This window comes from Lutra lutra, chromosome 9 (genome assembly GCF_902655055.1).
Source record: "Lutra lutra chromosome 9, mLutLut1.2, whole genome shotgun sequence".
NCBI lineage: Eukaryota > Metazoa > Chordata > Mammalia > Carnivora > Mustelidae > Lutra > Lutra lutra.
This window is the reverse complement of record NC_062286.1, coordinates 108,063,884-108,208,062: the sequence shown is the minus strand read 5'-3', so window position 1 is coordinate 108,208,062 and position 144,179 is coordinate 108,063,884. Positions and strand designations below refer to the sequence as shown.

The window sequence follows — 144,179 nt, the reverse complement described above, 5'->3', positions numbered from 1 at the left end:
TTCATTTTGTACTGTGGTTTTCTTTCTTTTCTTTTTTTAAGATTTTATTTTTAAGTAATCTCTACACCCAGCATGGGGCTCATCACAACCCTGAGATCAAGAGTCCCATGCTCCATCCACTGAGCCGGTTAGGCACTCCCTTCTGTGATTTTAGTTTTAACTAATGACAGGTTATAGTTCTAAATTCACCAGTGGAGGATAGCTCAATTGCCCCCATGTATCATTAATCAGTTGACAGACACAACAATGCTACAAAATAAATGATCTTAAAACCCCATCAGCACACAACAATGAGGATTTATTTCTCACACATCTGTATCTGCTGGTATTGGTCTGAATTGCTTATATGACTGGTATGGTAGAATAATAGTATCCAAAAGTGTCCCTGCCCTAATCTCCAGAACCTGTGAATATATTACCTTACATGGTGAGAGGGATTTTGCAAATATGAAATCAAGTTAAGGATCTTGAGATGAAGAGATAATCTTTGATTATCTGGGTGGCCCTGACATAAACACAAGAGTCCTTATAGGAGGTTGGCAGGAGATCATACAGGAGAAGATGCTATGCTGCTAGCTTTGAAGATGGAGAAGGCATTCATGAGTCAAAGAAATATAGGCAACTTCTAAAAGCTGAAAAAGGCAAGGAGATAGATTCTCCTCTATAGCCTCCAGAAGGAACGGAGATCTGTGTACCCATTTTAGGCTTCTGACCTCCAGATCTATAATAATAAATTTGTGCTGTTTTAAGCCACTAAAATTATGGTAATTTGTTAGAGTGGCAATAGAAAACTAATACATCTTGAGATGTCTGGCTGTCAGATGATCTAAGATGACTTCAGCTTGGGATGACCAGGGTGACTTGGCTGTCTTCCACATAACCCTTAAGCCTGGGCATGTTTTCATGATGGGGGCAGACACAAAAGTACAAGCAAATGGAAGCACAGAAGACCTTTTGAGACCTAGGCATAGAACAAGGACATATCCCTTCAGATTCATTCTATTTACTAAAGCAAGTCACATGGCCAACTCCAGAGTCAGATTCAGGAGTGTGGAAATAGACTCTGCCCTAGACCCTACCTTGTTAGAAAGAGGAGTTATGAAGTCACATGACAAAAGACATGGATATAAGATGGGCAAAGAATTAGGGCAAATGATGCAATCTATTATAATGAATTAAACAGTCACATTTGAGTAAATGATTAAGTACTTCTAATTCTAGATGTTCTAACAATGTTGTATCCCTTCTTTCTCAGTTGGTCTCATAATCTGATCTACCCTTCTAATATGAGGTTTGGGTATAGGTAGAAGTTCACATTCTTCCTTACATGTGGTTCTCTGCTGACCCACTAAGCTCAAATTTGTCTCACTTTACCTCGCAAAATTCTGATCTTATTACATCCAGCACTGATGGGTCTTATGTAATTCATGATGTGATCTGGCTGAATTGTTCTACTTTTAGGCTCTTAATGGTGATGCTCCTCCTTGGGACACAGCAATGATTTCCATTCAACTTTGATCTTGAGGGGCCCACCCTGATGCCCTCTACTACAAAATCACCACATCCTTTACTACAAGGATCCCCTTGATTCAGGTCATAAGGCAGCTACTTCAATTATCATACGTGCCCCTTTGTCCCATACTCCCTGGGGCTTACAGGGGATTCTGAATGCCTTACAAAGCATTCTCAGGCTAAAGCAGGTGGTATAAACTTTCCTGAAGATTTAACCACATCTTGCCATGTGTCCTTGTCTATTCTGCTTTTACCGCTTCTTTTTGGCATAGGACTCTTCTAATAATCTTGAAATTTTCCTTGGATCTGTTCATTAAAATTGAGACATAATTCCCTCCATGCTGGAAATTCTCCAAAACAGTATGGTTATTTCTCCCACTGTATTATCTCAGATGTTTTTGGCTCTAAATAACAGAAAGTCTGGCTCAAATTAGATTAGAGAAATAAAATTATTATGTCACAAAAGAGGAAGTCTAGCATTAGGGTTGTTTGATTCAAGACCTTAGTAATATCACATTATCCACTGGAATATGGGTTCTTTCCATCTCTTCATTCTGAGAGCTACACTGTTGACCTCATTCTAAAACTGTTTTCCTGCTAGCTCAGAAGTTGCCTGTGAATCATACTGGGAGCCTGCTTCCTCCATCACCAATGGGAGAGAGAAGGAGAACACTTCTCTGTAATCTTATATTAAAATTTTTTCCCTTTTCATTGGACCAACTCAAAACAAGTCAGAGTAGACAGAAGAATGGCTTGTGCTGATTGGTAAAAACCTGCATTTATGAACCAATTGCCATGAAGATGGTTGAGATCACCATAATTTGGTTCGACTAATGCTCCACCCCTGTTACTGGAGGTAAATTCAGTTTCCCTAGTCACACAGACTATGTAAAGTAAAGATGGACACCTAAAAAAGTCTTCATTCTACCAATAAGAAGATAAACACTTATGGATGTTTACTCTACAACAATAATGCTCCCTAAAAACACATTTCAAAAGGGTTTTCTTAAAAGACTTTTTTTATTTATTTGAGAGAGAGAGAGAGAATGAGAAGGGGGAGCAGAGGGAGAGGGAGAAGCAGACTCCCCATTGAGCAGGGCGCCCAACCCAGGCTCCACCCCAGGACCCCGAAACCAGGACCTGAGCTGAAAGCAGTTACCTAAATGACTGAGCCACCCAGGCAACCTACAAAAAGGTCTTTTTTTTTTCTTTTTAAAAAATATCTACTAGAGGGGCGCCTGGGTGGCTCAGTGGGTTAAGCCGCTGCCTTCGGCTCAAGTCATGATCCCAAGTCCTGGGTTCAAGCCCCGCATCGGGCTTTCTGCTCAGCAGGGAGCCTGCTTCCTCCTCTCTCTCTGCTTGCCTCTCTGCCTGCTTGTGATTTCTCTCTGTCAAATAAATAAATAAAAATCTTTAAAAAAAAATAAAAAATATCTACTAGAAAGAACCAGTACATTCTTATCTGACTTCTTGTCCTATAGTTTCTGTCTCTCCTCTCTTTTAGTAGTGAGAAACTTATTACTCCTTTCTGTCTCATTGAAACTTCTCTTTAAATATACACTAAATTCTCTCTACTTCTGGCTTATTGTGAAACCCTGTATTTAAACGCCAATTCCCCTTACGATGTAAAGGAAAGGTTGGAAATTTTAAAATTCTTTTTTTCTTTGTCAACAAAAGCTAGCTTTTTAAACTGTTGTTTACCAGACAGAACACCCTTTATAATGATGACACTCAGCATTTGTCTAGGGGGCATCTGCCATCCTCATGAAGATATAAATGTCAGTAAGCCAATGAGTGGAGTGTACAAAGAGAGCAAGACAAACAGAATCAGAATGTATTACAGAAATATAGCAAAAACAAAAATAAAAACAAAAACAAAAACAAAAAAAACCAAACCCACATCACATTGCTTGTCTGATTTTTCCTCCAGGCAAAGAAGATTAGACCTTTCAAATTTCAGACAATGTCAACTCTGCCCATGTTGCTTAACAACCAGTCTGAATTACTTTCCCCAGTAGTAATTCTCTAGTTTACCATTATATTGGCTTCCTTCCTAGAAATTATTAGAATTTGTAATTATCTCTTTATTTGTAATTATGCCTATTTATTTCCTTGCTAGTCTATTTCCCATTTCCTGCACTAGAATGTAAGAACCATGAGGGTAGAGAGTTCAGCTATACCATTCACTACTTCATCTCCAACATCTATCAGAGGACCTGGCACAAAAATAGACATTCAGTAATTATTAGTTGGATGAGTAAATGAATGGATGAATGAATAAACTTTTTTTCTCTTTCTAAATTAAACAACTCTTAATGGATCTTCAGATCCATTATCTTAGTGGATTCTCAGAATATAATTACTCTTTTCACTAGATAATAATAATAATGATAGCGGTATCTGAGTACAGAGATGTTAAGTGACTTGCTCAAAGACACACAGTAAGTGTTAAATATGAATCTCAAACTCAGGTCTTCTGTCTCAAATTCTGTGGTCTCTCCATTCTGACCCATGGTTTAAGGTTCTTAAACCTTAAGGACCACTTCCACGGTTACATATGGTAGAAAGCCCTCTCTTTCAAAGAGAACAGAATGAGCAATGTTAGGGAGGTAAGAGGCAACAGGGAGCATTCTGGGAGATCTGTGGTGCATTCTGGGAGCACTTTCCTGTACCTAGCCCTATAAAATGTCTGGGGAGATGTAAGACTTCCCACAGAAGAGGGGAGCTTTTTCCTGCTTGTTTTTGGCTGCAAACAACTACTACTGCTTCTAGCGATGCACAGAAGCAAGTTCCCTGCATAAGAGTCTGAATGGAGGACACAGAATAGGAATCACAAGGTAAGGAAGATTAAATTTAGCCTCTGTTTTCCTGGAATGTTCCCGGAGCTAAAGTTACTTGGGAACAAGGCCAGCAATCAGAGAGCAGGGCTTCTCCTTCAGCAAAGGGAACTATCCCAGGCCCTGCAGGCATGCCCCATTTCATGCTGAAGGACTGGCCAGGGCAGGTATCTGTCAGGAGCCTGGGAGCTGACCACAAACCAGGAGGGAAGCTGACAGGACAAGCAATGCTGGCCTTTTCTGACCTTGGAAACTCCAAAACCTCTAAAACCAGAGACCTGAGGGAGCTTAGATGCTGCAGCCACTGTACAACCTCACATGTGCTTGAAGAGCTTCCTTCTAATATAAGATAGGATAAGCATTATCTCTGAATAACCACTGGTAGGACCAGAGTCCATCCTCTAGCAACCACTGTTCTCACTAACCCTTGTTAAAAAGCGTTGCCAGAGGAGTTGGGCTCTCTCTTACCGTCCTTGGGCTGCCATAACAAAGCACGACAAACAGGATGGCTTAAAGCAACAGAAATGTATTATCTCACAGTTTTGGAGGTTAGAAGTCCAAAATCAAGGTGTTGGAAGGACCGTGTTCCCTCTGAGAAGAACTTTTCGTGCCTTCTTTCTAGCTCCCAGTAGTGGCTGTCAATCCTTGGCATTTGCAAGCTTACAGCTGTATCATACCAATACCTACCTCCATTCTTACATTGCACTCTCCCTGTGTGTTTCTATCTTCATCAGGTGTTTTTCTCTTCTTATAAGCTCAGTAGTTATATTTGGATTAGGGCCCACTCTAATCATTTCATCTTAACTTGATTTCATCTGCAAAGATCCTATTTCCAAATAAGGTCCTATCCATAGGTACCAGGAGTTAGAACTTCTACATCTGTTGATGGGATACAATTCAACTTACACAGGCTAGTATTATTATCTCTGTGTTTTGGAGGAGGAAACTGAGGCTCAGAAAAACCAAAAGAATTATGTGATGTTACTATGGTGAATCAGTTGCCCAGTAACCCCAATTTTTTCCATGACTTTGTATCTACATGTTTTGGTAGTGCCTTTCCACACTGACTCTGGGCTTAGCATGTGACTGGCTTCCAACAATGGGATAGAGCAATAATGATATAAACAGAGGCTTGAAAAATGCTTTTACATTGGGACTTGCCATTCTTGCTTACTCTTGGAGATCTGTGGTCATCACATGAATAAGCACAGGCTAGGCTTGCTGGATAATGAGTGACCACATGGAGAGGGATCCCAATCAGCCCAGTGTCACCATTAATAAATCAGCCAGCACAAGCCAAACTTCCAGTTGACCACAGATGCATGATCAAGTCCACCAAGATCAGGCAAGTTCAACCCAAATCACCAGAACCTATACCTGACCCACAGATTCATGAATAATCATGAATAAGTGGTTTTTGTTCTATGCAAAAAAAAATTGAGGGTGGTTTGTTATACTGAAAAAATTAACTGATATAGTCACATAACAACAGAGCTAGTTGTGGTAAAGTGATGGGAGAGAGCAGGTAGGGAAGGAAGGGTCTTACTGAATCAATTAGCTATGGTTATGCAACAAACCACTCCAAAACTAAGTGTCATAAAATAACAACCATTTGCTATTTCTCATTAGCCTGTGATTCTACTAGGAAGCTCTGCGTCCTGGATCAGTCTTGATTGATCTTGGCAGGGCTTGCTCAGACATCAACTATCTACTGCCATATTGGTTATCAGCTGGCTGGTCTAGGGTGGCCTATGTTGGGATGACTTGGCTCTACTCCATGTATCTCTCACATGCCTCTAGCAGGCTAGCTCAGGCATGTCCTCTTGATGGCACAAGAGTCCAAGAGAAAAAATGAAGATGCACATGTACTTTTCAATAAGATGGCTATTATCTCATTAATCAAACACATCATGGTCAGGCCCAGAATCAGTGTGGAAGGTCATTAACCAATGTTGTGGATAAAATGAGGCATGGGGGCACGTGGGTGCCTCAGTTGGTTAAGCATCTGACTTTGGCTCAGGTCATGATCTCAGGTCCTGGGATCAAGTCATGTTAGGCTCCCTACTTGCTCCTCTCCCTCTGGCCCTCCTCCCTGCTTGTGCTCTCTCTCTCTCAAATAAATAAATAAAATCTTTAAAAAAAAAAGAGGCATGGAAATCTGTGTCTATTAATGCAATCAATATTTAATAATAACTAATAATCATGAAGCTAGACAGGGAACAGGGTTCTTAGAAGAAAGAATAGCAAAATGCCTATCATAAGAGGAACTGAGATATTTCAGAAAGCTCAGAAAACAATGTGGTAACTAGATGAGGGTGAGTTCATTTACAAGTACTTACAATAAGTACTTGACTAAAAGTCTGTGGAGATCCTATCTACAGATGGCCCCAACCTGGCCCAGAGTTGCTCCTACTGTCTACCCAGCAATAATTCCCTAGTATTGACTAAGAAGACAAGAAAATTTCCTAGACAGCACAAGGGCAGATCCAGTATGAGCTAAGGTCTTCCAGAGTATGGTCTTGGTCCTTGAATGACTTTGGACAGAGGTAGAGCTAAACATTTCATGCCTTTTATGACCTTATGATCACTACCATCCCTTGACTGTGAACCTATTGTGATTTCCATGTCTCAAATTACAGGGTAAGAAATCCTCATTCTAAGGAAAAAACAGCAACTAATTCAAAAGTATATAAGATGAAAAAAATTATGGAATGACTTCTACCCCATTCCTCAGGGGTAACCATTGCCCTCAATTTGGACACTTCTTTCCAATCTTTCCTACATTTGTACTTCTCTGCGTGTGACTTTCATGCATTATTAAGCAGGGCTGAGGTAATGGGCCAACATTCTAGGGATCACTCTGACAGTCCAGAAAGCCATCCTTTTCATCCTTCTTGTCCACCCCTTCTGCTGTCTTTCTCTAACCAGAAAAATACTCCCCCTGCATGTTTGTGAAGCATAACACTAGAAAGTCAAATGTAGAAACACTGGGGGAAACAAAAGGAGAGAGACAAACAAAACAAAACAAAATAAAACAAAAAGCAAGAAATATCAGCAGGAAAAAAATGATAAAAAGAAAAAAAATCTGAAAAAATGCTGAGGCAATTCTCTGGTCTAGTATTTAATCTAAGGACCTAATGGAAGTACATCACATCCTGAATAAATATGGGTGATGTGCTCAGAGATTAGAATCATCTTCATTATGACCAGGCCAGTTGGGGCCTCACACATCCCATTTAATGTTTGGTCTGTTTTAGCCATTTTTGTTTCAGAAGTCCCACTTCCACCAGTGCCTTTTATTTGAAAATGTCAGCTAGCATTGGATTTGGGTGTAGATACATGTAACAGAAAATGCGAAATAATGGTGCCTTAAGGAAGATAAAAGTTCATATCCCCCTCACATAAGGAGAATCTAGATTTAGATCCCCAGGGCAGATTTGACATTCCCCCATACCAAAGACCTAAGCTCCTTTATCTTATTGATCTACTACCCCTGTCACATGGCCTCCACCTCAAGGTCCAATCTAGCTCCTTAAATTCTAGTCATCAACTTTGAATTCCAACCTGTACTGTGGTGGAAGACAGTGAGGAAACTTCTCTAAGGAAACTTCCCATCAGCCTCACACAATACTTCCTCTTACAGTTCATTGGCCCAAATGTAGTCTCATGACCATGGTTAGCCACAAGGAAAGCTGAGAAATATAGACTTTGTTCTCTGGGGAGGTATATATGCCCAGTTAAAAAATAAGATGTTTTATCACTGTATGAAAGGCAAAGGGAGTGGAGGGTCAACTAGTAATCTCAGACATATAAAGTCATCAAAAATTTCCCTCCTAAACACTTTTGAGAAACTGAATACATAAACACAGATGATGTCTGGGCACCTCAAATTTGTTTTTTGTTTTTTGTTTTTGTTTTTTAAAGATTTTATTTATTTATTTGACAGAGAGAGATCACAAGTAGGCAGAGAGGCAGGCAGAGAGAGAGGAGGAAGCAGGTTCCCTGCAGAGCAGGGAGCCTGATGTAGGACTCAATCCTAGGACCCTGAGATCATGACCTGAGCCAAAGGCAGAGGCTTAACCCACTGAGCCACCCAGGCACCCCTCAAATTTGTTTTGAATACAAATTTGTCTTTTCCAAAGGAGGACAGAAGGAAAGTTGTCCAAGTTAAAGAATGCAGACGATTTTAAGTGATTGCAGTTCACTTGGTCTCCACCTGCTCAGAGGCCATCTAAACCCAGAGTCTTTCTCATAGAACACTGGGCAATGATATACATTTTTGTCTAGAGAGTGTTTGATTTTGAGGTAGGCAGTGCTCTCCTTACCTTCAAGGAGGAGTACTACCTTCAAGCACCCTTCAACGGGGGAGGAGGGAAGTTGAGTCTATTCCTTGTGCATTGGGTCTCACTTGTGACCAGTCTTCCCCAGGTTCTGCAATGAGTGTGAGAAAGAAAGCCTGCCTTGTGTTAAGCAAAAGACACTGGGCATGCTTTTGGATGTTTGGTGTAGTGCAGAGAAAGACACGGAGAGGACAGAATGCTGAGAGGGGGTACCCTTGTGCTTACTCCCCTCATTTGGAAACCACTGGAGAGAAAGATGCTTTGTGCTTATAGCAAGTTCTCCCTTTCTGTCAGCTTTCATTTTCCTAATATATAAAACAGGGATGGTGAAACCAGCTTCATAGGCTTATTAGAAGGTTTATTTTGAAAATCCTTGCTGAAGTTCCTGGCAAATATTTCCACTTAATGTGTTCTAGTTCCTTTCTCTTCTTCCTTTTGGAATAAAATAACCTGATTTTAAGGACACATTTCCACAAGAAACCATGATGAGAAAAATTTGGCAAAGTATCTAGAGCTGTAAAATGGTGGCCACTAGCTTTTTGTGGGTATTAAATACTTGAAATGTGTCTACTATAATTAGCAACTGAATTTTTAATTTCATTTTAATTTACTTAAACTTGCATTTAAAATCTGATGCTTGATTCAAGTACTGGGAAATGTTTATGCATGTGTGGAACAACTTAGGTATGTGAATCTCCTTTTTCAACCATAAATTTTATGAAATAGAAATACAGATCAAGGATTTCCTATGAAAATTTAACACTTGAATAAAGATGTGCTATGTCAAATACTAGATATTAAAGACTTACTACAAAAAAAATGTAAAATATCTCATTAATAATTTTTACATTGATTACATGTTTAAATGATATGTTGGGTAAACAGAATACATTATAATATTAATTTCATCTGTTTCTTCTTACATCCTTAATGTGGTGACTAGAAAATTTAAAACTGCATAAATGACTTGCACTATATTTCTATTGGATAGTGCTTGGCAGAGGAAACAAATAATTGGATTGAGTTTTCTTACCAGAGGGGCTGGTGATTTTGGCCTTGGTCAGACATTTCATTAATTAATTGAGCACCTATTCTGAGCTAGGGAGAAAGGAGAAATTAAATTGTAAACAAACGTATAAACCAACATTGTAAAATAAGACAATTACAAATAATTTTCGTGAGTACAAGGAAATAATATACGCTGTAATCATTAAGGGAATAATTAGCCAGAGATGGGGGTGGTTTCCTTAAATGAGAGAGCAGGCAGAAAAGGCCTCCAAGAGAAGGGACATCTGAGCTAAGACTTGAAGGGTAAAGATGAACTAGAAATGCAACAATTTACATGAGAGGAACATTCTACAAGAATATTAAATGATTGTCCTCAAGGTCAGACAGCTACCCAAGAGTCAAAGTAAAATTATATACTCAGATTGGTCAGTCCCCAGAGTCTGTGATCATAACCGTTTGTGAAATGCTACTTTTCCCTCTGATAATAATATTGTCCTAGTCTTCTAAAGAGGCAAAATTATTGCCACTGACTGCCCTTTTCCTGCCCTGTTGTATAGAACGTATCTCATTATGTTACGAGTGTGGTCTTCCTCAGTTAGGTTCCTAAGGGCAAGAATCAATACACATAGGCATGTGACATATCTTGGAGGAAAGTATCCTTTTCTACTCTTTTTAGCATTTTGATTTTCTATGACAAGGATAAATTTCAAAGATTGCAGAAATGGTGGAAATTATTTCTGAGGAAAGGACTTAAAGAGGGGCACCTGGGTGGCTCAGTTTTTAAGCGTCTGCCTTTGGCTCAGGTCATGACCCCGGGGTCTTGGGATCCAGTCCCGTGTTGGGCTCTCTGCTCTGCCAGAAGCCTGCTTCTCCCTCTCCCACTCCCCCTGCTTGTGTTCCCTCTCTTGCTGTGTCTCTCTCTGTCAAATAAAATAAAATAAAATAAAATAAAATCTTTAAACAACAACAAAAAAGGGAGTTAAACAAGTGTATCTTTCCAAAGTTATGACTTAATGGGGTCAGGCTAACAAGCTTCAGGGAATAAAAATGACCTAGTGGGAAAATAATGGTAATTCTGAGAAGGGGACAGTGTGGATTTTGGAGGGGGGCCCCAACCAGTACTAAAGTCCCATGGGGAGTTCTTAGGTCTGGAAGATCAGTCATCCCTTGAGGCTTCGATGGACTGAAAAATTGATATAATCTGCCTCATTGAATTACAGGAATTTTTAGGCAACACTGATGAGAAGCATCACCTTTTTCTCAGACTTTGAGTCTCCCGTATTTCTCCTGAACTCCTAGAGACTGCTATGAAATTGAAATGTATGGTGTGGAGCCATTTAAGCTACAGACCTTGCTTTCACAGGTTTGGATAAAGACAGATAGATAGCTGTGTTATAAGAATAATTCAAGTTAAAAAAAAAAAAACCCAAAACCTAATTTTTGTATAATAAGTGTAATTCTATTTCTATCTCACCTGTGGCTCCAGGCTTCTAGACCCAATTGCCCACTTAGCATAGAACCACCAACAGAACAAATATCTCATGGTCATCCCAGATTGAACATGCCTGAAATAGAACTTATGGGTTCCATGCCTAGTTTTTCCCATCTAGGGAATTTAGCATTTTTTAATTGCACAAGCCATACTTCCTGATATCAATTCTGCCATCAAGGACAGTTAATTTTATGTCCAAAATGTATTTAGAACTTCTTTACTTTTTTCCATCTACAGACTCGTTCTCCCCTAGTCCAAGCTACCATCATTCTGCATGGCAACAACAGCTCCGAGTGGGTGTCTTGGCTTTTATGCTTGCTTCCCAGTTCATTCTTCAGGTGGCAGTCACAAGCCAACCCAGAGCCAAGGGAGGCAATGTTGACCCCCAAGCTCTCAGTAAAAGGCATGTTGAAGAATTTGTGGCCATTTTTTTTTTTTAACTGACACATTCAGAATTTGGTACCCATTATAAAGTATTTCCTTTGGCATTCCCACTGCTTCTGGTCATACTCCCTGCCCAATATGATAAAAAAAAAAATAGTCCTCACCAACTGAATCTTTCCACAAAGTCCACTGTTTGCCTGGTTTACCTATAAGAATACAGCAAGCCCGTGTGTTTAGACTTTAAGGTGACTGACTCAGAGCCACCCCTTACCTCTGTATTGTTAGCTCTTCAGTTAGCCTTTGGCAAATTATTTAGTCTTTCTAGGGCCCATTTCCATCATGAATTAAGGGTCCTTATAGCTCATCATGTCTAAGTGCCTTGCAATTCAGCCAGCAACGTGAGAGTTCAGTCACTGACCATGCTCACACACTATAGATACACAGCTAATAATAATTTTTAGTTGCTTTAGTTATATGAGATCTGCTTACATGTCATCTCTTCATAGGACATGAAGTAAGTATTCTGAAGATTTGAGCTATTCTGCCATCCTCCTCCCCAGCATCCCTAAATCATTTGAACCAACTTTAGATGGTATGATGATTTCTATAGGTAATTTTCTAAAAGCTACTTTCTCTTTTTTGGCCCAGCCAATTTATTCCCATTCCAGTTTTCCAAGCCAGCCCCTATCTGATTTGGCCTTTTTTTTTTTCCCCCTGCAAGATCTTCTTTTCTTTCTAACTGTTCCAATTTTTTTCTTCAGCTGTATTACCAGAAGAGGTTTATTACTTTTTGTTAGCATAAATTTATAACAAAAAGCAATCTTCCCACTGAATTTCTTTTGCTCTTGTGTTAAAAATACAATGCATGTTGAAGTAGAGAACTAAATTCCTTTTACATTTGGGGGTTCATTTAAGCTAGGGTAAAAGACAAAATACATTTAAAAAAACTATTTAGAAAAAAGTTCTTTAAATCCATTCTGATTGAACTACTTATAAGGAGAAAAAAAATTTATTTAGTTTATCCTCAAGCCTCTTTTTCTAAATTTTGGTTCTGAGACACATGTCTCACATATATGTAAATAAATATAACAAAAGAAAAATCTTATGAAAAGACATTTATTATTTTTACTTAAACTAAACAACTATAAGTATTAATAATCAAGAGGGTTGATGTAGCTTTTTAAAAAATATTTTATTTATTTATTTGACAGACAGAGATCACAAGTAGGCAGAGAGGCAGGTAGAGAGAGAGGGGAGGAAGCAGGCTCCCCGCTGAGCAGAGAGCCCGATGTGGGGCTCGATCCCAGGACCCTGGGATCATGACCTGAGCTGAAGGCAGAGGCTTTAACCCACTGAGCCATCCAGGTGCCCCTGAGGTAACTTAAAAAAAAAACTTTTTAGGGTGCCTGGGTGTCTCAGTCAGTTAAGTGTCTGCCTTTGGCTCAGGTCATGATCCCAGGATCCTAGGATCCTGGTTCAGCAGGGAGTCTGCTTCTCTCTCTGCCCTTCCCTCGGCTTGTTCTCTCTCTTTCTCTCAAATAAATAAATAAAATCTTTAAAAAAATTTATAGTATAACATATGCATGGAAGATTACACAATAATAAGTATATGATTTGAGGAACTTTTCACAAACAGAGCATCCATGTAACCAGCCAAAGGACTGACTTTTATCTTGCTAAAAGATCCTCAGTGATGGACTCTTGAGAAACTCCTGTATAATCATCCTAAATTGTTACTAACTTTATGTAAGCATGAGGCCATTCTCTCCAACTCAATAATTATACATTCAGTATGGTTTCTACAGTAGGACCATAGTTTATATCTCATTTTTTTCTACCACAGACCTAGTTAAACGCCCTGAACTGAGGACAGCTTCAACAAATGACTATAAGCTATATTCAGACTCAATTTATTAAACATTAATACACTCCAATTTCTTCTTTATATGCTTCTATTTCTTACTTCACCTACATCACTGACCTTCTAAGTCTTTTTGCTGACCCCAACCTTCACTGGCCAAATGGAATTTCTTAAGACTCTGCTTCATCTACTTTTTCACTCTAGCTGAGCTCAGTTGTTCCCATATTTTAAACTAATATCTACGTGCTGAAGACTCTCAAATTATAACCTATGATTTAGTCCGTTAATGACATTGATGGCCCCAGTTAATGGCCTCTGGGTAGCCATACCTTTGCAATGTGACTTTACAACTGCTCCCATGATGAGGTGGAGTCTGTTTCTCCACCTACTGAACTTGGGCTGGCCTTATAACTTTCTTTGGTAAGTAGAATACTAGAGAAGTGATGGTGTCCCAGTTGTGAACTTCAGACTCTGCTTACTCTCCCTCTATTCTATGAGCAAACTCAAGACACCCCACTGAAGAATGAAAAACCACAGAGGTCATTACAACAACTGACAATCAACCAACCCTAGCACCAAACCACCTTGCCAACACAGAGCCTACTGCTGATGCATTAGGGAACCCAGGTGAGACCAAATAAGACTCCCAGCTTAATCCAAAATGATTTGCCAACCTGAAGAAATGGAGCATGACAAATAATTATTGTTTAAGCTGCTGACTTTTGGAGCGGTTTGTTACACACAATAGCTAACTGATATACCAGTTTAGACTTGTATATAGGCATACATTCAACTACCAGCTTGATATCTCCATATAAATTGTTCATAGGCATCTTAAAAATCAAAAACAAAAACAAAACAAAACATAAAACCAAGAGTACACTACACTGTTGATTTTTACCCCCAAGTACAAAGCCTCCCCTTTCTAATCATTTCCTCTTGGAAAGTAGCTCCACCATACACCGAGATGTTCGAATGCAAAGTCTGGAAGGTATCTTTAATTCTTTTTTGCTATTACATCTCAAACACAATCCATCAGCAAATCTTGTTGACTCTATTTTCTAAATTTGTCTTAAATCTACACTTCTTCCCAGCACCTCTAACATCACTTCTCCCAGTCTAAGCCTCTGCCATCTTTTGCCTATAACACCACAGTAACCTCTATCTGATCTCCCCTCCCTACTGCTAAACCTCTCTAACTCTTTTTCACACAAAAGCTAGTTTTGACTTTAAAAATCCTACAAGATCATGTCACTACTTAAAATTCTTCAAAGACTTCCCATTGGGATTAGAATCAAATCCAAATTTCTTGTCACAGCCTATGAAGTCCTCCTACGTAACTAAGTCCCTGCCATTGTCCTGCCACTCTCTCTTTAACTCATCACATTCCAGCTATATTGGCCTTCTTGCTTCTTCCATAACAATCTAACTACTCCCATCTCGAGGCTTCCATTCTTGCTGTTCTGTTGGCTACAAACCTCTTCGCTTGCTCCTTGTTCTTTACCTGGTGGGCTCCATCACATCTTCCTCAGGTTAACTCTCATCACCTCTGTGTTGTCTTCTGTGGACACTTTCAAGTGGTATTCCTGATTCACTTGTTTTCTTCCATCAGCCCATCTGGTCCAGCTCAATGAAATTATTTCAATTTCTTATTCTTGCTTCCTTTCTTCCTTCCACCCTTTTCCTTTTTTCACTACCAGATCAGAAGTCCCATGAGAGCTGGAGATTGTCTTTACTTTGTTCATTTAATATCATCAGTGCTTACCATAATTTCTGTCCCACAATAGGCACTCAGTAAATATTAGTTGAAGAAATGAATTTAATACAATCCCTTCAATATCAATATCAGATAGATTTTTATTACTCCAATTTTTAAAAATATGAAACTTGAGGGAAAATATTATCTGTATAACCATTTTTTCAGTGCAGATAGAAGAGATGGGAATGTGGTAGCGAGGCTAATTTATTAGGGAAAGAGTGGGGTACTGGAACCAAATTAACCTATTAGGAACATATACAGGGCCTAAACTTTAATCCCTCAATGCCAGTGACTTGAAAATGAAGCAAGTGTGCACTGGTCAGGAGGGAGTGTTGTAAAGGGATACAGGAAAAAAAAAATGCTCCAACTCATAATTAGTTGTTTCCCACCTTGGACTGTGGCTACAGTTCCTAGAGTCACATCCTCAAGAAAATAAATCCAGATGTAGGAAGGAAGGGACAGACAATAATGGGTTTTCCTCAGTACCTCTTTCTTAGCAGAGAACAAAATACTTCCCCAAAACATCCAGCAGATTTTTAGTTATATTTCATTGGCCATAATTTGGTTCTACTCCTACTTTTAGACAAGTCACTTGGTAAGGAGACCAAGACTGCCACATCTGATCTGCATCCATCACCATTCATCACCTGGGCTAGGCTTCTCGCCACACAAATGCATCAAGTTTTGGTATCCATGATAGAAGGGGAGAATGGAAATTGATCATGCAAGCAACAGCAACTGTTGCAGCAATTCAATTACCCTGTGTGGGTAGGTTTGGGGAGGTTTTTTGGTCCCACTTTATCCTAGAAAGTATAGGTGCCATAGATTTAGTCCATGGACTAGAAAACTCAGAGTTCTATCTCATGACATTGAAGGTCAGCAAGGTTACAGACTATTTTTCTCAGAAATTGATGAACCCATATGTTATACTCTAAGGATTTCAGCCTCTGGCCTCTTCACAATGCATAAACTTAAATACCAGGCATAGTAAAACAAAACAAATATTATAATAAGGCACAGTTCTTATAATAAACCTAAAATTGTCCTGATAAATAAATCCAACTGTGTTTTAAATTCAGTATTTGAAAAACAACCTAAATATGCTAATATCAAAATAAATCACTTTTGGCTAAATCTCAATGTTCCTTTCCTCATAGACACAAATTTTATTTTCCATAAACTTCAACCTGTGTGTTTCTGTTTCACTGGTAGTCATACAAGAGTACTGAAAAGTACGTATAGACTAATAGAGGCAACTTTGACCTGATGGAAACAGCCTTTCCCTGAGAATTGGGAGAGTGGATTCTAGTCTTGTTATAGCCCCAAAATGGCTGAATTCAAGTCTCTTCATTTCTTCTTCTGTGAAATGAAGAGATTAAATAGACTGAGAGCTTTCTAAGTTCTAAAATTCTGTGATTATATTTGATATCTAAGTTGAAGCCAATTGAACAATGTATTGGTAAGGGTAATTGATGTTATAATAAACAGTTCCCAAATTATAGTGGCCTAACACCATAAAAGCTTATTTCTCACATAATGGTCCAACTGGATTCATGAAGCTTTCCTGGTGTCTCCTTCAAGCAGTGTTTCAAGGCCCCAGCTCCATTCATTTCATGGTGTTACCATCCTCTGTATTTGGCTTCCATGGTTTCTGTAAGAGAGAACATTAAGGATAAAACATGAGTTTTTATAGGAGACATATCAATTTGGGCAGATGAATTAGCCAGAGTCTTGTCACATGGCCTCAGATGAAATAAAAGTGAGCCTGGGTAATGTAGCCTGTGAGACCAGAAAGAAGCAACAGAACTGGAGAGTATAGAGCCAATCTCTGCCATAAACATTTTTAGAAATATTTCTTTCTCTGAGTTCCATGTAATTAAGGGAAATATTAATCTCACTTTGAATATTCCCATGTGTCACTGAATATCCTGTGTTCTCAAGTACCTTATACTACTACTATGTTTTATCATGAATTAACTGTTTATACATCTATGTCTCACTAGTTGCTGGGACTTTTTGAAAGAGGAACCTTGTGTACTTCCTTTCTATACCCTCAGGGCTCAGCACAGTGCACCTATTAAGGATTGGAGATCCTGGGCAAATCAGAAAAAAGAAGATAAACCCAATTTCTTTGTCCTGAAGTTGATGGTCAGTGCTCACTCCCAAATATCTGTATTGAGTAGGGGTGACCTATAAGGTTTGATATTTGTGTCTGTATGGAGGGTTGAATTATGTTTGCTAAATACTTCAGAAAAGTTTGAGGAAAGAGAAATTGTCATTGCACAGGAAGGTGGGGAAGATTTTCTAAAATGGGGGTAGAAGAGGTAAAGCTATCAACTTTGAGCCCCACCAGTATTGAGAAAGGATAATAGTGAAAGTAAATAATGAGATGATTCTGTATTTGTGAAGCTCAGATCTTTTTCAGCACAAGCTGGCAAGGCCTCCTCCCTGAACCCATGGCTTTACCAAGAGAAGGTATCAGGGCCACCACAATGACTGACATAATAGTTCTGCTCTAGGAAAATAACTGACTTTCCCACCACCTGTCCTATGGTCCAACACTGTCACTCAGGATGGCCTAACTCAGAGTCCATTCCCAAAGAAGTGATTCTCCAGGTTGCCAGAATCCCAAGATGCCCATACCCCACAATTAGAAAACATCCCTGTGGGATTCTCAGGTTTTCAGCATACAGACCAGGGATGCATACATGAACTTCTTTTATTTCAAGTTAAGAATGCATTTTAGTGTTTTTTTTTTAATTGAATAATAATAAACATTTCTTGAAAACCCAACTTCTAGAAAAATACCATAAAATACAGTAGTTGCCAGCCACATGTGGCATTAAGATTTAAATTTAAATTTAAATTAATTAAAATTAAACAAAATTTAAGATGCAGTTTGTCAGTCATACTAACCACATTTCAAGTGCCAAATACCCAGATGTGGCTGGTGGTTACCCCACTGGACAATGTAGCTGTAGAATATTTTCTGGTGAGGCTAGTGTGCCAAGTGCTGCCATGGCGGGGACCCTGGGAAGCCCTGGTACTCTCCCGGGAACACTTTTAGCCACTCCAAGCTCCGTTTCCAGAGGGGTCTAACTCTGAAATCAGCATCTCTTCTCCCCCACTGCCTCCAACTCCAAATGAGCTGTTTCTCGCATCTTCTGCATATGGATCTCCACACCTGGGTCCTGGGAAGGGAGACTGACTGCTTTAGAGCTCCACCTGAGAGTGGCCCAGGAGAATAGTTGGTTGACAGTGCCCAGGCTGTGTATTTTGGTCCGTTGAGCATGCCCAGTTTAAAAAAAAAAAAAAAGTACGAGAGAGACGGGACCACAGTCTCTCCCAAAGCTGGTGGTGGAGCCCTGTGGCTGTGGAGACAGGTGACCTGCAGGTGTTCCTGGACAAGCTGAGTTACCTTTCCTGAGAGACCAACCCTTTGAGAATGACAAGAGGAAATACTATGTTTTCCTACCTATTCTTTTTTATCATATAAAAATATTTGAATATGCTAATAGGGATACAGTGTAAATTATTATTTATAATATCCATTTGTATAATTTATGGCCTCAAAAAGAAAAACTAACTTCTTGAAGATTAATACAGCGTAGAACCCGTTTTCAATACCCATCCCGTCTAGAAGAAAGGCTTTCATGGTCAAATACATTTTGGAAATGCTGTACTCTATTCCCCTGTTAGAAAGTTTCATTGTATATTGTTATAAAAGGACCTAGTGGGGGAGGAGCAAGGTGGCAGAGGAGTAGGAAACCTAAATATGGTTGGGTCCCAGGAGTTCAGCTAGATAGTTATCAAACCATTATGAACACCTACAAACTCAAAGGAGATCGAAGAAAAGAAGAGCAGCAATTCTACGAACAGAAAAGCCACCATTTTCTGGAAGGTATGACATGCAGAGAAGTGAATCTGAGGCAACATATGGGAAGAGAGACTGCGGGGGGAGGGGCTGGCTCTCCACAAGCGGGAGAGCAGCAGAGCACAAAATTGGAGCTTTTAGAAGTCTGCTCCACTAAGGAACATCGCTGCAGAGGCTAAGTGGGTGGTGGAGCCCTCACAGGGACAGTGTAGTCTCAGGTCCCTCAGGGTCACAGAAAGACCGAGAATGCCTGAGTGTGGCAGAGCTGCCAGGGATTGGAGGGAGGAATCCTGCGGCAGAGACAGAGATGAGGAGTGGGCTCTCAGCTCGGGGTTACCTTAAACTGTGATCCGAGGCACAGTCAAGCCACTGTTCTTTGAGGACGGACCCAACAGGTGGCAGATCCAGGGAGACCCCCTCCTTCCTCCTCTGGGAGGAGTGGCATAGGAGCAATGCATGAATCTGCTAGGTTTGGAGACTCCAAACAGGGCTGTGCACCAGCGATAGAAATGCTTGGTCACAGGCTGGGTGAGTATGGAGTCTGGCTGGAGGCCAGGGAGATGGGAGGGATTGACTGCTTTTCTCAGAGGGTGCACTGAGGAATGGGGCCCTGAGCTCTTGGCTACTCTGGGCAGAGATTGGGAGGCCACCATTTTCATTCCCATCCTCCAAAGCTCTAAGGAAAGCATTCAGGGAACAAAAGCTTCTGAAAGCGAACCTGAGCACTTAGCCTGGCCCCTGGCAAGGGCGGTGCAATTCTGCCTCGGGCAAAGGCATTTGAGAATAACTTCAACAGGCCCCTTCCCCAGAAGATTAGCAAGAACATCCAGCCCAGACCAAGTTCACTGATCAATGAAAACTGTGGAACTCCAGAGTTAAGGGAATGCAACACACAGAATTCATGGCTTTCCCCCCATGATTTTTTAGTCTTTCAAAGTTAAATTTTGTTAATTTTATTTTTTTCTTACTCTTTTAAAAAAATTTTTCTTCTTTCCTATTTTAACCTTTTTAAACTATTTATCTTATCAATACCTTTTAAAAAAACCTTTTAAAATTTCATTATTATAGTCATATTCTATCCCTTCATTGTATTTAATCTTATTTTTTGTATACATATAGTTTTTTTCTTTTCTTCTCCCCCTGGTTTTGGGTCTCTTCTGATTTGGTTAGTGTATATTTTTCTGGGGTTGTTGCTACCCTTTTAGTGTTTTGTTCTCTCATTCATCTATTCTTATCTGGATAAAATGACAAGGCAGAAAAATTCACCTCAAAGTAAAAGAACAAGAAGTAGTACCAATGGCTAGGGAACTAATCAATACAGACTTTAGTAAGATGTCAGAACTAGAGTTCAGAATGATGATTATCAAGGTGCTAGCTGGGCTCGTAAAAAGCATGGAAGATACTAGAGAATCCCTTTCTGGAGAAATAAAAGAACTAAAATCTAATCAAGTGGAAATAAAAAAAAATCTATTAATGAGGTGCAATAAAAAATGGAGGCTCTTACTCCTAGGATAAATGAGACAGAAGAGAGAATTAGTGATATAGAAGACCAAATGATAGAGAATAAAGAAGAGAGAAAAACAACTACTGGACCAGAAGGGGAGAATTCGAGAGATAAGTGATACCATAAGATGAAACAATATTAGAATAATTAGGGGTGCCTGGGTGGTTCAGGGGGTTAAGCCTCTGCCTTCAGCTCAGGACATGGTCTCAGGGTCCTGGGATCAAGCCCCGTATGAGGCTCTCTGCTCAGCAGGGAGCCCGCTTCCCCCTCTCTCTGACTGCCTCTCTGCCTACTTGTGATCTCTCTCTCTGTCAAATAAATAAATAAAATCTTTTTTAAAAAAGGAATAATTAGGATCCCAGAAGAAGAAGAAAGAGAGGGGGGCAGAAGGTATATTGGAGCAAATTGTAGCAGAGAACTTCCCTAATTTGGTGACAGGAATGAGCATCAAAATCCAGGAGGCACAGAGAACCCCCCTCAAAATCAATAAAAAATAGGTCAACACCCCATGATCTAATAATAAAACTTACAAGTCTCAGTGACGAAAAGAAAATCCTGAAAGAAGTTCAGGACAAGAGGTCTGTAATATACAATGGTAGAAATATTAGATTGGCAACAAACCTATCCACAGAGACTGGGCAGGCCAGAAAGGACTGGCATGATATATTCAGAGCACTAAATGAGGAAAAATATGCAGCCAAGAATACTATATCCAGCTCAGCTGTCACTGAGAATAGAAGGAGAGATTAAGAAGCTTCCAGTACAAACAAAAACTAAAATAATTTGCAAATACCAAACCAGCCCTACAGGAAATATTGAAAGGGATCCTCTAAGCAGAGAGAGAGCCTAAAAGTAACAGACCAGAAAGGAACAGAGACAATATACAGTAACAGTCACCTTACAGGCAATACAATGGCACTAAATTGTTATCTTTCAATATTTACCCTGAATGTAAATGGGCTAACTGTTCCAATAGCATGGAGGACAAGGGGAGATGGAGAGGAGAAGGGAGTTGAGGGAAATTGGAAGGGGAGGTGAACCATGAGAGACTATGGACTCTGAAAAACAATCTGAGGGTTTTGAAGGGGCGGGGGGTGAGAGGTTGGGGGATCCAGGTGGTGGGTATTGGAGAGGGCACGGATTGCATGGACCACTGGGTGTGGTGCAAAAATAATGAATACTGTTACGCTGAAAAATAGAAAAAATTTTTTAAAAAAAGACACAGGATATCAGAATGGATAAAAACCAAGACCCATTGAAATGCTGTCTGCAAGAAATTCATTTCAGAACCAAAGACACCTCCAGATTTAAAGTGAGCGTGTGGAAAACAACTTATCATGCTAATAGACATCAAAAGAAAGCTGGGGTGGCAAGCCTTATATCAATCAAACTTGATTTTAAGCCAAAGACTATAATAAGAGATGAGGAAGGACACTATATCATACTTAAAGGGTCTGACAAAAAGATCTAACAATTTTAAATATCAATGCCCCTAACATGGAAGAAGCCAATTATATAAATCAATTAATAACAAAATCAAAGAAACACATTGACAATAATACAATAATAGTAGGGGACTTTAACACCCCCTCACTGAAATGGACAGATCATCTAAGCAAAAGATCAACAAGGAAATAAAGGCTTTAAATTTACACACTGGACCAGATGGACATCACAGATACATTCAGAAAGTTCCATCCCGAAGCAACAGAATACACATTCTTCTCTAGTACACATGGAACATTCCCCAGAATATGTGACATCCTGGGTCACAAATCAGGTCGCAACTGGTACCAAAAGATTGGGATCATTCCCTGCATATTTTCAGACCACAATGGTTTGAAACTAGAACTCAACCACAAGAGGAAAGTTGGAAAGAACTCAAATACATGGAGGCTAAAAAGCGTCCCACTAAAGAATGAATGGGTCAACCAGGAATTTGAAGAAGAATTTAAAAAATTCATGGAAACAAATGAAAATTAAAACACAACTGTTCAAAATCTGTGGGACAAAGCAAAGGCAGTCCTGAGAGGAAAGTGTATAGCAATACAAATTTTCTCAAGAAACAAGAACAGTTACAAGTACACAACCTCATCCTACACCTAAAGGAGCTCAAGGAAGAACAGCAAAGAAAGCCTAAACCCATCGGGAGAAGAGAAATAATAAAAATCAGAGCAGAAATCAATGAAATAGAAGCCAAAAGAACAGTAGAACAAATCAATGAAACAAGGAGCTTGTTCTTTGAAAGAATTAAAAGATTGATAAACCCCTGGCCAGACTTATCAAAAAGAAAAGATAAATGACCCAAATAAATAAAATCATGAATGAAAGAGGAGAGATCACAACCAACACCAAAGAAATACAAACAATTTTAAGGACATATTATGAGCAATTATACACCAGCAAACTTGACAATCTGGAAGAAATCATTCCCATTTACAATTGCAGCCAAAACCCTAAGATACTTCAGAATAAATCTAAGCAAAGAGGCAAAGAATCTGTACTCAGAAAACTAAAAGTATTCATGAAAGAAATTGAGGAAGACACAAAGAAATGGAAAAATGTTTCATGCTCATGGATTGGAAGAACAAATGTTGTGACTATGTCTATGCTACCTAGAGCAATCTACACATTTAACGCAAACCCTATCAAAATACCATCAACTTTTTTCAAAGAAATGGAACAAATAATCCTAAAATTTATATGGAACCAGAAAAGACCCTGAATAGCCAGAGGAATGTTGGAAAGGAAAACCGAAGTTGGTGGCATCACAATTCCAGACTTCAAGCTCTATTACAAAGGTGTAATCAACAAGACAGCATGGTACTGGCACAAAAACAGACACATAGGTCAATGGAACAGAATAGAGAGACCAAAAATGGACCCTCAACTCTGGTCAACTAGTCTTTAACAAAGCAGGAAAGAATGTACAATGTAAAAAAGACAGTCTCTTCAACAAATGGTGTTGGGAAAATTGGACAGCTACATGCAGAAGAATGAAACTGGACCATTTCCTTACACTGCACACAAAAATAGACTCCAAATGGATGAAAAACCTCAATGTGAAAAAGGAATCCATCAAAATCCTAGAGGAGAACACAGGCAGCAACCTCTTTGACCTCAGCCACAGAAACTTCTTCCTAGAAACATTGACAAAGACAAGGGAAGCAAGGGCAAAATGAACTATTGGGACTTCATCAAGATCCAAAGCTTTTGCACAGCAAAGGAAACAGTCAACAGACAACTGACAACCAAAAGACAACTGAGAGAATGGGAAAATATATTTGCAAATGACATACCAGATAAAGGGCTAGTATCCAAAATCTATAAAGAACTTATCAACCTCAACACCCAAAGACAAATAATCCAATCAAGAAATGGGCAGAAGACGTGAACAGACATTTCTGCAAAGAAGACATCCAAATGGCCAACCGACAGGTGAAAAGGTTTTCATTCAACATCACCTGGCATCAGGAAAATACATATCAAAACCATAGTGAGATACCACCTCACACCAGTCAGAATGGCTAAAATTAACAAGTCAGGAAATGACAGGTGTTGGTGGGGATGCAGAGAAAGGAGAACCCTCTTCCACTGTTGGTGGGGATGCACACTGGTGCAGCCACTCTGGAAAACAGCATGGTGGTTCCTCAAAACGTTGGAAATAGAGCTACCCTATGGCCCAGAAATTGCACTACTGGATATGCACCCTAAAGATACAAATGTAGTTATCCGAAGGGGCACATGCACCCAATGTTTATAGCAGTGATGTCCAAACTATGGAAAGAACCTAGATGTCCATCAACAGATGAATGGATAAAGAAGACGTGAGCCATATATACAATGGAATACTATGCAGCCATCAAAAAGGAATCTTGGCATTTGCAATGACATGGATGGAACTAGAGAGTATTATGCTAAGTGAAATAAGCCAATCAGAGAAAGACAATTATCATATGATCTCTCTCATATGAGGAATTTGAGAGGCAGGGTGGGGGAGTCATGGGGGGAAAGGGAGGGAAAAAATGAAACAAGATGGGACCAGGGAGGGAGAGAAACTGTAAGAGACTCTTAATCTCAGGAAACAAACAGGGTTGCTGGGGGGTCAAGATGGGGGAGGGATAGGGTGGCTAGGTTATGGACATTGGGGAGGGTACGTGCTATGTTGAGTGCTGTGAGTTGTGTAAGACTGATGATTCATAGACTTGTACCCCTGAAGCAAATAATACATTGTATGTTAATTTAAAAAAATAATAAAAGAAAAAAAAGAATATTTTCTGGCATCACAGAAAGTTCTACTGGATATAAATGTTCTAGAAACTGCCTCCATATAGTGTGTCCAGCTTTCTAGATCAAGTTATCTTAACTCTATTTGGTAGAAAATATGATAAACTTTTTTTAAGATATCAAAAGAGGACCTATATTTTGCTATAATTTAGACATATACATGCAGTTTCTTAAACTAAAGTTTACATATTTGAAGGGTCTGTCCAACTTGGAAAGTTAAATTTTGCATTTCTAATATGAGTGAAGTTTTTTCACTGCCTGGAGCTCAGGCATCATTATAGATTAAAGGTTAAATAAAATCACAAATCTAATATCTCCTGAATCTTACAGAGAGAGAGAACAAGCAATATGAGACCCTTTTTAGATAACAATAGAAGTAAGAATGAACTGAAAAGAACCTTGCCTATTTTTAAGGGTATAATCTCCAAGTACATATCATTTTAAAAATAAAATTCTATATTATAATATTCAAAGCACTGAAATATTTATAGTCCTTATACATGTTAACCTGTAAGCTGTATAATAAGCTATTTTTTTTTTTTCCCAAGAGAAGTTCGTCTACCCAAGAGGAAAGTGAATTGACCAGGAACATATTCTACTATTGGTCCAGGAGAGGCAAGAATCTTTCTTAATCATCAGAGAGGCCATCTGGACTAGTTATTAGGACTCTTCATAAAAATTTCAGTTCTACTTCTCTAGGAATATGGGAGATTTCACTTCACCACCCCCTAAAGTAAGAGAGGCCAGATGACTTGGTTTGCATGATTAAATATGAACAGGAGTGATGTATGTCTCTTTCAGTGTTAGCATTTAAGTTACTCTGCTTGGCTAATTCCTCCTTTCTCCCCATGTTGACAATCATGGGAGCCCACACTGGAGTTTCCATCAGTGGAAATCCATTAGTGATTATGATGAAGAAAGGCCTTGCTAATTTGTATTAGACAAGAGGCAAGGAAAAGGATAAACATTTATTATGTTAAGCCATTATGAACATGAGGGTATTTATGACTGCAATATAAGCTAGCCTCTTGTGATCAATACATCACCTAAATGCAGGTCATATGGTTCAAAATGGAAACGAGTTCTGAGCCTTTTGTTTCTGTGAATAAAAATAGAAAAGCTATATGTGTGCAGATCAAGAGTTAGAAGCAAGGGATCAAATTTGACAAAGTCAATCCTAGCCCTGATTTCTTATAGGCCTTAAACATAGGGAGAAAGAATAACTTGTTTGTGCGAGTGTAAATGGTATATAGACATTTATTTAAGTTCTGCTCTGAGGTGGGAACTCTTTTCCTGTCTGGTTGAAGAAAAAAATGCTATATAGTCTGTGTATTTCTAAGATGTTCTTCCTACAAAGGCTTAAAATTTCATTCCCCTCTTTCTAGATATGCTGCTAAGATGATTTTTTCCCTTTAAGAAAAAATAAATCATTGAGATTAACATCAAGCTTGCTGAGTCACTTTTCTTCCACTTGAATTTTAATTAGACATCTGAAGGCAGCAAGGAGAAAGATGGAGAGACACAACGATAGACAGAGATGAAGACACAGAGACAGAGAGATTTAGGGAGAGAAGGAGAAAGGTTGATCCTAAAAACAAAGAAGAAAAATCTATTAAGTCATATGGGAAAAGCAAAAATGAAATTTGAAAGACTTAGCTATGACATCAGTTTTCTTACTGTGTAGTAGGAGCCATTTATACAATATTTTAATAAAAGGTGTAATGTGATTAAGTTTTGAATCAGGTTTTCACAATGGAAAGAGAAAGTTCATTAGAATGGAAAAGACTTGGTAGGGAGAGGGTAGTGGGCTTATGGACATTGGGGAGGGTAGGTGCAATGGTGAGTGCTGTGAGGTGTGTAAACCTGGCAATTCACAGACCTGTACCCCTGGGGCTAATAATACATTATATGTTAATAAAAAATAAAAAAATAAAAAATAAAGAATGGAAAAGACTTAAGGGTTTTTAGCCAAGCACCTCCACTACGAGCTTTCTGACTGACAAAAGTCAGCTCAGTTTTCTGAGTCATGAGATTTCCTCATCTATAAGAATGGAATAAAACTTAGCACATAAGTTGTTAGGAAAGATAGAATGCTATAAAATCACATAAGGACTTTGGAAAGTGCCTGATGCCAAGCAGAGATCACTGTTTCTTTCTCTCTTCTGTCTCTCACATTATTTCTTCTTTATTCTACAAGGACATTTCTTTCACCGTAAGGCTTTCTAAAGACCAGCTTTAGATGGCAAAACATAGTTCTAACTCTGCCACTTATTGGAATACTGTGTTAAGTTTTTCACCCTCCTTATTTAAAATTCACATAATTCTAGGTAAGTATATTCCCATTTTACACAGGAAGAGACTAAGAGTTAAAAATTTGCCCAAGTTCACACAGGTTTTTAATAATCTAATGCCATAATAATGCAGTCTTGTAAACCTCAGCGGCCCATAAACAGCCATTTGGTATGGCTTGTCAACCTGTGGGTCAATTGGGCAGTTCTGCTCATTTGCATTGGCCTCAGCAGGGCCACTCATGCAATTGCAGTCATCTGGGGTTTGGCAAATCTCTCCGGTCTAGGGCCAAAGAATGGTAAGTGAACAGCAGGAAGTAGAGTCATCTCTGGCTTCTTTATTGAGTGAAATGCTGACCATGAGCCAGCAAAGTAACCTTCTCTGAACCCTAAGCCAGAAACCTTCTTTGGTTCAATGCCTTAAATCTGTATAGGCCTGCAGCAGGGAAATGAGAAAGCCCATGATTCAGACAGAAAGGCTGCCTCCCTCCCCATGTTGTCCCTGAAAGAGATGGCTGACAGCAGGACAGAGCCTACTAAGAAGTTTTGAGCCCCTACTGTTTCAAGGGAAGAGCAATCAGCTTGGGAATACACCATAGCTAGAAAAGATTGAAGTTGATACCTCAGCACAGTGCCACACCAAAATGTGGTGCATGAATGGGCAACATCAATATCACTTGGGAGTTTGTTAGAAATGTGGATTCTTGGACTCTACCCTAGAACTCCTGAATCACAATCTAAGAAGCACTTCATTTTTAAAAAAGATTTTATTTATTTATTTATTTATTTATTTATTTATTTATTTATTTATTTTAGAGAGAGTGTGTGTGCATATGAGGGGGGAGAGGGGCAGAGAGACAGAGGGAGACAGAATCTCAAGCAAACTCTGCACTGAGCACAGAGCCCAACTCAGGGCTCGATCTTACAATGCTGAGATCATGACCTGAGCCAAAATCAAAAGTCCCATGCTTTACCAAGTAAGCCACCCAGGTATATTTGTTGGAACTATTAGAAAAGTGTCATGCTCTTTTCTGCTGTTGAAATCAACCTGTGAAGTCTGTCTGAGAATGAAGTCAACACATAGATGATAAGAGGTAAATTTTTGATGACATTATTTGAGCACCTGGATCCAGCTTTGCTTGAAGACAGACCTGACCCTAGACTTTTTAATTATGTGTCAATATGTCCCACTTTTTGCCTAAGTTGTTGTAATTTGGGTTTCTATAACTTGAAAGTAACATAAACCTCATATACAGAGTCACCCTATCTTCCAAGATTGCTGACCCCAAACAAGTCCTCAACTTTCAGCTTCCATGGTCTCTTCTGTTCTTCATCACCTGTGACATGATCATTTCCCAACTTCCAAATTCCATAATGTTTGTAATTGTACTTGTTGCCATGATCACAAGCCTAATGGAGTTTCCAAAGATAATACTGGTCATGTCCCTAGAGATTTGGGAAGACATAATTTTTTTCCAAGTGTAACATAGACCTGAAAGTGCTGAGTTCTATCCAGAATTTCACTATTCAAAGTATGGACCAAGATTCTCAGTATCACTTAGGAGCTTGTTAAAAATGCAGGATTTCAGGCTTTGCATCTTAACAAATCCCTAGGGCGCCTGGGTGGCACAGTTAGTTGAGCCTCTGCCTTCAGCTCAGGTCATGATCCCAGGGTCCTGGGATCAAGTCCTGCATCGGGCCCCCTGTTCAGCAGGGAGTCTGCTTCTCCCTCTGGCCCTATGCCTCCCACCCCCAACTTGTCCATGCTTTCTCTCTCTCTCCCTTTGTCACTCAAAATAAATAAAATCTTTTTTTTAAAAATCCCTAGTAATTCATGTACATAAATGGTAACAGTTGCTGCTGGAAGTTAGAAGACTGGTCTTTAGCTCTTCCTCTGTCTCAGCGTTTTTCACCCGTGAAAAGAGCAGGCCAGACTATTTCAGAGATTTACTCTAGCCTGGACTTTCTAAGATACTCATGTTTTTCAGTCCTTGGCTCACAGACTGTGACAGCCTAGCATACAGATTAATAGAAAAAGCAGGGGGCAGAAAAATAAAAGAATGCCTCTATCAGTCAGAAAGCAGTTGGTTGGACCCTATGTATAGAATGATATCCACCTCCAACTGGAAACAATTTTTATTTTAAAAATGAAAAAACAAGCCCAGAGAGGTTAACAGGTTTTCAAAAACCACACAGTAAGGCTATAGCAGAGCAGACATAAGAAGGCACAATAGAACTGAGAAGGTACAAAAGAACAGTGGGTAGTGTTTGAACAATGTTGCTCTGGAGCTGGGCTGCACAGGCACTTATTACTGGGTGTCCTTGGGAAGATCCTTAACTGTTCTGTCTCAGTTTACTCATTTGTTCAGTGGGCATTATAATAGTACAAGCTTCATGATGTTGTAGAGGATTTAAATTCGTAAAGTGTTTAAATTATGCCAGCAACACATAACATTTTATATATTTCTGTTAAATAAATAAAAATAAGTCTTGATCCCTGTCTGGAGTGATTTCTATGGTACACTGCAACTCTCCTATACCAGAAAATGTCACCTCTTTCCCCATAAGATTTCTTCTAAGACACACCAGGCAATGTGTCTGAAATCTCACCTTAGTTCTTTTTAAAATTAATTTGATTTTTTTAGCATGGTAAACATGAATTAACTTAATATGAATTTAATAGTAATTAGTTACCTGACAATCCATCCTTAGTTGAAGCTACCAAGGCAACAGGTTAACTCCACTGCCATGTTGAAAGGAGAAGGAGATTTTATTAAAGGACGGAGTGGGCAGAGCAAACCAAAAAGAAATAAGCAAGGTAACTCCTATTCATCAGCTTATCTATGACATACCCACAGCAATAGTTTGAAATACTGGATACATTTGGAAAGTTTTAAAAACATTATGAATGCTGAGGGCTCACTTCAACCCAACGAAATCAGTTTCTAGAAATGAGACCCAAGCATACATATTTTTTAAAAGCTTCCACTAGTGGGCTAAATGATGTCTCCCAGTGATACCAGTTTCTAATTTCTGGAATCTGTAAATATGATTTCACTTAGAAAAAGGGTCTTGCAGATGTGATTAAGTTAAAGGCCTTGAGATGAGATTATCCTAGATTATCTAGGGTGAGGTTTAAATGAAATCAGGGTTCATATATCTTTATAAAAGGGAGGCAAAGAAAGATCTGTGATATGTGCTCAGAAGAGGTGATGCACACTTGAGAAGAATGTGTATTCTGCTATTGTTGGGTGGAATGTTATATGGAAGTCTGTCAGGGTCTAGTGTGTTTTAGTGTTGTTCAAGTCCTTGAACCTTATTATCTTCTGTGAAGCTCTCCTGTCTATATTTAAAGTGGGGGATTGAGGCCTACAATTATTGTTGAATTATCTATTTCTCCCTTCAATCTATTTGTGGTTCTGCTGTGTATATATTATTATGTCTTCTTGACCAACTGACACTTTTTTTTTAAAAGATTTTATTTATTTATTTGTTTGACAGGCAGAGATCACAAGTAGGCAGAGGCAGGCAGAGAGAGAGGGGGAAGCAGACTCCCCGCTGAGTAGAGAGCCCAATGTGGGGTTTGATCCCAGGACCCCTGGGATCATGACCAGAGCTGAGAGCAGAGGTCTCAACCCACTGAGCCACCCAGGTGCCCCGGACACTTTTATTATTATAAAATGTCCTTCCTTGTCTCTAGTAACAACTTTTGTCTGAAAATCTACTTTATCTGTTATTAGTATGATCAGTCCAGTTCTCTTATGTTTGTTTGCATTGCTTATTTTTTTCTGTCATTTTAATTTTCAACCTATTTGTATGTTTGACTATAAACTGTGTCTCTTGTAGGCAGCATATAGTTAGATATTTGACCAATTTGATCCCTGCCTTTTGATTGGAGGGTTTTATCAATTTACATTTAATACAACTGATAAGGTAGGATTTATGTCTGCAATTTTGATATGTGTTTTCTATATGTCTTATGTCTTTTTTCCTCTACTCCTCCAACTGCCTTCTTTTGTGTTAGATATTTTCTAATGTACCATTTTAATTTCATTGTCATTTCTTATACTATATTTTTCTAGTTGTTTTCTTAGTGGTTTCCCTGTGGCTGAGTATTTCATGTAAGGCAGTTATGCTAGCAACAAATTTTCTCAGTTGTTGTTGTTGTTGTTGTTATCTAAGAATGTCTTAATTGCTTTTTGAGAGACAGTTTTGCTAATATAGAATTCTTGGTTGAAAGTCTTTTCTTTCATCACTTTGAATATATCATATCATTGCCCCTACACTTCATGATGAAAAATCAGCTCTTAATCTTATCCAGGATCCTTGTATGTTATGAATCATTTCTGTCTTACTGTTTTTAAGATTTTTTTTTTTTTGTCTGTGCCTTTTGATAGTTTGGCCATGCTATATATATGTGGGGATCTCCTTGAGTTTTCTTGCTTGGAGTTCATTAAGTTGCTTAAATATTTAAATTAATGTAATTTCCCAAATTTGGGAAGTTTTGACCATTATTCCTTCAAATATTTTTTCCACCCCTTTCTCTCCTTACTTTCTTTACTCCCTTTATGCATATTTGGTATGTTTGATGGTGTCCCACTTGTCTCTGAGGTTCTGTTAATTTTTCATGATTCTTTTTGTTTATCTATTTGAGAGAGAGAGAGACCACAAGTAGGGGTGTGGGGAGGGGCAGGGATAAGCAGACTCCTCCACTGAGCAGGGAGTCTCACGAGGGGTTCCAACCCAGGACTCTGGAATCATGACCTGAGCCAAAGGCTGATGTTTAACCAACTGAGCCACCCAGGCACCCCTCTGTTAATTTTTAAAAGTCTTTTTCTTTCTGTTTCTCAGACTGAATAATTTTAATTGACCTTCCTTTAAATTTGCTAGTTCTTTCTTCAGCCAGCTCAAATCTACTCTTGTCTTTCTCTAGTGAATTTTTCATTTCAATTATCATACTTTTTAAGCCCTGGAATTTCTATTTGGTTCTTTTTAAAAATAATATCTATCTCTTTCTTGATATTTTATATTTGATTGAGTCATTTTTCTAATACTTAGCTTTAGTTCCTTAGATATAATTTCTTTTAGTTCTTGACATATTGATAATCACTAATTTAAATTTTTTGTCCAGTTAGTTCAATGTCTAGGTGTCCTCATGGGAAGTTCTACTGATGGTTTTTCTTCTGCTTATGGGCCATATTTCTTTGCATGTTTCAATATTTAGTTAAAAAACTATACATTTAAAATAGTATAATGTAGAAACTTGAGATCAGATTCTGCTGCCACCACTACCCACAGCATTTATTACAGCCACTGTTTGTTAATTTGGTGATTTTCCAAACTGCTTGTGTAAAGTGTGTATTCTTTGTTGTGTGTGGTCTGAAGTCTTTGCTCAGCTAACTTAGTGATCAGCTACGGAATGGTCAGATTTCCTCAACTGCTTAGAACCAAAACTTCTCACAATCTTTGCAGAGAACCTCTGTCTGTGTGCTAGAGTGGTGTTTCAACACTCCAGTGGGCAGCTTACAACACTGCCTTAGTCTCTACTTCCCACTTTTGCAGAATCTGAAGGTCATGTAGAAAATAGGGCCTTCTCAGATCTTTCTTGGGCAAGTGTATATCCCTATCCATCTCTATGAATTTCTAGATTCCAAGGAATATACTGGAGTTTTTCAAAGCCCCTACGTACGTTTCATTTCTCAGGATTTCCTTTCAAGTGTTTTTTCAGCACCTTGTTTGCCCCAGTGATCATCATTGCCTCAGACAGCTGCTATGTTAAACATTTGCTGCTGATTGTTTTTGACAAGTGCCATGGGGAAAACACTGTTCACACTGAGTTCTTAGTCATATCAAAGACAAGCATTGAGAGTGGTAAATTCCAGGGGAATTTTGCACAGGTAAAATAGTGACAATTCTCTTTGGATAGGGCTTCTGGGAAGCTCCAAACCAATTGTACCCCCCTCCATTTTCTTCTAGGCCTCTAGGGTTTTTTTTTTTTTTAAGATTTTATTTATTTATTTTGTCATAGAGAGAGAAGCGAGAGTGAGCACAGGCAGACAGAGTGGCAGGCAGAGGCAGAGGGAGAAGCAGGCTCGCTGCCAAGCAAGGAGCCCGATGTGGGACTCGATCCCAGGATGCTGGGATCATGACCTGAACCAAAGGCAGCTGCTTAACCAACTGAGCCACCCAGGTGTCCCTAGGCCTCTAGGTTTTCAAGGCTACCACAGAACTGAAGAAAGAGAAGTGGGAATAGAGGAAGTTAAGTGGTACAAAATTTGCTGTTCTTATGTAAATCTAGCCATTTTTCTCAAATAAATGCTCTCAAGTTGTTGTAAACCTTTAGTTAATTTCCAGAGTTTTTTAAAAAAATTGGTTTTGACTGTTTTTGCCAGTGAGTTCATTGCTTTTATAGAGGAACAGATTTTGGAGATCTTACTTCACCATCACAAAAGTGGCTCTCCCATAAACACAATTACATTATTGAGATGTTGACTCAAACAGGTCTCTTGCCCAGATGTTAGCTCTTACATCTTGCTTTTCAATTTTAATCCAGACTCTTTCTCTAGCATTACCCAGAAAAACAAAGGGGTTAAAAATACATTTCAGTATTCTTTTTTGTTCTCCACTACAAAAGTGGATAGCATTTTAACAGACTGAGCACAAAAGTTTTTAGAACTTCCAAGGCATTATAAGATAGTCACTGTAGGTAGAACATTGCAGCCAACCCAAACCAAGTGCCTCCTGAAAACCATTGTGAAAGGGGAACCTGGGTTGCTCAGCTGGTTAAGCACCTTCCTTCGGCTTAGGTCATGGTCCAGTTATCAGGCCCCACATCTGTCTGGTTTCCTGCTCAGTGGGGAGCTTGTTTCTCCCTCCCCTCTTGCCCCTCCCCCAACTCATGTTCTCTCTCTCAAATAAATAAAATCTTTTAAAAAAGCATTTTGAAAGAATTTTATAATTTGCCATCTTTATTCTTTTTAAGAAGAGTAATAGTCACATTTTAAAAAATGAAAAATTTAAAAAAATAAATAAAATCACACATCTTAGTTTTTATTCTTCCCCAAAATAATCATCTTTAAATGTTTCAGTTTAAAATTTTCTTCGTGTTTGTAACTTTAATTTTAAATTATGTACTTCTATTACTTGATTTATGAACTTTGAATAATATGTATTAATTCTCTTTTATTAAAGAGAAGATCTAAAGATTACATCTAATAGGCTCTTTCTCTCTTATTCAAACACTCAAACCTTGTTTCTTTTATTAAAGTTTGGTTTTCTGTTGATTAATTTTATAATTTTATATATAACTTTATATATAATCACATAATATATTAGACTTTATTTCTTTCTTCTATCAACTTTATAGTAATTCTCTTAACCCTTTACCACAGAAAATGAGTAAGTTGGAGCTTATATATTAAGTGACACCTCTTTACCTTGTCACTTCCTCAGCTCTCTCCTTTAACTACCACATTCTGACAGTTCTACCAACATTTTTATAGGACAGGGCTCATAATATTTATATTCTGTTAGGAAAACATAGTGAAGTCTCTTGTGCTTGATCTACAGCTTGATTATAAACTTTAAAAATCAATAAATAGCATTCATGGCATCATGATTAAATGAATACTATTCACTGCAGAACCAAGTAGTGAGTCTTTAAATAGTCCTATGACACCAAATCCTCACACAAAGAAAATAATCAAACAAAAGAGATAGATGGAAGCTCCTTCCTTAAGCTCCATCAAAAATTGCTCAAAATTATGTCACATTTGGACAAAAAATATTTGGGATAGCTTGTTTTTCCCGGCATTTATAAGACACTTTATTTATTTTTTTAATCTTTTTTTTAAATTTATTTTCAACATAACAGTATTCATTGTTTTTGTACCACCAGTGCTCCACGAAATCCGTGCCCTCTCTAATACCCACCACCTGGTTCCCCCAACCTCCACCCCCCCCACCTCTTCAAACCCTTCAGATTGTTTTTCAGAGTCCATAGTCTCTCATTGTTCACCTCCCCTTCTAATTTCCCCCAACCCCCTTCTCCTAACTCCCCATGTCCTCCATGACACTTTTATTTTTATTGCTGTTCAAAGAGATTGATGTCAGACTAATACACCTTTTAAATTACACTATTTGTTAAATGATCTAATTTTTAATGATTTATTTCTATACTTGCTTCCTAGCTTTGATCCTAGGAAAGAAATCCTACATTAGTTCTAACATTTACTAAATCCCTAGGCTTCCTGAGTTTTGTGGATTTTCATTTATTTATTTATTTATTCATTTATTTATTTTTGTGGATTGTTGTTTTGCTGCGGTGCAATCCTCATAAAATATTTTCATTTGTAGACAGAGTGCATTAGAAGTAAACTTCCTGATTCCATGTATGTCTGGAAATGTCTTCATTTTGACCTTAATTCTTTATCAACATTTTGGCTTAATACAGGTGTATAGATTGCAACTTATTATTGTTTCTAACACTTTAAGATTTATCCCATTGTCCCCTACCATTTACATTTGCTGATGACAGGTTGGATGTCTATGTGAGTCATGATTCTTTGTAAGCAACCATCTTTTTGTCCTCTATAGAAGTTCTTAAAATCTTCTCCAAGTAAGTGGGAAATTATGCAAAAGAAGAATCATATTCATTGTGTGGGATTAATTTATCAGTGAACAATGCTAACCTATTCATTTTAATAACTGAGTGATTATTTAATAAAAAGTCATGGTATTGAGAGGATGGGGAGAAGGAAAAAAGCAATGTAAGAGAACTTGATTATCATTGGTCATAACAATAAGTAGAAGTAAAATGATAGTCCATTTTATGAATAAAGAATTAACAATGTCTGCATACTATTTAGAAACAAAAATACTTTACTCAAAGGAAAAGCTAATGCCATTGAAAATTGTTACAAATATGTAATGTCAAGGGGAGAGAAGTGCTATGAAAAAAATAATTCAAGGTAAGAGAAATAATGATAGTGAATTGGAGGTTAACAAGGTTAGCTAGTTTGCATTGTCAGAGAAAATTCCTTTGAAAAAGTAGCATTTGAGGAAATTAGATATGAGAAGATCCAGGGAAGAGTGTTTCAGGTAACGGTAATAGTAAATGCAAAGGTCCTGAGGTGGAACTGTGTTTGATTGTATGATGAGCAAGAAGGCGAATGTGATTGTAATAGAATAAGTAAAGGAAGAGTGTTGGGAAATGAATTTGGAGAGGTGGCCAGGAGCCTGATCTTGTAGGTTAGGAGAAGGACTTCTAAATGTGATAGGAGCCACTTAATCTTTTTTAGAAAGATTTATTTTTTGAAAGTGCCATTGTGGTAGCTATGTGAAGAAATCAGGACAAGAAAGCAAATCAGAAGGCTACTGTAGTAGCCCAAATGAAAGATGATGGAGGCTTCAACTGTGGAAGTTGAGAAGTGGTTGGATTTAGAAAATGTTTTGAAAATAGAGCAACATTTCTCATAGGTGAGATATGCATAGGAAACAGATTAGTGAAATAAGACAAGATTTTCATCCATAAAAGGAGAATGAAATGAAGATGCTTCTGAGTGCTAATTTAGCAAACAGGACACCTGCTGAGATTGTTAATTAAGAATCTAAGAGATGAGGAAGAGTGGAGGAAATCAACTGATGAATATATATGTTCAGTTTGAGGATGCCATGATCCTGCAGATGAGAGTATTCAGTAAGAAGCTAGGAATATGGCTCTGAAGCTCATGAGAGAAGATGGGACTGGTAATATAAAATTAACAGTCATACATATATAAACAATGGTTAAAATCAGGGGTATGAATCATATTCTTTTAAGACAAGATGTGAAGGAAGGAATAGGACATTGGGTTCTCTTGATGTGTCATGGAAAGTACAGAAGTCTGTACTTTCCAGGAGTCTGGAAAAAAAATCAATAGAAATTCTCATATATTCATTTAGAAATGAAATAATAATTGCTTTTATAAATATCTCAGAGAATTGTGAGAATAAAATGAGATCATGTGTGTGATAGTGCTTTATAATTTGTACCAGGGTATACAAATGTGAGCTGTTGAGTTTTCTACTCTTTGGTTTAGAGTACAGAAGTTTTCATAGTGGAGAGTCAGGACACATTCCATGACAACTGGAGCTCCCAAAGGGCTTGTGTAGAGCTCAGGGAAATATACAGCTTAACCTGCTGGGCATCACAATTTTGCTACTTCAACTCATCTGCTATGGAAAATGAGGACAAGGGAAAGGACCAGAGGTGAAGCCACTTCATAAACACTTTCAGAAATGGAATGAGTGTTAGAGAGTACCACGTGAAGGCAGAGGTTAAGAAACATGGGAAGTCCATTAGATATGACCAGGAGATCACTGATGCTACCTGCTGAGATATTAGAGTGAAAAAACGCTCTGGTGTGTGTTAACTGGCAGAATGTCACTGCCTTTCATGCCAAGACTGACAGAATAGTTCCAGATATCATTTGTTCCTTCCCAAACATATCCTGAATTATTCACCTCAACCCATCTCAACCTGATTTTTACTACCGGAGTTCCTGGCTCCTGGAATAAGTTCCTATTTAAGATCTTTTATCATTCCCTGAAAACCAGTGATCAAACCTGGCTGTTCTGTTCTGATCTCCCTTGCTGACTCTTTCAATTATATTTTGAATGCATCATCTTGACCCAATTCTTATTTATACTCCTTATTTGGTATTGATCTCTGAATTTATTCCTTGATTGTACTTGGCACTCTTCCTTTGACTATATTGTCTCTGTTTACTCCAAGTAATCATCTTGCCAGCCTAGATCCCTTTCTTGGAATTCACCCCAACCAAGCCTTGTGGCCAGTGATCCATAGACTCATTCCATCTGCAAATGGACCCCTGAGGCTGCTAATGAAAAATGTCATACACAAGGCACAGTATGTTGAGGCAGAGAGGTTAGCTATAAAGGGAGAATGTGATAGTTAATTTTATGGGTCAGCTGAGCCACAAGGTGCCTAGATATTTGGTCAAACATTATTCTGGGTGTTTCTGTGAGAGTATCTTTGGATGAGATTAACATTTATATCAGTAGACTGACTAAAGCAGATTACCCTCCCTAATGTGGTGGGCCTCATCCAATCAGCTAAAAGCCTAAATTGAATAAAAAGTCTGAATTGCCCCTGAGTAACAGAGTTTCTTCTGCCTGAATGCCCTTAAACTGGGACATTGGCTTTTTCTTGCCTTCAGATTCAGACTGAAACAACAGCTCTTGCTGAGTCTCAAGCTTGCTGGGCTTTGGACAGGTACCACACCATTGGCTCTATTGGATCTCCAGTCTGTGACTCATCCTGCAAATCTTGAGGCTTATCAGCCTCCATAATCATATGAGCTTATAGTAAGTCTTTTTCTTCATATATACAGAGAGGGGCAGGGGAGAGAGAATACCTCTGTGTAAGCATGTGTGTATACATTCTATTGGTTCCTTTTTTCTTTCTCTGGAGAACCCTAATACAGAGGGAATGAATCTGATGGATCTGAAAGAGTTTGTACCAAACATGATGATTATGAACTTGGGCCATGAGGTTCAAATTCCAGCTGTACCATTCATTAGCTGTGCCCTTAGTCAGGTTATTCAACCTCTCTCATCCTTGATTCCTTCCTCTGTTTTACCTAAACCTGAGTATGTTCCAGTGCCAATCATGTGGATGGTTTTAGATGTTGAGTAAGTGAATGAATGAATACAGATGAGGAAACCAAGGCCCAGAGGATTACACCTATCTAATTAGCAGCTAATGAAAACAAACCCTCCATATTAAAGTAGCTGAGGTATGTGTCATTACTTAGAGAAACTTAAAAGTCTCATCAAATTGATCAATTTATTTTATTTAACCAATGCTCCATGGTGTCTTATGTGATGAGTCTAAGTGCTTCACAATTTCCTTGTGAGTTGGCTATAATTATTGTCCCCATTTTACCTATAACTGAGGTACAGAGAGCTGATGGAACAATATTCTTAAAAGATTCACAGAAGGAATACTGTGATCCCTTTCAAAGAGCCTTTTTAAGGTTTCATCACTTTGACTATATTCTGCTTTCTTCTGTCCCGAACTGACACAAGGTTCTTCCTTCCTACTTGACCACAGGCATGTGTTGGCATTGGAGAGGGTTCTAGGATGCCTTCATGTACAAAAGAGAGCCTATAATTTTGATGCATTAAGGGATAGGAGTGTGGAAGCACCTAGCCTCTGGCTAATGAGCACTCTCCTCCTTTCCTACAATGTTGTTCTTAGTAAAAACCAAAATGTGATTTAAAACTCTGGGTGTACAGCCTTATTCCTTCTCTACATGGCAAGCCAGAAACAGAAACCAATATTCCTGGGTCTTTTTGTACCTCTCATAAGATCTGTCCCTACCTCAGTGGCTTCAGGGAACAAGAAAATCCTGGGGAGTTTAGATTGAGAAATTTCACTAGGTACTATTCATTCACTACCTGTAAATGGGGTGGGGGCTGGGGTAAGGGCTGGAAGGACATATGAAGAAAAAGTGGTAAATAAGCCATGTGGAAAACAAATCAAGGAATCAAAACAGTTGATCTGTCAAATTGTATATTCCTGTGCCCAAGCCTTGTGCCCTTGTGGTATTTTCAAATAGTATCAGGGGTGATAGACATATCCCAAAGGTAGACCTTGGAGAGGGGGTTTCTGAGCTGAGCAAGTAGCTAACCTACTTGTGAATTGACTTTGGAAAGATCATATGATAGGAAGTTTTATTAAAACTTTTATTATTAGGGCATCTGGGTGGCACAATCGGTTAAGCATCTGACTCTTGGTTTTGGCTTAAGTCATGATTTCAGGGTTGTGAGATGGAGCCCTCATGTGGGGCTCCTTGTGGAGCTCAGGATCTGCCTGGGTTTCTCTCTCCCTCTCCCTCTCCCTCTGCCCCTCCCCACTTCAAATAAATAAAAATAAATCTTTAAAAAGAAACTTTTATTATGATACTTTTTGAAGTCATTTTTTAGTCAATCATGCATCTTGCTCCTTACCTGACAAATAAAAGCTAGCTACCTGGATGTAGAGCTATTACAAACTAGAATACTTTGGGGGCATGATGTACCAGAAAAAGCTTTCAGAGAGTGAATTAGCATAGTGTGTAAATATCCATCCAGCAGAGCAGGTAATTTTCTCATTACTCATCAAATGAGTTCCTAAGCATTAGTTACTCTACCTATTGGTTCTTTGTGGAAATAACTCACAGGCAGCTGAATCATTTCAAAGCAAATTTTCCATCACCTTCCTTCTCTGTGTGGTTTAGGCCTTTATAGACCCATAATAATAATTTGAATCTGCTGGTTCCTTACTGGCAAGGAGGACAACGGATTTTTTTTTTTTTTATCAAGCAATGAGTAAATCCTAGGGGGAAAATCTCATTATTATATTAAAAATACATTTAGGGCTATCTGGTCATTCTTAGTAGACTTAAATTTATCCAGTGTTTGTTTCTCAAATTAGATGTTACCTTTCCCAGAGCAAGATGAAGAAAATCCTAAACAGTATCATTCTCAGCATAAGCACAAGAGAATGGAAAATGCTACCACCACCACAAGTTAATCCCGTGGGCCTGTGAATTTTCTGTGAAGCTCTGAATCAGTCTGACTCTCTCCTCATATGTGTAATATTTAAAGATGTCAGTGTGGGGCATCAGCAGTTGGAAATTCAGAATACAAAGCCAGTCCTCCCCTGTGACTGTCACATAACTTTTGCCTGCGTATGAGTCTACATGTTGCCAAACTTCCTCCATTTATTTATTAAATCTGGAAAATCCCCCACCTCCTCCATTCTTTCACAAAACTTTCTGCATGAATGACTTTCAGTCTGAGGGCCATATATATATATTTCTTTTCTCTCCACTGTAGGCTTTTCTCCAAGAAACTTCCACATGCTAAATTAGTGTCATATTTTGGGGGGCGAGGGGAATCCTGATTGTAAAGGATTTTGTAGTGACTTTGTCTTTGTCACCACTTTCTCCCAGTCCATTCCAGCTTGCTTTATAATGAAAGTGAGAACCATAACTAGCAGTTTTATTGGCAAGTAAGAGTCTAAGGACCATGCAGATCTTCTTCTTTATTGTATAAGAATCTTAAATATTTAATGAATATTTAAGTAGACAAATTTCAGCAACATGTCTTGTTTTGGGAATCCTGCTTTAATAAAAATCAGAGCACTATTTGTTGATTATTATTAAAAACATTAACATTTCAAAATACCCTTTGGGTCAGGGAATCGTTAAGAAACAATGACTTGTACTTATTTCAACTAAAAGCAACCTTTATTAAATTCTTACAGCTCTGGTAGCTATGAACGCCCCCTTTACAACTCTGCTTTCCTCCTTTCCTGGGATTCTCTCTCCAATAGCTTAACATTAAAAACTTGAGCTTGGCCCTGAGGCCAGAGCGCGAGGTGGGTGTGTGGATGTGGTGGCAGGGTGGGGGATTGTGTGTTGTTTTTCCGAATCCGAGACAAGGATTTTCCATCGCCTGAAAGAGGCCATCAAGTTTTAACATTGCAAGGCACGACTTCTAATCGCATCCTTCCCGGAAAAGTACAAACAGTTCCTCAGCCGAGGTCCCCCACCTCCCACGCACTCTCCAGCTCGCCCTCCCCGCGGAGAGCCCCGCGACAGCCTCCCCAACACCTATGAATCATCCAAGAGGCTGCCACCGCGAAACCATTTGCATACCCCACCACCCGCCCTCCCTCGGTGCCTAAAGCACAACAAAGGAGGACAGGATTATTTCTTTATGATTATTATTTTTAATCTCTCATATGACCAGCGCCAAGTAGCCTTTCTCGCCCACGCTGTTTCGAGCGTCAGCACCCCATCCCAACCCACCCCCGGCCTGGACTGGTACCTAGGTTTGCGCACTGAATGAACCACCAGAATTTTTGTAGCGTCCCAGAGATCCTTGAATCCTCAGCCCTCCACACTCCCCTTGGAAGTCTGGACTGCTCTAAAAGGTGTGTACGCGCTTCCGCTAACTATTCCTAAGAAACCCAACATAAAACCCCAGGCTCCGGTTGCATATTCAACCTAAAACAGCGTCATCTATTTTACCCTCAGCAAACAACTCTCAACTCCAAGCCGTGAACTCCAGGAAACCCTCGCTGGTCGGGTTAACTACCCTTCCCTCCCCCTTCGCCCAATTCATTGTGTATCTCTCAGAGATAATTGCTCTGACGTACTTTAAAATAACGTGTACGAGTCTGTCTCCCCAACTGACCACATTAATGCAAACTCCAAGCGCTCGATGCTGCTTTGATAAAATGAAGAAATCACTCATAAAAATAGCAGCCCACGTAGTCTGGCCATATATGGAGCTGGTGAGGGTTGACAGGGATGCCCCTTCGGAGCCGCTTCTTTAGAAAAAAACACATTGCAGCTGAAGTCTCCTCGGCTCCCCCCTCCCCCCCTTTCTACTCCTCTGCCTTCCCCTCCCCTTCTATGACTCAACCAAAGACAATTCAGCGGGGGGTGGGGGGATTATATATAATCGCATATATGTCGCATATATAACACAATATATACACAGAGAAATACATATATACATATACATACACACACACAAAGAATATCAGAAAACCAGTCGCGAGATAAATGTATTTGCCTGACACGGGGTGTGAAAACGGAGTCATTTAAGAATCGTCCCGTTCAGGTGTTTATAATAAACCCTGAAATACGAAGGTTTGCAGTAAAGCGCACAGGGAGCTGAGTCAAGCGCTCCGCACAACTCGGCTCCTCCCCTCCCACCGCCAGCCTCCATCCTCCCTCCGCCCTCCCCTCAACACACTTCCTCCCCGCCCCTCCGAGAGAGGGCTATTAAAAGCTGCTGACGTCAAAAGGGACGGCCATCTTTGATGAGGGCAGAGCTCACGTTGCATTGAAGACGAAACCTCGGGGAGGTCAGGCGCTGTCTCTCCTTCCCTCCCTGCTTGGCGGCTCCTCCACACTTGCAACCTGCAAGGGGCCGGGCGAACACCACCCTCTGAAGAAGCCAAGGTAAGGAGCCTCCACCTCGGGTCGTGGTTCTGGTTTTGGATGGCTGCATACCCAGAGGGTACCACAGACAGGGAGACCAAGTGAGCTTGGGCAAATACAAGTATTTGTGTACCTAGGGTGCGGTATTCCGTGTGTGCGCGTTGGGATAGCTCCGGTCTGGGGCTTTATAAAGTATTTTCTAGGTGAGCTGCTTGGGGAAGAGAGGAATGGGGACATTGCAGATGGAGCGATGGGAAGGAAGCGCAAGGATACGTACCGAATAATAACTTACTCTTTCGAAACAGTAGTGGGACTCTCTCTCTTCCATTTTGCGATGCAGTTTTCAGAGATGTTTAGGCTGCTAGGTTTTTTATTTTGTTTTCTGTAGACCAAAACAAACAAACCCTGTCGTTCTGACCCTGTTATTTTGACTGTTGTCGTTAAGGCGCTATTATCCAGGGAAGAATTAGGGAACAAGCAGGTTGTGGGCGCTGGGGAGGCGAAAGCAGAAGGGGGAGTTCCCGCCCCGGGCAAGCCGAGCTGCAGCCTCCATGCCCCGCGGACTTGATTTATGCCGCCTGCTTCACGTCAGCTGCAGGCTGGCGGAAGGCGGGCGGGTCGTGCTGTGTGGGAGGGCTCTGCGGAGGGCTGGCGTGGGTGGGCTCGCCTTGGGGACTGCGGCGGCCCGCGGTCAGCACCCTGGACAGCAATACCGAGGGACCTCGAGGGCGCCCGCGACCTTTCAGCACCGCGGACAGCGGTCCGGCAGCCACGCCGCATCTACCCGCGGCAGAGATGCCTGGCCAGAGCTGGGTGTTTAGGGCTGGAGACCAAATTGCCTCTCTGAGACCCCGATCTCACAGAGACTCCCTAATAGAGAAGGCATAGTAGGTTAACAATTAAAAAAAAAATCCTGCTCACAGGACTCCTTTGCAGGCAATTAATTACCTCTCCCATCCTCAGCTCCTTCATAGCTTCAAAAAAATAATCTACTTGTGGAAATTTTCATGTTGCCCCCTTCCCCCACTTTTAGGTCGAAAATAAACACATTTCTTAAATTAAAAAAAAAAATCTGCACTCATCCTCCAGTTGGATATCAAGGGTTTTGTTTTTAACACAGAGTTTGTCTGCAGACCTTCAGTGGGTATGAATGAGGTATATATGTAGATACCAACATGATATTTCCATATATTTTTTTATTTGATTAAAAAAAAGAGGGGGTAGTTGAACTAAGCAGAATCAACTTTAAGAACAAATCCTTCTTCCCCTTCCTTCTCCCCCATGCTTGTAATTAGGCATGAACATAAGCACACACTCACAAAAATACATCTCTGAGAAATATTACAGGTCCTACAGGGTATAGATTTAATCTCTTTGGCTATGGTTTCAGAGTGAGTGGAAGTGTTTCCTATGGACCTTAGTTATCTCAAGCTGATAGTTTCTGATTTGAACATCATTAAGACTGGTTTTCCTCAGGAAAATCCAACTGTGTCCTTCAGGGTAATGCAGGTGTTAGATTGAAACCAGACTCTGACCTAAAGATCTACTGCAATTTCTATTACGGCACTGCGGGATTTTGCTGAGACAGTGATAAGTACTTTAACCATTTTCTATTCTGAGGCTTGGGGCCTCTGAGTAAAAAAAAAATTACCACTGGGATATTTCCTGCTGTTTGATATAACTAAAATTGGCATAAAATGACCAGGAGCAAAACTGTACTATTTGAATAGTTGTTAAATAAGAGTAACAGCGTCATAGGTAGGAATCTATGCAGCGCATTAAAAGAAACACTGTCATGAATCCTTGAAAAGCCTCACAGTAAGATCTTGGATTGTTTTTGTAAGTCATAACTCCAATCATTTCTATACTAGAGCTCCTAAAATGCCCTGTCGATATAGAGAAGGTACTTTCACTGCCGGCTATTTATTTCCTAATGTTTTTCTATTTCATGGATAACCATGTGTTTCCATATGAGTATATACTGATCTATTACTGTATATAGTTGTAAAATTAATATTCAGGGGTACGTAAGTGCATGGAAAAATTTTATAACTCTGCAATCTGCAAGCGAAATAAACAACTGTGTTTTAGTGATGGGAGGAGGGGAGAAAAGATGGGTAGGAGTCTTTAAAAATGCTTTGACTTCATGCTGCATGTCCAGACAGCTCTGCGTAGTTGCGTCAAATGAAAAAGCCTAACGCTGCCGGAATTACGTGCTTGGACATTAGTAATTACTGCTGGGTTTGTTTGCTAGTGGAAGACTGGGGGGGATTGGGGGGTGGAGGTAGAAGACCGCAGTGGAGCTGGCAAAGGGCAAAGATCTGGAAAAAAGTGGCGATGTGCACAATTCTGGAGCTAATTCTAGAACAGCGTACTGAGAAATTAAAGAAAAACATAATTGAAGCATGAATTTAACATTTATATTATTTATAAGCTTCAGGAAAAAAAAATGAAGAGATTTTCTGTTTTAAATTTTAAACATCCAGGGCAATACGGCAAGAAGAGGCCGGAGCAGATGGACATCAGGATGTGCCAGGAAACATTCATGCAGACCCTCCGATGGTACCTGCTTGTTTGTTCATTGGCATTTTCTGCATTATCACCTTGGCATTCAGAATGTGAAACTATTTATAATCTTCTTAACCTCTCCATGGTAAAAATCTCCCAAGAATTTCAGTTTTATTCCTATTTTGTTAAACATGCACAACCACACATGCACAAACACAATAAACTGCCCCTTAATTAGCTTGTCTAATGGCATTCCTAAACTCTAAGTGTTAGCCCCAGAGTGGTGTTTATCAACCAGAAGACTGATATTTCTGCCAGTGGCACCTCTTCCTATAGCAGCCAGCCTTCAGCAGAACGTGTAGGTTTTGATGATTAGTAGAAATAAAAGATAACTTGAGGAAAAGATTGAGAGTGGAGACATGAAGGATAAAAATAGATAAATCTGCTCTTTTATATGATGTACTATGAAAAAACCATTTTTCTCACATTACGGAGCTGCTTTTCAATTCTATAAAGGTAAGAAAATTGGTGTTGTCAGCCTCAGCGTAGATACATTTCTGCAGTGTCATCCCTTGTCAGCAAGGACCGACGTGATAGGAAGATATTGACCAATCAATGAGCACCAGATACATAAATGAACCCCATGGAGGATATAAAGTCTCATGCTTATATGGTCTTTGACCTCAGTAAGTTTAGCATTTAATAATCTTAGTAAAAATAATGAACAACAAAAATTAATAAATAATACCAGAATGAAATACAATAAAACAGTGGAAGAAAAATCATGAAGGGAATATATAATGATTTGCCCACTGAGTGTGACCAGAAATAAAGAAGGTAAATTCTAAGGAGGACAATATTGCATTGGACTAGAATGATCTGAGCAAGAAGGCAGTACATCAGCTGATTTTTGGAGGTTGGAGAAGTGGGGGAAATCTGCTGAGTAAAAGTTACAGCGTAGGCAGAACTACACATAAGGCAGGCCCAGGTTATGGACAGCAAATATCCATCCATTTGGGTAGTGAGTAGCTTATGTTGGGGAATATGCTGGAACAGAGACTTGAAGCCTTCCATGGAAGGCTTTGAATACCAAGTTGATGATTTAGTGCTTTATTTCCTAAGGTTAATTTCAGAGCAGAAGCTGATATAATAAAGTAACCAGGTCCTTCTTAACATCTGGGAACTGCTGTTTCCAGAATGGATTACATTTGCCTTCCTCCAGAAATAGAGGGGAGTAAATTGGTATAAAGGATGATTAATTAGAAGAAAAAAAAATCAGTTCTCATTTAGGCATCCTTTAAGATCCCTTCTCAGGATATACATGGACTTATGGGTCTGCCTAAAAGTTAATGATAAGGTTCAAATTTTCATTATTAACTAGAACAAATTATTCAAGATGAGCACCTATCAGAAATATTGCAAACCAAGTCAAGAAACCAGGAATGAGAGGTACCCAGAAGGTACACATGCACAATAAACTTGCAGAGCACTCTCTTGCATCCTTGGAGCATTCTCCCTTGTAACATACACTGGCTGGCTGAATGAAAATAGAGGCCAGTTTTTCTGTGCATATTTCAGGCAGCCTGACATATACAACCAGTCCCAAGTAGCTAAAACTGGAAGAAAAAAAAAAACTATAGTAAAATTTTGGAAAACTGAGGTGAGGTGGACAGATAGCCTATCTCTTTCCCTACCATCCTAGCTGACTCTGCTGAGTCCCCTTACTCCAGCACTAGCTCAAGATCTGAACTATACCTATTTCATTTTTAATCTTGTGGTTACCACTCTCACAGCAGAGCTTCAGAATTACAAATGCTGTCAGAACTGCTGAACTGAAATAGTCAGAGACTCCATGCGGAGGAATAAGTGGCAGTTGCAGACATAGATCTTGTTGCTATTTCAGTTCTCACGTGGAAGTGTTGAGGGACTATGCTCATCTGTTCTTCACTGAAACACTGGCAGGTGAGACATCCTTAGGATAACATGTTGATTTCCAAGACGATTCCCTGGGGGGAATTTGGAAATAGTGACGTTTCAGAGGAGGTCAAACTGGAGGTTATTAAAGTGAATGCAGAGGGCCTATCAAGAGGGAGGGAGGAGACACTGTATAGCACTGAGGAAGCAGGACATGGTGAGTGCAGAAAGGGTTTTAAAGTATAATTAGTTGTAAAAGGGGAAAGACATTTCAGGGAAATTTCCAGAGAACTCTAGCTGCAGTGTCAGAATTATTATCACTGCTCTAATGATAATAGGTACTCACTGCTACATAATTTTCTTCACAAGGATTTCAAAGCATTTCACCCAATATAAATGTACCACCAGTTTCTGATTTCTAAATGAATACTGCAAACCACAGTTATAGGATGCGTTCATATATGATATTAGATAACATTTAGTAAGCCATAGCTCTCATGTAGAAGAACAGAGATACCCAAAGCCACGATTAATCAGAATAGGCCTATGGGGGAGAAGAGTAAAAGCTTTTACCTGTCCCAGTTCAGTAAATCTGCATAACAACCCTGTATTCAGGGTATCGTTACTATTTCCATTTTACAGATGAAGCAAACTGAGGCAACGGAAGGCTAAGAAACTTGCTTAAGATCACAGAGCAGAGCCAGGATTTAAATGTAATCACTCTGAGTCCAGAGACTAAGCCATTAACTGTCTATTACACGACCTCTTGCATCATCCACATTTTTCATATCGGCCAAATCGGGCCCAGAGAATGTACATGATTTCTTTTCCAGTATCTTTTCCCCCTATGTTGGGCTGCAGGGCACAATGGCTAAGATGCTGATCAGGAGCCAGGAGACCCAGTTCTAGCCCTGAAGCATCTGCTTGTAATTTCCTGTTTGGGAGTGGAGTCCCCCTATCTTTACATAAGTCACTCAACCACCATTGAACTCAGTTTGTTTATCTATAGAATGGCAGATCTGGACTAATATTTTCCAATATCTGTACCATTCAGAAGTTAATGAAATTGGTGCTGAAAACTCTGGATAGTAGGTCTGGGTCCAGTGACCTGTTGATCTCAGCAGGCCCTGCCTTAACATTGCTTCAGTACCCGACCTGACTCCCACCCCCATTATGAGATTAATTTACATCCATAGTCTCCCTCCTCTTCAATTTCTCATTCCCTCTCTCTCTTTCTCTTTCCCCCTCTCCCAGTAATTTCTTTCACATCATCTTTCTGAAGTCTTTATGGTCAGACTTCAGAAATCCTGGCTTTTTCCTCAAAGCCCTGATCTGAGCCATCAGTGTTTTGGGGACCTTTCATCCTTCTCAATCAGATTTATTGTTCTCTGACACAGACTGTTTCCTACAACCTGCCTAAACTGTTTATAATTCTTTTCCCAGCCTAATTAATTTTTTTATCCCTTTCTAGACCTAAAGCAGTTTATTAGCTACTATTTCTTCATTTCTCCTCTTTCTTCCTCTGCCACTTGGAAAAAAGGAAAACACTTTCGTAGAATCTGTGAGCTCTTAAGTACTTAAAACATAACAATTTCATGTGATTTGAATCACGTAATATTAGTAGCTAGCTCAAAAACTAATCAAGTTTGATGGATGGGTTAAGGGTGGGGAGGGAAAATAACATTTAAAAAAGCCTTAAGGGGGTGCCTGGGTGGCTCAGTGGGTAAAGCTTCTGCCTTTGGCTCCAGTCATGATCTCAGGGTCCTGGGATCAAGCCCCGCATCGGGCTCTCTGCTGGGCAGGGAGCCTGCTTCCTCCTCTCTCTCTGCCTGCCTCTCTGCCTACTGGTTATCTCTGTCTGTCAAATAAATAAATAAAATCTTTATTTAAAAAAAAAAAAAGCCTTAAAGGTCAAGGGACAAAGAGCCTTAAAGCCTCTGAGATTTACAGTTCAGAGGCTAGCAGCTGGCAGTACAATGTTTATTAATTAAACTCAGAGTCACATGTGAATTGAAGTCCCATGCTCCAGAAAAGCCATGTTCTCCTTGTTGCTAAAATCCCGTTCCTCCTGCAATGTTTGAGCAGCGTTTTACCAGAGTAAAGCATGGCATTACAAGAGGAGATCCTAACTGACTTCTTCACTGCTGACTCTCAGCGGTTAGCCTCGGTAGTGATTTAACCGATGATAAGAACAAATCTGTATCCCCTAAAAGAGATGGGGGACAATCCTGTGGAAGGGTTCGTGTTTCCTTTTAAATGCTCAGTGATCACTCTAGAGAAATTGAAAGTAAATGACAGTGTCATCACCAGATTGATGCTGCATGACAGCAGCACTAGCTTTATGGATGGGCTTTCTGTGGTCGTGGAAAAATACACATGATCCTCATAGCTAGTAAAGGAAGCCAAATTGTGTTTCCTGTGAAGAGGGAACTAAACTCACTAATCTTTTCTTCTGCTTTGGGGTTTTTGTTGTTGTTGTTGTTGACCTGATTTGGTTCCTAGTACCCAGAGATGGCTAATGCTCTCGCGTCTTAAATTGAGACTGTTTTGTGCTTTCGGCTCCCTCACTTCCTCCATCCTCCAAAACGGTCCATTTTATACTTGAAGAGCAAGATTCTATTCCCACTAAAATGGTGGGTTCTACAAAATGACCATCTGGTCTCATCACTTCCCCACCATTTCCTATAACCAAATCCCACCTGTCACAGGTTTTGAATTTGGGAGATGACTCTTCATGTCTGCAAGCTTGAGCCAGTGGCTTCTCTTCTTTACTGAGGGCAGCACTTCTGAAAATGAAAGCCTCAGAGGTGCCCCCCTGAGGCCAGATTTGCACTGCACTCCGGCCCTGCTCCTATTTCAGACAAATCCCTTTGTATGGTTCTGAGAATTCTGCAAGTTGGACAGAATTCCTTTGCGATGGGGACTCTTAGGCCAAATTGCTGATTTCCTTTCTTCATATTCATCTTTTGTACAGTTTCAAAAAAATAATGACTGACAAATTGCTAAGCCATGCATTTCTTGAATTTCTCTGCAGTTAGTCCAAGATCCATCTGACAGCTCTAAGTAAATCAGACTGTGACTTATCCATTGATAAACAGAAAGTAGAGGGACATACATGCCCATGTGTCTGCTAGGAAGACTATGCAATAGTCCTATCGAGTGAATTTTTTATTTTATTGGGAAATCCTATTGTAACCTCACTGTAACACTAGTAATCAAGATAACATTCCTGATTTAGGCCAGGCCGGGGAAATTGCTGATCATATCCAATTTTTCCAATTCTAAGATGACTCTCCCTAATATTCCTCAAACTTAAATCAGCTGTCATTATGGCACTTTTCATTAATTAATTAATTCGACAAATATTTATTGAGCATCTGTCATGTGCCAGGGAAACACTGTACTGATTACCGAAGATAGAGCAGAAAATAAAGCATGCACGTTTCTGCCCTCAGTGCATTTTTCTGGGCATCCCCTTTTGACATGTTATTATTTTAGAAGACGTGTTTCACATAGGATCCCTTTTTTAATCTAAGATATTAACCCAACTTAGAAGAGAACGTGGCTCTCTATTCAATATGCGCAATTGATTGAAGGTTTCTTCTGAGTGGTCAGTATCCATAGAGGGATTGCTACATCATAAACAGAATATGTATTAACACCCTCAGTCATCAAGGAATTCAGTAAATGTCTAAGATATGCCCTTAAGTAAATTTGTCTCTATGGACATGGCAATCAACTAAGATATCACTAACATTTCCTTTAAGTACATATATCCCAGTCAGTTGGGACCTCTCTCTCTATAGATCCTTCCCACCAGTCATGGGGGAAACAGATCAAGCTTTGAAGAACATGATACCTCCTCAGTCATCATGGAACAATGCAAGAATAGGGTGACTGAGAGAAAGAGCAGCATTTTTTGATGACAGTACTTCCCAAGCCAATCCACTTACCTCCTCTGGGAACTTCCTGTCTTGAAACAAGGTTTCAAAGATTCAGGATCAAGTAGAAGTATGTATTAGGCTCCCAACTCTTGCCTTTAGAAATGTACCTTTTCCTCCCAATGAGCAATGCTCCCATCTCCCTTACATGATTTCTCACATAGCTTTGTAATTACATGTGCATTTTTCTTCCTTAACAGACTATAAAATTTTTGAGAGCAAGGGCAATATGTTAACCATTTTTGAATCCTTGGTAACAATGCCTGTCACACACCAGGTATACAGGACATGAGTGAGTGAATGGGAACACCAACCACCCCTTTGCAGAAAAAAGAATTCTACTACTGTAAGTAATTCCTCCTTTTATTAACCAAATGTTACGATCAGAACAACTCAGGAATGCATATTCACCCTAACTGTTGGAATGAAGTTGATACCAACGAAGCCCTTGTGTTCACCTCAGCTAGCTACCAAACTTTGGCAAATAATTTCTTCTTTCTGATCTGCTCTTTTATCACCTATGAGTCAGGGGTTAAAATGCTGATGAAGACTCAGGTTATTCTCAAGGAAAGTGTGGCCAAAAGCAAGTTTGTATTCAGGGATGAAAAGCCATTGCCTATGAGTGACTTAAGTCAAATTACATACAGAGCCAAGCTATTTGACTTATATAAAATACACAGCTAAAATTCTTTACTTTTTACTAAGATGAAAAAGATGTTTTTGATGCCGCTGTCCACACATATCATAGTCACTGGGGGATAGCGTGGTTCTTCAGCCAACTTTCATTTTCTGGGTTACGTATTTGCTTCTTCTCTGTTAGAATGGTGGCATGGTTGAGTTGGCTTCCCAGAAAATGCTAACTTTTCTTTCAAACATCCAGTGTTCTCTTGCCTAGGAGAGAAAAATAAACTGAGGCATGATGTGGTAAATCACTCCCATTTATCTTAAAAAAAAAAAAAAAAAGAATGCTGTTACCAGCTAAGGACTGAATTTTGCATTTCTTTTTCCCCAGCCCTTCTCATGAAACAAGTCTAAAACCATGGGTCAGTTACCCTGCACCCTACTTTTTCCAGCTGCAAATAAGGCTACCACTTGATGAACACAAGAAAAAGCTAACTAACTTATGGAATGACTGTGGTATGGTACACTAGACCATTCGCATACATTATCTCATTGAATCTCTATGGCAACCTTAAAAGAGCTTAAAATTCTCATCTCTGACTGCAAAGCCTGTGTTTTTTCCCATCACCCTTTGAATTTTCCCATCAGTTGCATACAATCCATTGAGATCTAACAGAAAGCATGCTCTGGACATGTAGAACAAGAGTCAGCAAAATCCAAAAAAACTCAGTCCTCTGGGCTAGAAAGTCAGGTGAGATATGGTAGTATGGGGAACCAGGAGAAACAAAGTATCCAGCAAGCTCCTTGAGCACTGCATTGAGAGAAATGGTTGCATACTTGGCCCATTTCTGCCACTGCAATTATAGGACCCGGACCAACTTATGTAACCTGAATTGAGCCTCAATTTTCACGTCTATAAAAAGCAAGCAATAGCTGCCTTACGTATGTCACGTGGTTGTCATGAGACTTAAAGGAGCTAATGCTTGTCAAGGTCTATTCCTTCCATCACTCTGCAATCGAGGAGGAAACTGTTGTTACCATGCTCTAGTAGCCATCATTTGCCATGCCAGATTTTTACTGCAGATGATGTGAAGGCCGTATGCTTCTTTTCCCCTTTATAATGTTGAGTTTGCTTAAAGACATAGGTCTTGGTATCATTATATCTTAGTTTGCGCAGCATGCATGTTTAAAATGGGAAAATGTGTCAACAGTCTGGTTTTTCTACTTGGGGGAGGATTTTTAAAAGCATCTCTGCTTACGGAGTGGCCTCGTGAGTCTCTGGATAGCGTTTGGAGACACAAGAGGCTCAGTTATGGTTTAAACACTGGTCCCCTTTTGCTTGGTGCCTGGGGACTTAAGGCCCTTAATGAGTTAAAAAGAGATGGTATGCAAAATTTCCTGCTCTTCTTTAGCTTGAGAAAAAGAAATTTGCTGTAAGCTATTTTGTGAATCGTTACCGAAGCTACATCTGTTGGCTTCATTTTGTATTCAGCTTTGTGTGAGGTTTTTTGTTGGGGAGGGTTGGATTCCTTACTAAATATTGTGTGTGTGCGTGTGTGTTTTGTATGTGCACACAATATGCAAGCAGAGAGGTGCAAACACAGATGTTTTCTTGGAGGCGGCCTTGGGCACAAGATTCTGGCCCATCTCACCTCATTGTCAAAAGCTTTAGTTTTATTCATAAGCCAATAAATATAAAACCTGCATAGGTGAGTTACATGAGCTGCAAAATGGATGCTGCTATGTCGCATTCACAGAATGATTTCTCTTCCAAATTCCAGATCCCCCAAAGCAACCCTGCCTATGGCCATGACCTCAGATTCTGCTTTTGGGAGAAGTCCTGTGCATCTAGGCCTTGAGGATAGGAGAGCTTTTTGGGAAAATTTTTGAAACTCACATTGTCTTTTGAACATCTACTATGTACTAGTTACTATATTTTAGTCTATTATACTGGTATAGTACTAGTATACTACAAGTATAGGATGGTCTAATATACTAGTAGCTAGTATTTTTTGTTTTTTTTTTTTACATTTTATGTATTTATTTGAGAGAGAGAGAGAGAGAGAGCATGTGTGCAAGTAGGGGGAGGGGCGGAAAGAGAGAGAATCTCAAGCACACTCAGCGTTGAACACAGAGCCTCACAAGAGGCTAGATCCTGGGACCCTCAGATCACGACCTGAGCTGCAATCAAGGGTCTGACAGTTAACCAAATGAACCACCCATGCACTCCCTACTGTAGCTAGTATTATACTTAATTTGTACAGCAACCTTCTAAGTGGTGGGTGTTATTTTCTATACTTAGAGAGGATACTATTTGATAAAGGTCCTTTCAAGGTGCTAAGTGCTGCCTGTCCCCTCTCCATGAACCAGTGGATACATTAACTGGGGTTAGTGATCCAAATATCAGGCTTTCTGTTTTAGCCTGACTAGGGAAAAAATGGTTAGGACCAGCAGCCGGAGTCAGATGAGTTCTGCTCCAAGTCTACATTGGGACCCACCAAGGGAGAAAGGGCTGCAGAGATATGTGTAATCAGAACATCTAGAGACCTAAGGTCCTACCTTCCTTCTCCATCCATCCTTCCCAAAGCACAGAATCTTTCTCAGGAGGTTTGCAGCTTGGAGCAGACAAATCTGAGAGAAAAAACCAAGATGGGAGAGAGAAAGTTGGGAGCCACCATGAGCTCTGATTGCTCACTGCCAATTTCCTATCTCACAGAGTATTTGAGCTGGGGCAAATAAAGAAAGGGTTGGAGAGGATGGTGGAAGGTGTCTTCCCAGTACTGGTCTTCCCAAAGAGTGGAGGTTCCCATTTTAAGGGACAAGGTAGGAATTGATGAGTCTTTGAACATCAGAAAAGTTCCTCCTTCTTCCACATGGCTAATATGAGAGAAAACTTGAGTTTGAACTTAAGATCCTAAGTGCAGTATTACTGACCCTCCACAATCAGTGACCCATTACATTAGGACACTGGTTCTTAGGTGAGGGTCTTTGGACCAGCATCATCATCATCATCATCATCACCGGAGGGGTTGTTAGAAATGCTGTTCTGAGGCCCCACTCCACACCTACACAATCTGAAACTCCAGTGCAGTGGGGAGGGGTGGAGTCTGTGTTTTCATCCCCTCCAGGTGATTCTGAGGCAGGCTCAAGTTTCAGAACTAACGTGCTAGCGATCTTAGGAGCTCCTCAAGTGTTCACATTCATCTTAAACAGGGTCTGATGAGGATGAGGTATTTTCACGGTCTCTGCCTCACAAAAGCTGTGACCAGGAACTTAGAGAGAGAGGAGCTATCCTGGGCCACTGGCTAGAAGTCTCTACTCACTGAGTACAGGAGTCTTAGGTGGGGGATGCAGGGCTCCTTTTTATACTTTTCTCCCCCTGCAACAATGGCTCAATCTCTTGCTCCTAGAATCTGCCCCCCCAAACCTCTCAAAATGTAAAATTGCACCAGATGACTAGGAAGCCCCTTTCTTCTTTCTGCTGAGCCAGCCTGAAGGATACCAGAGAGGAAAATGTACCCACTGTGAAAATGATACAGCCATTCCCATGACTCCTCTTTTGGTCTCCTCCATAAACTGTCACAGGTACAAGGAGGGGACATGACCGCTTTTCACACATCCCTGCAGTTTCTTATTTACTGCTCTGGACCCCAGCACCAACTGCCCTTGAGGAAAGAAAGGATCCTGCTGGCTCACATTGCCCTTCTTTTCTGTGTAGAATCACGCACTTGGGTTGCTGGGGCAGACTTCACAAATGGCATTTTTAAAAATGACACATGACCAGGCCCAGAGATAAATGACTTACCAGAGCCGCAGCTTAAGTGTTTGCAGCCAGGGCTTTTGGCTCACAGTTGAGTGCTGCTTCCGCTGCCCTGGGCTGCCTTGCCACTTCTGCCTTCACCTCTTTCACTTTTCTCCTCAGCACGGGGCCACACTCCAGGCCGGAAATCTCTCAGTCTGTTGTTACCCTCCGAGGCCTTTGGCCTCGGATGGTGACCCAACGTCTGTAAAAGCAAGGAAGGAACATTCTTATGATTCTCAGCTGCCAGGCAGAGCTTCCCCAAAAGGTTGGCTGTATGGCTTATGTCTTTTAGGTTTTGCACATAACAAAAACCCAAATATAAGTGGTTTAGGCAAAAATGGGGATTGACTGGCTCAGAGAATGCAAGTAAAGGTTGAAGAGCCAAACCATGGGAAAGGCAGAGGTTTACTATGGAGGTTCATGCTTTCCCTCCTGTCCTTGATTCCTTCTGAACACTGACTCTGCTTTCTCTTTGAAAAACCCAGTTTTTCCTTCCACGTACCAGAAACGTGGCACCCAATTTGTTCTTCCTACACATCCACTATGGAAAAGGCACTGCCATTTGTTTCCTGTACCCCACGTTCAGAAATCTTGGGGGAAGACCCTGGTTGATCCAGCTCGGGGCAAGTGCTCACCTACGCCCCTCAGCTGTGAATGTGAAGTGTTAGGGAGAGTAGGACTTGGAGGCTGGAACCACATGATTCGATTGGGGGAAGAACCAGTTTCTTGGCAGACATAGTAAGTCATATTATGTGTCCTATATACACAGACATAATTTTTATCAGGTCACTTACCAAACACTTGTCTTAATTCACCCTGTAAGTGTTTAGTGACACTTGCTTCTTTTTTCCAAATTGTTTCTCCTGCTATGACCTAATTTTTAAAACTTCATGGCAGCTCTGGCAGGAAAGATGGTAAAAGAAAACAAAAAATAACCATTTTTCAGATCTAAAGACTGGGGCCTAAGAATCTGACTGCCATGGGGTCACCTGGGTGGCTCAGTGGTTAAGCCTCTGCCTTTGGCTCAGGTCATGATCTCAGGGTCCTGGGATCGAGCCCCTCATCGGGCTCTCTGCTCAGCAGGGAGCCTGTTTCCCCCTCTCTCTCTCTGCTGGCCTCTCTGACTACTTGTGATCTCTGTAAAATAAATAAATAAAATCTTAAAAAAAAAAAAAAAAGAATCTGACTGCCCTGAAAAAGGCAGTCAAATTAGTCAAAGGCAGGGCCAGCTCAGGGATGAAGGTTGGCCAGATGTCCAGTTCTCTTCCTAATTCATGGAGGGCGAACTAGTGGCCTTAGGCTTAATATGACCCCAAAACTTACTTTATTTGGCCAGTGCTGGATTTGCAGATATCTTAAATACGAATGCCTTAAGGCAGCATATGTCCTCTCCAATTTGCCATAGAGCCTAACACTACAAAACTTTTTATACCTGGTTCAGTCCACTTGGTTCTGTTATCTTCCTCTATCCTAGAGACATATGAGTTTCTTCTGCGGCCTGCCAAAATTATGGCATTTGTGGTGGTTCTGTGACCTGCCAGAATCAAATACAAGAAGTTTCTTGGGTTATTTTGCCACAATTCTTCCCTCGAGATGTCTTCATAAGTTAAATCAATATTTTGAGAGCTAAGATGGGGCAAATAAATTGCACTAAATAGACCAACCAATTTTTTTACTTTTTAAAAATCTGAATACAATTAGCTTTTTGCTTTTCCCACTGACCCTGCTGGCAATCTGGTGACAGCTATGAATCCCTTTGCAGAGTGACATTGTTTTAATGTATAAAATGGAATATGTAAGCTCTCATAAGAAACAAGTTGTATTGAAATATAATTATCAAAATTTTTTATAATTTATGATATAGTAATACATGATCTTTTAAAAAGTACAGCATAAAATAGCAATATTTGGTGGAGAGTCTAACAACAACCACAATTTCAAGTGGTGATGAGAATATATATTTTGAGATATCTGTAACAACCATGGCATAGTCCTAGAAGACATCTGAGGTTTCTACTGGGTTCGAGAACCACATCAGGGTTCAGGACCCCCTCCAGTGCTCCCAGTGTGGGGGTGGGAGTAAGCCAATGAAGAGGAAGGAAGGATTGATCTACATGTCATGTGGGCACAGGCAATACCTGGGGTTCCCCAAAGCAGTTATTTTTTGCTGTGTAACAAATTATCCCCAAACCTAAAACAGCAATTTTTTACTGTTCTTGGACCTCTGGGTTAGCTAGGTTGACTACCAGTTGACTACCAGTCAGCTGGTAGACTTCTGGGGTCTTGTTGGTCTGTAACATCCTCACTTCCATGAATGGTGATTGGTACTGGGTGTGGGCTAGAGTGGCAGGTAACTAGACCACATATCTCTCATCATCCGAAAACAGAAAGGGTGAACACCACTATGGAAGCACTTTTCAAGTCTGTTTAGGTCACATTTGCTATTGTCCCATTGGCCAAAGTAAGTCTCATGGCCAAGCACAGAGTCAGTATGGGAGAAACTAGAGACACCGAGAGGGGAGTTCTTCCAACCATTTTTGCAAAATTATCTACCACAGCTCCTGGCAAACTTGGGAGCATTAGACAGAGAAAGCCCTTCCGTCTACCACAGGTTAGGCATCAGGCTCTGCCTGTCCATCCTGGGGCTAGACAACTCCCACCAAATGCCACTAAAATCAGGGAATTTAGGCATGGTTTATTATTAACCTGCCAAACTTAGAGCCCCTGGGCGTAAGTTTTTGACTCCTTGGGTCAAGGGTCACCTGGAACATCTTGCTATATCTCTCCAAGTTGACCAAACAACCACAGCCCCAGATGTCTGGTAAATTTATGGGGTAGGCAAAAGGAAAATTTTCTCCTCTGAGCATTAAGGATGAGTAAGCCTTTCTGAATTCAGACTGAAAAAAAAAAATCACCTTCTTATTGTTTGGTGATGACGTTTCTTTCTCTCTTTCTTTCTTTCTTTCTCTCTTTCTTTCTTTCTTTCTTTTATAAAGATTTTATTTATTTATTTGACAGAGAGAGACACAGCGAGGGAGGAAACACAAGCAGGGTGAGTAGGAGAGGGAGAAGCAGACTCCCTGCAGAGCAGGGAGCCCGATGCAGGGCTCGATCCCAGAACCCTGGGATCATGACCTGAGCCAAAGGCAGACGCTTAACAACTGAGCCACCCAGGTGCCCAACATTTCTTTACCTGAAATTTTGCCTGGGCTGGCCTTGGTGAGGGAAGTTGTATTTGAAGGGTTTTTGTTTTGTTTTTTTTTTTGTTTTTGTTTTTTCCTTTCCTTCCAGAAGCCCTCCCCTGTTTAAGCAAACTCTTCTTTCTGCTCTAATTGCAAGAGCTCCCCATAACGGTAGAAACAATTCTCAGCCCATCCTCTGCCCAATGAGCACTTTGGAAATGGGAACCCAAGGGAGGAGGCAGTGGAAAAAACCCTGAAGGCTTTTCAACTGTGCTGCTGCGTCATGGAAAACCAGCCAGGCACCTGCGCTGGGCCTCCCAGCAGGTCCCACCGGAGCCCTCGTCTTAGTTATTCCGTAGATGAACAGGGGATGTCTGACTCACCCAGCTGTCTAGTCCCACACTTCAAAGAGCATTCTGAGTCCTGCTGTACATTTTCTCAGCTCACTTCACATATCAGATGGCAGACTCCTGAAGCTCAGACCCCGAGCAGAAGAATTGTTCTCTCTTTTAGATCCTGCACCCTCGTCTTTACTGAGCTCTCCCACCACACACACACAACTTAAAGATTTCTAAATTCTTGAGTCAGAGTGCTATCTCACGTTGGGTCCTCCCAGAAGCAGACTCTGAAGAGGGATGTTAGTACGCATATCGTATGCGAGAAGCGATCCTAGGGAAGGCTGGTAGGTGAGCAGGGAAGTAAGAGAATGAGGAGGCAGTCAGCACAGAGGTGGGAATGGGCAGGTTACCACCTGCTGGGCCTCAGTCCCAGAATGCTTCATCCGAAAGGCAAGGAATCTGGAGTATTTGCAAAGCACTCCCATCCTTCATTGGCTAAGGGCTGTTCCCAGGGGTATAAACTTGCCTCCAGCCCTGTGGGAAGCCCAGCCTACTCCTGAGACTGGAGAAATCCCCACAGTAGGGAGTCATAGCTTGAGTAGCTCTCGGAATGTACAGGAAAGGTGGGGGCCAAGGAGATACAGGTGGGGCATTAAGAATGGCTGGTACCACTGTGTCAGCTGTCACCTCCAGACACCCCAAGCATCACAACACCTGTCTCGAGCTTTGGTGCATTGATGATTTAGTCCTGTGTTTATTTAACTCATATTCATTGGGCTCCTACCGGGTACCATTCACTCAGCACCCGTAGGCTAGGCAGTAAGCTAAGGTTTGGGGGAACATCATCTCATTTGCTTGCCACGACACACTGCAAGGAGGGATTATTGGTTTCATTCTACAGATGAGGAAAGTGAGGTTCAGTGAGGTTAATAAATTACCTCTAGTCCCTCGGCCTGAAAATGGCAGAGCCAAGATTCCCATCCTGGTCCACCTTCAAGTTTCAACTCCATTCCACGGTAAACCACCACCCAATTAGGTCAGGGTACGATTCTCCTCAGTTGAGAGAAGCCTCAGCCCCGTCCAGCCCCTGTGCCACCGTCTTCCAGAATCTCTCCTCTCTTCTTTGTCTGTCCTGTTCTTTCATCTCTAATTCTCAAGCTGGTTCCAGGGAATTACCTCCAGCCTCTTTGGTATTGCAAACCCTCTCTCAGGGCAGGGGGCTGTCCCTCCCATCCTCCAGACCCCCTGACCCTGGCTATGGTGACCTCTTTCTCCAACCTCATTACGTCTTTGACTCTCTAGGTCTTTAAACAACCCCCAACTCACATCCACCCGTGATCTGTCCTCCTTCAACCAGCATGTGTCAGCACTTTGGCAGGTCCTGCTGTTTCCGATATCCTGCCAAAGGAATCAGGGAACCATCTCTTTGTGACATCTCGTGACTTGAGGGCTGATTTCAGTTTTCACCCCAGGGACTCCATGCAAACAGGCAGCAAATGGCTTGTTTTTGAGCATCGGACCAAAATGCAAGTCCCAATTTACTGTTATTAATATTTTAAAAATAGAATGGCATGAGGTGAGGACCAGGAGAGGGAATAATTAATTCCAGCCTGCCAGCAGGGGAGTGGGAGGAAGGCAGCAGCTCTCGCTGTCTTGGGGAGGACACCCTGCAGTAAACACAGAGCTTCAGCCTCCAGGTGGCAAAGGAACATAAAGGGGGCAGGTGGGGTGTAAAACAATGCTGCACGGCACCATTTCAGAGAGAGTATGTCTGACTTCATGAAACACATACGATCCTTTCAAAAAACAATATCCTAGAGCATCAGCGCCAATACTACCGCTGGTGCTCAGGGGCCAGTACCGGGGAGCAGCCCATTCTATCCACCTCTCCCAGAACCAACCAGAAGATAAAGTTGGAACTACAAGAAATGAAAGAATGGGGCTGAGGTCTGTGATGGAAAACGGCTCGTTATAGACCTGTGAGTGCAAATTGTATACCATGGATCCAAATAGACCATTTTTATTTTTAATTTTAATTTTTTTATTTTTTGAGAGAGAGAGAGAGAGCATGAGCAGGTGGGTGGGGGGGGGGAACAGAGGGAGAGGGAGAGAGAATCCCATGCAGGCTCCATGCTCAGCACAGAGCCTGATGTGGGGCTCAATCTCACCACCCTGAGATCATGACCTGAGCCGAAATCAAGAGGCAGATGTATAATGGACTGAGCCACCCAGTTGCCCCCAAATAGACCATTTTTAAATGACCATTTTAAAATCCAAAGTGTTTTAGCAGAGAAGGAAGAGTAGGGGCCTTTGGCATTTAGGGTAGTTTTGAACCCCATCTTGGGCCACAACTCTCTAGGCCCTTTGGAATGCATGGTGTGCTGTGCCAACTCTGTGGCCCCGTGTGGGGGTTACATTACAGAATCAGGGAAGTTCAAGCTGGAAGAAATGTTGGGAAGCCTTCAACCCCAAAACCCTCACTAACAAGTAAAGATACTCTCGTGACTTTGTTAAATTAACACCTGTTAACTAGATCCCTCACCCTATACCACAACACCCACAAGGCTTCCCTAAGTGGAGCAACAGAGGCAGATAGGAGGGGGTAGAAGCCCTCTGATTTCAGGAGGCTACACCAGGAATGCACAGAGGCCTTTCTGGAACCCAGAAGCATTTCTTATTTCCTGCTGTGTCATAGGACAGCAAACCCAGAGGCTTCAAGCAGCATTTATTATCTCACAGTTTCCACTGGTCATGATTGTGGGCACGACACGGATGGGCTTTCTGCTCAGAGTCTCACAAGCTGCCAGAGCTGCGTTCTCATCAGGAGCCTGAGGTCCACTTCCAAGCTCATTCAGGTTGTTGGTGGAATTCAGTTCCTTGCCTGATAGGACCCAGGGCTCGGTTTCCTGGCTGGCTGTCAGGCTGGAATCCTTCTCAGGTCCTCACCACCTGGTCCTCCCGCAGGACCTCTCACCGCATTGCAGTTTACCTTTTCCAGGTCAGCGGCAGGATATGCTTAGAAGGATTTCATTAGAAGGCCTGCCCAGCCCTCTTGGGAGGGCTTTCACCTGATCAGGCCAGGCCCACCAATGATCTCAAAGCCAACTGTTTGGGAACCTTGATCACACATGCAGAATCCCTTTACCTTCTCCATATTACCTAACCTGATTACAGAGTGACATCCCGTCCTATTCACAGAAGCCACCCACACTCAATGGGAGGAGTTTCCACGCAGAGCCTGTGTGGCGGGAGTAGGAATTGCGACAGCCATCTTAGAATTCCGCCCCCCACGCCAGGGAAAGCCCCATTCTTCTTCCATCAGTCGGCCACGTGCTCCTACTCCAGAGGGCACCTGAATGCACGTCACACAGTCAGGGGCCTCCCAAACGACCGGTTCTCAGCGGCCGGGCTTCGTTCTGAACCGGGTAATTTTGATGTTTGCAGACCTGCCTGCTGGCCTGAGTTCGGGCCTGCGTGCATTTTCCTGACCTTGATTGCCTCAATCCACAATCATCGCTCCAGAAGAGGCGAGGCTCGCAGAACCCTGGAAAAGCAGGCAGGGGGCTCTAGAGGATTTGACTTTCAGTGTTCGCTGTCAGCGTCCTGGAGAGTGATGCCAATGGCTCGGATCGCTCTGTGGAGCCAGCAATCACCGCAGGCTTGCGGCGGGGGGGTGTCCCCGGCATGAGCTGTGGAAACGCCTGTGGGAAGCAGCTGCTGGGGGTACTAGGGATGTCCCGCAGCCTTGCTGAGCTTCCACAGGGCCAAACAAGAGGTCTGGGGCTGCCCACCCCATTCACGGGAGGTCAGCGTGCCTGTGGGGTCCTCGGCATTCTGAACCCTGCCAAAGCTGGGCTGCTTTGAGTCAGAAAGAGCAGTGGAGGCCTTGACCAGAAAGTCAGGGACTGGGACGGGTCTCCAGGGGCAGGCTGGCGTGGGGAGGGGGCCTACAATCAGGGCCAGGGTGGTCTCTCTGTTCGGTGACCTCCAGGCGGCCTGGCAATGCCTCCAGAACCCCAATGGGCATCTGGTGGGTTGAACCAGATGGCTTCTCTTTAGCAGCCATCCGTCCTCCCTAATTCCGCTGTCATCTGCCACGTGTTTGTCACATGCTAGACGGGAGGTTAAAATCGGGTAAGGCGGTAACAAGGGAGGCAGGGAAGGCCCCTCTGAGGAGATGGCAGCTAAGCTGCTGACAAGGAGGGACCCATGATGGTGGGGACAGTATTTCCAAAGGTTGGTGCAAAGCCCTGAGGCAGGAGCCAGGCAGGTGTTTGCATGTCTGGGGGGCTGGTGCCCCTGCAGGTAGGGAGTAACAAGGATCTTGGCAGGCGTCTCCCGCAGCCATGACTTTCCCCCAGCGGACCAGGGGAGGGGAGGGGGAGATAACCAGGCCATGAAGCATTCGCTGCAAGAAAACTTTAGAGCCCAAATTTTCCAAAATAAATGAATTGAGCTAACATGGGAGACCTGTTACAAAAGGAAGCTCTCGTTACCCACAGGTTCTCTTCAAAAAACCTTTAAACAGTCAGCTCCCACTATGCATTTAAAATACGATTTGATTTACTGGTGTTCCATTCACCCAGCTTCTCAGGAATAAATTCAGCCCATGCTGGAAAGTGTCAAAAATCAAGCTGCATACGGAATAAAACAGCAGAGAGATGAGCGAATCGCAAAGGCGTGTAACCTGCAAGCCGGGAGACCCAAGGCTGTGGGAACAGTGAGTTCCAAGTTCCCCACACACTGAGGGATTTTTATGGGATAAATACAGAAGCTGTTTGGCTTTTTCAACTGATTGGTTGCCTCGTGGTCTAGTTTACCTGGGGAGCTGAGTCAGGGGAACAATGAATCCGGAGATGGCATGAACAGACTCGGAGTTTGGGGGATTGGCGGGTCCTCTGCTGATTTCTGAGAAGAACTATAAATTCCTGTAAGGTCAGGTTAAGTTTCCTTAACTCACCTGTGTTAAACAGCTCCATTTTGTCCTCGACGTAAGTAACTCCATTTTAGTTTGGTTCTACAAAGGTTACACCTAAATATCCATTTAGCTAATGTAGAAGAAGATTAGGAGTAGGCCCACCTACCCAGTACCCCAGTATCTCCAGAGTCTCCCACCAGAGAGATCTAAATCTGCTTCTGAGAGTAGATGTGGCCTGTTCACAAGGAGTATAGGTCTAGGAGGAACCCTTGCACTATGATCACAGGAAAGTGCCAGTAGCTCAGGAGTGGGACCACCCTAACACAGCATTACTTAAAAACTGCCTTCACTGCTCAACTGTGTAGCTCTTAAGAATGTAGACCAGGGGTTTCCAAAACTTGTCTGCACATCAGAATTGCTTAAGATCTTATAAAAGTTCCAAAGCCAAGCCATATCCTAAACCAATCAAATCACAACTTCTGGGGGGCAGTTTTAAATAAACTTTTTGTTTTGGAATAGTTTTAGATTTGCAGGAAAGTTGTGAAGATGGCATACTTCTCCCCTGATGAAGGTATACTCTTCATCCAGTTTCTCCCACTGTTAATACCTGCCGTTGTCATGGTACCTTTTGTCACAACTAGGAAATTGACATTAAGCAAACTCCAGATTTTAGATGGATTCCACCAGCTTTTCTGTTAATGTTCTCTTCCTATTCTGGGGTCCAGTCCAGGTACCACACTGCATTTAGTTGTTGTGTCTCCCCGTTTCCTTCCTGTGATAGTTTCTCCATCTTTCTTTGTTCTTCATGACCTTGATAGTCTTGAGAAGAATTGGCCAGGTACCCACGGAATGTCATCCAATCTGGGTTTGTCTCTTCTTCTCATTATTAGACTGGGGTTGTGGGTTTTGGGAAAGAATATGGTGGAAGTGAAGTGCCCCACCCATTATCTCACATCTAGCAAATCCATATGATGTCAATTGTGACATTAAACTTCACTATTCACCCAGGATAGCGTTTGCCAGGTGACTCCGCTGTGAAGTTACTCTTTTTTCCCTTCTCTTATTCTAATCTTTGGAAACCTGTGACTGAGTCTTGTCCAACATCAAGGTTTATGTGTTTATGTGTGTGGGGGGAGGGGAGGAGGTAGTAATCAAGCCCTACCTCCAGGCAAAAATCCAAAGGGCGTGTTTTCATGGCCACCATACTGTCCTGATCTCTTGGCTTGGTTCCCAATCATTACTGTGCAGACTTTCTCAAATGATCCAGGACTTGTCATACTCCTCCAACCCCCTATGAATGAGCCAGTACTTCCTGGCCGTATTACCTTGGGCAGGTGATTAGTCCCTGCTGAGCCTCAGTTTTCTCATCTGACAAATAGGTGTCAATGGAGTATCTATTTCTAAGAGTTATTGCAAAGATGAATTAGATAATCCATATAGTTCTGACTATAGAGCAAGCATTTGGTAAGTGTTAACTATTGACAGTAGTAATAATACTAGTAATACCTTCCCCACTCCAACCTTGTGAATCAGATATCTAGTATACCTCAGTGACATGAAACACTAAGTTGAAACTTACATGTGAGAGGGATATATTAAACAACTCATTCTGGAATGTTTACCTCTTAAATGAACACTTCTTTAGCATTTACCATACACCAGGCACCGCACTGATCATTTTCATAAATATTGCCTCACTTCTTCTTCATAAAAATCCTATGAGGTAGGGGCGCCTGGGTGGCTCAGTGGGTTAAGCCGCTGCCTTCGGCTCAGGTCATGATCCCAGGTCCTGGGTTCGAGCCCCACATCGGGCTTTCTGCTCAGCAGGGAGCCTGCTTCCTCCTCTCTCTCTGCCTGCCTCTCTGCTTACTTGAGATTTCTCTCTGTCAAATAAATAAATAAAATCTTTAAAAAAAAATCCTATGAGGTAACAACTATTATTATCCCCATTTTACTGATAAGGAAACTGAGGTTCAGTGAGGTGAAGGAGCTTGGCTAACTAAGACACACGGAAAGTGAGTGGCAGAGCCAGGATTTGAATTGAGGCAGCCTCACTCTCAGGCCCATGTTGGTAACCACAGCCAGATGCTACAATAAGTATGTTGAGTGTAGTGTATGAGTGAGTGTAGTGATGCTGCTTAAAAGGGTGGGGGGCGGGGGTTGGCTGGATTAGGGAAGGGAGCCCAGTCAGGGAAAATATCTGTGAAATCTTCAGTCAGGACATACCAGGCAAGTGGGGGTGGGGTAAGGAAAGGAGAGTGGAGGTGTTTGGAAAGATTAAGGAACATTCTGATTGTCCCCCAAAACCAGCTGTTGTTAGACATCCTTTCCCTAAGAAGTCTCCTCTCTCTCACCTCTCTTGATTTCTTCTTTAATGGGGAAATCCAGCATGTCTTTGATTTTAGGGAGATCAGAGTGCGCAGGACATCTCTTTCAGTAACTGGAACTGATGGTTGGCATCAAAGAATCTGGACCGTTCAAACCACATCCCTTCATGCTTTGTCTTCTACACTTAAGGAAATCAACCCACCCTCCTTCATTTTTATGTCAAGAGTTTAGTAATGTAAAGGAAATTCCTGATTGGGAGAACTTAGATTAGCTATCAAAATGTGTTCCGGGAAAACAAATATTCATTTGAATCTTTGAGTCTAAAAAAAAATGCTATTTCTCTGGATTTCAAAGTATTGCATTTAAGTCCTCACCCTGGGTATGTCCCAGACCCATATTCTTACACCCGAAATGGTGACAAGAATGCCATCTTATCTATCTTTTACATATACACGCACAAAAAATTCCACACATTAATGTTTTGGTCTTTTTTTTTTTTTTTAAGAGAGAAAAAGAGTGCATCCTGAGCGTGGGGTTTAAGTGGGCAGAGGGAGCAGAGAGGTGGAGAGAGAGAATCTCAAGCAGACTCCCTGCTGCGTACAGAGCCCCACATCGGGCTTGACCTCAAGAGCCTGAGATCATGACCTGAAATGAAGTGACAAGCGTCAGAGAGACACTTAACCAATAAAACCACCCAAGTGTCCCTCAATATGTGCTTTTATTTATTTTTTATTTATTTTCTTTTTTTTTAAGATTTTATTTATTTATTTGACAGAGAGAGATCACAAGCAGGCAGAGAGGCAGGTAGAGAGAGAGGAGGAAGCAGGCTCCCTGCTGAGCAGAGAGCCCGATGCGGGGCTCTATCCCAGGACTCTGAGATCATGACCTGAGCCGAAGGCAGCGGCTTAACCCACTGAGCCACCCAGGCGCCCCTATTTTTTATTTTTTAAAAGATTTTATTTATTTATCTGATAGACAGAGATCACAAGTGGGCAGAGGGGCAGGCAGAGAGAGAGGAAGGGCAGCAGGCTCCCTGCTAAGCAGAGAGCCTGATGCAGGGCTCAAACCCAGGAACCTGGGATCATGACCTGGTCTGAAGGCAGAGGCTTTAACCCACTGAGCCACCCAGGTGCCCCTCAATATATGCTTTTAAATGGATTTATAATTACACTTATGAGAAGGTGCTGTGACTTGCTTGTATTTTCCATATTTGAAGCTGTATCTATATTTGAAATCTCAGGAGTACATGTAAATCACAAGCTATGTCTCTTCTTTTGTTCCATCTTATCCCCATATAAAATCGACTTCCTGCTTCCAAAATTGGCAAGGAATAAAAGTACGTTCATTCACATCATGGTTGAAATTTTAAACATATCTTTACTGACATCTAAGACTTCAAAGCAGCATGTCCTTCAGCCCAGGTAAAAAGCACTCTCCTGCGCTGGTGTTATTTAGTGGAGCTATTTGGAATTCATTTTATGCTTGAATATGTTGGTTCCATTTCTGTCTGAAGCCTGCTGGGAAAACTCAGAATTCTGGTGGTTTTGCTGGGGCCATATTGATTCTGAACTGATTCTTGGCCATTATATTTTAAAGAACAGTCTCACATTGAATTTTCCTGGTTTGGAGCAAAAGAAAGAATGATAGGCATGCATGTTCTGTGCACGTCTGTAAGGGTATGTGGGCTGGAAGTAGAAGATGGGAGGAAAGAGTTAAAGGGGGCTGACCTATTTATTGAGAAGGAGAGAAAATTGCACTTGCGCGATTCTCCCTATCAATAAAGACTGAAAGATGCTGAGCCCAGGAAATGTTGATGTTTGGTTAAAACATTTTACAGAGAAGAAAGAGTAGAGGCAAGCTACCTTGACGGTGATGGGTGTGTGTAGGGGGTACTTCTGTCATCATCTACACACAGAACCCAAGTGAAAACTGCTTGCTTGTGGGGGATAAGTCACTTTCCAGACAAGTCTACTAAATTGCCACCTTTTCAACTGTAAAGAGTTTCAGTGTCCCTTTGAAATCCAGAAAGAATGGATGTGCTATGAGTGTTCACCAGCCCCCCAGGCACAGCATCCCTGTTAGGGCTTCTGTGCTAAGTCAAACACAGTGTTTATCAAACCTCTGCAGTGTTCCCGCACTGTGCTGCTATCTGGTCGTGATCTGGTTAATGGTGGGCACTCTGGCCTTGGATGAAGGGGGAAGCTAATTAATCTCTCTGTTCCTGTTTCTTTATGTGTAAAATAGGAGTGAGGATAATAGGTTCTTATAAGGATTAGCACACACAGAGAGGTTAGACACTGCCTGGCACACAGTGAGTCAACTGTGTGTCAACTGTGGTGCTTCTAGGTACTCAAGATGGATTAATTCATCTAATTAAAATTTGTGACCCAAAAGCTAGAAAACACTAGGCAGTATCTCAATGGCTAAGGCAAGGATTTTCTTTCTCCCTAAAGCTTCAGAGAACACCCTACTTCTGCCCAGATTGCTGCTCCTGAGGATTCATTAATTGACAGCCATCAGCAGATCAGTAAAGATGTGTCACCAAGAATCACTTGGGCAGATTGGTGGTGACATCTGGGTCCAGCCCTGCATTGACTTTTTAATTTTAGCTTCCTGCGATGAAATGGGATGACAACATTTTATTTTGCCAACTACATTCTTCCTGTCCTGGCCACGACTTCAGTATTCTTTTTCAGACCAAGATAGACATTACCCTGAAAATAAATTTCAGCTTCAATAGAGGAAAAGGCTAAGAATAGAATTACCGGTTGTTCCTGATATGCCATATGAAAAATTTATATTAAGTCAGTCTTCTTTTTCTTTCCTCTTGGCCTATTTTCTTTTATTAAAGGACGTGAAGACAGCACCTTCCATTACTGACTTGCCTTCCAAGCATGCCTTATTTCTGCTCTACTTGCCGCCTGCTACTTACTCATACTGATAGTTCAACTGCTTGTAAAACACCTAACATAAAAGAGTGGAAAGAACTTTGACTGCTAGGTATGGATGATGACAGTGTAGCAAACCCTTGAGATATACCCAGTATTTTGGTTAGCTTTCCCTGGGTAACAAATAATCCCCAAATATAGTAGCTTCAGACATCATTCATTTATTTAGCTCTTCTACAAGCAGCAGTTTGGGCTGAGTTCAGTGGTGCTCCTTTTTTTAGTCTTGGTTGAGCTCACTCTGCTCAGCGGGTGGGTCAGCTGGGAACTTCTTGGTCTAGAGGGGCCTTAGCTAAGTTGGCTTATCACATGATGGTCTATGTTGTGATCTGCTGGGCTAGCCTGGTTTGTTTACCTAATGGTTGCATGCATACAAAGAGGGATGGAGGACACCTCACTGTAATCTATCTTGAGCCCATGCCTATGGGTAATGAGGCCTAAGATGTTCTTCCTGACTGATTGCATGGGAATGATCAAACTCACACATGTATGTTCAGAAGCCAGTAAAAGTTATGCTTGGCTGTACAGATAAGGGTATGGGTATGGGTACATGACAACCCATGAAATATTCCTTAGCCAAACCCAATACCTCATCTACTTCAGTTGTTAATGTTTGTCCTCCTTCAACACAAATCATTTTATGGTTTTTCTTCTGCTTATGAAAGCAATTCATGGCAATTGCAGAAAACAAACGTGTAAGAGAATTTTAAGAAATAAAGAAAAAAAAATATTCACTCATGATCCCATGGTTCAGTGGTATAACACTGGCTTTGTTCTTTTTTGTATTTAAGTATCTGTGATACCATTTGTTGAGCCCTGTGTTTCAGGCTTTCTGCTGTTTTACCTGTATTATCTCATTTAATTCTTACAATAGCAATCATTTCTGTCATGAGGAAAATAAGGCTCAGAGAGCCTAAACATCTTGCCTGAGTTCACACAGAAAGTAAGTAGTAGAGTCAACATTTGAAACACTGCAACCTCACTCCTTAAACCATTATTGTATTGTATTGTATTATATTGTATTGTATTGTATTTTTTTCAGTGTTCCAAATTTCATTGTTTATGCCTTAAACCATTCTTAACCATTAGAATCTTCTGTCAGTCATATTCACTGTTACTCAAACTGCAGTGTGCATCAGAATCCCCTAGAGGGCTTGTTAAAACAGATTACTAAGCCCCACCCCCAGATGTTATGACTCAGGTGGTCTGGGGTGGGGACTGAGATGCTGCATTTCTTTTCTTTTCTTTTCTTTTCTTTTTTAAAGATTTTATTTATTTGTGAGAGGGAGAGGAAGAGCACAAGCAGGGGGAGCGGCAGACAGAGGGAAAAGTAGCCTCCTCACTGAGCAAGGGGCCCGATGCTGGACTCAATCCTAGGACCCCCAGCTCATGATCTGAGCTGAAGGCAGGTGCTTAACCCACTGAGCCACCCAGGTTTCCAGATCCTGCATTTCTAACAGACTCCCTGGTGATGCTGAGGCTACTGGTCCATGAACCACGCTGTATAGTTTTGTTCGCAGCAGCAGTTAGGTATGTCCTGTTAATTCTGCTTCACAGCTGGAAAGGTAGAAGTTCAGAGAGGTTCAGTAAACAACCCATGGACACACAGCTGGTTAACTCTATGTTATTTCCTATGTCTAGTTTACTCTCATGGAAAACAATGAATGGGCAATTTTCACTGCATTTTATGGCTCATGCTTTTCTTCTATTGTGGCGCTAGCACTCAAGGAGATGGTTCAGAACTTAGACGCAGCCTCTGTGACAGCCAGGCTTTCCTGTGAGATGCAGAGATTGCACTAATTCCTTCTTTATTATTCATTTCCTTGGTGAGGGGGTCCCGCTGGGAAGTCCTGGGATGGGTAGTGCTATGAGCTCTGCCCCCAGCATCCTCCATGTACGGGCATCTAATGGACTGTTCTGATTAAAAAAGATCTGAAAGGGAGAAAAAAATGCAAAAAGATGTTGCCTTTTGAAACTATAGAAAGGAACCTGCTCCAAAAGCTTCTGTGCTATTTTTAAATAGCTAAGAGCCTGGTAATATTTTGCCAGATTTCTTACAAGGAGGAGAAAACAACAACAACAATAACAACAGCAACAACAACAAAACAAAAACAAAAACAAAAAAGGAAACTTGTGATCACCAGGCCTTCATGATGTTCTAGCTAGATGGAGTATAGCTTTTTTTTTTTAATTTAACTATATGCCAACTTAGCACTCCTTCAGCCAACATTCTTCATAAAGAAAAAAAAAATAACCTGACTTTACTTTTAAGACCTTTTTAAGATCTCTGATTCTATACTTACATTTAAAAAATGATATTTTCTTGGGGTACCTTGGTGGTTCAGTTGGTTACGTATCTGTCTTCAGCTCAGAATATGATCCAGGGTCCTGGGATCGAGCCCCACATCAGTCTCTCTGCTCAGCAGGGAGTCTGCTTCTCCCTCTCCCTCTGTCTGCCACTCCCTCTACTTGTGCACTCTCTCTCGCTGTCAAATTAATAAATAAAAACTTTAAATAAAATGATAATAAAATAAAATAAAGTAAAAATGCTATTTTCTTAATTAGGGAATTCATTTTCTTCAGAAAACTGTTTACTTCTAAAATTTATTTTTCAACCAAAGCCCACAAACTGTGTTTGAAATAGTGCCGAGTCTGGTGTCCCAGGCATTTCTGAAGGAGCCAGTCGAGTCTAAGAAGTGGAAGAGGGCAAGACAGAGCTTCATGACTCCATGTGTGGGAGACTTTGATAAACCTCGATCTGCTTAGACCCAGAGCCTCTGATAAACATTGCATGGGGCTACATTTTTCTGGGTGCATTAATCAGGGTCCACAAAAATAACATCCAAATGGCCAAGAATGGTCTCGAAATTCTCTGGGAAAGAAACCTGAATGTGTTTCTCTAACACCTGGATCTCTGCTAGGCCCTCAGTACTTCCCCTTCTATGATACTGAAGCTGGTGAATGAGTGTGCTTGGGTGTGTGTGTATAATTTCTTAAGTTGCTTATTGGACTCTCTCATAAATATTAACATGTTCAAAATAGTTGAGAACATCTTGCCTTAAATGGTCAAAGAGAGATTGGTGCTGGAAAGCTGCAGGAAAGAATTAAGCAACATATATGTGAGTGCCTACTTAAGTTTGAGACGTAGCATTGTGTCAAAAATGTTAAAAAGTAGTGTGAGCTATGATTGTTGTCCTCAAAAATACTCACTCAATGATTTCTGTCTGCTAGCCACTGGCACTAAAAGGATATCCTTTGAGAACCTGTCCTAGGGTAGTGGGAGATGGAGATGACATGAAGAGGCCACTGTGGCACAAGGACCATACCAGGACAGGACTCCTAAGAGTGCCTGGCAGACCAGAGGGGCCTTAAGGCTACCAGCCTCCTCCAGGAGATGCCCTTTGTGCTGAATTTTGAAAGTGGGAAAGAAGCCGGACAGCTAAAAGAGGCAGGGCAAGGTTGAGGGGTGATGTTATGGCAAGCAAAATGACAGGGGTTTGGAGAATTACAGTCAAAGTGAAATCGGTAAGCATTTTCATCAGTTCTGCTCCTGAGGGAGCAAATGATTAATAAGCATGAGATCTGATTCCTTAGAAAATGTTAAACAAGCCTGCTGCTACCTCCAAAAAGCAACACATAAATCTATTTGAAGGAAGCAGTGTTTGCACTTGTGATTAAAGCAGACTAACCTTTCCTGGTGGCTTTCGTCTTAACATTTTGTTATTCATGAAATCTTCTATTTTCTTCACATCTCCCTGAGGTTCTAGCTATGGGGATTGCAGGCTCCAGAAAGCCTGTCTGCCTGTGATACCTGCCTCCTGGAAAGCAAATTTATGGAGATTTTAGATATTTGTGTAGCTACAGAAAAAAGAAGTCTCAAATCTGGTGGAATGGAAAGAACGGAAACTCAGACAGACTCAAGGCAGGAATTCTGTGGACACCGTGTTTGCCAAGTCACTCCACCAGTTTATACCGAATAAGAATGAGTGAGAACTGCAAACTTGCTCTCTAACATGGCAGACATGATCTTCTAAAACCATGTAGAGCTCTACCATCGTTAGGTGGCTAAGACAAGATGTGCCTGGATTTGCTCTCTGGCAGGCCTGTGGAAACAAGAATACAACTCTTTTTGAGATGCACACTCGCAAACTCAGTAGTGGCAAAGTATAATTTCCGGAGTTAAAACATGACTTTCCTACCAACGTACAGTGGATGTAGGCCAAAGGTTCCTTCACATCATTAACGTAACAGGAGGCTGTAAGTCCATTCACAGAGCATTTGAGGAACAAAGATTTATATAGACAGTCAGGAAAGGTGTGTTAAAATACATTTCTTAGCTAAGTAGGAGACTGATTAATGTCCTATAGGGCAGTAAAACAGTAACACTTGGGATTATCTTTTCTACCAAAGAGAAATCATTTGCATCTTTACTGGATGAAAGTCATTTGCCCAGTCTTCTGTAAAGGAACATGGAACTTGATAGTCTGGTTTCTCACTGAGACCAATAGTAAAAACTTTTGGGAGCAATGGATATATTTCTTACCTTGATCGTGGTGATGGTTTCATGGCAATGTAGATATGACAAAATATATCACATTATAGGCTTTAAATATGTGCATTTATTTTTTTTTAAAGATTTAATTTATTTATTTGACAGAGAGAGATCACAAGTAGACGGAGAGGAAGGCAGAGAGAGAGAGAGAAAGGGAAGCAGGCCTCTTGCCGAGCAGAGAGCCCGATGTGGGACTCGATCCCAGGACCCTGAGATCATGACCTCAGCCTAAGGCAGCGGCCTAACCTACTGAGCCACCCAGGTGCCCCTAAATATGTGCATTTATTATTCATCAATTATATCCCAATAAAGCAGTTAAAAGAGAGAGAGAGAAAAGTAGTAAGCAAAACAAAGGCACATTCCCTTAGGAAAATAGATGATCCTTTGGGTGAGTCTGTTAGACAGGGTCTCAGTATGATTTAAAAAGATGCTATCATCCTTTTGCTTTATTTCCAAGTTTTGGATAATTTCTCTTGACACTAATTAAAGCAATTGATTCTATAATTTAGGGTTTGGTTACTTGCTAATTGTATAACCTTGGGCAAAATATTTAAACCCACGTAAGGCTCAGATTTTTCCATCTGAAAAAAATGAATATATTAATACATGCCTATGTCATCGGCATATAACTAGGACTAAATAAAATGACACATGTGGAGTACTTAGCAAAGCACCTGGTATATATTACATTAAGGACTTAGTAAATGTTAACTGTTCTTAGTCATTGTTTCAAAGGAAGGAGGTAGCTCAATGAAGAGTCTGAATAAGACAATATGCTGGATAGAAAGACCGTAGACCAAGAATAAGGCTCTGTGGATACTAAGAACTGCATGATCTTGACCAAGTCCTTTCCCTTCCTCTTATCTCTCATTTCACACCAATTGAACTATAAGAAGAGTAAACAAGGGGTGCCTGGGTGGCTCAGTAGGTTAAGCCTCTGCCTTTGGCTCAGGTCATGATCTCAGGGTTCTGGGATCGAGCCCCACATCAGGCCCCCTGCTCGGCGGGGAGTCTGCCTTCCCCACTCCTCTCTGCCTGCCCCACTGCCTAGTTGTGATCTCTCTGTGTCAAATAAATAAATAAAATCCTTAAAAAAAAAAAAAGAGTAAACAAGGGTCAGAGTGGGATCTAACTTTTGAATTGGAATTCACTCACCAGGCCTTGAACTGAATCCTGATCGAATTCTGGCTTCTTCACATCCAGAATCTATTCATAAGCACTTAGGTTAGGGCTGTATGTTCACGATACTGTAACTCAGTGGTCAGTGGCAAAGACTCTGGATTCAGGCCCTCTAGCTTCAAATCCTACCTCTGCCATTCACTAGCTGTGGAACCCCATGCCATCTGCTTAACCCCTCTGTGCCTTGGTTTCTTATCTGTAAAATGGAAAGAGTAAAGGCCCCCATCTCATGCAGAGTTACTGGGACTTTTACACTGAGTTTTCACATCCAAGGATCTAAACAGGGCTTGACAGACACTAAGCACTCAGTGATCTTCCCTTTTATTAGGGCCTTGGATGAGTGGCTGAGTAGCTATGGGTCCTGGATGCTAAGCAAGACCAAGGAGTGTTGTTGAACTTCTCAGCATGGTGCTGGTTGAAATGTAATTCTCATATGCAGGGCAATTCTCCTTTGGGAGGGATCATACAAGAATAACTCCAATATTTGGGGTTGTCTGGCAGAAGCAAATGCAGTTGAATGACACAAAAACCTTCTGTGATCTACATATCACTCACACCCTGGGATTGGCAAAAAGGTGTTGACACCCACAAAGAGGCTGGCCAGGAGGTTTCAGGGCGACCTGGCCAGACCTTCCACCCTGCTGACTGGCAAGGTTCCCTAAGCAGGATGTACCCTCATGTTCCCACAGAGCCCACAGATGGCTTACCACCTGCTTTTGGCAAGATGCTTCTCTCTAGTTCTGGGGTACTGTTCAGCCCAGAGCTGCAAGATCTATCTCCAGAGGGTTCTGACAGTGAACATTGTAGCCTCCCGCCACATAAGTTCACCTTGGATCCTTCTTATCACCCCACTGGAGAGCTTCTGCTGGTTTTGCTGCTAAAGGCAACCTATGACTTTCCCCATGCAAAGGATTGCCTGTGTATAACCCCATAGAGGATTACCTCATCCTTATAGAGTTCCAGAAATGCCTGGGAATTTTCGTCTCCCTGCCCCATTCAGTGACTTTCACCAACAACTCCAAAAGCCCAGCACCTTGGCCCTGAGATGGGACATACTTGAAGGTATGTTTTACACATCAGAGCTCCCACAGGATGATCTTGTCTTGCTTGGCTTCTATCCCTTTCTAGGTTTACTTCCTTCACTCCCTCCCTGGTCTCCCAGGACAGCAGTAGGGGTGCTTATCTAGTAAACTTCTTAGACACAGATTTTTGGCTCAGGTTGACTCCTGGAAGAAGCCAGCCCAGGACCACCTCCTCCCCTTACCCTCACTGCCAGTAGGGAAGTATCTTTGCAAGAACTTGAGGAAGTTTCTACAAAGCTAGGACTTGCTTTGAGCCGTTGGCCTCATCCTAAGCTGCTCACTCTATAAGCACTCTGAAGGCTGGAGGGGAAGTGGGAAAGGAAGGCATGGAGCTTTCAGTGGGTGGGGGAAAGCAGCCATTTGGAATCCTCCAAAGAGAAAACTCATGTTCCCAAGGGTTAGTCAGGCCTGCCTTACCGAAAGATGTTCCCGTGCTCTGGGCAGCCCCAGAACCTCAGAAACTTCTGAAAAAGATCAGCCTGTTCTGTGCCTCACTGACCTCAGGAAACTTCCCTCAGCTTCTTCCTTCAGCTCAGCCACATCAGGGTGTCTGAGGCTTCTGTTTACTCACTTGAAGTAAAAAGGTTTCTGAGGTACCTTGGAACTCTGTAGCACAGCCCCCTGCTAGCCGGAAGTACTTGAAGAGACATGGAGGGATCCCTTCCCTAGAAGGTGTCAGGACAGCCCATAGCCAGGCCTTTGGTAAGAGAAAAACCTGAAAGTTTGCCTTTTTGAGTTGATCAGGTTGTGGAGTCCCAGTGGGCCCTTGCATGAATGTAATGACCATAGCTGCCAACTTTCCAGAGTTCCAGAAGTCGAGATGGTCTGACAAGGACTCTTGCTCTGGAAAGCACTTCAAAGTTTGATCACTTAAAGGACCACAGATGACACCCTTAATTCTTGTCCACCATCTGGGAGTGTACCCTTCCAAAGCGCAAATAATTTCTTGATGACAGCAGAGTTTGGGTGGGTGAAGGTGAATTGGTCCCTGGAAGCTCTTCTCAGCTTCTGGAACAGCAACACACAGACCCCTTGCTCTCTTTAGAACGCCTTCCTCTGCCTTCAGAGGCTTGTGGGTGGAAATTTACTGAAGTCCGCTGTTCTGCTTTGTAATAGGCAATCACTGTTGGTCTGTATATTGCCTGTCTGTAGAGGAGATGCAATAAAATAAATTTATTTTCTTTGAATTTAGACACCACAAAGCTAAAAAAGAACAATAGCTGATGAGGTACACTCATTAAAAAACTTAGTAGACAAATCTACTTTCTTATGATCTAACAGAGGAATCTTGTGGGTGAGGAAGGAGAAGATTTGTGTCCTGAATTCACTGAAAGTGTTCCTGCTTTCTTGAGTGTAATTCTGGCTTCCTTTTCTGTTGTGTAATCTGTCTTTGATGACTTTAGGCTTCCTTTATTGATTTTCAATGGGGCTACTAAGCATGGGATAATGAGACTATGATGATTATAGAAATAATATTTAAAAATAAATAAATACAAACAAAAATACATAAAAATGGATCCCACTCAATTCAGAATTGATAATACGTCGATCTGGGACATTCCATGGAAAAAACCTTTTCTTCATAGATGATGCAGGGGTATAACCAATATTGCAGAGGGAGAATACTTAAAGTAGAACGGATGGATTTAGGCAGGTCTGTTATTGGCAAGCGACAAGCTGCTTGTATATAGATTAAAGCCATCTTAGAGAGGATGAGCTTTCGAGTTGTTTTTCAACACCTAAGACTTCTGTAAAGGGAGTGAGAGTTAAAACCACAACTAGATCACTCTAAAAATTACTAATGGTTAAAATTGAGAAAAGAATGTACTCAAAATAGTTTGTTACTAGTGTCAGTCTCTTTCATGTGCATCTGTGAGTCTATCCACTATTACAAAGTACAGTTCACCAACCTACATATTTTTTAAAATTTTAATTCCAGTATAGTTAACATAGAGTGTTAGTTTCAGGTATACAATATAGTGATACAATAGTTCTGTACCTTACTCGGTGCTCATCATGATAAGTGCAGTCTTTAATCCCCACCTCCTATTCCCCCCATCCCCCCACCCGCCTCCCCTCTGGTAACCATCAGTTTGTTCTCTGTGGTTAAGAGTACTAACCAACGTATGTTATGTTACATAAACTAATAGAGAAAGAATGAATTATTCCACAAATAGCATTGGGAAAAGGAGCTGTTTGGAGAAAATATCAAACTGGGGTTTTAACTCTTTCCATATACACACTAAAATAAATTTTAGCTGAATTAAATTAAACTTAAATTTAAAATGTCCATTAAGAAATACTTTTAAAAATGAGTTTTTGGGGCGCCTGGGTGGCTCAGTAGGTTAAAGCCTCTGCCTTCGGCTCAGGTCATGATCCCAGGGTCCTGGGATCCAGCCCAGCATCAGACTCTCTGCTCAGCAGGGAGCCTGCTTCCCGGTCTCTCTCTGCCTGCCACTTTGCCTAGTTGTGATCTCTGTCAAATAAATAAATAAATAAAATCTAAAAAATAAAAAAGAATTTTTAACTCTTCTTGGAATATGCAAATATTTTCTAAATAAATTATGGAGGAAATCACCATTTTAAAAGTATTCATTAATAAGCCTTTGTAGAAAGCATTTTGGTGACATGTCTCAGATGTCTTTAAACATTTACTTTCTTTGACCTGTAAATCCACTCCCAGAATCCATTGTAAGGAAATAATCCAAGATATAGATAAAATTTTTATATAAACATGTTCATGGCAGTCTAATTTATAGTGGCAAAAAAAGAAAAGAAGAGAAAGACAGAAAAGGAAAAAATTGCTTTAAACATCCAGGAATAAGAGGTAGCCAAATAAATCATAATACATTTATACGATGAAACACAATACAGTCTTTTAAAATGGCATTTGAAAAAATAAATAAAAATAATCAAATGGTATTTGAGCAATGTTTTTCATGAAAATTCTCAAAATATAATTACTAGTTTAAAAACAGTATAAATAAATGTAAGTATGATCCTAATTTTAAAATAAATTTATGTACACACACATATTGATTCTAAGTAATACAGTGGTTCTCAGTCTTGGTGTATATTAGAATCACTGGAAGACCCTAAGAGACTCTTAATCTTAGGAAACAAACTGAGGGTTCCTGGAGGGGGTTGAGGGGATGAAGTAACTGGGTGATGGACATTGGGGAAAGCATGTGATGTGATGAGCAGTGGGTGTTATATAAGACTGAATTATAGACCTGTACCCCTGAAATAAATAATACATTATCTGTTAATTTAAAAATCAATCAATTAAAAAAAAAAAAAAAAGGAATCACCAGAAGAGCTTTAAAATAATACTGCTGCCTGTGACCCATTCTCAAGAGATTCACACTGAATTGGTCTGGGGTGTTGGCTTGGCATGTGGAGTTTTTTAAGCTCCTCAAGAGATTTTGATGTGTCCCACCCCTCCCCCACCAGATTTGAGAACCATCGGCATAAGATGTTTAAGATTCTTCACCAAGTGCACTGGGAAAAAGCATCACTAACCACTGAGCCTTCCCAAGCAGGAAGTTCATCTGGTGACTGCTACCACATATAATGCCATTGTGCCCAAGGAAAAACTCACCCATTTCTATTATTAAAAAAAGTTATCCTAAACTAGAGAATAAGGCAAAGGATGGAGGTCTAAGGGACCCACTCACAGATTATGTAACTCTCTTTGTTTAACCTATATTGACTTTTGATCAGGTTCCCTACTCTGTGAAGTTACATGTTCCCTAACTTGAAGATTTTTTTATGTGCTAAAAATATAAATGTTTCTGTCTGGTAGAAAAGATAAAAGTTAGTTTTATTGTCCTAGAAGATGTTAACTGGCTTCCTATCTAATTTAGCAATCTCATTCCAGCATTATTGTATATGAGTTATCCTTGAATCCAATTATCATCAATTGGTTCCCTCATTAATGAGTTAAGTAAATCATTGACACATATTCATTTCTATATTTTTTATAAGAATTGTGTTTTTAACTTGTTGAAATTCTATCTCACTAACAATAATCAAACACACATTCAATGATGGAAGTGAATATGGGATACTCATAGAGTAGAGATTTATCCAGTATGAAAATCTTATCATTTGACCACAGAAAGATTCCTTCCCTTGGATACTCTTGGTTCATTAAAAAAAAAAAAAAAAAAAAGTCCCGGGGCACCTGGGTGGCTCAGTGGGTTAAAGCCTCTGCCTTCAGCTCAGGTCATGATCCCAGGGTCCTGGGATCGAGCCCCACGTCGGGCTCTCTGCTCCGCAGGGAGCCTGCTTCCTCCTCTCCCTCTCTCTCTCTCTCTGCCTACTTGTGATCTCTGTCTGTCAAATAAATAAATAAAATCTTTAAAAAAAAAAAAAAAGTCCCCAGGCCCTCTGCCCACAAGGTCTCATCTAAAGTGTTTCTTAAATCCACTCCATATTAATGATAGTGAGTGCCAGCCAGATAGAGTAACTGAAGAAGCCAAATTTATAGACTGGGGTAGTTATAGTCACATTAGTTACCTATCTTAAGCAACTGGAGATTTGGGTAAATCTAATTTTATAAATCAGTCTTCTGTTCCCAGTGACTTAACACAATCACTTCAGAAATACTTTATCATCATTTGGAGCTCTTCTGAGGTCAGCTGGGGCTCCTGACACTTTGGTAGGACTTTTTTATTTTTTGGTCCTGTTCTTTCTCTCAAGTACTTAACAGTATGAAATATACTAGAATGCAAGCCCAGAGCTTTGCTATTTTAAAGAAATCTTGCTGTGAATTCATTTTTAAAGATTTTTTTAAAAATTTATTTATTTGTCAGAGAGAGAGAGAACACAAGCAGGCAGAGTGGCAGGCAGAATCAGAGGGGGAAGCAGGCTCCCCGTTGAGCAATGAGCCCAGGATCATGACCTGAGCTGAAGGCAGCCGCCTAACTGACTGAGCCACCCAGTCATCCCTGTGAATTCACTTTTAGACCAAATAATTTTCCATGAGTCTCTTAGCTTAACCCCTTAATCAGTTGGTACATGATGAGTTTTTTTAGAGTGGGAGTGTGCTTGTAGCTCCTGGTTGCTTCAAGGGGAGACATAGCAGAACTGTTATTTAAGGCAATGATAATAATAATTTTCATCAAAGGTCAAAATGATAAATTCCAGGGTGAATGCCTATATTCTTGGATTTGATATTGTCAGATTCATCTGGGAAATAATGACTAAAAAAATCACCATTTTTTGGTCCTCTCATCTCTGTGAAGCCACTTTGCAAGTGAGCCAGCTCCTCCCTGGAATTTGTCCACTTAGGGAACATCTTCTTGTTTACAACCATAGTGGATTCTTTAATACCAAGAAGTGGATGGTGTCCGCTCCTGCATGGCAAACCTTTCCCAAAAAGGACAAGAGGATAGAATTATGTCCATCTAAGTCTGCCTCTTCAAGACTGCCTATGGAAGAAGTAGATACTGAGAGGCATGTTAAATGATTTTGCTCTGACTAATCAATGAACCCCAATTCCCCTGGCTATGAAGAACCTACTCTTTTGTGGGGATCCATGCTTGTGGCATCAATATCATAACTACACCTTAACTTCTTTCATAGACCGGCAACCTCAGGTTTGCAAGGAAACCCAGTGTCTCTCTCTTAACTGAATCTTTTGTTTTTAATTTTTAAATTTTTAAAAAGATTTTATTTATTTATTTGACACAGAGAGAGAGAGAGAGAGAGAGATCACAAGTAGGCAGAGCAGCAGGCAGAGAGACAGAGAGAAGCAGGCTCCCTGCTGAGCAGAGAGTCCTATACGGGGCTCGATCCCAGGACCCTAAGGCCATGACCTGAGCCGAAGGCAGCTTAACCCACTGAGCCACCCAGGCACCCTCTTAACTTAATCTTGACCACCACCGGCCACTAGCCTTTCCTCATGTATTTCCAAGAAGCAGAAATTCCCTTCATTGAAGGCTTCCAACCTAAACTTTGGATAGATTTCTTCAGTATTCTTTATTGAGACAAACTTTATTCGCCTATAACTACTTCCCAGTGCTGATGTTTCTATTTATTTTTATTTTTTATTTTTTAAATTATTATTATTTATTTCCTCAGTGTCGGTAGTAAATTGGTCTCTGCCAATTTGGTATTTGTCTGTAGTTATTAAATAGATATCTGAGACCTTTAGTAGTTAGAGTAGGTGAGGTTTGTAGTCTCCTCTCCCATGACTTTGAGACTAGGTATTATGTTCAAGGAAAACAAGCCTCAGGATGAATTCTTCACTTCATGCATGTATTTATTGGAAAGGAAGACACAATCCTAGTTGAACAACCTGTTCTACCTGCATGGTACCCCAGCTTTCTTTTTGGGCACTCCAGTAAACACTTTGCCTAAAAGGCTTATCCAGGGTGAGGCAAGGATATTCTAGTAACAGGGCTCAGGTGACTTTGTAGTCAGATCAGTTAAGAGAAATAGTTCCTTTTTTTTTTCGCATTTTATTTTATTTTTTATTTTTTATTAACATATAATATATTATTAGCCCCAGGGGTACAGGTCTGTGAATTGCCAGGTTTACACACTTCACAGCACTTGCTATAGCACATACCCTCCCCAATGTCCATGACCCAACCACCCTCTCCACACCCCCCACCCCCCAGCAACCCTCAGTTTGTTTTGTGAGATTAAGAATCTCTTATGGTTTGTCTCCCTCCCGATCCCATCTTGTTTCATTTTTTCCTTTCCTACCCTTCAAACCCCCCACGTTGCCTCTCAAATTCCTCATTTCAGGGAGATCATATGATAATTGTCTTTCTCTGATTGACTTAAGGAGAAATGGTTCTTAAAGTGTGTTCCCTGTACCATCCACAGTGACATCACCTGAGAATTTCTTAGAAGTGCAAATTATCAGACACCATTACAGAACCACTTACTACATGAGTGATCTCAGCTTTAACAAGCTCTTCAGGGGGAAGAGCCAGTGAGCAAGAGAATTGCTTAATTAAAATAGAATAAAGGACCAATTTTAAACTTTACGCCAATAGCATAGATCCAGACCAGCTACACACACACACACACACACACACACACACACACTTCACACACACACACGCATACACTAATGTTCCACTACTGTGCCCTGGCCACCATACCCTAGATTTTGCTCAAACTCAGAGCCACTGTTTGCCAAGATCCTTTGCCTATCTTTGTCCTCTCTACATGGGTCAAACATGTGCAAATGTAGGCAAGAATATGGCTGGGTGGCCCTTCCCCACATATGTAAAGCAATGAACTCCCAGGTATCTTTCTCTTTCTCTCTCTCTCTCACACACACACACACACACACAATGGCTTCTGAAAGAGTCTGATAAAGTTTCTTTTAAAAAATTTGAGTAGTGATGTGTCTATTTCAGTATATAGTAGGAAAACATACTTAACACATCAAACATCTGGTTATATAGGTATTATTACTTAGAATGAGGTCAAGTTTGAAACATGAGTCCATTAAAGCCAACTTTTAAAAAGGATGAAATTAACAATCTGGTGTGCATTTATGCTTTAATTGTGCAGAAAACACAGGAGTTGAACAAACTATTCACATGGATAACAGGTCTAGGATGTGGAGGACCCGGCTTTGGGTGTCTTCACCATGAGAACCGTACCTAGGAAAGTAGATGGGGGTAATCAGCATCATTCATCTGTCAAGCTATTTATGTCCCCAAAAGGAAAATGCCAAAATTCAATTAGTTTAACAACACAAATACTACTGATTCTTAGAGAAAATCCATAGAGCTCATATGTCTCCTTTTAATTCAGTAGAGAAAACATTCTATACCAAGATCAGTACCACCAGAAGAGATCTAAGCCAGAAGAAACTACAGTTTTGGTTTTGTTAGTAGAGAGATGATATGATGGCAGATAGAGCAATTGCCTCAACTTAACAGGAAGAAAAGAACACAGGCCACATGGGCATTAGTCGTGGTATTTTTATACATTCTGAAGACCTTCAATGAGCCCACATCAGTCTAGTCCCTTCCCTCCAAGTTTCCTGATATTTGCGGTTTCAGTAGTACCTTAAGATGAGGCCTAGAAGGGGAGTTAAAAGATGTGGGTTCCAGATGATGATATGACCGCCAAAAAACTACTCTATCTCTCTGAGCTTTCCTTGCTCCTGTGATGACGATGGTCTAGTAACCTTCAAGTTCTAGCCACTCTGTGGTGTTTTGGTTGTGGTGTCTTCAAATCCTAGTAAGTCCAGCTGGAACTTACCGTATTCTTTGGCATGGCTGGGAATAGAGGCAGTTTCTGTTCTGCTCCTGCCTTTGCTCCTTTCCTGACGCAATGATGTGTTCATTCTTTTCTGTACGTGGTCTACAGTCATCCATACTTCATGAAATATAACTCTCAAGCCAATGGAAGCTGTCTTTGGCTGGGTTCCCCAGAAGCAGACCCTTAGACAAGGATGTATGTGCAAGATTTGTTAAGGAAGTGGCACCAGGAGAAAAAAGAAAGGAGAGGAGGAAGCAGGACAGCGAGATGGAAAGCAGGCAGTGGAACAATTGCAGGAGAGGTCTTAGATGTGGCATAACCTCCAAGAGAAACTTTGGATGGTCCATTATACCTCATGCCTCACCTTAAGGTCAAAACAGCTGGGCTTCTGTTCTGCTCTGCCCTTGGGTCACCAGCTATGGGTCTGCCCTGGCAAGACCCAGGCACTGATAGTTCTTAATGGATCAGATGAAGTAGCCTTAGTGGGGTTCTTACAAAAAGGGTCCTAGCGGGGAGTCAGGAGTCAAATATACCAAAATTAAGGGATGCCCATATGGAACAAGTAAGGGGGACCCCAGGGGGCCAAACAGAGCACCAACGTCCCTTACTGAAGGCAAGACTATCAGTGAACAGGAGCATAACAGCAGCCAACAACTATTGATTTGGTCCTGTGGGCACAGAAATAGTTTGTTTTGATTAGAATTAAGGTCTTTGTGCTTTTGGATCAGCTTAGTCCTGCATAGATATCACTGTTCTCTCAGGAACCAGCCAGGTCCCTTGGAATACAAACATCTTCAGTTTCCTCCTAGGCAAGATGGAGGGAGACCTGGAAGCAAAAGGCCTCTAATAAGGCTCCTAGAGTCAACTCTTCCAGGTGGCCATTCCACTCCAGCTGCACACTGAATTGAATGTGGGGTGCTGGGGTTGCACTTAGTAAACATTGGTTAAATGGCTGAACCGATTACTGTGGTTTGCTTTGAGTAGGATCAGAGTAAGTGAGATGAAATCCCATTCTGCCTTTCCCTCTCTCCCCGTCAGTGAGTCCTCTGTGCTTGGCTCCCAAGTAAACAATCCGGAACTGTAGCATAATACAAACCTCCATGCTAAATACCCATTTGGCTGCGTTTGCAAAACAAAGGAAACATTGGCACTTTTGAAAAAGAGAGATTTAGGCATAGTCAGTGTTGGTTGTGGCTGGCAGCCCTGTTGCAATTAAGAGATGCCAAAAGCTGGCTGCATGGGAGCTGGCTGCTTTAGGGTCCTAGATCAGGACCCTAGAAAACAAAAACCAAGCTGATGCCGCCTACCCACCATGCTGTTCTTATGCCCAGAATAGCTCAGGGAAGGGTCTCATCGGGGAAGTCAGACTTTTCTTTTGCAAAAAAACCAGATTGGGACTGTATTTCTTTATATACCAAGATGTACAGACACAGAATCCCATGTAGAAATGGGGCAGGGTGCAGTGGTTTGGAAAATAAGGAAGCTGAGTTTGAAAGGCACCACGTGGTAATGGTGGTCATTGGCTGCCCCTGGAGAGACTGGGGAAACAGCGACATATCTGTGAGCTGTTCACATGAGATGGTTCTTAAGGCAAATTTTCCTGGGAGGAATGGATTCATAGTGTTTAACCTAGCCCGTTCTGTGCCATCAGATATTGAGAAGAACTTGGTGGGGAGAAAAGGAGGCCGCCTTTTCTCAGATTACAATAGCCACATATTTGCCTTTTTAGATGGTTTTATTGTAGAATTATCAGTTTCCCACTGGACACTTGCAAAGCCCTTTAGTGCTACACAAAGCTATATATGAATCCTCCCATTCTATCGGACATAAGAAGGACCTATTGTGGTAGATGATGCAAATTATAGCCCCGTCTTCATCTGTGTCCTTCCATAGGTGGTATGAATGGCAGTCAGCATTTTTACAAGCAACCAAAAAGGTTTAGATGCAAGGAGACCTTAGACCATGCTACAGAAAAGTGCTGTCGTGAGCACTATGACTTATCAGTGAGTCGGATCATGGTCGTAAAATGGAAAGAAGGTGGTAAATCCATTTATTTATGAGCACCTTGTTCTTCATATTTGGAAGATTTTTTTTTTATTCAACTAAGCAATTTGTTAAAATCATTAGTGCCCACTATGAAGAGAGAAGGAAGTTGAATTTCCTGCACAAGAATATCCAACATAGAAGAACAGGGAACTGAGTCCAGTCCACACTTTGAAGAACTTATATAACCATGAACATAGATTTAAGAACTGGCCATTTCTAATTACAGAAATATAAATAGAACCTTGCTAAAAATTGTGATTTCCTCTGATCCTTAGTTTGACATTAAGACACATAAGTTAATTATTAACATTTTCAGAGGAAGCATTTATCAGGACTGTCCAGCTCTAATCATCTTAAATGAGTCTTAGCCTTCATGGACTCTTTCTTTCTTTTTTTTTTTTTTTTAAGATTTTATTTATTTATTTGGAAGACAGATCACAAGCAGGCGGAGCTGGGGGGGAAGCAGGCTCCCTGCTGAGCAGAGAGCCCAATGTGGGGCTCAACCCCAGGACCCTGAGATCATGCCCCGAGCCAAAGGTAGAGGCCCAACCCACTGAGCCACCCAGGCACCCCCATGGACTCTTATTTGAAGGAAAGTCTCCATGTGCTTTTCTGATAAGCATCTACCCTTTGTTATCTGAAGGAAAGACTGTCTCATGGAAATTAGCCAGTGAGGCCATCCTTTGAGTACAGGACACTGTTGGGGGACATTTGGAACCCATGGCCCATGGAGCTTTCCATCTGCTGGGAAGCAAATGCTGCTGAAAGTCTGCAGGTCATGTAGAATGGGGGCAAATTGGAATCATGGGATTTGGTGCAGCAGTGGAAGCGCAGACAGGCCCAGAGTCTGGCTCCCCCAAAGTCTGGCTCCCGCTCTGGGGACTTCTCAGCCTCTCCCACTGACCTTCTGATATTGGCTGGTTATTGAGTCAACTTGTACTTCATCTTTTCTTGTTTAATATGTAGATAACATGGTTTGGGACAGCACCTCTCAAACTTCTGCTACTTGATGACCTTGTTCAGAAGGTGATCTCATTCAGGAGGTCTGGAGTGGAGACTATGATCCTGCGTTTCTTTTTTTTTTTCTTCTTAAGATTTTATTTACTTATTTGAGAGAGTGCATAGCAGGTGGGGGGAGGGGACAGAGGGAGAAGCCGACTCCCCGCAAAACAGGGAGCCAATACGGGGCTCCATCTCAGGACCCGGGGATCATGACCTCAGCCAAAGGCAGACACTAACAGACTGAACCACCCAGGCACCACTATGATTCTGCATTTCTAACAAGCTCCCACGTGAAGCTGATGCGGTTTGTCTGGGGACTGCCGTTGGAGTAGCAAAGGTTTGGGGATTCCTATATAACCCCCCCCCCCAGCTTTATATAGATTTCTTAGCACATAGCAAGTTCTCAGTAAATGATGATTATTATGTATAATATTTAGACAACAAGAGTTATAATGACATAGAATGTTGGAATAAATGCAGCTGATTTTTCTTATTTGAGAAAGGCTGGTTCGAACCTGGGTCAAATTCTGATTGTTCAGAGTAAATGATGCTCCTGATGCACTTGAGGAATCTTGGGGACTTGTCTTAGCAGCCATAACTGCACTTCATTGTTCCCATAGAATGGGCACTTTGGGTCTTGTGGTTCCATTATCTTCAAGAAGAAATTCCATCCAGTAAAAATAATGGCACTAGGCTCATCCTTGATTGCATTCTCCTATCGTTGTAGTTGGGGAAAGAGATCTTGCCTCCAAACATATCCAAGTACAAGGTCCTTCTCGAGTGAGGACAAAAACCCAAAGAAAACAGGTGACTGCTCTACTGTTTGATTCTGAGTCATGAGCCATATGAGAGATCCCCCAACTTAGATGGGTGATGCCACTTTGTTATTGCTGTTGTTTGGGTTTGTTTTAGAAGATGAAAGGAATAGGGCCAGTTCATTTATTCCTGACCCTTGAGTTTGACCAAGGTTGTGCAGCATAAATAATATAGTGAAGGGGAATAGGAGACACAGGCTTCCCATCATGGAATGAATAAGTCACGGGGATGAAAGGTACGGCATGGGTAGTTGGGGGTATGATTGTAGTGCCATGTGGTCACAGAGGGTAGTTATACTTGTGGTCAGCACTGTATAACTTACAGACTTGCCAAATTACTATGCCATACACCTGAAACTCATGTAACATATGTGTCAACTGTACTTCAATCAATCAATCAATAATGTAGTGAAATGGTAGATGGGTGCAATTCTATTACTTAATATTCATAAAAGCTACAATTTATTATGAAACAGTAGTGATCATGGGACTATTATGTGACTATGCAGCTGCAAAATACAAAAAGCAAGAAATGGGCTGAAATGGAAGAAGAAATTGATAAAGCTACAGTAATGTCAGGGACTTAAACACATGGAAGTCAGTAGATCAAGTTGACTGAAGATTTCAGGGCGTTTGAATAACAGACCTGCCTTTTCAGCTTGATTTGATGTAGAGAGGTAGCAAGAGAGAGTCAGAGATAGAACAGACTTTCTTTTTACTTACTTACTTACTTACTTACTTATTTATTTATCTATCTATTTTTAAGGTTTTATCCATTTACCTGACAGAGAGAGAGAGAACACAAGCAGGGGGAGCAGCAGAGATTAGAGGGTGAGGAAGAAGCAGGCTCCCCATTGAGCAGGGAGTCCGACATGAGGCTCAATCCCAGGACCCCTGGATCATGACTTGAGACCAAGACAGATGCTTAACTGACTGAGCCTCCCAGGCGTCCCTAGACTTTCTTTTTAAACACAAATCAAACATTACCAAAAATTGACCATGCACTGCGGTACAGAGGAAATCTCACCTGATTTCAAAAACCAAATCATATGGGCCACCTTCAATGACCATGATGAAAATAAAATTAGAAATGACAAGCAAAAAACCTCTAACATTTAATTTTTTTTCTATTATTTAAATTTTAAAACCATACTTTCAAATAACTCTTGAGTTATTTCAAATTAAACTTGAAACAGAAGAAATGAGAATAGAGGAAATTAACATTCAAATTTAAAGCTATTTAGAAATAAATAACAAAGGCTGTACTATATTCCCAAATTTTTAGGATAGAGCCACAATAACACATAGAGAACAATCTTACAGCAATAAGTATGCTGTACCAAAAAAATGTGAAATAAATTAATCTCTTGTCAATTCAAGAAGATATAAAGAGAACACAGTCACATCCTAGGAGGAAAAGAGAATTAAAATAAGCTAAAAACGGGGAGGGGAAGAACTGGAGAGTAAAAGCATAGGTAGAGATGACAAATGATTTCAAAAGCTGGGGTATCCTGAGATGTACCTGTCAAACCACTCTATGTTATTTTTCAGCATATAAATGAAACTAAAAATAAAATGGTTTTTAGTTTTTGATTAGAAGACAAAAATAACCACACAAAGTGCTTTCAGAATAAATATGCTTTGAAATTATACTTTTGAAAATGATCCAGGTTTCTGATATGAAATTTAGCTGTGTGGTTAATAGAGAATTACCTCTAAACATGTTTTCTAATCTGCAAAGTGGGGATAGTAATAGTATGTGCACCATATGGCATTGAAGGATCATGTAAATTATTATATGAAAAGCACTTGAAACAGGGTCCAGCAAAGAACCCTCAGTACAGGTTAGTGCAATTTTATCAATAATTAAGGAGACTTGTCCAATTTAATTTATAAAGTCCCTTTGTTCTTCTCTGGGCTTGTTTGAACACAGTGAGTCTTTGATAAACTTTTGTTGAATTTTAAAGTGTATTTCCACCAGAAAGCAGGCAGGTTCTGCAGGAGGAGAAAGAGATGACCCTGAAAAGCCTTCATTCCAATTATCAGCAGTGTGAGAAGACACCAAGTTGTAGGTTTCAGCTTGGGGATGATTTCAGCTAGTAGGTGTTGATGTGTGTGGGTTTGTTGATTTGTTGTATTAATTAAAAGATAAAGCATGAAGAGAAATAGACGTCAGCTCATGGCATACTCTCCTTACATTTTTTCCCAATATGTTCCTGCCCTATCATGCTTAGGTTAATGGCCAGTGTCCCCAGAATAATAGCTATCCATATCTCTAATAGCCATCCTTGTCTGCTAAAAACACACATCCCTTATTTCCATGCTCATCTCTTTTCCTGGGTCCTAATCCCATATTTGAGCCCCAGACTCTGCATGGAGAGAACAGCTTTAGCCTAGTGCATGAAAATAAGTAAGCCTCTTGACAAGGAAGTAAGGGTTTTCTCTGCCTTTTACTTGCCCCATGTCTAATGCTAGTCTCAAATAGACTTATGTGCCACATGAGAAAACAGAACTTTCCAAATTATACTTGACATCAAGGAATAGCAGCACCCTGCTTACTTTGTACTATGTACAGTGACAGCAACAGCTTCTCAGGTGTTTCTGTCTGTAATGCAGTCCAGTGCTGTTGCTGGGGCTGGGAACCTTGGCCTGGAGTTGGTCATGGGAGTTAGGAATCTCTGTGAGGTCTGCACAAGCATCCCAGGACCTTGTGGTGAATTACATGGATTAAATCTAATTTGTAGTCCTGAAACCCTGTAGAAATCATCAGTCAAAAGCGAATTTATGTTACATGTTAAATTAAAAAATGGTCCTGGGGCACTAGTTGGTTAAGCGTCCGACTTTTGGCTTTAGCTCAGGTCATGATCTCAGGGTCCTGGGATTGAGCCCCGCATTGGGCTCTGTGCTTGGTGCAGTCTGTTTAGAACTCTCTCTCCCTCTGCCCCTATATGCTCTCTTTGTCTCTCTCTGTGTCTCTCAAATAAATAAATAAATCTTTAAAAAAATAAAGAAACAAAAAATTTAAAAATGGCCCAGGAAAAAGAAACCCATTGCACGAGAAGGGGCTTCTTCAGACAAATATAGACAATGTGTCTTTCTACGAGAAATGTACAGTGCTCTGTGGGTATAAAGACTGAGCGGGAATGCTTTAAGGATTTTTTGTTTAACTTGATTTAACCCAGGGATCAGCCCATGTTTTCTGTATAGCACCAGAGAGTAAATATTTTCAACATTGAGAGACACATGGTCTCTTGCCACCACCCAGCTCTGCCTTTGTAGCCTGAAAGGACCATTGACATCAGGGAACCCAACGGGCATGGGTGTGTCCATAAAACTGTATTTATAGACCCTAAAACTTGAATTTTTTTTAAAAAGATTTTATTTATTTAATGGGGAACCTGGGTGGCCCAGTGGTTAAGGGTCTGTCTTCAGCTCAGGTCATGATCCTAGGGTCCTGTGATTGATCCCCGAGTTGGGCTCCCTCCTCAGCTGGAAGCCTGCTTCTCCCTCTTGCTTCCTCTACTTGTGTTCCTTCTCTCACTGTTTCTCTCTTTCAAATAAATAAATAAAATCTTTTTTAAAAAATTAAAATATTTTATTTATTTATTGGAGAGAGAGACAGAGAGAGAGAGGCAGAGGGAGAAGCAGGCTCCCCACTGAGCAGGTAACCTGATGCGAGACTCTATCGCAGGACCCCAGGATCATGACCTGAGCCAAAGGCAGATGCTTAACCATTTGAGCCACCCAGGTGCCCTAAAACTTGAATTTCATACTCTTTTTACATGTATAAGTTATGCTTCTTTGAGTCTTTTTAACCATTTAAAATATAAAATCGTCCTTGCATACAGCCAGTACAAAAATAGGCAATGAACTGGACTTGGCCATAATTCCCTGAAGCCCCTGGTTGAGCCTCTGGTCTCCCCCAGAGTCTGGGTACCTGCAGAACCTGCCCGCTCCCCGCTCACCCAGTGACACTCACTAACACTCCAGGAGATAGGGTCCTAGGTATCAGAACTGTGCAAAAGTGCTGTCTGTGGGCCAGTGACAGCAGCATCACCTGGGACTTGTTGGGAATGCAGAATCTGGGAACCCATCTCGGACCAACTGATTCAAAATTTCTGAGCATGGAAACTAGCAGTCCGTTTTAACCAGGTTTTTTTTTTTTTTTTAAAGATTTTATTTATTTATTTGACAGAGAGAGATCACAAGTAGACAGAGAGGAAGGCAGAGAGAGAGAGAGAGAGAGAGGGAAGCAGGCTTCTTGCTGAGCAGAGAGCCCGATGTGGGGCTCGATCCCAGGACCCTGAGATCATGACCTGAGCCGAAGGCAGCGGCTTAACCCACTGAGCCACCCAGGCGCCCCTTAACCAGGTTTTGAGAGACTCTGAAGCCTGCTAAAGTTTTAGAAGCACTGCCCTAGACCACACCTGGAAAACTGCTGACTTGGGAACATTAAATGCCACCTGTGTGTGGTGGGGGGAGGTGCATCAGAACAACGCATTCATTCACTCAACAAATCAATTAACATGAATTAAACACCTACTAGGGGCCAGATCCTTTACTAAACACCGGTGGTTTGAGATAATAGGATACTGTTGGACCCTTAACAGAATGGGAGATTATCTTATAGCAGAGGCCCAAGGAATAGTTTGGAGTGGCTCTGTTCCTAATTCATTTAACTGAGCAGCAGGCTTTGTTGGCCTGGACCGCACCATTAGCCCAAGCGACATGCAAGATGAAGGTTCAGTGTGCTAATAATGTGAGTGACTGTGCTATGCCACCTGGACACTAAAAGCTATTTCACTAGGACCATCCTTTCAGCTGATCTGTTTGGGGTTCATCAACATCAGTAGGCCTCTTCAGGTGCTATCTCTTAGGTTAGTGTGCCTGGGTTTGGGGCTTATGGGTCAAATTTATCAAACACTAGCATTACGTATCCCAACAGAGGATCTGGAGACATACCCCATGCCTGCTCTCCCTCTAGTCTTTTCAGGGATGTGGACACTGCTTTTTCAGCTTGAAAATGCTGTGCACTTGAGATCGTTATGTGCATTGGCCCTCCTCCCAGATCAGACATACCTCACATCTTAGAGCAGGACTAAGGTGCGGGAGCTCCTGGGGAGACCGTGGAAGGGCTGAAAACAAAGATATCCACCACATGGCTTCTCTGCCATCACACCAACAGCCCATCAGCCAGATCCTTGTCAGCTGCTGTCAACTTGAAGCTGGGGCAGGGTGGGGGGCGGGGAGGGCCCTACAGCTCTTTTTCAGGGGTTGAGAATAGCAACTTTGGGAGGAAATTGCCAAGGAAACCCATGAGACCTGAGTGTGTGTGTGTGTGTGTGTGTGTGTGTGTGTGTGTGTGTGTGAAAGAGAGAGAGAAAGAGACAGAGACAGAGAGAGACAAAGGGAGAGCAAGAGAGAGCACCTTCAGGAAATAGACCTGGAAGAGAGAACTAGCAATCATACTCTAGTTTGGAAAAAACAGGACCCGCCTTCTAATAAACTAGCTTATTAGGAGGAAAGGCCAGTTGCTTGCTTAGAGTGAACGAAGATGATCCCCCAAGGAACCCAGCAGCAAAATACAAAGATAGAGAACAGGGAGAGAAGATGCTTTTATTTGTCTCCACATGGCAATCCTGTGAGAGGTGTTGCTTCAGGACTGCAGGTTCGGGCACTCTGCTGGTTTCCCTGGTTTCAGGGTGCTGCAGGGCTCAGCACCACAGCAACGTGCCTCCTGGCCAGCCGTTAGAAAAGAAAGCTAGTTAACAAATACTGGATTTCCTCCACTCTTTGCAAAAGGGTACAGGCTTATCCCAAACAAGCAAGGCTTTCCGAATATGAAGCCCCCAGGTCGTTACGAACAAGGTTGATCAGAACTTTCTATGATATATTCCCCTCATCTCTCCTACACTGTTGGTAGGAATGCAAGCTGATGCAGCCACTCTGGAAAACAGTGTGGAGGTTCCTCCAAAAGCTGAAAATGGAGCTGCCCTATGACCCAGCAATCACACTGCTGGGTATTTACCCTGAAGATACAAGTGTAGTGATCTGAAGGATCACATGCATCCAGATGTTTATAGCAGCAATATCCACAATAGTCAAACTATGGAAAGGATCTAGGTTCCTTCCTAGATGTCCATCAGCAGATAAATGGATAATAAGATGTGGTATATATATATACAATGGAATACTATGCAGCCATCAAAAAAAACCAAAATCTTGCCATTTACAATGACATGGATGGAACTAAAGGGTATTATGCTAAGCAAAATAAGTCAATCAAAGACAATTATCATATGATCTCTCTGATATGAAGGATTTGAGAGTCAGGGCAGGGGGTTGTGGGGGGAAGGAAGGGAAAAAATGGAACAAGATGGGACCGGGGAGGGAGGCAAACTGTAAGAGACTCTTAATCTCAGGAAACAAACTGAGAGTTGCTGGAGGTAAGTGGGGTGGGAGGGATAGGGTGGCTGGGTTATGGACATTGGGGAGGGGATGTGCTATGGTAAGTTTTGTGAATTGTGTAAGTCTGATGATTCACAGATCTGTACCCCTGAAGCAAATAATACATTATATGTTAGTAAAAAATAAAAATTAAAAAATAAAAGTCTCTCCCCAAGGGAAAAAAATTTTTTAAATAAAAGTAAAAAATATATACTATATTCCTCTCGGAAAGCCTATGACACTAGGATTATGTGCTCTGTTGAAAAAAAACTGAGGCTCAGAGATGGTGATAAACTTGCCCAGAGTGAGCCAGCAACCTAGTGCCAGAGTCAACCATCTATGCAAGCTTTTGTCCACTCCACTAAGCTAGGGCTCACAATCTACTCCACATTTCCGTGGATGCACCATTTATTCTGAGGGGTAGATCCCAGCCACCCAGAAGAACACAGGAATTTTGTTTCTGCCTAGTTCAAGGTTCAGAAATGGCTTAATGTAAATTCCTTCCAGTTTCTGCTTTCTAGATCCCTAATTTCCAAAGTGCAGACCTGTATTTAAGTAAAACACAAAGCATATAAAGCTCTATATCATGAGTACATATTATGGTGGCCAGAACTGGTGTTCCAAAATTACCTGGTTCAGGACACCTGGGTGGCTCAGTTGGTTAAGCATGGCACTCTTTATTTCAGCTCAGGTCATGATCCCAGGGTCCTGGGATGGAGCCCCACATGGGACTCCCTACTCAGAGGGAAGCCTGCTTCTCCCTCTCCAGCTCCCCTTGCTTATATTCCATCTCTCACTGTCTCTCTCTCTCTCTCTGTCAAATAAATAAATAAAAATCTTTTAAAAAATAAAAATAAAAATCAATGGGCTCATGGTATGATGCTCTACCGACATTTTAAATGGCCGCACACAGAACTAACCTAATATAAGCTTACTACCTTTTTTTTTTTTATAAAAAATGCTGGTAAGTAGAAGGTAGTTCTGAAGCTTTTTCCTTCTTTTTTTTTTTTTTTTACTGTGATTCCACATTTGTCACTTTGCCCAAGAACCACTGGGTATAAAAGAACTGTAAAATCTATTATCTCCAAAGAAGCTTCACTCTAGGACTCCTCCTATTGAGGAACCCTGAATAGTCTGAGTTACTTCATAAGAGTAATACATGTGGAAGAGTCTAATAATATGTGCGAAATTAAAATCCCAGAGGACTTTAACCTTAACTGTTGAGAAAGCAGTATAGCAGCGGACCTAGGAGATGAGTTCATTGAGGCCCTGACTCTGAGAACCTGATTATTTTTGATGAAGACTTTTCATTTTATTTTTGAAAAAACAAAACAAAACAAAACAAAACAAACAAACCTTCTCCTACAAGTAATGATAACAATAATTATTAGAATAATAACTAAACATGGGGGCACTTGGGGGGCTCAGTCAGTTAAGCATCTGCCTTCTGGTCAGGTCATGATCCGGGGATCCTGGGATCGAGCCCTACATCAGGCTCCCTGCTCCCGTGGGGAGTCTGCTTCTCCTCCCTCTGCTCCTCTCCCCTGCCCATGCTTTCTCTTGTGCTCTCTCTTTCTCTCAAACAAATAAAGTCTTTAAAAAATGAATAATAATTAAACATCGTATTGCTCCAAAGCCCTCAATCTAAGTTCCTTTCCCATCTTCAATTTTCAATAGAAGAACAAACACAGATATGTTTCTTGGTTGGGAATTCATGCTCCTGCACAGTATTTCTATTCCATTCTACGTTTCTTCTGGCCTGCCTTTGTTATTGTAACACCCACTGCTATAACAAAACAAAGTGCTCACCTTTTCAGTAGTGCAGTACAGTAGAAGTGCACTGTCCTTTCATATGAAGGTTCAGGTCTTCGTGGTTAACTCTCAACTTGCCTCTTTGCAGGGCTTCCAAGGGCCCAAGTTCTTGCTGTCTCATGGCCTGGCCATCCTCTAGGGCTCTGACTTTTTTGGCAGAGAGGAAAAGAGAGGACACAGAAAGAATGCCTGCTTCTGAACGGCCTTAGCCTAGTAGGGATGCACATCATTTCCACTGTAACTCATGAGCCATCTCTACCAACTACACCACCTCCATGCAGGGAGAACTGGAAATGTAATTCCCAACTAGGCAGCCATTTCCCTATGACCATGCACTACCATGAAAGAGGGAGGGAAATTTCCAGTGCCCACTTGACCATCTCAGCCACAAAGCAAGAGCCCAGGCCTTCTACAGTTGTGCTACTCACAGAGAAGGTTTTAGTGTATCAAATATTTATCATCTCAAATCCTTCCTTGGGCTCTTTATCTTGTTACCTCTGATGGCCTTTCCTGGGGACATGACTTCCTCAGGGAGGCCTGCTGTGACCCATAGGCAGGTATGGTGTGACCCAAAAAATTAGTCTCACACTGAATAATTTAATTTCCTTATTTGACTCCCAAATTCCTAATTAAGCTGTTGCTCCATGACAACAGTGAATTTACCTGTCTCATTCATCACTGTATCTTTAGTGCCTAACACTGCCCTGGCATCTTAAAAATACTCAATAAATATTTGAGAAAGAAGGGAAGACGGGAGAAAGAAAGGAAAAAGGAAGAGGGGAACGGGGCTGGTTGGCTCCGGAGGGAGCTACCTGTAGTTTGCATCATATGGGATTTCAGGTGTATAACCAAGAAGGGGCCGGTCACATTTCAGGGACAAGAATCCATCCCTTTCTGGAAAAATAGCTATGCATACTCACATAAGCCTTCTTGGCAACCTCTGATAAAAACTGAAGGAGACTAAAAATTTTCTGCCTTTAGCTCCCTTGTTGGGGAGGGAAAATTTACCTTTATCCTTCAAGATTCTTTTAGCTGGTCTTAGACTTAAACTGACATGAGACAGATTAACAGGAGAAAAATCAAATTTAATTATATGTAAATGGGGAATCCACATGGATATGAGTGCCAAAGGCAGTCAGGCAAAATCAGGTATATATGTCATCCTGAACTAAGGAGAAGAGGGTAGGAGTCTGGAACTTCAAAGGAAAGGAAAAAAATTCACAGGAAGATTAAAAAAGAGAAAATGGTTGGTAAACAAATGTTTGCTGGGCTATAGAGAATGTGACATAGGGAGGAATTGTAATAATCAGACTTTGCTAAATCCTTCTGTGTCTACCATCCCAAATTCTTGTCATACTGTAGTTATCTACGGTGCTTGCTCCTTTCCTGGAGGAGCTTCTCTATCTAAATTCTTGTAAGCACTTAGGGCCTGTCCTTAGCCTCTACAATCTAAATGCTTCTAAATGCGATGAAGTATGACTCAACATCAAAAAGGAACAAACTATTAATACATGCTACAACACAATAAATCTCAAAATCATTATGCTAAGTAAAAAAAGAGACAAAAAATAGTAGAGACTGTATCATCCAGTTATATAAAATTCTAGGAAATGCAAACTAATTTATAGTAACAGAAAGCAGATAAGCAGTAGTCTCAACACAGGGATAAGATGAGATGGGATGAGTGGGTGTGTAGGATTACAAAGAGTATGTAAAAACTTTGGGGGTGATGAATATGTTTTCCTAATTGTGGTCATGGTTTCCTGTGTGTGTACATATGTCAAAATTTTTCAAACTATACACTTCAAATATATGGGATTTATAATATGTCAATCATCCTTCAATAAAAGTCTTAAAATAAAATAAAAATAGAAAATAAATGTGAGGTTAAAAGTATACTAACCCAGGGGCGCCTGGGTGGCTCAGTCATTAGGCATCTGCCTTTGGCTCAGGTTATGATCCCAGGGTCCTGGGATCGAGCCCCGCATCGGGCTCCCTGCTGGGCGGGGGGCCTGCGTCTTCCTCTCCCACTCCTCCTGCTTGTGTTCCCTCTTTCACTGTGTCTCTCTCTGTCAAATAATAAATAAAATCTTAAAAAAAAAAAAAAAGTATACTAACCCAGAACCACATCCCTCGACACCACCATTCCAAACTCTTGGGTGGTGTGTCTTAAAAATGCTTCATATGTAGACAGGTGTCTGTGTCCATTGTAAAGCTGGCAAGTATGCATTTACAATGCACCTTTTAGAGAAATAGCAAGATTCTATTGAACCCTGAGTATGGCTTCTGTCTTTCAGAAGATGACTGAGTCATGGAGACAGAGTGTAGGCTATTTAGCTCTCCTATTTGCGCATACTACACGCACTTACATAAACTCTCACATGTTCAAATCTGCTTTTTCTAGGTTCTGTGTCCAAAGCCATCACTGACCCCCAGGCCAAGGACCCAGCCACCCCCCCCACCACTACCATGGCCGAAGACGCGGACATGCGCAATGAGCTGGAGGAGATGCAGAGACGGGCTGACCAGTTGGCTGATGAGGTGAGGAATGGGACATGAGAAAGGAGCAAAACATGGGGAGCTGAGTAGTTTGTCTCTTATTCAGGTTCAGGTGGAAAAGGTCTACTAACATCTCAATTTTAAAAACGGAGGAATAGGACTTTGATTTTCTATACACCTGACACCTCTACAGATAGGAATGGGTGGATAAACCTACATATAACTAATGTCTTAGCCTAAACTCCCAATTCCTAGAAATCTAGAGAAGTCAAGATCCTCTAAGAAAAGCTGTCTTTGGCTGTCTGGAGCTGGCCTGATTCTGAGAGCTGATTGTTACATTTTCCAGAATCTTTCAAGCTGGTGTTAAAATTGACTTATACAAATTGATAATTAAGTAGATTATATTAAAAACCAAGGGCAATAAATACTCAAAACTCAATCAGTTTTTAAATATTTCCCTATTACCTATGTTCTCAAAGTTCTTGACTTGTGTTAGACCTATAGTGCAGGAATGCCATATAACAGCGTGTTATTGTACATCTTCCCAAATTCACCTTCAGGGATGCTATGCTGTAGTCAAAAATCAGACAGGTTAAGGATGTTTATAGCACAGGAATCTGCAAATGCTCCAAATCAGGATTTGATTAACTGTTTTGTTGACTGTCTAGCTTAATTGGAGAAAATATTAATAACATAGATTGAACTTCAAAGTATGCATGTCTCTAGCCATTATTCTTTAATTAACTCAAAAAAAATGGAGAAAATCCAGTATTTGAAAATTTTTTTCTCTTCAACAAAGAAGTCACTTGCATTATTGACAAACTAGCAAAGTCCCAATATTTCTTCATTGTCTCACTTTTCTCTTACTCATTAATGCAAATGAAAATATCAACCGACATTCATGTCAGAACTACACTTGTTCTTTGCATGCTTAGCAATGGACACAAGATTTCAGCAAAACTTGACAAAAGCTTTCTGTGAGAATCAATTTGCTACATGAAATTTATAATAAAGGGCTTTGTGTATTGTATTATCTATAAATTTTATGCTCTCCATCCCTTCTATCAGGAAAATAATAAGTTTAAATAACAACTATACATATATGTATATTCATGTCTGTTTCATATTCACATATTCATATTCATCTATTTTAGCATTTACCAGCATACCACTGCTTATAGCCATTTTATTTCAACAAGCAGCCTTCTGACAGGTCTTCCAGGAAACTTAACATTCTTCCTGCTCCTGCAGAATCTTGTCCAAAATAAGTTTGTCACTTAAAAGCAAAACCTTGAGAAATCACACTCGTTCTGGAGTCTAGTAGTTAGTTTCAAAGGAACTGAGAAAAAAGTGACAATGATGTGCCTGAGGGACCAGTGCTGACTTCAGACTTTCCATCTCACTTTGTCTTATCTAAGGCTGAAGATAATTATTGTAGCTGTCTCCTATAGGCTGGTTATTTCAAACATGCTTGATTTTTTTTTCACCCTAAGGCGACAGCTTAATTTATATTGATAAGAACTTCCAATTGTGTTTCTAGGAGCTTTATAAGAAACTTGATGTTAGATTCATCTCAATTCATGAGAAATTATGTTTGTGTTCAAAATTCAATATTCCTGGTCCAAGGAGGCCAAATTAATCCTCTGAGTATTTGAGATAATTTTTCATGTATCCTGCACATGCAAAATTATCTTTTCCAGATTAGTTTGTCTTTGATATCAAGATCAGCTTCATCATATGGTTTTGATTTTAGAAGATCAGCTTTAATGTAATTGCTTTAGGGAATCTTATTATGTAGAAAGACTGATAGGAAATAGATTGAAAATGTGTTCAGTTACAAACTTAAAAGAATATGTGATAGTAACCCTTTGTGTGTGTGTCTCAAGTGAAGAGAATAGTTTAGATTTTCCAAGACCTCTGATTCCTGCATTCATAATGTTTTTTTTTTTTTTTTAATCTCAGTCACTGGAAAGCACCCGTCGTATGCTGCAACTGGTTGAAGAGGTAAGGAGTGGCCATATTTCAAAATAAACTAATCCCTTTTGCTGGCATATTCTTTTCCTAGACCCTACTGCCTTTTCCTAGGCCATGATCCCATTGATTCCATTGATTCCATTATAGCCTACCTGGAATTCACATTAATGAAGGAGATGTCAGGAAGCCATCAAAGGATCCTCTCTCCCTCCCAGCCCTGGCTACCTTTATAGTCTTGGAAGTAGAGAAGAATGGTATTTCCAAGTAAATGCTCCTAAGAAATCATAGAACATTGAATCACTTTAAGCAAATATAAAGTCATTACTTACATAAAAACTTCATTTGTAATGATTTTGATGCCTCTAAGTCACATCTAATCTTGATATTCTGTTTTGACTTAGCCACACATATGACTTTTAAAAATATATATCCCCATAGACACAACGTTTTCAGAAATTGTAATATTGAGAGTCAGGCACTAAAATTCATGAAGTAATAGGAAAATTCTTTGATAAGAGGAATTTCAAGGCCATAACACAAATATAGAAGCTCTTTTATATTCCCGACTCTGGATTGAACATCCATTTGTGAGGCATCGTTAATGAATCCCAAACTACTTTTAAATGGGTAAAATAGGGCAGATAGCAATAATGGAATCAAAAGGGCATTTACAATAAACCTTGCTCATTCCAGTTGGGGAGAGCAGTAGTCAACCAGGAAGAATAAGTGGATTAATTGAACTTGCCCATTGGGAGAGATGAAGTGGAAAAAGAATGGGATGGGCTATATTTATCTTAACTGAATAAAACAAGCCTAATAGTTTTTATTCAGTGAAATGCTATTTTAGCTATGCTTTAAAACTGCTTATCAATTCATGTGTGGTTATCATTTTTAGAGATCTTGCGTGTTCTCAAGCAGAATGATTAAATGAGCCTACTTGCCTCATGCTACTGTAAATTGCTATGTAATGACATGAAAGGAAAGAAAGATCAATGTTATAAGGCTAACCGGAAGTTTGGCTGTCCCTCAAGCAAGGGAAGTCAACATCTTCCTTTATTTCTGCAGCTTCAGCTTCATATCCAGAAATGAAATATTAGCTAAACGTGACTTGCCACAAGAGTAGTGGGGAGAAGGTGGCACCATGAGCTCCCCAGGACACAAGGGAAGGATGGGAGGTACACTTAATGAAACCTGTTATCACAAAAAATGAGTATTTGAACCTGCCATGTATCACAAATTGGCTCCCACAGGAAGGCAGGCCAACACAGCAGCCCTTGGCAGCACAGAAAGCAGCTTTCCTTCTCTAAATGAAGAGAAATGTTGTTGTTGCTCTATTCTGGAAACACTCATGCAGAAATACTTGAGGACCCCCAAGAAGGAGGCAGGTATTCAAAATCTGAGTGCTGGCAAGGCTTTCAGAGTTGGCTTATTGTCCCTCAGCCCGTAATGAGAACAAACAAAAGGAGCAAATCTTCTTAACATTCCCACGTGAGTTCTCACGTTGACCTGAAGGGAACCCACGTGTCAGCTGACATAATTATGTTATATGTCTTTATGACCTTCAACCACAGACTCCAGGCTCATTTTTCATTTTCATTTATGTGTGTGCCCACGTGAAGTAAATTTCTAAAATATCAGAACTATCACCATTAGGTCGACCCATGCAGTGTTGAAACCCCACTTAGAATGTGGAAAGTGGTGGAGCAAATGCATTAGGATGCATTACTTTGAACTGGTCCCTCATCCATCAGAGTCTTTGGGCCAATGAACTTCTTTTTTGCCTCTTCTTAAATGGCAGACAGTGTCGACCAGTCTTGAGTAAGCTGTGTTTGTTCTAATTTATTCTGGGGAGGAGAAACTCTCAAAAGCTCTATTGGTTGAAGTAGGATACTTGAATCATACATTTTTGTTTCTCCTGAAGGATTTCTTGATCAAGCATGAGGTCGCAGCTTAGAACAAGGGGTGAAACAGATGGAAGCTAGTTCCTACCTCTCATAAATGGGAAGACGCTATTAGACTTTGTAGCCTTAGGAACTTATGAGCAAGGCATTATTAGCATAGGTTGATTGCTTTTACTTCCCCCTGGGTTATTTTATATTGATGGTCAAATACCCCTTAGGTCTAGGGCATTGGTTATTCAGAAGGTAGTCTGCTTTTCAATCAAAAAAGAAATTCTCTTTAAAGGAATCAGCATTAAATATTCATTAAGGGCAGAAATCATTTGGCAAATATGAGCACTGAAATACCAGGATCTTGCCCAGGATCCCAAGTGCTGTATCAGTGCTATATAATTTGAATTGAGCTGAATTCTTACTGAAATTTAGTCTCAAAGATGGGAAAGTATACTAAATTTGTAGAGTCTCCCTAAGGCAGACAACGCCAATTTCAGCTCAGTATAGGACTTTGTGCCAGTCCTCACAGACATGAGCATGTAACAGAGTGGCAGGTATAGAAACTTGCTTTTTAATAGGTGCCATTATTGGCATCTCAAGGATAATGTAAAGTTTTACAGAAGTTAGTTGGGAAAGATCAGAAAAACTGGATACCACACATAGGCAAAACGATTAGAAATCATATAGTACTTGGTTCCCAGTTTCGAGTTGCCCATTGGCTCTTTTGATGGCTGCACTTCAACAAATGTGTATGGAAGGCCTCCCTTTGGGGGTGAGAGGGAAGATATAAATTGGTATCATGCGGGAAAACAGGAATGAAAATAGCTCTCCAAAGTCAAGTCCTGTCTTTGGAGCATGTAATTAATTCTGGTAACAGAGTCATGAATGTTTCCTCAAAATGGGAATATTTGGTCCAGGCAAAAAAGTTGACTTTGTGGACACTACATACTGGGAATGAAGTCTACACATGAAAGTCTTGGGCTATGAAAAGTCACCCCAGAAAGCCTCACTGCTTGAGGGCAGGCCAGACCAGAAGCACCACCTAGAGCTTTCACGGAGTAATAGTTACTGAGGTTCTTCAACATTGCATGGATGTTTTAAGCATATTTTCTTTTCATCCCAGCTTATCTTTCAAGACACCTTGGTGATGAGAAGAGAATAAGCATTCTAAAGCCATGCCTTTGTTATGCCATCTTTACACTAAAACTGGAAAATTGAAGCAGGGTAGTTCTTTTCATATAGGTAGATGTAGGGTCTTTGGGGATTCTCTCAGCTAAGGAAATGCTGGAAGAGTTTTAGTTCAAATGTGTTGGACTTTGGGGAAAGCATCTCAGAATGCCAAAAGAAAGACTTAAAAATGTTCTAGACATGGTCTTGATTCATCTGCAAGGAAGAAAAAATAAAAGAGAGAAATGAAAAGAAAAAAGAAAGAAATGAAACCAATCCTCTGGTTTTTAGGTGACAGTTTTCCCAGCAATCTCAAACTGAATTAAATATCTCAAACAATTGAGCTAAGACAAAAATGGAACCACCTCCTCTCATTTCCAGCTATTAAAACATAATACTTAAGAATAAGAGAAAGTAAAATTCTGCCTTCCCTGAAATACTGTCCTCATCCCTGCCCTTCTCCTCCCTTACATTTCTAGTTTCCCCAAAGATCAATCCAGTTATTTTGATAAAAACTGTCAGCAACCCAGTGGAATCGAATGTAAGTTCTAATATTTGTCAAGAACCTACTATATGCTGGGTACTATACCCAGAGCTATCTTCATCAAACATATACAACCTAACTTAACCCTTGTAGGTAGCCACCTTTTACTACTATTCTGATCTCCGTCTTACCAAGGAGGAAATTGAAGTACACAGTGATTAAGGAACTTGCTTGAAACTCCCAGCTACAAATGGCAGAGATGAAATTAAAACCCAGGTGTTCCTGATCCCAGAGTGTGAACTTATGCGTAACACTTCCCTTCCCCCAGCAACTCCTACCATATTTTCTTTTTGAGAATTCTGCAAGAAGCAGAAGGATCTGAGAAAGCAAACACAGCAGCCCATTCCAAACTGATCGAGATTTTATACAAATTAAATTATTTATCTTAATTGCTTTTTGGAACCACAGCTTCCCTTGGAGTTGAACTTTTAGAAGTCTTCACATTCTGTAGCTTGTTTTGTCCTTATACATAATCTGGGAAGTAAGGGAGCTGTTTCTGTTCCTGTCTGGGCACAGAAATGGTTAAAACACAGGCCAGTGTAGACAGATGTCCATTTACAGCACACATAAAGAAAAGATTTTGAAACGTGTCCTGGGGTCTGGAATCTTGCTGCTCCAGAGGTATCCCGGCACCAGCAATATCATTAGATGGTAGAGCTTATTCAGAAAGCAAAATCTCGGGCTCTATCTCAATCCTACTGAATCAGGATCCATATTTTAACAAGATGTTTCCTGTGCAGGGGATTCGCCTGCACATTAAGGTTTGGGAGGTAGTGTTCTGGAAGCTTCTGACCGTAGTAGGTAATGATGATATTTTTCATTTGCCAAATATTCTGCGATAGATGCATTTTCTGAAGGTATTTATTTTATAAACCCTTATGTCATTCTAACTCTAGGCCAGGCACCATTCTAGCATGTGCCACATACTAATTCATTTAATTCCCATGACAACTCATGAGGTATTAACTATTATTATTGCTGTCTTACAAATGAGGGAACTGAGGCACAGAATAATTAAGACATTTACCTGGGGTTCCACAGCTAGGAAATGAAATCACCAGGATCCCAGGGCAGAGTCAGGCTCCAGAATTTGTGCTGTTGGTGACTCTGGAAGCCAACATAAGCTCTCCAAATGACTTCCTAACTTCACTAACTGAAGCCTATCAAAATGTGTTCAAAGGAAACGGCTTTTCCTTTCTGGACCATTCTCTGAAATAGTGAGTTTATAAAACTCACAGAAAACATTTTCAGTGTTCTGTATTTTAGAAGCCCTACTGAGTTGTTAAAATACTATTTCAAAACAGAACAAAACAAAGCCAAAACTTTCTGAGGACTTCCACTAACATCTCTCTCTTTCTCAGTTTAAAATAAGTCAGTGGAAAATACATGGGGCCATGAGAAATGTCTTCCATTCAAGTTTATTCTAGGGACCACCATGAATATTCCTTGAAAAAACAATCCAAACTGTTAGCAATACCGATTTATACTTATTAACAATCACCCTATAAAATGAAAAGTCTTTCCTTCACCAGTTTGAGCTCCCAGCAATGATGATTTTTAAGATTGAGCCATTCAAATATCTTTTCCCCTACCCACCGCATTCTATTCTGATCACCAAATATTTCAGGTGGTGTTTGGTTTGTTTACATCATGTGGAATGAGATGAGGATTGCCTTTTCCAGACTTCTGCACAAAAGAAGTGCAGTAAAGCTTGTGGGTGAATTGTTTTCTCATACTCTATTATTGTGCAGAATTTTAGATTTCAGAATAGAGAGCATTTATTTCTCATCTGTCCATGGGTTTTCTAAATCTCACAGAACTTTTCCCCATAGAGGGAAAATGGGAGGGTGAGTTCCGTTTGGGGCTGTATTTCTCAACCATTGTGAGGCAGTCATTTCTTTTGATGAACCTAAAAACCTCACCCCCAAAGTTTCTTACTTACCAGTGGGGCATCCAGTCCCAATTCACTGAGGGAAACTTCCTGATCCATCATGCCAGCAAAGATTTAGTTTAGAAGATTTTGAAAGGTTTGCTTTTTATAGTTGGTGTTATAGAAACTACAGGGCATTTTTGTTTTGCAAATATAAAACCACACTATAATATTAAGTTGTGTGTTCCAATTCCATGCCAAGCCCCAACCCCAGCCCTACCCCCATGGAAATTGAGCTACATCCCCCTCATCTATCCTAAGATTCACTGATAGGGCAGTCCACAGATGACCACTTCCTCTGAGTCCCTCCTCCACCCTTAGTACGCTTGCCCTATTTCCTCCCTCTTTTTCCTTTGGTCCTTCTTCATTTTCCATTTCTAGGGCTAATTGTCCCCTTACTGATTTCTCTTTCTCTCTTTTCTCTCTCTAACTCTTTATTCAACTTTGCTACCATTATTGGAATGTAGAGTAAAGATGCTGGTATCAGGACTTTGGTTATGTTGGATGAACAAGGAGGTAAGTTGAGATTTCTTCAGTAAGAACAATTCCTCATCTGAATAAAGTGCATTTAAAAAAATTATTTGTGTATACACAGGTAGTCCTTTGAACATATTTATATGCATATATGAGTATAAGTATAAGGGTACTAGAGTTTTCACCATCTTGCTTTTTCCCTTTTTCCCTTTCTCTGTTGAAAAAGATTGGTAGATGTATGGGAATGTTAAAGCCTTCATGACTGATTGAATGTCACTACTCTGTTAAATATGTTGGAGTAACAGAATTTTTAAGGCAAAAGTCATTTTTTTTCTTTTAATGATAGTATTTTGGACAGTTTGAGAATTCTCTGATCCTCCTTTTCCCCAATTTTCCCCATAAACTTAGTTTTCTTATAGTAATTCCTAGATAGAATGAGAGAATAATATATCACTTCCATTTCTTGTGACCATCCTAATTCAGTATCTGACAGTTTTGATTTCTAAGTCATCATGAGGATTCCTTAAGTAACCAAACAAGGTCCTTTTAGGTCTTCAACAGGATATAAGCTGAGGGAGGATCATTGGAAAATGGGGAATTGAACCATTTAAAATATTTAAATTGTTTTGTTATTATTATGGAAATGCTAAAAACAACAAAAATCAGAAAACCCTGAAAAGCATCTTTGTACTCTAAAGTGGAATCTAGAAGGATAATATTTTCTGTTTCAGTATATCTTGTGGTATGGTGATGCTTATTTAATTCTAACCACAAGTTAGCTAGCTGATTCTATTCTGAATTCTTATCATAACAAGCAAATTGCTGAGAATTTTTTCTCTTTATTTCTGTTGTTGAAAACATTAGAAAATTCTTAGGAGTCATGAGAGATTTTTTAATGTCAAAGATAAAAATGTAAAATGTATTCACAACATAGGACACCACAAACAAACTTCAAAAATAAAGACACCTCAAACGGGGTGGGGGCATGGGAATTGCCATACAGATAATAGACATAAGGCATTTTCCTAAAATACAGAGAGAGCAAGTGATCAGAGAAAAGGGCAACAACCTACAAGCAAATTGATGTAAGATATAAATCATCAGTTTATAAACAGACATATGAAACCATGTTTCAACTGACAATAATGAGATGCCTCTCTTTAGCAGACTGATACAAATTTTTAAAATTTATAATCACCAATGCTGTGAGTATTTTGGGAAAACAGAGATCTTCAATGTACAGATAGGCACTTTAGACTGATATGTATGTTTGAAGAATGATTGGATAATGTTTTCAAATTATGATGTACAACCATCTTTAACCAAGACATTCTACTCCTGGAATTATATGCTGCAGAAATACATTGACAGCTATTATGTTTAAGAGTGTAAAACTGGAAACAGCCTAAATATCTGTCAGTGGGGAGACCAACCAAATGAATTATGGACTAGCCATAAAAGAAATATTCTTCAATCATTACACTAAATAAGATAAATCTTTACCACCTTCTGATGAGTTAGGGCAGGGCAGGGAAGAACTGGGAAAAGGTATCATTTGGGGTCCTCTGGGAGTAAATGCTGAGTCAGAAGTGTATGAGATCTCTTATGGATGCCCTTGATGGGTTAAGGGAAGAGGAGTAGGAGTAGGTGGGGAAAGCTATTGACTGATGCAGGTCTGACAACTTGTTAAGAGGAACAGAGCAGAGAGGATTTGGGAGGAAGAGTCTCAGACTCCAGTCCTGCTCTGAGAAAATGTCAGCCAGGCTGATGGGGAGTCCAGAGGCTAAGAAAACCCAATGGAGCAGCCCCACTGTAGGAAGGAATGTAGTGATGCCATTGTGCTTATGGCTATGGCTGAGCTCATGGCTAGAAGCAACCTAGTGACAACATGGTCTCCATGAAAATACTTTGGTGGATTCCTTAGGTGTAGCAACTGGACATGTGAGGTAACTACAAATTCCCTCTTAAAGGGAATTCTGAGGGGCACATCATCATGGCTGTCATATATAGACTTTTGTTTCTGTATTATTTATTTGTATTGAGCTTTGTCCATAAATATATGCCAACCAATTAAAAAATCAAGAGAAAAAAGTTTTTTTAAATAATTGAACATCAACCCCAACACTTCCCCACAATTTTTAAAATACAAATTGTTAACGATTTAGACACAAATAACTGAGCCTAGTGACGTAGTTGTGTTTTGAAGGAATTACAATAGCAGTGGCAGTCTTCAGAACTCCCCAAATAAATTTGCTATGTTGTAATAGTTGCTGGTTTGATCCATGTAACAATGTCCCAGATTTTGAAGCTCTGGACATAGCAAATAACTTTTAAAAATTAACCCACAGGTGCCCGTGTGGAAAAGTGGTACCTCATTTCTAGAGTTAAACTGATACTCAAATAATTAGGAGTTCCACCCTATTAATTTGCATGTGAAGGGGATAGAAAAGGGAGAAGGGTAATTGGAGGAAAGTTCTGAGAAAAACTCAGAAATATATGTCTATAAACTATTAACTATAAAATGTTGACATAAAGACTTGGAAAATAATATATACAAATCTGGAATGAAAAAGAGAGAAAGTGTATAACATGCTTAAATGGAGTTGCAAATTTCATTGCACTTTGATGAAGAGAATCTCAAGATAAAATTTGCCAGAATCTCCATACAAAAATATATTCTTAAGCACAAATGATTCTCAGAAACATCTATATATTATTTTTCTGGGAAAGGAAGCAGAAGAATAGATTTCCCCCACAAGATAGTTAATATTCTCAGCTAAAACATTTCATTTGTGGCCACACCACGGTAAATGCTGAATCCCTCAGTAAACGTATTTCGTAGGCTAGCCTTGGTTTTACCAGATTCATGGTGATCCCAATGATACTGAGAAAAAACACACAACTGTAAAACCCCACAAAGTGAGCGGCTTCTGCCTGGTCTTAAGTAGTACATGTTCCATTTATACTATAAGGTGATTAGGACCTTTTAAAATGATGGATGAGCCTAGGTCAACAACTGTCTTCATTGTCATGATAAATGCATTTTCATTCTGCATATGCTGTGTTCAGATGCTTTAAAATTTCTCTCCAGTTATGCTCTCCTAATTTTGTCTATGCCTCAGCACCAAAAATGTTGATTGCTTCTCTCCTGCAGCTACACAGGAGTTTCAAGAAACAGACATCCTTCCAAAGAACCATTCCAGGTTGTCCAGCTAAATTGCATTCAGAAATTCTTTATGGGATTCTTGTTTTATACCCAGGTATCAGGAGACACCAAGGAGCACTGAGCATGACAGATGGCCCTGGAAATGTACTGAGTCCTGAGACTTTTATTCCTTCTAGAAAACTTGTTTCGAAGTGAAATCACCATGAAACCACCTTATCACTAATGTGGGATGATTTAGTCTTTCATCTCCATATCTCTTGTTCCTTTTGGTCTTTACTGGGTTATGTGTTTGTTTCAATGCTGAAGATGCAGCCCTTGGGAAAATCCCATGGGATCTACTCCAAGCTAAACAGTGAAATCTTTGACCTCTACCTGACAGAGGAAGGGCAAAGTAAGGCCTCTTCCAGAGTGCCTGCTGACTTTCTTAAAAGGTTCATGGCACTACAAGGTAGCATTTGAGAAAACATTCTTCTTGCTAAAGTCTACACACTAATATCTGTTACGAAAGACAAAAGCTGCACTGTCCAGTGTGATAGCCACTAGGCACATGTGACTATTTAAATTTAGGTAATGAATTTCCAAATGTTCACCAATGCTAAGGATAATGGCAATCACATAGGTGGCATCTGGTAACTGACTATACTCATGAAGTCTTGTACACTGGGTCAATAACTTTGACATCTTGCTACTCTTCTACTGTTGGTTTTTTAACCAGGTTGGGGATTCTGAGGGCCTCATGTTGACTTGCTTAAGTAAGATTAGTAGAAAAAAAAAGTCTAAACTTAGATCCCTGAGTATCCTCACATTGGTGGATCTCTCATAACCAGTCATCCAAACATGGCAAAAGAAAGTACAATCTCTTGCCTCAACATATAGTGTCATCATACTGGAATGCCTCTCCTAACTCAAAATATTATTGTCCTCCTGAGTCTCCAAGAATAGACAGAAAACAGCCAGAAACCACCCTAGGGAGGTAAGGAGCGGTCAACCATGGACAGTACATTGCATCAGCCGGTGAGATGCTGCTAGTCACACCAGGATGGAATGAAGATATTGGTTATTTTCAAGCATTTCCTGAGAGATGTCCTCACAGAATTCCATTGAAAAGCCATGAAGTCTCAATGTACCAAACACCCACAAACCTAACACGGTATCCTCTAAAGATGAATAGTGAGGATACCAATGACAAAATGGCACCACAATAGTTTTTAAATTAAGGGCTTGGCTCATAATTGTGTTGAAATGATAAAATCAATATTGGTAGCTATAAAATTGTTTTCTGAAAGAGCTTCAGCATCCCTCTCTCAGCTATGACCTTTGCTTAATAGTCTATCAACCTGTGATAGAACCCAGCTCACAGAAATTCCGACTGCAACCAGCTTGTTTTTATATTTTAAGTTGAATTCACTGGTTCAGAAACACAGCACTTGTGGATCAATTTACGTTTTATTATTTTATTACATTTTACTTTTATTACCTCCTAATCCCTGGGCCTACAGTGGGTGGTGCCCCTGAAATGTTGTCAGAAAAATCCCTCAGGAAGGACAGAGGCCTGAATATGTACCCCCATGCCATATTCTGTGTATTTCAGCGGTCATTAGTGGAGTGCGACATGTTTTCCCTGAGTCCAAATGCTCCTTCAATCCCATCTCCACCCAGCACTCCAGGAAGCTATTAGCAATTATTCCATTGGGATTTCGGTCTGTACTTAACATGGTTCTTCCTTTTGACGATGTTGAGCTCCTTCTCTCTCTATCAGTCCCCCTAGTCAGTAGTTAATTTTATCTGCAGGCTAATTTATTACATTCTTTAAAGGGAACTGGAAAGAAGTCTTCATAAAGGCACAAAATCTTCTGGAATGTAAAGACTTGCCATCCTTTCTATTTTATTTTATTTTGTCCTTTTAAAGATTTTCTTAAAGACATTACTAGACCTATGCTTACCCAGCAGAAGTTCACCGGCACAATACTGTTTTTCTTCCCAGCTATCCAGTGCTAGAGAGACACTTAAATCTTGCCTTCATCCATCATTTGAAGAGCACAGCACTGGTAGCAGATTCTCTAAGCTGGATTCTATTCTTTAGCCCCATTAGAGAGAAACACAGTGGGCTCTTGTTTTCCAAATGGACAGTCTCCCCAGTTTGGGTCAATAAGGAACCTATCTTAGTTTGTAATGATAATTTCCAGTGGACAATTTAATGTGAAATTCTTCTAAGTGATTATGTCTGCCCTTAGACTGGAAATGGATTTATCAGTTTTATTCCAATCAAGACTTTATTCCCAGAGGCACAGGCAGGTGTGCATGGAAATGTAGATGAAAAGAGGAATGGAAGTGTAATTAGGTTCTGTAACTTGACAGCCAACACATCACATTGCTGCTTTCCTTTAAGGGTCTTAAAAGCTATTCTAAAAACCCCTTCATTGAACTTGTAATTTACTCAATGTGGTGCCATAACTTTTGAAAAATTAATCAAGTTAGTGAATGTAACCGTGGCAACGTAGAAGCATGAGCTGGTTTTATGGCAATCGATGAACGTCTCAGATGCACTCAGGTCTGCTTTGCTGGAAGAGATGACTCGGTAACTGTTCTGTGTTCCAGCCTGTCACACCTCCTCCAGACACCCATGTGTTTGTTCTCCCTGCTGTCTGCCTGGGGTTGAGATCTAAGATGCCCCCCTCCTCCACTGTAGAGCCTGGGAAATCAGGGACCAGAGAAGTGAAATGCCTTCCAGAACTTTCATAGCAAGTAAATCATAAGATGAAGAGAGGAATTTAAATGTCCCAGTGCTTGTAAGATGACTCTGCTGATGTTGCCTTTTTTTTTTTTTTTTTTTTTTTTAAACAGTGTCTATGAGTTAAGGATTCAAAACCAAGAACTGTCCCTGGGCTAGGGAATAGCCCACCGCTAGGGGAAAAAAAAAAAAGATCTGGTACCCATTGCTAATTATCACCTTAATTGTTGTTATTTTCCCCAAAGAAGATTGACTCTATTTGCTACCCTGACCTGGTGGAGGATCCTTAAAACCAAAAGATAGAGATATTTAAAGTTGAAGCAGGTACCTTCTCTAGTAACATGACATCTTGAATTCCTAAAACATTAACACCATGTTTTTCTTTCTCCTGGGTTTCGCTGGTGTCTGAATAAGTGAATAGGTTGTGTTGCTTTCCTGGACACTCAGAATCCAGCAGGCCCACGTACCCCATCCCATCATGTCTGAATTACAAACTATTTCAAGCATTGTTTTTGTTCATTTCCTTCAACCTGTGCCTGGTAGGGCGGCAGCAGGTTCGAGCAATGCATCCTCTGGGACCAAGCATTGTAAAATCTTTCTCTTTCAAATTCTGCTCCACATAGTCATTTCTCATATTCTGTTGGAAACCCCCAAAAAATTCATTCCACACTGTCATCCCTTTGTCCTAACCAGAACAACTCGATCGTGTCGAAGAAGGCATGAACCATATCAACCAAGACATGAAGGAGGCCGAGAAAAATTTAAAAGATTTAGGGAAATGCTGTGGCCTTTTCATATGTCCTTGTAACAAGTAGGTACTGGGTACCAGCTCTAATCTGTGGCGTCCAGTTTTCTTTCTTTTCTTCTTTCTTTTGATTTTTTTCTTTTTTAATGTCAAAGTGAATGTCTGAAGTTTTGTCTTTTTTTTCTTTGTCCTTTTCCATCTGCTTCATTCTGTGGGGATAAAATACTTGTGTTTAATCAGAACAACTGGAACGCATTGAGGAAGGGATGGACCAAATCAATAAGGACATGAAAGAAGCAGAAAAGAATTTGACGGACCTAGGAAAATTCTGCGGGCTTTGTGTGTGTCCCTGTAACAAGTAGGTGCTGCCTGCCTGCCTGAAGCTTTGGTTTCCCAAGGCCCATCTCCAAGCCTTGACAAGCTCATTCCTGCCAAGCACAAAGGCAGGATGAGTATGTGGCATGCAGAACAACAGATCAATACCGTATCCAATGCATTCATCTCATAGCATAGATGATATTAGTGGGAGTTACTGTTGATGCATTAAAAATCAGGCATACTACAGTGAAAGCTTCACTGTCAGCAACTTTTATTGACGAACGTTTCAACATTTTCCAGAAAGTGTACCTTGAGACAGAGATGAGCCTCAAGAAAGAGGCACCCAGGAAATTTTATTTTCCCACCACCCCAAAAGCCAAAATTGCAGAGCTAGAAAAGATTGTGGGGGTAAGTTTGGAAGTTGAGAAATACCTATGTTCAAGATTTGATTTTTCCAGAAGCAAAAGAGACAGGTAATTTGGCCTAAGCAAGCATCCATAAGACAGAGAGTATGACAGAGATTGCCCCACCAGTTGCCAAATCTACCCAGCGATTAGACTGTAGATGCCCCAGCTGCACCCAGCGCAGAGGCCCATGAGCCCTTCAGCAAGAGGTGCTCAAGCCTTACTCAAATTGGACCCATCCCTCTGAAATTCTTCCTCTTGGAAGATCTACCCGTACACTGACCAAAATGTTGAAATGTGTAGATTTTGCATGCACGAACATCACAAAACATTCAACTGTTCTCAAGGTTCTGCAACGCTTTTTTGGAATGTAGCAGAAATGTGACATGTGGTTATAAAGGTTTACAACAGAAGGAACCTGAAAATGAGGGTTCTGGAAGATAGTCTTATTTGACTAGCAGTGGAAAAAAAAATGCATGAGTGGATTGTCCAACATGCATTTGGAAAATTAAACCCTTTACCCAGCCTCCCTCATCCCTCCCACTTCCCTTTGAACAGAAGCCTTTTTCCTAAAAGCTCTCCTGATCCTAGCTTTTAGAACAGCAACTGATGTCCTTTCTAGCTGATTATACGACCGTTCACATCCTTTAAACTTTGAGGCTGATTTAAAATATCCCACTTCCTGTTTAGGAGGGGGAGGGGCTCGATGTACAAATAAATTTAAAAATGTTTTAAAAGAATGATCTACAGTAAAGCCTGATTAACTGGAATCCAGCTGACTGGAACTCTCAAATGTATTTATACGTTTGCTTCCTTCCACTGTTAGTAAAAAGAGACAGTTGAACAAAGGGCTGGGGGATCATGTCGGGGACTTAAAATGGTTTCTCTTGAAGGGCAATCTAGGCAGTTTGCTTTCTATCACTCAGTCTACATCCTGTAACTTCCACACCTACAGGGACCAAACAATAAGGGTTGATCCTCAGAGGAAAGGCTATCAGGCACATCAAGTGAAACCATAACCAAGGAAAAATTCGGTCATGTTCACTACCCTAAGACTCTAAGGCAGGAAAGTGTCTTGAGAATCTAACAGATGTTCAGCAATCACCCCTGAAACCTAATTTTCTTCCGTGGCCCACTGTTAATTAAGAAAGTCGTGCCATTCACCAAAATGACTCATGGCTACGCATTCCAGTTAGTCAAGACTTAACTGTATATCCTTTTCCATGGCCGCTTGTCCCCCAGGTGAGATTTCCACCTGTCTTGTGATGAATTCCCACAGACACGATTTCCCCATTCATCTACTGTGTGGAGAAGGCATGGAGGCAGGCCCCGCCCAGGATGGATTCTAAAGTTCAGATGAAATCATGGCCCCTATGCATTCCACATAGTAGTTGGCACAAGAGACCCTAACTGAGCTTCAAAGCTTGAGTGAAGTGTTCCCTATTGTGTATAAATAATGCTTTAAAAACCATGTGTCACAATGCAGTGGCTGGTGGTGCCCCAGACTCTGTGAGGGCTTCGCCCTGTCTCGGCATGTTTCAAAGGACTATGGTAGATGTACGGCAGTTCTGTGAGTCTATGTGCAGCATTGTGGGTGCAGTGATTCGCCTTCTTTCAGAAACGCAAACTTTCCCACCCCCTTGACTTTGCCAAAGATGGTATACCAGATATCTTACATAGCAGAAAACCTCACGAGGTCCATATAACTTCTTGTAATGTGAGAAGGGAGGGAATGGGGAGTTGGAAAGAAAACAAAGCCAGACTCTAAGTTCTATTAAATTAGTTTTTGGATCCTGTCCCACAGAGTGGCCCTGTGGCTCTTTAGCAGAGTCAATTCTGACAGCTCCAAGGGCTATGGCATTATACACTAGATTGTGGGAGTTGCTGAAATTCCATTTGTACAATTTTCCGGCTTATTCCAGGGTTACTTGGTCCCCAATCTGCAAATATTAGTATTAGAGCCAGTTTATAATAGATGGCTGTGATCCTCCAGTGTAAGAAAAAAAGGGGGGGGGAGGGTGGGCATAAATTCTGGTGTCTTATAAGAGAAAATAGGAAAATGGGACCACAGGAAGTTCTCTTGTTTTTGGACTGAAAAGCATGTGGTTTCTACTATGCAAAGAACCTAAAAACATCTTTGATTGCCTTAAATTACAACACACCCACCAAAATATGCTGCACATGTTTCTATTGGGCACAACAGGTATGCCTGGATTTTAAGTTTGTCTCCAAGGCAGCTCAGTGAAATATGGCCCGTGGAGACCACAGCAGTTCCAGACCACTCTCCCCTGCCACATCCCAGGATAGCTTGAAATAGGAGTTGGTAAACACTCCCACCCCATCCCCCAGCCTGACGAAGAAGCTATTGAACTGCGTTTCAAATCCACATGAAGGCTATTACTGTCCTGCTAGTGCCTTTCTCGAGAATGGCCAACTTCTGGAGTAGTTTGGCTTAAATGAGAATGCTTCACTTTCTACTCATGCCTGTAGCTGGTGCATGAAGAAGACGTAGAGGGATTTCCTTTTCTGGTGCTAGATGGCTTGTTCTCTCTTCTATTTTCCTGCATTCATTTCACTATGCCTCTTTTACTTTTTGTCTCTGTGGACAAAGGTTTGTACATCAACTAGATGTATGGTGACTGTTTGGAAGTACCGATATATTATCTAATTCAAATCACTCTCGAGGCAACTCAAAGACCACCACCCTTGGCCAACCGCCAATCCTTTATGTCCTTCATGCAGAGTTGGAAGTTAGTTCCGCACATGCGTTGGGGGAAAAATTAAAACAGGGAATCTTTGCATGATGGTGTGTCAAAACTTGGTCGAGTATGTTTTTCTTGGTAACAGTGTGTTGCTGTGGTGTGATGTACACACTCTACTTGGCAGTCTTGTTATGTGTCTGTCTGCCAGTATGTTTTTCTGTGTGTTTTGTGTCTCAAAATATAACCATGTCACTGAAATAGAACTGAATGTCCTCCAGCTACCTTAATCCTTGTCTTAAATCCAACTAAACTGCAAAAACAGACCAAAACAAGAACAACCTTTGGGCAAAGGTTACAGTCTTGACAATTGCAATTGGCTCAATTGGAAATGAAATGCTGAGTAGCTGAGGCATGGTGGTGGCCAACTGTTTGGGTCCAGATCATGATATATCGGTATTCTCTGATGCCTCGAATTAAAACCCATTTGCTTGGTTCGGTTCTTCGCTTGAAGAGGTGACCATTGTCGTGAGCTTGCTCCACTCCCTTTCCTTGTCGCTCACCCTCTTTTTTGCATAGGCTTAAATCGAGTGATGCTTACAAAAAAGCCTGGGGTAATAATCAGGACGGCGTGGTGGCCAGCCAGCCTGCTCGTGTGGTGGATGAACGGGAGCAGATGGCCATCAGTGGTGGCTTCATTCGGAGGTGAGCCGCATGCAGCCAGCCCTGTAGCCGTTGTCCATGGTTAAGTAACAAATCCCTCCTAGCTGGGTGGTTCTTAAAGCAACAACCATTTTACTGGCCACTTATGAATGTGTATGTTGGATGGGCAGTTCTGCCAAGAGCCCCTCCTGGGCTCCCTCATTCCATGCAGGTGGATGGATGCACAATGGCCCTAGATGGTCTCAGGCACTCGTCTCAGGGTTGGCTAGGGCAGGGCGCCTCCACTCTCCCCCGTGTGGTGCCTCCAGCAGAGCCCTGGCTTCTCCCATGTTGGTGGCAGCATTCCAAAGGGGCAGGTTCCAACGTACAAGCACTTATCAAGCCTTGTTGGGTTTGCCAGTTTCATCAGACAAAGGGAGTCACGTGACCGTGACCGGCATCGATGTGGCAGTAAACAGGTGTCTCGTTCCATAGATGGAATTGAACAGAACTTATTAGAGACATTGTTTACAGAGGTGTGGGCCAGGTTGATAACAAGCGATGGTAAAGCATTTGGGGACTAGCAATAGCAGGAAGACTCTTGAAGTTTCTGTTATCAGAACCCGACAGTAGTTACCACTGTGGGGGAGGGGGGCTACAGAGAAATGCAGCTGTTGCAAAATAGCAGGAAATGAGAAAGGGAAATAAATGCCCCCATTCCTCTTTCCTCTTGCCCTCCAATATCTCACTGGACATCTGCCAAAGCCTACTGGAAGCCTGAGCATTAAGAGAATCTGGGTGATGCAGTTGAGAGAGGTTCAGCATCTCTTGGCAGAGAGCAAAACAGGTCAGAGAATGGACCTGGGAAGACAAATACAGAATAACAGGCATCCCTGACTTCTGATTTCCTGTGGCACCTGGAAGCAAAAGCCAACTTAGGGACCTATTTAAAAATCTCAAGTTACACAAATCTGCCTATCCAGAAATCAGCTTTCGGGAAACCAGAAAACAGAGGAAGTAATGACAAATATTCCTGTTAAAAAGAAAATTTAATAAACCTCTTTTTTTCGAGGCTACTACTATGACTCAGCAGTGATTAGGGTGCCTAGTGACTTGAGTAGTACAGAGATGTATATCTATCTATGCCTGGACCATTGTAGCTGATGTTACCAGCCAATAACCCAGATTCAAGTAACAGGTCATGGTCACTTAGGTATTCAGTCCAGATAGCTACATAAAGCCTCACAGATGACAATTCTATTCTTGTTTCTATCTGCTCCCAGGGAAACGAGACCAAGGGTTCTCAATCCTGGATGCACATTAGAATGACCTGAGGCTGTTTTTTAAAAACATCAGTACTGAGGGGCACCTGGGTGGCTCGGTCAATTAAATGTCTGCCTTTGGCTCAGGTCATAATCCTGGGATCTGGGGGTCCTGGCATGCCCCCCAAGTCCGCATTGGGCTCCCTGCTCAGTGGGGAGTCTGCTTCTCCCTCTCCCTCTGTTCCTCCTCCCACTCACGTGCTCGCTTGCTCTCTCTCCCTCTCTTAAATAAAAAATAAAATCTTAAGAAAAAAAAAAGTGAGACCCAAGCATCTGGGCTCTTTAAGCTTCTCAGGTGATTCTAATATATAATCAGCGCTGAGAATCATGGAACCAGAAGTATGCCTTAGCTGTTGATAGTCATTTAAATAAGCTTCTTTTGTAGGTAAGAAAGCTAGGAAGTTCCCATTTAATTTCTCCTGGTTTAGGCTGCTTTAAAACCTTTGTGGGCCAGTCTACACTGGGAGTTACCGTGGGGGATGGGATTTAACCCTTCTGAACATTTTTAGCCTATCACCATCTGCAGTGGGAAATGTTACTTAGCCAGAACATCCTAGAATGAGTACTTACCATTTGCAATAAAGAATCACTACCTTCTTAACTTTTAAGCTGAGCTGTGAAAAAAATGGCAAGGTGGTAAGGCACTTTGAGAGCCAACCCCTTCCTTCCCAAACTGGAAAAATCATCTTTTGTCACATTTTTTTCCTACAAAATCACCTATTCACAATGCCATCAACCCACCCCCACTGCAATGAAATTGGAGCAAGTAGAAATCATCTTGAATAAATAGCTCCATTTGGGGTTCTTGGGAGCAAGCAGGATTAAGGGGCAGACTGTAATTATCCTTACTCTTCCCAGCGATTTTGGTCTCAAATGGGAAAGAAGATGAGCAGAGAAATTCTCTGACTTAACACAACAAGCCTTTTCTTTGATTCTCAATTTAACTCTTGGAGACTTTGGTTGACATTTCAGAAAGAAAAATACAGTTTCTAAGTAGTTCCATCTTCATTCTCTGACCCAATCCTCTCAACTAAAATAATTTTTTTCTTAAAAAATGAAAATTGGGATAAACATATGATCATAGAGAGGAAATGACATGATGGTGCAAGTGAGAGAAATAGATAAATTAATCCATTTAATATGCCTTCTTTAAAAATAGAAAGTCAAGCGTTCAGAAATGATATTTAAAAATTATTTTCCAAGGGCAAACCCCTTCAGGCCCCATTCCTCCCTGGGAACTCTGTACTATTGTTTTGCTATCTCTCAATAAATATTGCTTCGCTGTCCACCAAAAATAAATAAATAACTGGATAGATAGATAGATATTAAAATTATATTCTAGGGGCACCTAGTTGGCTCAGTCAGTAGAGGGTTTGACTTGATCTCAGTTCAGGTCTTGATCTTAGGGTCATGACTTCAAGCCCTGTGTTGGAGCCTACTAAATAAATGATTAAATAAATGAAAATTATTTTCTAATGTATAAAAGCCAAAATGTACTCATTTTGACAGAAATTAAAGGTGCATGGGATTGATACCTACGGGTCTCCAGAGTTTCCCTGAGCTTTGGGTCCATAATATTTGAATTTTTTCACATTTTCTATCTGCTAAAAAATTGCATTTTGACTACCAGGGTAACAAATGATGCCCGAGAAAATGAAATGGATGAGAACCTGGAGCAGGTGAGCGGTATCATTGGAAACCTCCGTCACATGGCCCTGGACATGGGCAATGAGATCGATACACAGAATCGCCAGATCGACAGGATCATGGAGAAGGTAAGCTTGTGGCAGTCAGTAAGCTTCCATTGTTCCTTACTTCTTCTGAAATGCCACCGGGATAAACAGCATAGTAAGTCCCTCAAACTGTGACATGGGATTCAAGGCATCCTGATAGGTGGAAATTTCCCCCTTAATTTTCCTAGACAAAAATTCACAACATATAAGTACATAAGAAGGTAGAATTTAATCTAGCAGGTTTTCTTCAGAGGCACCTCTGTTTCTGGATTTGTGCTAGGCTCCAAAGGACATGAAGATGAGAAAGACATCATCCCCACTGCTAAGAAACTCACAGCCTACAGGAGGCAGTGAGCCTCCAGCTGAATTTACTACCACACAAAAGATAATTTGCCAAGAGAGCCACACATAAAATGCTAAGTAGGGTTAGAGGAGGAAAGATTTCAAGAGTTAAGCTATGGGAAAATCTCCAAAAAAAAATCAAATCCAGTCTTGAAGATCGGTTAGGAGCTTGTCAAGAGATGATGTAGGAATAGAATCAGGAAATAAGGGAAAGAATACTTATTTTAGTTTAACCAGAAGATGAATATAAGCTTTGATTTTATAAATGCCAGTGCTTTAATGATAGTTCAAAAAGGCCCAGATTCCATTTCCAGTTCAACAGTTCACATGTCCAGATCTCAAAATAGAAAGCGTAGTCTGATGAAGTTGAGTTCACACAAGGACACCAGATGTGGCTCTAAGACAAAACCCCCTGGTGTCAACAAGAGGCATAAGAAAAAGTGAAGAGGACAGAATGGGAAGGGGTGGGTTTAGGGACTTGAGACTGGAAGGGAACCAAAAGAAACACTGGATAGCCTTTATAAAAAGATTTGGGACACCAAAACCTGATATTCCACATTACTTAAATCTGACATACTTTCTATGATCTTGTATTCTGCCGCCTCCCCAATCAGTAAAGTCCTGAATATTGCTTATAATCTAAGATGTCAAAATGCCAACAGGAAGAAATAGATACATTATAGCTTTATTGGTAATTGTGCATCTATAATCAATTCTAGTTGGCTAATCTTACATTGTATGAGTTTATGCCCTGGGAGATACTGAAGTTTTGAGCCTAAAACCCTGAGTTTCTTTTTAACAATTCATTCCACTTTAGTGAGCAGAGAAGGATGCTTTGAATCCTAAGGGTAAACATTGAGTTTCTTGGTACCCAAGAATCCTCCACTGACTTGAAAAAGGAAAGAGCAAACGTAGATGCCCTATTGTGTTCTATGTGCTCCCTATTAAAAATATCTGATCGCATAATATTTTGCCTGATCGATACTGAGTTACACAAATGTCAGTGTTTGCTGGCAAAAAGCTTGTGCTTTGCCTACTTTTACAAGTCATGACACACTTATCATTGTTACGAGCCTTTGATATGCTAAAGCTTTTAAAAGCTGCACAAATCAATAGATTGTAGGACAATACTGAGAGTTTCAAAAAGCGCTGGAGCCAACACAAGCTGACCTAACCCATTATGGCCCAAAAAAATGAGCTAAGAAACAATTGGAGAACCATATTCCATCAGGAAAATGATCTGAAAAAAACAAGAAGTACTCACTTTCTGTCAATTGATCCAATTTCCTCACAGATGTAGGGAGATAATGTACCTCTAACTCAATTAGAGTTCCAGAAGGAGTACTTTTACTAAGAGAGAGGGGTCAAATCTTTATTGATAGAGTAGGACTTTCAGCACAAAAAAAGTATTCCTGGAAAGGCAAGTGGCATCTTAATTCTGCCACTTCGCATTTCTAGTTCTCTTCTCTGGGGAAGAGAACTTTCAGGGGGGCCCAATTTACGACAAGGGTAAAAAGGTATGCAGCTATGATGTGTAATTGGAAGTCAGGCGAGTGGATGGGAAATAGCCATTATGGTTTGTGTCATTCTTTAAGTGCTGAATTGTTTAAGAAGTGAGAGGGGTCTAGGTGCCTTTGAATAACTAGCCTTTGTTGTAGCTCCAAAATCAGAATCTGAACATGATTAGATAGAGTCAATTTCAACCCAGCATTGGCACAAATGATACATGTCCTATAAGCTGCCCAGTTTTTAATAGATTTCGAACTTCTCACGTAGGTTCTCACTTGTGATAATAAGAAACAGTGATCAAACTTCTTTTGCATCTCTAACAATAAATTAGGCTCACAGTCTAAGAATAAAAAGAATCTTGGGGCACCTGGGTGGCTCAGTCAGTTGAGTATCCAACTCTTGGTTTCAGCTCAAGCCATCATCTCAGGGTTGTGGGATTGAGCCCTCATCAGACGCCATGCTCCGTGCAGAGGCTGCTTGGGATTCTCTCTCTCCGCTCCTTCCCCTGCTCATGCTCTCTGTCTCTGTCTCTCTCTCTCTCTAAAATAAATAAATGATGAAAAACTTAAAAAAACAAAAACTAAGAAAGCAAATGTTCTGATGTATCTCCCATATTCTCTCATGGCCCCCGACAATAATCTTCAACCTACCTCATTAATCATTGTCCTCTCTCATCACTTGGATCGATAGTAAAGTTTTGTAAGTCCAAAACAATGTAATTTTTAATACATCCCCATGGACTGTACAGAAATTAGTCTATTTAAAAGTCTTGCTTTCTGCTTTAAGGTGTACATATGTACAGTCTTCTAAGGTTGAAATGGTATAATTTCAGAAAACTAAAATGGGGAAAGTTGTTTTAGCTGCTTTATGTTGTTCAGGAAGTAGTCATGTTCAAACTTCAATTTAAAGTTGTCAGTGGTAGGGACGCCTGGGTGGCTCAGTTGGTTAAGCAGCTGCCTTCGGCTCAGGTCATGATCCCAGCGTCCTGGGATCGAGTCCCGCATCGGGCTCCTTGCTCATCAGGGAGCCTGCTTCTCCCTCTGTCTCTGCCTGCCATTCTGTCTGCCTGTGCTTGCTCTCTCTCCCTCTCTCTCTCTGACAAATAAATAAATAAATTAATTAAAAAAAAAAAATAAATAAAGTTGTCAGTGGTAGATGCCGCACACATGTTGAAATACAGTGAGGCTGAAGATTTAGCCTTCCTTTGAATTCTATCAATGAGGAAACCCAGCATCTGAAAACTAAGGTCTTCAGTTCCAGTGGCATTTCCTCCTGCTTACCAGCTTCGTGACCTCATTTCTTCATCTGAAAGATAATAAGGGAACAATTCAAACCTCGGATGAGAATGGGGCTACTATGTAGGGTAACAAGCAGCCAGTTCTGGAATTCTGAGCAGGGGCCTAAAAGCTACCTGCCATGGTCTGAAGTTGAGATTTCCAGAGTGTTCAGAAGGATGGGCTAATGATCTCCTTCGAACTCTCTTGGTGGCTCTGTGGGGATCATCCTTGCTTTCTCACAAGGGCAAATCATGTGGCATATCTTGGGTATGCCAATGAGCTTAAGATTCTCCAAGTAGAAATATGGAAACTGGGGTGGGGTATATTCCATAAATACAGTCTGAAAGCATATAAAAAGAATGAGCACAGAGGCATTCTCCAAATACCAGGGAGACATCTAAAAGGAGCTTACCTCAGGATTCTTTCCTAAAAGATGAGATTTCTGTTACATAATAAAGATGTAGTACCTATTGCATAAGGTATATGGGCTTGAGTTTTTATATGCTTCAGAGAAAATTTCGGTGGAAATCACAGATCTTCAGTGAACATAGGTCTGTTTTAGATCCTTTGACGATGTCCAGAGAATAATCTCATGCTCTACTTCAAAATATCCCCTTCTGCCACCAGGTGAATGCTCACCAGTGTATTCTTTTTTTTTTTTTTTAAAGATTTTATTTATTTATTTGACAGACAGAGATTACAAGCAGGCAGAGAGACAGTCAGAGAGAGGAGGAAGCAGGCTCCCTGCCGAGCAGAGAGCCCGATGTGGGGCTCGATCCCAGGACCCTGGGGTCATGACCTGAGCTGAAGGCAGAGGCTTTAACCCACTGAGCCACCCAGGCGCCCCTCACCAGTGTATTCTTAATGCAAAAGTTTCTAGAATTCTCATTTCTAGATGTGCCATCCATTTTAAAATTAATGATTTCCCCCCATTTGAACTTTCCTTAGTATTCAGCCTGGAAAAATAGCATAATTCAATCTGCAGAAACATTTCATATTGGTCTGAGCCTAGAATTTTCCTTTGCACCAAAGTATCATTATTTCTGATGGAATTTATAGCTAAAGAGGGAAGATTTAAGAACCACATAAAATTGGAGAGAATACTTATTTTCCAAATCAGGAACCTAGAGTCCAAAATACGAATCCATAGATCAAAAAAATCAAGGAAAATTAATGCTCTATCTTAACTTGTTTTGAAAGTCAACTTTTGATTATCCAAACAGATGGTAGGAAACCATTGCCAGATAATTCAGAATAATGAATAATACAGCAATATTTCTATTTTAACTTGGCAAATTTCTAGTTGAATATAGATAACTCTAAATGTGCTAGGAATTCACAATTAAACTAAATAAAGTATATCCAGCTTGGTGGAGATTGGAAAGCACCAAGCACCCTAGTAAATGCAAAATCAGTAATCATTAACAAATGCAGGTGGATAAAAAAGCAGTTCAGTTTCCCTATCCTGGCTCTCAGCTTCGCGTTCCTCTTTCCAGGCTAGAGAGGGGCAAACACCATTATGAGTCTTGATAAGACAAAAACAACAGCATAAACAGAATCTTCATCTTTGTCTCTGCTTGCTCACTCATACCTTTCTCAGTGGTGTTGGGAATAGTTCATTTTCTGGGGTTTAAAAGTCTATCCTGGTAGCAGCTCTGGGTTTCATGCTGCATATACAGAAAAAGGTGACTGAAAGAGTGAGATCAGTCAAGGCACAAAATTATGGTAAAAGTGCTCTTGTTAAAACAAGCAAATGGTAAGTGACATCTGGCTGGCTCTGTCAGTAGGGCATGTGGCTCTTGATCTTGGATTTGTGAGTTCAAGCTCCCAGTTGGTTATGGAGCCTCCTTAAAAATAAATAAATATTTAAAAAATATATATATATATATTAAAAAAATAATAATAATAAAAATATAAATAAATAAATAAATAAATAAGCAAGCAAGTAAGTAAGTAAACAAATAAGCCAATTGTCAAACTCATGGGAGTGAGTCTTTAGAAATGGAGCTTAAAATTATTAAACATCCTGAAAAAAGTCGAGTTTTCACTCAATAACAGTAATTGCAACTTAAAATATACTGAGCACTTAATCTTTGCAAAAAATTATTCCAAGCACATTATATGTACAGACTCCTTTCATTTTCACAGCAGACCTAAGTACTATAATAATTAACATTGTGATTACTAGGTGGACTCTGACTTCATGCTGCCTGGTTTCCTCATTTGGACAAAGTAATTAATAATAATATACACCTCATAGTTAATATCAATCTTGATGTCAAGGTTGAATGAATGGGATATAATAGACATTCGTGCTTGTTAGCAGGATTCTTTTTTGTCCCAGCCATGAGACAAGCAAGCCAAGGCCCCAAGATGTTTGTTATGTAAATGACCCAACGTGACACTGGTAATAAGTTAGCCATGATTCAAACCCAGCTGCATAAATGGTGGTAATTCAACTCAATCCACACATATGAATGCCTTCCAGAGATGTCACTGGGTGTCATTCCAGGACAGAAGGATAAATGATATAATCCTGTCCTCAAAAGGGTGCTCTCTGGTAGGGTGAGACAGTCATGAGTACTGAGATGTAGGACCATGTCCAAATAGAACCACAAGCAATGTTTCTGGGATCACAGAAGAAGAGAGGGTCAATTCTGGCAGAAGTTTAAAGATGCCTTCACTCAAGAAGGGGACATTAGAACGGACCCAGAAGGAAGAACAGAATGTCCAAAGGTAACCTGAGTTCTGTTTTCTTCCCTTTTTTCTAGGCTGATTCCAACAAAACCAGAATTGATGAGGCCAACCAACGTGCAACAAAGATGCTGGGGAGTGGTTAAATGTGTCCACCTGTGTTCTCTTCCAAATGCTGTTGGGCAAGATAGCACCTTCAGGCTTTTCTCATCGTATTACCTAGTAGGTCTGCACACATACACACATCAGTTCACCCCCATTGTGAATGTTGTCTTGTGTCATTCATCAGCTTCCCCAAACTATTATGTGTCTTTTGTTCTTTCTGAGTCTCTTTCTTTCCAAAGGTTGTATATAATAGTCATTTGGTGGCTCTAACTCCCTACATAAGATGTCTTGGGTTTCATTTTTCCTTTTCTCTCCTCAGTGGTGTTTGCTGAATGACAACAATTTAGGAATGCTCAACGTGCTGTTGATTCTTTCAATACACAGTATTTTTCTTGTAAAACTGTGACATTCCACAGAGCTACTGCCACTGTCCTTTCTTTGGGTGTCAGGCTCTGAAAGTCCCAAAATTTGCTGTCCTTGGTTCCTCATGGCTGTCATCTGTCTTTATGATTTCATGATTAGACAATGTGGAATTACATTACAGGCATTGCACTAAAAGTGATGTGATTTATGCATTTATGCATGAGAACTAAATAGATTTTTAGATTCCTACTTAAACAGAATCTTTCCATGACAGTAGCATACTGATGAGAAAACACATACACACACACAACAACAACAACAGAAACAACAAAACAACAACAAAGCATGCTCAGTATTGAGACACTGTCAAGATTAAGTTCTACCAGCAAAACTGAAGTAGTGTCACTTTCTTTCTGTCAATATATAGACTTACTAATCATGATCATCCTTTTTTTAAAAAAAAGAATTTTAAAAAAAGATGGATTTGACACACTCACCATTTAATAATTTCCAGCAAAGTAGACGTTTGGCTGAACTATGTCAAATGAATGTAATATAGGGTTTGTTTGCTGCTTTTGAAGGCTATGTTTCGGAGAAAGCAATCTTGCTGTGAAACCGTGTGGAGATGTAAATTTTATAAGGCTGACTCTTACTAATCACCATTTCCCCCTGTGGTTTGTTATCAGTACAATTCTCTGTTGCTTAATCTAGAGCTATGCACACCAAATTGCTGAGATATTTAGTAGCTGATAAAGAAATCTTTAAAAAAATAATATAAATGAATGAAATATAGATAAACTGTGAGATAAATATCATTACAGCATGTAATATTAAATTCCTCCTGTCTCCTCTGTCAGTTTGTGAAGTGATTGACATTTTGTAGCTAGTTTAAAATTATTAAAAATTATAGACCCGAGATGTCTGCTTTAATTTCTTCATGGACTCTGTCTGATTTTGCATTCACGTGAAAAGAGGAAGTCTGGCCACTCCCTCCCATTGCTCCTGAGAAGCCAGTTCTGTGTACTAAGAACACTGTGTGGAAAAAACAAAAGATGTCTCTTTTAGACACAATTCCAATGGCAGGTGACACTTGGCTTTATTCAGAAATATCTGTGTGTGGATTCAGTGTTGGCTATGGGAGAAAATATAGTTTTCCAGAAGATAGAAGAAAACATCTATGGGAAAAAAAAAAATCTGTGGTACTCAGGCTTGACCCTACATAGATTTAGGTTTATCAGGTATTGATCAACTCTTCCTTTTTCTCTCCAAAATCCAATCCCAGCACCAAAAGTGAACCCTTCACAACCACACCACTGCTGCCCCCACTTGTTTGACAGCTTTATTGATGTACCATTACAATTCACCCACTTAAATGGTTGTTAGTATACTGGCAGAGTTGTGCAATCAACTTTTAGAATATTTCTAATATCCCCAAAAGAAACCCCATACCAATTAGCAGTCACTCCCATCCCACTTCCTCCAGCCATAGGCAACCACTGATTTATGTCTGTCTATAGATTTGTCTTATTGAGCACTTCATATAAATGGAATTATACAGTATGTGATGGATTTGTGTCTGGCTTCTTTTACTTAGCATGTTTTCAAGGTCCATCCATGTTGTAGCATGTAACAGAGCTTCATTCCCTTTTATGGCAAAATAATGTCCATGGTGTGGATGCCATATTTTATTTATCTATTCATCCACTGATGGACATTTGGATGGTTTCCACTCTTTAGCTATTATGAGTTATGCTGCTGTGAACATTCATGTGCAGGTTTTTGTGCAGACATGTTTTCAATTCTTTTGACATCACCATTTTTTCCATCACTGCCTCTGTCACTGTTTCCCCCGCCATCATCGCCACCAGTGCCTATACTAGCCCTACCAACACCACTGCCACTACTGCCTTGGTTACAACCACCTTCCCCTCTCCACTTCCTCTACCACCTCTCCCTCATCTTACCTAATATCTTCAGCATCTCCATCTTTATCACTGCCATCTTCCCAGTCACCAGCATCGTCACCTGCCACCACCACCAATGCCCTCACCTCCACCTTCTCCACCACCTTCACCATCACCACCATCATCTCCCTCACCTCCATCTCCTCCTCTGCCTCCCTCTTTCACCTCATAATAGTGATACAGATGAATTTGTCCTGGTTGCCTTGATCGGCCACCAGATAATTTCACCCCTGAAAGCAGTTCTGGGGGATTGCTAGAAAAGTTAGTGGAAACAGTGATGACAAACTCATCACTCTCAATAACTGTTTGCAGTTCCTCACCCTCTTCTCAAGCCTCAGAAGAAGTTCTAGACATAACCAGATGCTCAGGGAAGTTATTCTGAGGAACGACTATAATAATACATTTCTTGTTGAAAATTAAAGTCATAGAGAGGCTGCTAGAAGATAGAGAAAGTAGATAAGTATTCTTTACATATGTCAGAGCTGCTAAGGGGTCAATATATGAGTAATATTAGAAAATCCTGTCCCAAATTTCTTCTCCTCTCAGGTGTCTTCCCACATTGTATGAGTAATTAAAACCCCATACTGGATACATGAAAGTCAAGATATAAGCATTTTGCTTTAAGGCCCATCACATAATTCATTCTGAAAACCATTTCCTTGGATAATTGTGTTTGTCTAGCCTCAACTCTTATGCAGTCAGTTCCTTTTGGCTAAAAGAGGACATACTCCCTGGGAATGAATCAGCTCTGGGTAGGAACCAACTCAGGAAGTACATTAGAAACATAATGATTAGGGAAAGGCTAAATCTTCTGCCATCCTCATCCATGGCCCTTCTACAAACAACCGAAAGGTGAAAAGTGGTCCCAGATCCTAGGAGCAGCCTAGGATGGAGCCTCTCCATTTCTAGTTTGTTGTCCTTCTTTCACACCCTCCCCCATCCTCTCCTTTGACCAACTTTACCAATCTTTGTGTCACTGATTGGGCAGCCAATTGATGACTGCCCTTGAAATTAAGAGAAAAGGAAGAAGATTCATACTTGGTGGTCATCTACTACATCCAGGTACTGTGTTAAGTGCCTTATTTGTGTCAACTTAATTAAACACTCCTAAAAATGTTACAAAGTGGGAATTATTAGCCCATTGTGTGGAAGAAGAAATTAATAGTTTATTTGAACAATACCTTTCAGCTAATAAGTGATATAGATGTGACTCGAACCAGATGTGTACTTCCAAAGCTATAGGGAAGCTTGGAAGAGAAATCCAGGATTGTGCCTCTCTCAGTTCAACCAGCCAGGAAACTTCAGGAGTTATTTGGCTTCACAAAGAGCAGCAAAGACAAATGTGCTGGATTTCTTAGTCAAAAGTCGTAGTGAACACCTTTGATTCATTCCTTCATTCATTCATGTAATATTTATTGAGATTTTAGGCCAGATCCTGTTCTGAGTATTGGGAGTACACAGGGCAGGGGGAGGGGAAGAGGCAGCAGAAGGAACAGGGAAAATTCTCAAGCATTCATTGAATTTATATTCAAGCTAAGGGAGATAGATAAACCAACAAATCAAGTATGAAGTGTATCAGATGGTAGGTGTCACACAGAAATGTAAGCAGTGAAGGGTAAAAAGAGGGCAGAAGGTGGACAGGGTATTATTTTAAGATAGAATGATTGGGGAAGACCTCACAGATAAGTGAAGTTTAAGTAGAGAATTCTTCAAGGTTTGGAGTAACTAAAGCAATATGTCCAGAGTGAACTCATTTGAGAGGCAGGGGTTGGGAGTGAGAAAACAAACATAAAAACTATATCTTGTCATTTAATAATCCTGGAGTTCCTCCTCTGCAACTCAGTCAACACCAATTTTAACTATTTCCCACACTGTCTGGAAGAAACTTGCAAAATCCTTGGCTCAGAAAGGAAGGATGCAAACCAGAGGATGTAGCAAACAGTGTGCAAGGGATGAACATCAAGTTAAATTCTCTTAGGAGAGGAGAAATTGTTGACTTCAAGGTCCTTGCTCTGGGTGCTCTTCATACAGTCATTGACATACTAGTTTACCTTCAAGCAAGTTAGTCATATATCTCAAGTTGTCCATCTAGGATTTGGAAACTCAAATCCATCTCCTAGAATGTAGGAGACTTTGGGAAACAAGGAAACTAAAGAAAAGTAAACCATTAACAAGTCAATGAATTCCAATGCCCACAGCTACTTCCAGGATGAGTTGCCAAAGCTCCAGCTATCTACTCAGGAGTCCCAATCCCAGGTGGGGAGCCCCCAGCTGATGTTTCCCACCCACCATCTCACCATCTCACTGTCCTTAGCTCCTTCAGCTTCTTGCCATAACACAGCTTCAAGACCACTCTGTTCAGTGGGCTTCCTGCCTTAAGTTCATGATCCTCTCTCCACAAGCAATTTAGAAAAATGTGGCCCATCATCCTTCTACTAGACACTGCTTGTGCCTTGCCCATATCCTCTTGAGCACTTACCTCTACTCACAAAAGGTTGTTTGCAGTGAAGAACACTGCAAATTCTCTGTCTTGGGACAGAGAACACCAGAACTGCTAAAGTTTTAATGCCCTGGGAAGCAGTCCTTAACCAAGGGCGGATGGCAATTGGTGAGTAGATAGATGCCCAGTTTCCTTGGCCCCAGATTGGGGTAGCCTTGAGCTGTGTGTTCTACCCTATCTGCCAGAGTTCCCCAGCAGAATCAATCTCCAGTTCATGTGATACCTTGCCTGGTACTTATCACTATTTATTGGCTGTCTTTTCTTCTCTTTCCCACCTCACTATTTATGTTTCCTGGAATCTCTTCTCAAATAAACTACTTCCCCTGAAATCCTTGTCTCGGGTCTGCTCCTGGGGAAGCCCTACCTCAGGCAATATATTCTCATTAGATACATGCCAGCTTCTGAGTGTCTCCCCCAAGACACTGCTGTAGAGAAATGTGCTTTAAATTTTTCATCACTGAAGTTCAACCAGTCTTTCTGACATCTAGTAGGTCATTAAAGTCAAGAACATTAATACTGCTTTTGCCATTGCTCATGTCCAGAATGGGAATTATTCCCAAATGAGTTGTACACTCTACAGTTCTACTCCTCATATTATGTATTGTTTTCATGGCTGCCAATACCCTTAATGATAATAAGGCAAACTGGACAAAGGATCCAAAAAATATGGTGGACCCCTCCGTAGTAGTTTTCTACTGCTTTGTAACTGATTGCCCCCAAAACATGGTGACGTAAAACAAGAAATATTTATTTAGTTTGCAGTTCTGCAGTTTGGCATTTTGAGCTAGGTTTGGCTGGGAGTTCTTCTGGTCTTGGCTGGGTTCCCCACATGACTACAGTCAACTACAGGTCACCTGGGCAGCTTAGCCTCTGGAAGTTGGCAGATGGTGTAGTATCATGTTCTCCAGGAGGTCAGCTGGTACTTTTTCTCATGACAAAGTCAGAAAGAGAGGAAATGGTTATTGCTTCTACCACAGTCTATCGGCCAAAGCTGGTGACAGGACCTTCAAATTCAAGATATAGGGAAATATACTACACTTCTTATTGGGGAAATCTTCAAAGTCCTAGTGCAAAGAAAAGGGTGAATAATATGGCTATCTTCATGGTCAATCTACAGCTACCTCAAAGAGGCCTGTGAAGTTCTACTCTCCTCTGTGTCTTTAGAATCTCATGGAAATGGGGCGTCTGAGTGGGGCTGTCATTTAAGCATCAGACTTTTGGTTTCCTTTCAGGTCGTGATCTCAGGGTCATGAGATCGAGCACCACATCAGCCTCTGCTCTCAGTGCAGAGTCTGCTGGAGATACTCCCTCTCCCTCTGCCCCTCCTGCTTGTGTGCTCTCTCTCTCTCTCTCTCTCTCCAAAATAAATAAATAAATATTTAAAAAAAAAAAAGAATCTCATGGAAATGAAAGGTTAGGGTGAGCCCTCCATGTGTCTTAGAGTGGACTCATGCCAATAACCTTCCTTTTTAGTAATATTCAAAAGAAAAGGTCTAGGGCTCTGAGAGGCCAGCAGCCCAAGGGAGGATTTGAGAACTATGAGCAGAATGATCGTAGGACTGAGGATTGCTGACAGGATGTGGCAGCCTGTGGATGATAAGACTGACCTTAATCCCAAAATAGAGAAACTAATCCCTCCTATTCACAGCAGCAGGGTTTCAGTACCATCATTAACCCCTAAACAACAGAATTTGAAAAAAAACAATTTCAAAATGTTCAAAATAGAACTGGATCCTCAACCAGCACTTGACAAACACCCTCATTCGAGAAGCTTCTGTGGCTTTTCCTTGCCATCTTTTATTTGTTGCTACCTTGTGGGAATTTATACTGGTATTTCTTGGGGGAGAGGGCTTTCTTTTATTTTCCTTTCCTCCCAATCTTTTCTGTACAAAAATACACCATTCTCTTTGCTAAGAGGATAAAGAAGACTGATTACTCAGGGATGAAAAAGAAATTATGTGTGTCAGAGACAGCTTAAGTATACACAAGATGTATCCTGGGTGTCTGGGGGAGTGGGGGTGTGGGAGGTGACTGCTGTCTTCTGAGGCACTGTCTTACTTCTTTAAAGGAACTGTGACAACCGCCAGTTTAGGAAAGATGAGGCAAGTGCTAATGGTGTATGTTTTTAAACTTTCAGAGGCTGTGCAGATAGAAAGCCCTAGAGACCTAAACCCTTATTCTCATCTGTTATTAAAGGCAAAATTCCAATCTAGGCCAAGCAGATTCTCTAAGGGACTAGAGCTTTTATACCTCCCCACTAAAAATCCACTTTGTTTTCCACACCTATTGATCTGACCATGACAATGGCCCATTTCCATTTCTGCCTGCTGAACTTTCATGTATGCACCTAAATACAAATAATGTGTCCAGCTCCAAGAATAATGAGCAGTTCTTCAGTCAAGATATCCCTACTAACTGTCTCAATATAACTTTCTTCCAGAACACTCATTTCAAACGAAGAAGAATCACCAGAGTGCCTTGGAAGTACTTTTCTCCTCCCCCCAGCAGGTTAAGTTAGGAGGTGTTACCAGCTGGCTCCTCAGAAAACAAAGCCTCAGTCAGAGGAAGAAGTCAAAGTAGTTAATTTGAGAGTGTGATTTCAGGGAGCAGGAATGAGTGACGGGAGAGGGAAATGCCGAAAGAGGGAGAGCTAATGCAAGAATGCATGAGTTAGCCAATGGTATAGGCACCTGGGTGTTTAATTCCCATGAAGCAACTGATAAATCTTGAGAAATGCACATCAGGACAATTTTCCTGGGGCAAGAAAGGGAGATTTACTCAGCCTCTTTCATCTCCCTTTGGTCAGGCTCAGTCATGGGACAGCCCTGTATTTCTGGGTTGTGCACACATATATCAAGGGGTTCTTCTCAAGGAAAATGAAGTTCTAGGGCAGAAGTGAGAGGTGGGGCTGAGGTAAGGCACCATCAGTTCACACTTGTATGAGGTTGATTGAAGTCTGCATAAAACTGGTTCCCACTTCAATAGCTGGAATGAGAGACAGGGACAAGAGAATCTGAATGTGTATTTAAGAAATGTCTTACAGGGGCACCTGGGTGGCTCAGTGGGTTAAAGCCTCTGCCTTCGGCTCGGGTCACGATCCCAGGGTCCTGGGATCGAGCCCCACATCAGGCTTTCTGCTCCGTGGGGAGCCTGCTTCCTCCTCTCTCTCTCTGCTTGCCTCTCTGCCTACTTGTGATCTCTATCTGAAAAATAAATAAATAAAATCTTAAAAAAAAAAAAAAAAGAAAGAACTGTCTTACATGCACTGCATACAGTTGTACAGGTTGCATACTGCTCCACCTAGGGGGCATCATTCACATCATAACAACAGTTCCACAGTCTCCTGCTCCCTATATAGGGTTTCAACTGAGATTTTGTTTGAAAGGCCTTCCAATGATAAAAAAGAAAATACAAAACAAAACAACAAAAAATAAAATAAAACCTTTAAAAGCCACCATTTCAGAATAACTTGGAGAACAAATAGCTAAGGCCAACTGTAGAATAGATGGCAAAGATAAAGTTCTAAATACTGGTGGTAGAGCCAAGGTTTCAGATGATAGCAGAAAAGTAATAAGGAAGACTTGTTTTTATTTTTTGTTGTTGTTGTTTTGAATCCTGAAGACCCAGAGGCAGAGGGCTAGAAAGTTCAGCATGAGGAGGAAGAAAGGGAAAAAGGAACACCAAAGAAGATAAGGTTGAGCAATTCCGGCAAAGCCATAACAGAAGAAAATGCAGGTGGAACTGACATAACTAGTTAAAAGGGAACAAGAAAGAAATATAAAAGGAAACTTTTAAATAGAAATAGTGACTGCAAAGACTGGAGGACATGGGGCAAGCCACTTGCAGTCTCCTTCTCTTTCATCTTCTCGAAATAACCCTACCTGTGTTCCTTGGCCCTCCTCTCTTCTTTCATGGCTGGCATCAAGGTGACCTTGATTACAAGTTCCTCCAGCCTGAGGCTTTTCTCTTTCAAGCTGTTCATCTTCAGTCTCAACTCATCCAACATTTCTCTAAACTCATTCTTTGAACAGAATATTTCACACCTCTCTTCTCTCATGGGCTTACATCTCTCCCTGTGTCCTTCAAACTCATCTAAACTTCTAGTTCCTTCTTCTAAGCTATCTAACGATAACTCCAGCTTCCAAGATTGGCAAGAGCCCCAGGGCACAACACTTTCCACTCTCATGTTGGCAGCTTCAATTTTCTGCCTTTCAGCCTTGGACTACAAACCCCAAACTCTGCCTGATTACCCCCGTACCTGGGATTCTTGGGAACACAGCTTAAAAAAAAATCACACAATTACTTGGACTGTCGCCAATAAAAACGTATGTTCCCTTTGGAACTCTCATGCCCAGCAGGTGGCAACGTATATTGGTACTACCACTCTGGAAAACCATTTGGCAGCATCTACAAAACTCAATGTGTACAGACTTACAGTTCTGTTCCTAAGTATCTACCTAACAGAAATGTGCATTTTTGTTCACCAAAAGACATATACATACTAGAATGTTCACAGTGGAAATATTCATTATAGTCCCAAACTGAAATTTATGTAAATCCCCATTAACAATAGAATGGAGAAATCTATTATGGTTGCTTACACATGTAGTACATACAGCAACAAGCCGGAGGAAACTGGGGCACCTGGGCAGCTCAGTCATTAAGCATCTGCCTTCGGCTCAGGTTATGATCCCAGGGTCCTGGGATCGAGCCTCACATCGGGCTTCCTGCTCAGAGGGAAGCATGCATCTCCCTCTCCCACTCCCCCTGCTTCTGTCCCCTCTCTCGCTGTGTCTCTCTGTCAAATAAATGAATAAAGAAAAAAAAAAGAATGAGGAAACCACAACCACATGCTGAAATGACATGTGTAAACCTTACCAATTCAATGTAGAATGCAAGAAGCGAAATAAGAAGAACGTATTATTTGATTCCATGAATATAAAATTTAAGGACAGGATAAATTAATCCATAGTGTTGGAATTTAGGATAGTGGTTACCTTAACCTTGGGGTTAAGGGTTAGTGAGTTAACCAGGACACAAGGGAAGCTTCTGGGGCATGGGAAATATCCTATTTCTTGACATGCGTACTGATTACACGAGTATGTTCAGTTTGCAAAAATTCACTGAACTATGTAATAGGATATGTGTGCACTTTACGGCATATACGTTGTACTACAACAAGAAGTTTTGAAATGGTTGTAAAAACAACCAGCTATAGTCCCCAACTTCATCAGGCTCTCCCTTTCACTGCTGGGGTCTTTCAGATCTAAAAGAACCCCTCCTGCACCACCCTTTTATCTCCTTCTCTCTTAGCATGACTTTACCTTATATTTTAAGGGGAAAAGTACAGTTGTCAGTGGGAGCATAATTCACACAATTCATAATTCACACAATTCCATCCCGATGTGAAAAATGTTTCCGGCAGTAGTGCAGCTTGGCAGTCTGTAATTATCAGGCACAAATTTGCAGTTCCTGTCCTTCCAGTTCCAGGTTCAAGATCGTCCCTCTCTTCTGGTGTACTGTCTTCCCATAACAGTCAGGCTCCTAGAGGGACTATTAATAACAGGGACTATTTATGAAGGGTGAGCAGGTTTAGGGAAACGAGGAGGGAGAGTGCAGCCCCCTGGGGCTAGCATCAGTGAGGGGCCCTTCCCAACCATAGTTCCAAATACAGGAGGGAAAGGACCAGTTCCCTGAATCTGGAAAGGGTGGCTGGATTACACAGAGAAGACTGCCAGGGCGAAGATGGCGCTAATTTACATCAACGTGGTAGAAGGAAACTGGAGATAAAACACACAGTTTCCCTCCCCTCCGACCTTCTGATCCCTGGCCTTTCTGATGTTTCCCATATGCTGAACCCCACCAGAAGCCAGGGGAAGGGAGGAGGTGAAGTTCACACGAGCTGCCATGCGAGACAGCTCTTTCTGCCCAGGAGTCTTGTCCCTGTGCTTTAATAAAACCCCCTTTTGGTACCAAAAGCCCCCATGAAACACAAGTTGGCCTGCCAGATGCAGACAGGGGGGAGAAAGGAAGGGCATTGGTTTGGAGGGGGAAATGATGACATCACCTTTCTCCCCTCAGGCATCTCCCTCTGGCCACTCTGACTATGGAGGCTGTTGTGGCTGCAGGGAATGGTCTCATTAACAGTCCTGTGGAAAAAAGGAGCGGGGAAGGGGCTCACAGAAAGAGTCACAAGGCTGGAAATGGAATTAAAAGTCAAGGAGACAGGGGTTCCTGGGTGGCTCTGTTAATCATCGACCTTCAGCTTAGGTCACAGTCTTGGGGTCCTGGTCAAGCCTCGTGTCTCCTCAGTGGGGAGTCCTCTTCTCCCTCTCCCTCTGTCCTTGCACTTGCACACACACTCACTATTGCTCTCTGTCTCAAATCAATAAATAAATCTTAAAAAAAAAAAAACGCAAGGAGCATGCAGGACTCCTCTCTTCTTCTTGTTTATGAGCCCCATGGAAATTCCACTTCTGTCTCTTTATATTTTTTTTAATTTAATTAATTAATTTCTTTGATAGAGAGAGTGAGAAAGAGCACAGCAGGGGGAATAGCAGAGGGAAAGGGAGAAGCAGGCTCTCCAAAGAGCAGTGAGCCTGATGCGGGGCTCCACCCCAGGACCCTGAGATCATGACCTGAGCTGAAAGCAGAGGCTTAGGGACTGAGCCACAGTCAACGAAACAATATTTCATTGCATATATATACCAGGCACCTGGTCTCTTTACATTCTTTTGGTAACTCACTCACTGCCTTTTTTTTTTTTTTTTTTAAGATAGATTTATTTATTTATTTATTTATTTACTTATTTTAGAGATAGAGTGAGCATTGAAAGGGAGGTGGGGAAGGGTCAGAGAGAGACGGAGACAAGCAGGCTCCCCAGAGAGCGGGGCTCCACCACATGACCATAATTTCATGACCTGAGCCAAAACCAGGAGACGGACCTTTAGTCGACTGAGCCACTGAAGCAGCCCTAACTCACTGCTTTTGTTCTCTCATAACGTGGCTATGGTATTTCCTCCATTCCCTCTATCCATCTCCACCTTTCAGCTTCCGCTCTCATTGCTTACATCTGCATGCTGGAGACTTTTTTTTTTTTTTTTTTTTTTTTTTTTTTTGGTCAATAGCTCCTCCCCCGGGTTCACAACAGCAACAACATCATAGGTTACTGACCAGAGTGTGTTTGGATTGGCTGGGCTGAGTCACGTGCTCCTGGTTCAATTAGCTATTTTTGGAGAGTAAGGTCATGTGACACAAAGCATGGCCACCTAAAGCAGCAAAGGAGAGGGAGTGCAGTGGCTGAGTAGCTGTTGATACCTACGTATTTATTTTACATCTTTAGTATAAAAAAATTTTATTCTTAATTTAGATTGCCCCCCAAACAGAGCCTGAGATATGAGCTTAGATTCAAGTAGTTTATTTGAGTGGTGATCCCAGGGAGCCCAAGTGAGGGAGCTGAGGAAGAAAGGCCAATATGAGCATGTGTTGTCAATAGCACTGCTCTTCATGATTGAGCTCAGTTCTATGTGAGCTGTGAGAAGTTTACAGAATCCCTCTCAGAACTGTCCACTCTAAAGATGAGAGGCAGGCATTTTTCCCCCCAGCTTTATTGAATCATAATTAACATAAAACACTGTGTTAAAGCATACAAGGAGATGATTTGCTGCATATTTATATTGCAGAATGATTACCACAATAAGGTTAGTTAACCTTGTCCCCTCACATAGTTACAGTTTTTGTGTGTGTGGTAATGTTAACAGAGAACTGGCTCCGAACTCAGGTTCTGCTGCTCAGTGCTTAAAAAGCAGCACTCGAAAGACTAGTGAGGGTGGGAAAGGAGAGGTTGCTTGATTCAGGAAGGTGGCTACCTGGGGAGACGGTGGACCAACATCTCAAAAGACCAAGGGTTTTAAAGGGGGAAGGCACAGGAAAAGAGAGGGGAGCTACATGTAAGAGAAACAGGTGCCCAGGTCATTAGTCGTATGTTGATCAGACTCCACACAGACCTGCTGGCCTCTGGGGCAGCTGTTTCTGAATGTGGTCAGACCTCATCTTCTGGGAAACTTGGTTCTTCACTCCTCTAGGCTTCAAGGAATGAAGCTTTTGAGGAAAGAAGGTCAGTTCTGACATAGATCAAGGAATTTCAGTCTTAGTGACTTAATGCAAGGAGTCCATAGCTTAAAGCAAGTTAACCCTTAAGACCGGTTGGAGTGCTGTTACAGTAAGAACGTTTAGGATTTGCTTCTTTAGCAACTTTCAGATAGAAAATGAGGAATCATTAACTATAGGCTGAATGTTAGATCCACAGAACTTACCCATTTTATAACTGGAAATTTGTACCCTTGACCAGATCTCCCCATTTCCCCCACCCCCTGGCAACCATCATTTTACTCCTCCCTATTACTCTGAATTTGGCTTTTTTCAGATTCTACGTATAAACAAGATCATACAGTATTTGTTTTCCTCTGTCTGATTTATTTCATTTGACATAATGTTCTCAAGCTCCTTGCCTATTGTCACAAATGGGCAGAATTTCCTTCTTTTTTATGGCTGAATAATATTTCATTGCATACATATACCACATTTTCTTTATCCTTTTGTCTGTCAGTGGACATTTAGGCTATTTCCATATCTTGACTGTTGTCAAAAAATGCAAGGTAGAAGAGTTTATTCACTAGCTTGCATCCCCATGGGTGGGTAAGTATTAATTCTCCCACAGAAGTGTTAATTCCCCCATACTTCCAAGCTTAGATATATGGGGCCGAGCCAGCTCTCACTAGTGTCCATGATATTGGAAAAGCCCTGGACAGAAAGGAAAATTCAGAGGACATACCAGAGGCAAGATGCTGTCTGCTCAAAGTGAGTCAAAGCCTGCCTGCACAGAACTCTCTCCCTATTCATGGCTGAAGTTAGAGCTGCAGCCAAGAGACCACGGATGGTTTTCCTATTGAGCAGTAGTTAATGTCCATTGTTGTCTGTATGTCCTTGTATACTAGTGGCGATACATCTCTCATCCCTCTTGACCTTTGATTCACTCCTTGCTCAAGTAGCCATGAAACTCATCATAGTTTCTGGGTACAAAACAAACAAACAAAACACTTTTCAGTCCTCCATGCTCCTACCTCCCCATGATATGGTGATATGTAATACTGTTAACTTCCAACTTCGAAGCCCTTTGTTTTATGTGCAACCACTTTCCTCTGTGTCTTCTCGCACTCTCTGGCTTCTCTTTCTCAGTCTCCTTTGGTTTCTCTTCCTCTGCCCATCATTTAGGTGTCGGTGTTTCCCTAAGGTATTAAATTTGGTTTGCTTCTCATGCTATGTAAACCCAACCTTGCCTATAATAGCTTCAGTTACTGCCTCCCTGTGGCTGATGCTCCAGAGTCTATGTTTGCTGCCTGCTGCAGGCATCTCTTCCAAGGCACAGAACTGCTTTTCCCCTGCCTACGAAACACCTCCTTTCAGCTCACCCACAGGCATTTCAAACACATCATGACCCACATGGAAATGCTTACCACCGCCCCCTTCCAAACTTCTCTGCCTTGGAGCTGAAGCCAAGTACCACCCCCTCACTCTGCCAGTTGCCAAGCCTTGTCTGAACCACCTCCTAATATTTCCCTCCTCTGCCCCCTTCTTTCCCATGGCCATATCTGGAGGAGAACAGATTCAAGACCAGCCACCCCAGTTCCTGCCTGGGTCCACACAACTCCCAGGGTGGGCTTAATAAACCATCAGTCTGATTATGTTATGCCTCTTTAGTCCTTCAGTGGTTACCTTTGGGATGAAGAGCGAACTCTTCAGCAGGACATATGAAGTGATTCATGATACAGTGGCTGCCAGAAGTTCGGACCCATCCTTCACAACTACTCACTAGCTTACTAAGACCTTGCACTTACCTGAAAGGGATGGGGCCCACACTCCAGCCTTAGTCTTCTAGTCCATGCTGGCAATCATCCTTAGGACTTCATTCAGGCACACCAGAAGTCTTCAGCTTCCCTGATCACCCTGAGGTAGATGTAGGCCCTCCCCTCTCACTCTTGTCAGAAGACCCTATCCAGTCTTAGAGTATGGGATATATCATATTACATTATAAAATCTGCCTTTCTGTTTGTCTTTTCCACTAGACAGAGAACTTGTATCAGTTACTACTGCTGTGTAACAAATAGTCACATAAGCTCAGAGGTATACAACAATAAATATTAATGTCTCATGTTTCTGTAGAGTTCAACATATCTGAGCCCGGTGGTTCTCCTGGTCTCTGCTAGGCTCATCTGTGGTCAGGTGGGTTTCTCTATCGGTGCTGGGCTTGGCTGTTTCTAGGATAGTTTTCTTCCATCTCTCAGCCTTGAAAGCAAGGATTTGGGCTCATTTATCATGGTACTTGGTGTTGAATTGTTGAATCAAAGAACACAATGAGATAGGTAGTTAATATTGTATATATTAAACAGAAAGTTTGAGATCGAAGCCAGTGGTATCCACTATTCTTCTCAAATCCTATCACATATCCTATCACCTATCCAGATCTAAGATAAGATAGTACAGTATCCTTTCACAGATCCTAATAAGCATTATTTTTTCACTATTATATGCTATTATTTTTTCCCTATTCTAATGATTATAATGTAAGATGATTCTCTTTCTTGCAAACTCCCAGCAAAACATTCAAATACCAGGTGGTAACAATGATTTGTTTGCATTCTCTGGAGCTATTCGAAGGAAAGGCACTCCAAGTGGTTTAAAACATATCTGCAGATTCTTTAACACTTCCTCCAACAGGTGATGCCTAATTCTCTTCCTCTTAAGTGTGGGCACAGTGACTCACTTCTAAGGAATAGAATAAGGTAGAAAGACAGTGTGTAACTTCTGAGACAAGGTAATCAAAGTCCTTCTGCCTTCTTCCTTTCTTTCTCTGGGATCACTTGCTCTAGGAGAAGCCAGCTATGCTATCATAAAGGCACTCAAACAACCCTGTAGAGAGGTCTGTGTGACAAGGAACTGAGGTCTCCAGCCAACTGGTGTATGAATAAGGTTTTCTGGAAGCTGCTACTCCAGGCCCTTCTGAAAATTGTAGGAGCCTCAACCAACATTGTGACTACAACTTCATGAGACACCCTGAGCCAGAATATGCTGCTGCTTTATCCTAATTCTCAGAAACTCTGTGAATTAACACATGCTTGTTGTGTTAAGCATCTAAGTTTTGGGATATTTTGTTAGGCAGCAATAAATAAATAATTGATCCATTTTTTGAATAAGTTATTAAAACCTCCCCCAGAGCCCAGGTTCCATAGTTACAACACCATAGTGGCTTCTCAACAGCATAAAAAAGAATAAAACCACACACACACCACCCCCGTATTTGGGAGTCCCCTTACCTAATGTTTAAAAAAAAAAAAAAAGACAAAATCATTATCTATCTTCCTTGGAGGCTAATAGAGAGAAAACTGTCAGGTTTTGGGAGAGACTAAAATTCGACTATAAATGTTGTCCAGGAAGTCTGAGTTGGAAAGCAAATTTATAGATGAAGAATTCAAAAGACTCTAACATCGTCCCCTTGACTGAAGCCCAGTCGCTGATTTTCTGAGTCCAGGTTTAGCTGCCACCTCCTTGGAGCAACTAGATTACTAGAACACTGACGTGACCCCCAGCTTATTGAACTTGTCAGTTGCTTTATGCCCCCCAGCTTGGCCCTGGGAATTAAAACACTGCAGGCCAGCTCCCGTTCTAGCCCAAAGGCAATAATGAGCGAAATCATGCTACTCCTCAAAATAATGACAAAAGGGAGCAGTGTCTGAGGTGGTGAGTCACGGCGGATTGGGAGCCAGGAGAGTGAGAGAAGAGAGAGGAGAAGAACATAGGAAGAGCCAAGCAGAAAGTAAATGAGAGCTCTGCAGACGCAAAGCTGAAGGGAGCACCCAGGCCTGAGGCCTCAGGAAGCTTCCGGATAGGGTGTGGGTGGGGAAACCTGGAAGGCTGCGGTGACAGAGCTTCACAGGGGAGAAGCCTGTGCGTGGAGCCACCATCTACCCATATCCAGTGAGATTTAGCCAGTGATGTGAGACCTGGAGGACCCCTGAGTCTGCCCCTTCAGCCACTGAACAGCTGCATCCATCCCCTCTTCCTGTCAAAGAAACAAATACCAAAAAGCCACTTTGCCCTCAGCACTGTGCCAGGTCTAGGAACTATAAAAAGGAATAAGGCCCCAGGGATTTAGCATTTCACAGGGAGATTGACCCTGGAAGGTCATATAAAAGAATGAGGCAAAAGCAAGGAGAGAGGATTGTTCACTGGAACGTGGGAGACAGAGGAGGGGTGTCTACTCAGACTAGAGCCTGGAGGTGGTAGGAGGAAAGACCTAGCAGGCTGCC

General features: G+C 41.0%; 1 protein-coding gene across 2 annotated transcripts; it reads left to right on the top strand.

Moving 5' to 3' along the window:
* Positions 1-42,995: 42,995 nt before the first annotated feature.
* Positions 42,996-128,268, top strand: SNAP25 (synaptosome associated protein 25). Of its 2 annotated transcripts, none has more exons than XM_047746682.1 (8): positions 42,996-43,171; positions 99,225-99,361; positions 101,282-101,323; positions 107,294-107,342; positions 114,183-114,300; positions 117,943-118,068; positions 120,958-121,102; positions 126,960-128,268. In XM_047746682.1, exons 2-8 carry the CDS (start codon positions 99,290-99,292, stop codon positions 127,026-127,028), a joined length of 621 nt encoding a protein of 206 aa, XP_047602638.1. In that variant the 5' UTR covers positions 42,996-43,171; positions 99,225-99,289; the 3' UTR covers positions 127,029-128,268. The 2 variants fall into 2 exon arrangements, with proteins under 2 accessions (XP_047602638.1, XP_047602640.1); XM_047746684.1 differs by lacking the exon at positions 114,183-114,300 and adding an exon at positions 113,891-114,008.
* The last annotated feature ends 15,911 nt before the right edge of the window (positions 128,269-144,179 follow it).

What these genes read in the sequence shown, in the direction of transcription:
- SNAP25 (XM_047746682.1), top strand. Translation starts at nt 99,290, where the DNA reads ATGGCCGAAGACGCGGACATGCGCAATGAGCTGGAGGAGATGCAGAGA. An exon ending in CTGACCAGTTGGCTGATGAG is followed by an intron (nt 99,362 to 101,281) that starts GTGAGGAATGGG and finishes TTTTAATCTCAG; the next exon opens with TCACTGGAAAGCACCCGTCG. An exon ending in TGTGTGTGTCCCTGTAACAA is followed by an intron (nt 114,301 to 117,942) that starts GTAGGTGCTGCC and finishes TTTTTTGCATAG; the next exon opens with GCTTAAATCGAGTGATGCTT.